The following is a 137711-nucleotide window of genomic DNA, read 5'->3' on the forward strand; positions in this document are numbered from 1 at the left end:
CTTGAATCCGGGAGGCAGAGGTTGCAGTGAGCTGAGATCTCACCACTGCACTCCAGCCTGGGAGACAGAGCAAGACTCCATCTCAAAAAAAAAAAAAAAAAAAAAAAAAAGCCTGCGGTATTGAATGAAAGCATCTTAATATATAACATGTTGCTATGTTACTTTGAGAAGTCTGTCACTCACTGCCAAATCCCATCCCACCTGATGTGCCTCCATGACCTCCTCACAGATGAGGAAACTGACGTGAGGCACATCTGCCCTGGGATATTATTTCTATACAAAGATTTGAGAGAAAAAACCAAATTTCCCTTTTTATTTCTCCCAAGGCTTATTTAATCCATTTCACCCCTTCTTTTTTATTTTAACATGAATGCATGCATTCTGGCGAAGGATGGACAGCATCCGGTGAATTTTAAAGAGAGCTTTTGTGTTGTCTGCTTGTTACCAGGGTCTGCCCCAAAGTCCTCTAATGCAGCGGTCCCCAACCTTTTTGGCACCAGGGACTGATTTCATAGAAGACAATTCTTCCAGTGACCCAGGGGTGGGGGTGGGGGGTATGGTTTCAGGATGGTTCAAGTGCATTACGTTTATTGTGCACTTTATTTATATTATTATTACATTGTTTGAAATAGTGAGATAATTATACAACTCACCATAATGTAGAATCAGTGGGAGCCCTGAGCTTGTTTTCCTTCAGCTAGATGGTCCCATCTGGGGGTGATGGGAGACAGTGATAGATGACCAGGCATTAGATTCTCATAAGGAGTGCGAAACCTAGATTCCTCGCCTGTGCAGTTCACAATAGGGTTCGCCCTCCTATGCGAATCTAATGGCGCCACTGATCTGACAGGAGGTGGAGCTCAGGCAGTAATGTGAGTGATGGGGAGTGGCTGTAAATATAGATGAAGCTTTGCTCACTCACTCGCCATTCACCTCCTGTTGTGCAGCCCATTTCCTAATAGGCCAAGGACCTATACTGATCCGTGGCCCAGGGGTTGTGGACCCCTGCTCTAATGGGTACCCAGTCCCTCTGCTGCCAGCCGGAGGATCGCTGAAAGAAAGATCCTGAACACTGTCTCAGGCAGCAGAGGGGCCTGCATTTGAATTCCAGGTCTATTACCTCTTAGCCACACGTTCTTGGGCAAACCACTTCACCTCTCTGACCCTCAGTTTCTTTCTCTGTAAAAACGGGGATACTCATCTATGCCTTGGAGGGTAGGTAAAGGTGTGACTCAGTTCTGTCTGTGAGAGGCCTGGGCCCACAGCAAGGGACAGAGTAGATGCTCTGTGCTCTCCTGTCCCAAGAGCTGACCTCACCATTCCAGGCACAGCCAATGCCCTCCATCAGAATCACACTCAGAGGCAGTTCCACAAACAAAGATGGTTTAATAGATTTCAGCATGTTTCCACTTGACAATGTTATACGAAAATAGAATCTTTATTAAAATAGCAAGGCATAACAATCACTGCTACTCAGGAAACACTGTGTTTATTCTTTTTAATCATCAAAATCAATGACTTTGGGCAAGACCTGTGAACTCTCAGAGCCTGTTTCTCCATCTGGAGAACAGGCAGGTAGGGCATTGCCAGCTCCCTGTGAGTGGGGGCCACTGGTGGGAGGAGATGGCCCTGGTCGCCCATGGGATGAGAAACTTACTGCTGCTTCTGTCCCTGGAGAAGCTCAGGGAGATGCCAGTGTGGCCTTAAGGCAATGCTAACACTTGCTTATCTCGTTTTGTAACAGAGAAGAGAGAGCTCTCAGCCTTGGCCACACCAGCATGGAGCCCCCCTCCCCAGCGAATTTATTTTTCATGGTCACTTTCTATTTTTGGCAGTGAGTGATACATGTTTTCCACTATTGGCAGCAATTGGGGGGAAAAAAGTTCATTTAAAAAAAAAAATTTAGGCCGGGCATGGTGGCTCATGCCTGTAATCCTAGCACTTTGGGAGGCCGAGGCGGGAAAATCACGAGGTCAGGAGTTCGAGACCAGCCTGACCAACATGGTGAAACCCCGTCTCTACTAAAAATACAAAAATCAGCTGGGCGTGGTGGTGTGCGTCTGTAATCTCAGCTACTTGGGAAGCTGAGGCAGGAGCACTGCTTGAACCCAGGAGGTGGAGGTTGTGGTGAGCTGAGATCGTGCCACTGCACTCCAGCCTGGGCAATAAGAGCAAAACTCCATCTCAAAAAAAAAAAAAAAGTTTAAAAAGCGAGTCTGTTTAAAGGAGAATATTTGGTAAACAACAATATTAAAATATAGCAAATAATAGTAACAATAATCACAATGGTAAGGAAACACTTCATTAGATCAACTTAAGAGTATTTTATTCTTGGCTGGGCACGGTGGCTCACACCTGTAATCCCAGCACTTTGGGAGGCAGAGGCGGGCAGATCACGAGCTCAGGAGATCAAGACCATCCTGGCTAATATGGTGAAACTCCATCTCTACTAAAAATCCAAAAATTAGCTGGGTGTGGTGGCGGTCGCCTGTAGTCCCAGCTACTCGGGAGGCTGAGGCAGGAGAATGGTGTGAACACGGGAGGCAGAGCTTGCAGTGAGCCAAGATGGCGCCACTGCACTCTAGCCTGGGCAGCAGAGCGAGACTCCATCTCAAAAAAAAAAAAAAAGAGTATTTCATTCTTGCCACTGAGCTTAAAAAGAAAGAAAGAAAGAAAGAGTATTCCTAACATATGTCCAGCAATTTTGATTCTTAAGCAAGGGATGAAGAAATACAATGGCATCCAGGTAACTTCCTAACTAGCGCATAGCAGGTAGCTAACCCACTCATCTCTCCCTCTTTTCTTTATAGCTTCTTTTTTTTTTTCAAAGAGAAAAATAACGATTAAAACAAGGGCAGGTTTAAATAATCGTCTCCTGAGCTGCACTTCAGTATCTCAGGTAACAGCTGGAGCTGCCTGGTGGGAGCACGTCTTTTCCTTGAGTGTAATTCACTAATGACTGTGGTTCCAAGGAGGTGCGACCTTTAAAGGGAATTGGCCCTTCTTTGAAGGCAGGTGAGAATCTAGTCTCAGTGACAACCCAGCCTGATTTGGAAGGGGGAGTCATAAGGGTTTTCCCCCAGCACACCAGGGTTGCAGCCTGCGCAAGACCTTCCATAGCTATTTCTGCCGGCTTGCTTCCTTCCCTTCCCAGCCACGATGAGGCAGCTGAGGGTTGCCACGGAAACCGGCTCTGTCCTCCCACTGGAGGCTGCCAGCTCTGATTTCCTGCAGAGTTAAGAAGGAGGCGGCAGTGGGGGTCACCCAGGCGTGAAGATGGGTTTCCCTGGGGATATCCTGCCTCCTGCCAATCACAGCGTCTCTCTGGGAATCCTGGGGGTGCCTGGAGGCTGAGGCCCAGGGAAGCCCCCAAACCCCAGTGCTGCTCTGAGAAGAGACTAGCCTCTGGGACATTCAGAGGTCTGGGGTTCTTTTATCTCCCTCCAGCTAAAGCTAGAGGGACCTCATTATGTGTCTTACAAGATGTACCCATGTTTAGGTGCCTCTGGCTCTGTCAGCTCCTGAAGTCGAGAAGAATTGTCCCATCACCAGTCCCCTTGAGCCCAAAGAACAGGAGTTGCTCATCCAGCATTTGCTCCTGGGACAGTAAATCTGCCTGCAGAGTTCTACAGCTCATGAACTATGTGGCCCCAGGCAAGTCACCTCACCTCTCAGTTTTCCCATCTATGAAGTGGGCACAACCCTCCTTCTCTTCACAGAGATGCTGTGAGGAGTAGACATACTGTCTGTAGGGTCTCTCGCAGGCATTTAAAGGGTCTCAATAAACAGGACTTTATATTAATAAAAATAGCATCATAAAAAAGGTTTGCAGGCCATTTTTCTCTTTAAGCTGTTTTTTATTTTAATTAATTATTTATTTATTGAGACAGAGTCTTGCTCTGTCGCCCAGGCTGGAGTGCCGTGGCACAGTCTCAGCTCACTGCAACCTCCACCTCCTGGGTTCAAGCAATTCTGGTGCCTCAGCCTCCTGAGTAGCTGGGATTACAAGCACGCACCGCCACACCTGACTAATTTTTGTATGTTTAGTAGAGACGGGGTTTCGCCATGTTGGCCAGGCTGGTCTTGAACTCCCGACCTCAAGTGATCCGCCCACCTCGGCCTCCCAAAGTGCTGGGATTACAGGCAAGCCGGGGCAAAGGCAAATTTTCATCACTGATACATTTGTTCAAAGGGTGGTGCACTCAGGCTGGGTTGGACCAATTAGCTGGTCCCCACCACCTCTTACAATGTCACTTCTAAGAGTTAGAACAGGGTCTCACACTCAGATGCCTTCAGGTCCAGGAGGCGCTGTGAATGCAGAAGCAGACCCGGTCAGAACCCTGGTGAAGCCGAGAGCACATGTCCTGCATAAGGGAGGCGGCTGCCCCTCAGCTCTGGCCAAGAGTTACCCTTGGGAATGTGAGCCCAGTGTGGCCAGATATACCAAGTTTTCAAGAGAAGCTGGACATTTTGAATGAACTCTCCCAAAGATGATAACAACTAAGGCATTTTTTAAAGTGAAGTCCAAACAAAACACGTCTGCAGACTGGATCGTGATCACAGTTGGGGCTTCTGCACTAGAATGCATGAAATCGGCACCTTCTTTTTTGGCTTGATCAGTCTAAGGAGTCCTGGCTGGCTCCTTCCAGCCATCTTGCCTGGGCTGTGTCTTCCTTAGCTCCCTACCTGAGTGCTGACACTGAGAAAGCCCATCCCATCTGGTGCCTGTCACTCTAGAACAGAGAACTCCACTCCTCAGAGCCCAGTGTTTGGAGGGTGCCCCTGTTCTGCACCGGGAATGCATCAGCCTTGGGGGAAGCTCTCCTGCATTTTCTCAAGTAGTGTGAGCAATGGGGCAGTCTGGCAAATGCGGCCCCAGGGAAGCAGATCTTCTAAGGGACTCCTTTGGTTTTAGCTAGTTTAAGGATTATTGGGGGACTGACTGCTGAATGACATCAATGGACACAAAGGACATCCTGAGTGGCCTTTCTGTGGCCAGCATCCGCTTTGACTGGATAAGGCCCGGGCCATGCTAGCTCATAAGAATTAGGAAGGTGACGCCTCCGGGAGTTGGGGGCAGAGCAGTGAAGACTCCTAGTTCTGCCTTATCTGAATAGCATTTGTGGATATCACGAGGTGAGAGTAACGAGGTGAACTGGGAGCAGACAAAGCCTGATTTTGGAAAGAAAACTTTGCAGTGGATAATCCATAGAGCTTTCAATGTCTTTTCTTTGTTCACCCTCTTAGCTTTTCCCTCCCCTGGACCCAGCCTTCTGGGAGAAAAGCAGGGAAGTGGTAATGCTAGCACCTGCACCCAGGCCAACCGTGCACACAGAAAGCTGGGAGGCTGGGGCAGGCTGGGGCAGGCTGGGGCAGGCTGGGGCAGGCTGGGCAGAGGCGAGCACGTGGATCCATCTGCTCCCTGTGTCATGGGCGGATGCGGTAGCGGACGGGCACGTCGTGTTCCGGCTGCATCAGACCGAAGCCGTACCTGCTGAGGTCAAACTCAGGGATCTCCACATCTGCGTTGATCAGCTCCAAGTCCAAGTGCACCAGCACGAGGAACACAAATCTGCAGAGAGATGGCATGGAAGGTGTGAAGGAGAGGAGTAGGGCAAGGGGTTATCGGGAACAAGGCAGGGGAGCCATGGCTGCCTCCTAAGTCTGACTCCAACTTTGAGTAAAGCGAGGAGAGGAGTGAGGAAGTAGAAGAAACGCATTTGCTGCTCACCACATTTGCCAGCCCCCTGTAAGGTTAGGCAGGCCCGTGGATGAGTTCTGGTGAATGGGCTGTGTGCAGAAGTGGCCTGTGTCACTCCTGTGTCAAAGCATTCGTGAGCCAGTGTGTGGCTCTCCAGCTGTCCCTCCTGCCTGGCAGCCATGCAGGCTTCACATTGAGACGGTGGAGCCGAAAGAGGGAAAGAGCCTGGCCCGAGTCTGTGCACAGAGTGGGGAAGCCCTCCAATCCCACAGCTGATACCGTGTGAGTGGAACTACACCTCTGTTGGTAAAAGCCACCGAGACTCGGCAGGTGCAGAGCTGAGCCTGTGCTGATTAATACGGCGACTCCTCTGGATCCTCCAGCCCACACACTTCCCCGCCTTTCTCCACACTCCTGGAACCCTCACTGTCTATCTTGGCCAGGGCTGCTGCTAACCCTTAGGTGTCTTTGTGAGATTAGAAACAGGCATCGCTCTCAAGACATTTTACTGCCATCTCTGAGAAAATTGTCCTAAATAGACCAACTTTGCAAGAACAAGCACTCTCTACTGCCATCTTCTGGGAAAACTGTCATAATAACTATTCGCAGCTGCCATGCCTATGATGTAATCAGTGCCCCCATAAATGTGGAGGCAGCCCTACGGGGGATGTCAACGGTTGCTGCCTCCCTGCCTCATCTTACCAATGCCCATGTTCGTAAGGGTCAGGAGAATATCTTATGACTCTTTTCCCACCACTATTCCCTACCCCAACCCAGGCGCCCGATGCAGCACTGAGCACATGGTGGGGATTCTTTTGTCTCACTGAAGGAGTGAAGAAGAGGGCAGATGAGGAGAGAGGGGAGTTAACACTCTGGACAGATCTGGGCTGTGCCACTTATGGGAATGTGGCCCTCGCCAAGTTCTTACCCACTTGGGTCTCAGTTCTCCCATCTGGTCAAAGAGGGGAAAGGCAGGTTGAGTCTCTTCCAGCTCTGAGGCTGTAGGAAACTAGAGGGTGAGTTTCTAAGGGATGGCGGTTTTGTGCCCACCCCTGGATTTGAACTCCTGCACCTCTACTTCCTGGGAACACGGCAAATGATCTGACCTGTCTAGACTCGGTTTTAGATGAACCAGCATGGTTGTCATGACAATTCAGTGAGATTAAAATAACAACAAATTAGCTAATTTATTGGAACACTGTGCGCTAGGCACCATCTAAGCATTTAGTACCCGCTATCTCTTTTTATCTGTCCAAAAACTTGATGAGGTAGGAATGCCAGTCGGTTCTGCTCTAACACTTGTTTTGAACAGGTGAATTTGTTCCAATAGGATTGATATATTAGGGCACCATTTGAATATAATGCAAGTTTCACATTTGCTCACGTGCAATTTCACTTGTGAGAAACATGAGGTGAATACGAAAGACTGCACCCAGCTGAACCTGGGTGTGCAGAAATCCATAAAATATACACATGCACACAACTAAGCATCGATCTATAGCCACAGTTATTACAGCACTTACATAGTTCTTAGCCAGGTAACATGTATAAAACTGTACTACTATTTTTTTTACTGGGTTCTTCTCTCTCTTTTTTTTTTTTTTATTATGTCACTGATGAGGTTTTTGAGTGTTGGGCCCCAGTCCCCCTTTTCCCTCAATCCCTGCAGTTTTTTCTTTCTTTCTTTCTTTCTTTTTTTTTTTTTTTGGAGACAGAGTCTCACTCTGTCGCCCAGGCTGGAGTGCAGCAGCGTGATCTTGGCTCACTGCAATCTCCGCCTCCTGGGTTCAAGAGATTCTCCTGCCTCAGCCTCCTGAGTAGTTGGGATTACAGGCACGCTCCACCACACCCGGCCAATTTTTGTATTTTTAGTAGAGACGGGGTTTCACCATGTTGGCTAGGCTGGTCTCAAACTCCTGGCCTCAAATGATCTGCCCACCTCGGCCTCCCAAAGTGCTGGGATTACAGGCGTGAATCCCTGCAGTTTTTGTTGCATGATTTCACACAGCAAGATGATTTTAAGGAATGCATATGAGCTGTATTATGTTCATAATTGACTCCATTTTCTTGAGGAAACTGAGGCTAAAGGTTTATGTAACGTGCCCACTCAGCATAATGCATGCACAATAATGATATTAATAATTATGGTAATAATTAACATTTTTCAAATGCCTACAGTGAGCCAGGCAGTGGGTTAAGAACTTAGAAAGATCCAATTCATTTATCCTGACACTCCTGGGGTGTAGTTATAATCAGAACCCTCATTTTACAGTTGAGGGAACAGAGGCTCAGAAGGTAACCCAGCCTATGATTGCACAGGGGTTGGACAGGAGGACAGGGCAGATGTCATAACCCCTGGTCCAATCTGTTTGTGATCCTGGTGGCCAAAGCTCCTGGGGTTCAAGGGAGATAATTTATGAGGCTCTTGGCCCCACAGGCATTAAAATAACCAAGTGGGAACAGTGAAGTTCGGCCAGTTCCTAACATGAAGTTCTGAACATGCGGCAGCAGCTGCAGACGGGTAGCTACGGTCAGCTGAAAGGAATGTCCAGTATTTGGAATCTGGACACCAGTCTTGGAGGGAAGAACCTGCTGCCAGATCTGATTATTTCAAAAGAAATCCGAAATCTGGCTTTTTTACACGAGTTCTTCTGATTTATAAAAGCACACAGTTGTAAAACCACAAATAAGAGATGGCTCACGGGCTGTCCATGTGAAGCCTCTGCCAAACCATTCTCCTGGCTGAGCCCTCAGTCCCAGGAGAGAAGGGCACCTGCCAACCAGGGGATCAGGAGCCACCCTGGCCCTGCCCTGGCCCCCCACTCACTGTTTGATGCTGTTGACGGCATAACTCCTCCCCAGGCAGTGATTGTGCCCCGCCCCCCAGGGCATGTTGTAATTCTTCAGCCGTTTCCCATCCTTGTAAAAGTCTTTCTTCTCTGATCCGTCAGGGTTCAGGAATCGGTTGTATTTAAATACCTGAAATAGGAAGAAGGTCCTTTTCTGACCCCATTCCCAGAACAAGCCCACACCAAGAAAAATGTATGAGGATGTTCATGACAGTCATGTTTATAAGAGGGAAAAACTGGAAACCATATACAGGTCAATTGATAGGGGATTGGTTAAAAAATTATGGCAAAAGGTTTGTGTGTACTGACATGGAAAGAATTTCTACAATTGGTTGTTGAGGGAAAAAAGCAAGTTTCAGAATAGTATATATTGCATGATCCTATACACACACCAATCTTTTCATGGCATGTGAATGTGTTGTGTGTATGCCTGTAAAGCCATGAAAACAATTCGCAAGGCACACTCCAAACCTTGGTCAGAGAACTCTGTAGAACTGGAGAAGAAGGGAAATACATATTTTTTACATTTAAGTATATATTTCTCTGTATTTCTTTATATTCTATGATATATATTACTTTTGTAATGTAAAATAAAAGAAATTAAAATATTTTTTAAAAAGAAAATGCCAATTTCCTTTGGTTACACTGCACAGTGGTAAGGCAAGGGTTGTAGCTGAGCACAGAGCTTGGCATGGAGTAGCTGCCGACTGAAAGATGGGTGGAAGGATAGGTGAATGAACCAGTGGATAGACTAAGAGATGGAAATGTGGATGGAAAGATGGATGAATGGAGGGATGGATAGATGGATGGATGGGTAGATGGGGTGGATGGATGGATGGGTAGATGGGTGAATGAATGGGTAGATTGATGGGTGGATGGATGAATAAATGGATGAATGGACAAATGGATGGATGGATGAGTAGATGGGTGGATAGATGGATGGATGGGTGGATAAGTAGAATGGGTGGATGGACATATGAGTGAGTGGGTAGATAAATGGGTGGGTGGATGGATGGATAAATGAGTAGATGATTGAATGGACAGACGGATGGATAGATGGATGGATTCATGGGTAGGTGGGTGGATGAAAGGGTAGCTTCATGGGTGGATGGATGGATGGATGGGTGGATGGATAGATTAATGGATGGGTAGATGGGTGAGTATGTGGATGGATGGACAGATGGATGGATGCATGGATGCATGGATGCATGGGTGGATGGATAGATTAATGGATGGATGGGTGAGTTTGTGAATGGATGAATGGACAGATGGATGCATGGGTAGATGAGTGGATGGATGGATAGATGAGTGGATTGGTGGCTGGATGGATAAATGAATGGGTAGATGGGTGGATGAAAGGGTAAATTGGTGGGTGGATGGATGAATGGATGGGTGGATGGATAGATGAATGGATAGGTAGATAGGTGAGTGTGTGGATGGATGGATGAATACATGAATAGACAGATGCATGAGTAGATGGGCAGATGAATGAATGGATGGACAGATGAGCATGTAGTTTAGGGTCTGACACACAGTAAGCACCCAATCTGTTAGCAATTGTGAAAGTTTACTTCTTCTCAAAGTCTGGGGCAAGGGAAAAGTGTTGAGAAACTGACATTATAACATTCTGAAATAAGGAAAATGGCTGAGCTATCACAAAGCACTCAGTGTGAATGAACATCCCCTCATGTTCTAGGGTTCCTCAGAGACCCTTGAACATGAGGGGATCTGGGTCTGACTCCAAGAGAAGCTGTGAAAAAAGGTAGGAGCCAAAGAGATATCAGAAGGCTGGGGAGAGACTGGGGCCATCAATATCTGCTTATGCATGATCCCATTTAATCTTCCTATCAATCTCATGAGGCAGGTGCTATTATGAGGTCCATTTCACAGGTGAGGAAGCAAACACAGAGAGGTGAAGCAATCTGGGCAATGTCACATAGCAAACAAAGAGCAGAGCCAGGCTGCCACTCAGATCTGGTTCATCCCAAAGTCACTGATTGTTCTCCCACAGACCCCATATGACCAGGTGCCCCTGCCATTTACCTCTGGGTCTGCGTAGATTTCTGGGTCTCTCTGGGGGCTCAGGAAGGGGAAGAGGAGGAGGCGGTCACCACGTCGCAGGTTGAATTCTCGCCCGTCTGCCATGGGCATGGCCAGGTCCACCACAACCTCGCGGGTGATGAAGGGGGCAGCTGTAAGCCTGAGGCTCTCACTCAGCACGCTATCTGCATGGGGCAGGTGCAAGGAAGGGTCAGCAGGCTATCCCTTCACCTGCTCATATGCCAACCCCAGCTCTTATTTTACAGAGGAAGATGAAGAGGCTCAGAGAGGGTGCCTGCCTCACACACACAGTCACATAGCAAGGTGAAAAAGGACACATGATGACATGTGGTCTCTGTGGTCCCTCAGAGACCCTTGAACATGAGGTTATCCAGGTCTGACCCCAAGAGAAGTTGTGAGGGAAGGTGGGAGCTAGGGAGATATCAGAAGGCTGGGGACAGAGTAGGGCCATCAATCTCTGTTCCTGTCTGCCCGGCATATATTTCTCTTCTGGAAACGGGCCTCTGATTTTCCTCTAGGGTCCACCCCTCCTCTCTCATTCTCAGGGGTTAGACTGCTGATTCTATGCTCAACTCCTGGGATGGGGCTGTGACTGGCCAATCAGAGCATCCCTCTGAGCCCTGTGATTGGTTCAGTATGGACACATGACCCAAAGAAAGCCAATGAGACACAGTCTTGGGACTCTTGGTGGGAACATTGTAAGAGATTCAGAGTCTCACAGAGCCAGGAGGAAGTCAGCCTTGAGCTGCCAACAGCTACTGCCAGCCTGAGACTGGAGCCAACCCAGTGGGAAACAGGGCTGAGAGGTGGAGAGGAACTGAGTAGTCCTGACGACATTGTTAAAGTGCATGGATCCACCTGTGCCTGAAGCCAATCCTCTGGGCTTTTTAGTGACATGTCTCAAAGTACATTTTCACCTTAGTCAACTGAAGTTAGGTTTTCTGTCACTTGACCCCTAGCTGAGGCTAGAGTATGGAGATGCCAGGTGTGTGAAGATAGGAGGCTTAGGGAGACCCTAGGTCGGAGGACACTGATGGACCCTGGAAGACAGGAGCCCATGTTGGGGAGGGCTTTGGGGGTCCATGACGACGCAGTCTTAGGGGCTATCTTGGAGGGTCTGACAATCTCACCAAGCACAGGTGTGCTGTCTAGAACCTTCTGTGGGAGAGTGGTCGTCTGCGAGACAGGCTGCTCCGCTTGCCAAAGGATACTCTCGAGCTCTCCGCGGACAGCAGCCAGGGCTTCAGGATTCTTGAGAAGGAAGAGCAGGAGCCAGAAGGCAGCGGGACCCATGTTCCCCTGCAAGGAGAAGGGCCCCTGTTATGCCATTATGAGGGCAGAGCTGACTCGTCTCTGCCAGGGACACAGCTCGGGCCAAGACAGAGGGGCCAGTAGGCCTGGGCTCCCACTGCTGCCAAACACCCAGGCATGACCAGTGTCTATCTCCAGCCTCAGGACATGGCCAAAACTGCCCTGTGGCCCAAAATACCTACTTCAAGGCCACTCGTGGCATCCCTGACTGTGTGCAAAGTCACTAATCCTAGGTCACACAGGTAATCTTCATAGCTAATCAGCAAAACAGTGTCAGTAATAGGAACAGGGTGTATCAGTTAAGACTGTTCACATCTGAGAATGATCACATTGTTGGCCCCAATTCTTCCCCAATCCCAGAATCCACGCTCCTTACCATGTGAATTTGCTGTTCCTCCTATTCAAGAGCCAGAGCGTATTTTCCCTGCCCTTTGAATTTATGCTCAGCCGTGGACTTGCTTTGGCCAATAGATTGAGGTGGAATTGAAGGAACAGCCACTCTACGCCTAAGCCGCGAGAGACTTTGTGTTTCCACTTGCTCGGCAAGCCCACTGATCCCAAGAGGAGGATGAGAGACTCATGGACAGAGCTGAGCTGCCCCAATGAGCCAGACCCACAGACCCGTGAGTTAAATAAATGCTGCTGGGTGTATGCCGCTGATGAGTTGTTGTGGATGTTTGTTATGCAACAATAGCTAACTGGTGCAATATCTAAAGATTTGCTTCCAAATATAATCATTCTTGATGTAGTTTGGGAAGAAAAAATTCCCTATATGCTTTGTATCTTAAAATTCTATCAGTCACTTGAAGAATAAATGTGTGTGTGTTGTGTACGTATAAAACAAAGCCGCAATCATCATTGATGACTGAAAGCTATGAATAAAAATTATTTAAACTTCCCAATAGATAAACACTTAGGAAAATGAGTGGAATTTCTTGCTTCAAGGCTTCAGTCTTAGCTGAACATTTTCATACACATTTTAGCCTCAGCTCTTTGGTATGTGGCTAAAATGTGTATATGGCACCCTTTAGTGATCCAGATATGGGAAGAATACCGACTAATCTCAATTTGGGGGAAGGTTTTTGTCTGCTGTGACTATCCTATTCAATCATAATAATGGAATATTAAATCATCATTAAATATCATGTTTACCCACTAATTTCATTACAGACATAATTGCACATGGGCAAAAGGACATATGCACAAAGATAATTATTGCAGTGCTCATGTAATAGAAAAATGCTGGAAACAACCTCATGTCTATCAATAAGAGATCAATGAGATAAATGAAGATCCATCCATTGGATGATGATGCAGGAAGTCATTAAAAAGAAGCTGGCTCTGTGTGTACTGATGTGGGACTGTAGCCAAGACACACAGAAGCATGCAAACGCAAGGTGCAGGGTGGTGGCTCAGCATGCTGCCATTTGTGTGTTTGTTTAAAGAGAAATATACATGAAGAAGTACAGACCATCTCTTTTTTTTTTTTTTTTTTTTGAGACAGGGTCTTGCTCTGTCACCCAGGGTGGAATGCGGTGGCACAATCATAGCTCACTGCAGCCTCGACCTCCTAGGCTCAAGTGATCCTTCTGCCTTAGCCTCCCAAGGAGCTGGGGCCACAGGCATGTGCTACCCAGCTAGGTTTTTTTTTTTTTTTGGTAGAGATGGAGGTCTCCCTGTGTTTCCCAGGCTGATCTCAAACTCCTGGCCTCGAGCAGTCCTCCGGCCACAGCCTCCCAAAGAAGCACAGACCATCTCTAAGAGACACCAGAAACGGGTAACTGAGGTTACCTTGGGACAGAAGCTGGGAAGACAAGAGGATAGGGAGGAAGGAGGCTGACTTTCCTTGCAAATACCTTTTAAACTGTTCAAAATTTTTTAATGGACACACTAATTTTAAGTGAAACAGAAGCCACCCAGGCTGGAGTGCAATGGCATGATCGTGGCTCACTGCAACCTCCACCTCCTGGGCTCAAGTGATCCTCCTACTTCAGCCTCCCAAGTAGCTGATACAAGCATGCACCACCATGCCCGGCTAATCTTTCTATTTTTTGTAAAGATGAGGTCTCACTGTGTTTCCCAGGCTGTATCCAAATCATTTCTATAGTGATGTACAATGTCATGAGAGATGCTCATGTTACAATATTAAACCAAATAGAAGGTTAGATTAAAACAGCTGCATGATCTTAACCACAGAAGAAAAACCTATGGGGAAAGGCTGGAAAGAAATGCACCATAGCATTAGTGATGGTGAGATAGATTTTGCCTTCCTCTTTAGTGCCCGTGAGGCCGTGAGGCCAGGAGGAACCACACTCCTCTGCTCAATACTTCCATCACGCAGGTGCCATTATTAGGCCTTTTACTGAAAAGGAAAACGAAGTACTCCCTGGTCACTACCCACTGCCCAGCATATAGTGGAGGCTCACTGATATTTGTCAAATAAACATCTGCGTCCCTTTGGATTAGAGGTGGAGCTCCAAGACAGCCTGGGAGGTGGGCTGGAAGATCCCTGGACTGAGACCAGGTAGAGGTGGGTTCAAATCCCAGCTCCCCACTTTCTGTGACTGTGGGCAAGTCACGTCCCCCTTTGGGTCTCAACACTGGGGGTAACATTGCCACCTCCTGGGTGGCCGCAAGGGTCCAGTGAGGCTGAATGCAAGCAATCCCACACGTGCTGCGCCCACAGTAGGTGCTCAGAAGTGGTTACTCCTCCCCCACTGGCCCCTCCCCTGGATTTGAAAACAAGTCGGGGGGGCCTCTGGCCCTTTCTGAGAGTTCCGCCAGCACCTCAGGTCCAGCTGACACAGCAAGGTCACTTGCTGTCCATCACTTAAATAGCCAGGCAAATGCGGATGATAAATAATTCAACACTGGCTTAGCTCAGCGCCAAGGCCATTTTATCTGGCCCAGATGGTTAGATGGGGGCCACCGCTCATTAATTACCAAGCAGGAGTGGAACACATGGGCGCTTGGCTATCTCTGCCTGCAGGAAAAAGCTGTGGCAAGTTAGGGAGGTGACCAAGACCACCTTTTACCCAACTGCACAGATGTGTGAGTATGTGTGTGTGTGTGTACACACAACCATAAGAGATCCTGAATTTGCCACCCTGGAATTTGAGCTTTCACCCACGGAGCCTTGCCTCCGTTTACTCAGGAAGACACTTCTTGTTTGTCCTCATTCCCTCCTACTGCAGCCAAAGGCCATGACCCAAAAGCAGTGCCACCCCTGTTCTAGCTTTCCTGTGAATGGCAGTGGCTGACCTCTGGGAGGCACTGACTGCGGGCCAGACCACACCCTTGGCGATTCACGTGCTCCTTCTTGTTGCCTCCTGACAACATGGCCCATCAGTGGAAGTAGGGGACTTCCGCTGCCCGCGCCTGCCTGCATCCGCTTCCTTGTCGTTGGTAACAGCACCCCACTTTCCTTCAAAGAACCACCTCCTCTTAAGTCTAAGTCCATGTGGGCCATCCAGGACTGACCCATCCTTCCAGACTTCAAGTGTGGGCATGGGACCCAGGTGGAGGCACTGAGTGATCCACGCAGAGTGGGGCATATGACGTGGGCTGGGCCAGTGAGTATCAGGCTTGGGAGCTGTGCTAGAATTTAGGGGAAGGGAAGCCCTCCTCCATGGGATTGCTAAATTGCCTAGAGCTACTGGAGGCCATTGTAGTCATCCCCCAGGGGGAGACCCTCTGAGGATGCAGCCTGGCAGAAGAAGGGAGACCTGAGGGATGGGGGTCACAGATTGTGTTTCTTTTAATTTTTATGATTTAGAAGAGTCCAACGGAATAAAAGAATATCCCAAGTGTGATAATGATGTGTTAGTGTAGGTCATAAATTGTAACAAATGTGCCACTCTGCTGAGGGACACCAGCGACGGAGAGGCGAGGCATTGGGAGAAGGGGGCTAAGGGAGATCCCTGCACCTTTCCTTCAATTTTGTTGTGAACCTAAACCTGCTGTAAAAATAGAGTCTATTTAAAACAAACAAACAAAAGCCCTAAGTGCAATGTGGGATTGTGGATTGGCTCCTGGAAGAGAGAAAGGATATTAGTAGAAAAACTGGGGCAATGTGAATAAAGTATAGACTTTAGTTACTAGCAATGTCCCAATGTGAATTTCTTAGTCTTGATGAATGTATTGTGGTTATGTAACATTAGGGAAAGCTGGGTGAAGGGTATTTGGGAACTCCTGTACTATCTTTGCAACTCTTTTATAATCTAAAATTATTTCAAGATAAAACTACTGAAGACAAAAAAAAAAAAAAACAAAAAAAACCAACCCTCTTTACAGATGGTGAAACTTAAGCCCAGAAAAGTGACTTGTTTGAGGTCACATAACTAGTTTAGTGGCAGAGGTGAGATTCCACCCGAGTCTGTCTGACTCTCAATACTGTGGTTTTGCTTTCTACTCCGTTGTCAGATGCCTCAAGGATTCTTCTCGATGATCACTATCTCAGCGGAGCTATGTGCAGGCCCAGCAGCTCCCGTGGCCCCCTCCCCTACCTCTCAGGACCACCCAGGAATTTCCAGGAATGTGTGGCTGTGGCTGCTGAGGATGTGATGGGGTGAAGGCCAAGCCAGATATCGGGAAGGAAGAGAAGGATCAGATGTGATGGTTGGGGCTGAGGGACATCATGTCAATCAATGGTTTCAGTCCTGGCATTACCAGCATCAGTGGGCTCAGAGCTGGCAGGGAAGCCTGACCTGTGTTTGGAAACTCTCCCCCGTCTGCCCCCACCACCCTACCCCACCTTCCCTTACAGCCTCCTCTTCCCCTTGCCTGGACCTCAGGTCTCGGCCCACAGGGTCCTCCCTGGATGCCTGAGACTCCCACTGCCCCTTCCATCACTCTCGATTCCAGGTTCAGGGGTTCTGGATTCAGGAAGCTGTTGTGAGGATCCTATGAGATGGTGGTTGCAAAGTGCTCAACAGGATGCTTGGCCCAGGGTAAGTGCTCAGTATCTTTTGAGATTATTATTCCTGACTCATCATCTCCAACCTGACAGCAGCAATCACAGCTACCATTTTTCAGCCTCTCTGCAGCATCTGACCCAGCTTCCCACTCCCGGCTCTCCTCCCACCTTCCTGGCCCCTCCTCCTCACCCTTCCCACCATTGGAGAGCCCCAGGGATGCCCCCTTCTTCACCCACCCTCGCCTGCAGTATCTCCTCCAGTCCTGAGGATTTAAACTCCTCTATGCTGACAACTCCCAAGCCTGGACCTCAAACTTGAACTCCAGACTTTCTTCTCCAGGTGTCCACTCCCCCATCTCCATCTCAAATTCAACATACCCAAAGCCCAACCCCCGATCTTCTCCCTGAAACTTCCTCCTCCCGCCATCTTCCTCTTCTGCCCTTGGCTCTGCCATCCCTCCTGTCACTCAGGCCCAAACCTGGATTCATCCTTGATGGCCTCCCCCAAGGTCCCATCAAACAGCGGATCCTGTTGGCTTTACTTTGGAATATGTTCAGAATCTAACCACCCCTGACCCTGGCCCAGCAGCACCCTCTCTTGTCTGGATCCTGCAATGGCCTCCTCTCTGCTCTCCCTGCCTCTGCTTCCCCACCCCCTACAGTCTCTTGTCAGCGCTGCAGCCACAATGATCCCTCTAAAGTGAAAGACAGGCCAGGTTTTTCCTCTGCTCAGAGCCCTCAGCAGGCACCTGTCTCACTCACAGTAAAAGCCAAAGCCCTCCCCATGGCCTACAGGGACCTGTGTGGTCCGGCAGCTCTGCCTCCCCACCATGTCACCCTTAGTCCTGCCTCAGGGCCTTTGCACTTGCTGCTCCCTGCCTGGGAACCTTCACTCTATATATTTACATGGTTCACCCCTCACTTCCTTCAGTCTCTGCTCAGATGTCACCTTTCAGTGAGGCCTTCCTGGGCCTGCCTTCCTGCTGCATCTCTTCTCCATAGAACACATTCCCTCTAATACTTTTTTTTTTTTTTTTGAGATGGAGTCTCACTCTGTTGCCCAGGCTGGAGTGCAGTGGTGCCATCTCGGCTCACTGCAACCTCCACCTCCTGGGTTCAAGTGATTCTCATGTCTCAGCCTCCTGAGTAGCTGGGATTACGGGCCTGTGCGACCATGCCTGGCTAATTTTTGTATTTTTAGTAGAGTCAGGGTTTCATCATGTTGGCCAGGCTGGTCTCAAACTCCTGATCTCAAGTTATCTGCCTGCCTTGGCCTCTCAAAGTGCTGGGATTACAGGCGTGAGCCACTGCGCCTGACTTCTAATACATTTTAGATGCTTACTTGTTTGTTTATTTATTTATTTATTTTTGAGACAGGGTCTCACTATGTCACCCAAGCTGGAATGCAGTGGCACAATCATGGCTCATTGCAGCCTTGACCTCCTAGGCTCAAGCAATGCTCCTGCCTCAGCCTCCCAAGTAGCTGGGACTACAGGTGAGCACCATCACGCCCAGCTTTTCTACAAAAAAAATAAGGTATTTTTTGCAGAGATGGGGTCTTGCTATGTTGCCCAGGCTGGTCTTGAACTCTAGGCCTCAAATGATGTTCCTCTCTAACTTCCCAAAGCACTGTGATGACAGCTTATGTGTTTATTAATTGTCTATCTTCTCCCACCAGAATGCCAGCTCCCTAAGGGCAGGGATTTTTGTCTGTTTTGCTCACCGCTCTATCCCCAGCTTCTAGAATGGGGCCTGGCCCACGGTAGGTGCTCTAAATATTTGTTGAAGATGTTTCTTGAGCACTTGTTATCTGCAAGGCACAGTTACAAAATTGCACATGTATTCCTGCCTCCTTTCATCTTCACAACCACGTCTTGAAACGGGTGCTACCATCTCCATTTTACAGATGAGTAAACCGAGGTGCTCAGAGGTTAAGTGACTGACTTGCCAGGAAGTGTCAAAGTCAGGATTCAAACTCAGGCTGGGAGGTCACAGAGCCTGTGCCAGAAACTCCTAGGCCAAGTACCCTCTTGGCTCTGCTCCCAAAAGGCCCTTGAAAAGTTTTCCCACCTGCCTGAATTCTGGACGCTGTCAACGACTCAACCTCAGAGGACATCTTGTCCCCAGCTCCTGCCCAGCTCTCCTGGCCCTGCCAAAGGATGTTCCCTAGACTTTCTGCCACTCAAACCCCTCAGCCAGCATCCAGTTTTGCTGACACCGGTCATTCCCACGAGGGTTCTGGGGACACTTTGGAGCTCCAAGTCATCTCTGCACATAAATATGTTATTAGGCACTGATGTGGGGGACAACTGCCAATGGATCCCAGTCCCCACCCCTTGCCAGTCTCTGCCTGCAAGGACAGTTAATGGCTCTGAGGAAACTAAAAATAAGCTGCAAGTCGATGGGAGAGGAATTACCCAGAAATGTCAGCCTGTGCAACTGTCACTGTCGAAGTGGGGCCAAGAGAAAGATGGGGCTTGGGGATCAGGAGAGAGGGCAGGAACCAGGCCTGGAGTTGTGCAGCATCGAAGGCTACCATCTTTCTCTCACTCCAATATCTGGTCCATGACCAAGTCCACTGACTCTGTCTTCCTGAAATTTCCAAAATCTGTCCACGTCCTCATCACCTCCATGGCCATCACCTGACCCTGCCACCACAGTTTCCTCCTTGTTGCCCTGTTTTTGCTTTTGCCCCCAAGATCCTGTCCCTCCTATGCTCAGAACTCTCTTAGGCCCCCATCTCGCCCAGAGAAAAATCCCAAGTCCTCATTTATTAGGACCCACAAGGCCCTCAGTGACCTCTTCCCTCGGTCTCACGCCCCCTCCCTCACTCTGCTTCAGCTGTGTGATCCAACTCTACTCTGCAAGATCCAACCCCAGGGCCTTTGCACTTGCTGCTTCCCTTATTTGGAATCTTCTATCCCCACATCTTCTCCAAGTCTCTGAATCTAGCTTTCTTATCATCCAGGGCTCATCTCAAATATCTCAGGGAGGCCTCCCTGACCACCCCAGCTAGAGCAGACCCGAAAGTCTCTCTATTCACAGCCCTGTTTCATACTCTACATATCATCATCTAAAATCACCTTGTATATGTTTCCTTGACTCTCTGCCCCCTGTCCCCCTGACCCCCCAAATGGTAATCGACACAACACAGAATCTTTGAGGTCTATGGTAAGTACTCAAAGGATTTTTTTTGAGAGGTGGAATCTCACTATGTTGCCCAGGCTGGTCTCAAACTCCTGGGCTCAAGCAATCCTCTTGCCTCACCCTCCCGACTAGTTGGGACTACAGGTGCACACTACCATGCCCAGTGTCTCAATGGAACTTCTAAACAATTCTTCAAAATAACTGGTCTGCACACTTCAAAAAATGTAAATGTCATGAGAAACAATGAAACACACAGAAACTGTGCCAGATTAAAGAAAACGGGTCAGGTGCAGTGGCTCATGCCTGTAATCTCAGCACCTTGGGAGGCTGAGGCTGGTGGATCACGAGGTTAAAAGATCAAAACCATCCTGGCCAACATGGTGAACTCCCATCTGTACTAAAAATACAAAAAATTAGCTGGACGTGGTGGCATGCCCCTGTAGTCCCAGGTATTCAGGAGGCTGAGGCAGGAGAATCGCTTGAACTCAGGAGGCAGAGGTTGCCATGAGCCGAGATTATGCCACTGCACTCCAGCCTGGCGACAGAGCAAGACTCCATCTCAAAAAACGAAAAAATTAAAAGAAAAGAAAACAGAAGAGTCAGAATGACTAAATGCAACGTGTGATTCTGGATTGGATGCTGGACCAAGATGAACCAAAAAGGACATTATTGAGACAACTGGCAAAACTGGAATACAGATTGTTTATTAGATAATGATCACGTATTTGGGCTCATTATCCTGAAATTGGTTATTGTACTGTGGTAATGCAGGAGATGTTCTTGCTTACACTCAAGCAATTAGGGATAAAAAAGCATGATATCTGCAACTTATTCCCAAATTATTTCAATAAAATAATCCCAGTGGGGAAAAGAGAGCATAAGAGAGAGAGAGAGAGAGAGAGAGAGAAAGCAAAGGTGGTAAAATGTTTAAAACTGGGGAATCAAGGTGAGGCATATATAGGAGTTCATTAAACTATTTATTAAACTTTTCTATAAATTTAACATTTTTCCAAATTAAAACAAAACAAAACAAAAACAACAAAAAGAAGCTGGGCGTGGTGGCTCACACCTGTAATCCCAGCACTTCCAGAGGCCGAGGCAGGCAGATCACTTGAGGTCGAGTTTGAGACCAGCCTGGCCAACATAGTGAAACCCCATTTCTACTAAAAATACAAAAATTAGCCAGGCATGGTGGCAGGCAACTGTGGTCCCAGCTACTCGGGAGGCTGAGGCATGAGAATCACTTGAACCTGGGAGGCGGAGGTTGCAGTGAGCCGAGATGGAGCCACTGCACTCCAGCCTGGGCAACAGAGTGAGACTCTGTCTCAAAAGAAAAAAAAAGAAAAGAACACTGAATAAATGTTTCTGTTCATTATGCTGTTTGACAGTAAAGGAAGTCAGGGAACTGGTTTGGGCAGTGGGTATGTGTGCACACACCCACACTCACATCAGCACACACTCACAAATGCACACCTACATACACATGCACACACAGGCATAGTCATGTGCACACCTGCACAGGTGCACAGACATGCACACACACATGCGTTCATATCGCAACCACACATGCACACCTGCACACACCCACTTGCACATTCACACCCACCTGTGTGGCCCACAGCTGCAGCACCAGGGCCCGTGCCTGCATCTCCTCTGACACACCCATCTCCTCCAGGTGCAGCAGGTAACTCTCCAGCCATTTGCTCCGGTGGGCCCGCGTGGCCAGCCTGGCTGGGGACAGCAGCTTCCACAGGCGACTTTTGACACTGCAAATGTGGTCCTTGTCCCCTGCAGGGACAGAGCACAGAGAGTAGGGGTTACAGATTCACCATCCCACACCCAGGGCTGGCCAGGCATGACCTCCCATGAGGCCAAGGGTCTTCTGAATGTCACTCGTTGAGGGTGGGGAGTTCCTGTGGGAAAGAAGCTGCAGGACAGGCCCACAGCGGGAAGCCCTTTCAATACCAAATTGCTTATTATCTGTCTTACCCCCAGTAAAAAGAAGCAAGGGGTCTTGTCTCCTGCAGGTGGGAGCCTGATCTATTTCAATCACCTCTATGTCCCCATCACCCGGCCCATAGCAGGTGCTCAATAAATATGCATTGTATTAGTCTGTTTTCATGCTGCTGACAAAGACATACTTGAGACTGGGTAATTTATTTATTTATTTTTTTTTTAAAAAAGAGGTTTAATGGACTCACAGTTCCATGTGGCTGGGGAGGCCTCATAATCATGGTGGAAGGTGAAAGGCACGTCTTACATGGCGGCAAGCAAGAGAAAATGAAAGCCAAGCAAAAGGAGAAACCATTTACAAAATCATCAGATCTCATGAGACTTATTCACTACAAGGAGAACAGTATGGGGGAAACCACCCCCATGATTCAATTATCTCCCACTGGGTCCCTCCCACAACACATGAGAATTATGGGAGCTACAGTTCGAGATGAGATTTGGGTGGGGACACAGCAAAACTATATCATGCATTAAATAAATGGTAGTTCTTTCCAGAGCAGGAGAAGGAACACTAAACACTGAGCAGCATTCTCCCTCCCCAGGGTCCAACCCCAGAGCAATGCCAGCCCATGTGCATGAGGAGGAGGCCACTGTGAGCAGGCTCAGCACAGCAGCAATCACAGAAAGACATCAGCAACAACCTAACTGGCAGATTGGGCTGGAGTCTCAAACTCAACTCACTCCAGAGAAGGCAGGCCAAATAAAAGAGAGAGGGGCCAGAAAGGGGCCATGGCACTTAGCCCACCGACCAACCCTCGGCAGGAGAGAAAAACACCCCAGCGTGGCCAGAGGGCCTGTGCTTTCAAAGGAAGCTGATAATCCAGACAATTATGTATAAACTTCTGATGTTTTTTAAGGTTAGCATCCAAGTAAAAAGTTTTTAATCACTGTTCAGACCACAGAAGCATCTCTGAAGGTCAACTTTGGCCCACAGATCACTAGCGTGCAATCACCATTAAACAGACAATGGTGTGTTTATGTTCTGGAAACATACAACAGTGAAAGTGAATTAGTACATTTTACATGCAGACACAGAGAGTTCCCAAGGGCAGACTGGTAAGGGGATAAAGCCGGGCACTGAAGAATGACACTATTTAGATATTGTTTTCTTTTCTACTTCTTTTTTTAAAAAAAAAAAATTTTCATGAACCATACATGAGCCTTAATATACATTGTTTTAAAGCTCCATGGTAATGCTATTTATATACACAAATATAAAGTTTAAAACAAAAATATAAAATATAAAATTTGGTTTCCTCCGAAATCACCCCTTGGAAAAGTTAGAGTCATTTTGGATTGCTCTGAAGTTTCAAAGTATTGGAAACTCCCTCACTGACTCTTCTGAACCACAAGCCGTGTTTCAGGAAGACTCGCCCCACTGCGATTCTAAACCTGGCTGCACCTCACAGGGCGTTTGAAAGGGTCGAAAATGTAGGCTATGTTTTTTTTTTTTTAAGTATGTTGGCTTCATTTTCAAATAATATGCTGAATATGTTTAACTTTCAGACTTCAACTTGAGCTCATTGTTTTACATTGAAATGAATGTCACCATTTCGGGTGACATTTCAATGTAAAGCAATGAGCTTAAGTGTTCAACTGAAATACATTATCTTCCTATGTTTCTCCACTTTTCAGGCTCTCTGAAGAATTACCTGGGAGCTCTTAAATCTCTGGATGCCCAGGTGCCAACCCCAGATTGATCATGTCAAAATCACGTGCGTGGGAACTGGGCATCCAGAGGTTTAGGCCTGCAGGGCGCGGGCAGTGTTGAAACCACCTCAGTTGATGCCAACTCTGGATACTTCTAAGCATCATCTGATGGGATGGCTAAAAAAAGAGGCAAAGAAATTTAACACAGCTTTAGAAATAACTGGCATTCTTTGAAGTCTGACCACACAACTGCAATCTTGAATATCACTGTAAACACGGCGTTTACAGATGACTTTAAAAAGCAAGGCAGGACCATTCTCCACTTTTCCCCTGTGCCTACAGCAGTTCTGAGTACATAGGAGGCACTCGATATTTGCACAATCAATGAATAATTAAGCAAAAAAGGTAATGCAATATGAAAAGACAGCTGACAGAAAGTGAGAAAATATTTGTAAATAATATATCTGCTAAGGGTCTAACACCCAAAATATATAAAAGAACTCCTACGACTCAACAACAATAAAAAACAAACAACCTGATTCGAAAATTGGCAAAGGACTTGAATAGATATTTCTCCAAAGAAGAGATACAAATGGCTGATAAACACATGAAACAATGCTCAACACCATTAGTCATTAGAAAATGCATATCAAAACCACAGTGTGATACCATTCACAACCATGAGGATGGCTACTATTTAAAACACAGGAAACAAGTGATGGTGAGGACGTGGAGAAATTGGAACCCTTATGCATTGCTGGTGGGAATGTAAAATACTGCAGTTGCTGTGAAAAAGAGTTTAGCAGTTCCTCAGAAAGTTAAAGAATTACCATATGATCCAGTAATTCTAGTTCTAGGTATATAGCCCAAAGAACTGAAACCAGAGACTCAAACAGATACTCGTGCACCAGTGTTCATAGCAGCATTATTCACAGTAGCCAAAAGGCAGAAACAACCCAAATGTCGGTTGATAGGTGAATGGATAAATAGAATGCAGTATATACACACAATGTATTCACTCTTAAAAAGGAATGAAATTCTGACATATATGCCAGGCATGGTGGCTCATGCCTGCAATCCTAGCACCTTGGGAGGCCAAGGTGGGCAGATTTCCTGGGCTCAGGAGTTGGAGTACCAGCATGGGCAACATGGTGAAACCCTGTCTCTACTAAAATACAAAAAAAAAAAAAAAAAATAGCCAGGCATGGTGGTGTGTACCTGTAATCCCAGCTACTCAGGAGGCTGAGGCACAAGAATAGCTTGAACCCGGGAGGCGGAGATTGTAGTCAGCTGAGATGGCGACACTGCACTCCAGCCTGGGCGACAGAGACTCTGTCTCCAAAATCTCATATAATGAGAATCCTAGAACAGGAAATTCAGAGACAGAAAGTACAATAGAAGTATACTATTCGACAGAAAGTAGAATAGAAAGTAGAATAGAAGAGACAGAAAGTATAATAGAAGATATGTCGGGCTGGGAGGAAAGGCAGGTGGGGAATTATTGTTTAATGGGCACAAAGCTTTTGTTTAGAATCATGAAAAGTTTCTGGAAATAGATAACGGCATGGTTATACAACATTGTGAATGTTTTTACTGCCACTGAATTGTACAATTAAAATGGTTAAAATAGTATATTTTATGTTATATATTATTTTACCACAATTTTTTAAAAAGGCATATGAAGGTCATTTGGCAAAAATGAGTCAAAGATAGTGTTGTGTAACAAAGAATTTGCATTCTGGGCGGGTGCAGTGGCTCACGCATGTAATCCCAACACTTTGGGAGGCCAAGGTGGGCAGATCACTTGAGTTCAGGAGTTTGAAGCCAGCCTGACCAACATGGTGAAACCCCGTCTCTACTAAAAATACAAAAAAAGGATAAGCTGGGGGTGGTGGCAGGCACCTGTAATCCCAGTTACTTGGGAGGCTGAGGCAGCAGAATCACTTGAACCCGGGAGGTGGAGGTTGCAGTGAGCTGAGATGGAGCCACTGCACTCCAGCCTGGGTGACAGAGTGATACTCAAAACACAAAAGAATTTGAATTCCAAGGTTTCAGTTACCCATGGTCAACCATGGTCCAAAAATATTAAATGAAAAATTCCGGACATAAGCAGTCATAAGTTTTAAATTACATGCTGTTCTGAGTAGTGTGTTGAAATCTTGTGCCATCCTGCTCTGTCCTGCCTGGCAAAAAACACAGGATAAAAATATAGCAGTGGGCTGGGTGCAGTGGCTCACTCCTGTAATCCCAGCACTTGGGGAGGCCGAGACGGGCAGATCACCTGAGGTCAGGAGTTCGAGACCAGCCTGGCCAACATGGTGAAACCCCATCTCTAACAAAAATACAAAAATACAAAAATTAGCCAAGCATGGTGGTGGGCGCCTGTAGTCCCAGCTACTCAGGAGGCTGGGGCAGGAGAATCGCTTGAACCCAGGAGGCAGAGGTTGCAGTGAGCGGAGATTGCACCACTGCACTCCAGGCTGGACAACAGAGCAAGCAAGACTCTGTCTCAAAAACAAACAAAAAAAAATATAGCAGTGATTGGATCATGGATCAAATCAGTTTACATTTGTATATCCCTTAGAGCAGTGTAGAGGACACACTAAACCTTACCCAAGAGTTATCTATTGCTGTGATATATTGTTAGCACAAAGCAAAGTGCCAGCAACCATGTGTTTAGTATGCATTTGTGGAAAAAAAGAAAAATAAGAATATAGTCACATTCACTTGCACTTGTGTGAAGGAACTCTAGAAGGATCCATTTGAAACTAATAAAACTAATCAATTATGAGCAGTGGGAATTGGAGGAAGGGGGTGTGACAAGAAAAGGAAGGAGACTTACCACTGTTATTACTTAATTTTTTTCCAGCCTTGCTGAGGTATAATTGACAAAGGAAAATTCTTATTTAAGTTGTACAACATGATGTTTTGATACACAAATATGGTGTGAAATGATTGCTGCAATCAAGCTAATTAGCATATCCATCACCTTACATAGGTGCACACTCACACATGCATGCATGGTGAGAACACTTAAGATCCACTCTCTTAGCAAATTTCAAGTATACAATACATTGTATACTTGTATATTAAGTCTCCAGAACTTTTTCATTTTATAACTCAAAGTTTATACCCTCAACCAACACACCCCCATTTCCCCACCTCCTGAGCCCTGGTAACCACTGTTCTACTGTTCCTCTGAATTCAACTTTTTTAGCTCCCACATATAAATGACATAATGCAGTATTTGATTTTCTGTGTCTGGCTTATTTCACTTACAATATTGTCTTCCAAGTTCATCTATATTGTTACAAATGGCAGGATTTCTCCCTTTTTATGGCTGAATAACATTCTTTTGTGGATTTACATACGCAGCAGTCCTGTCTTATCCAGTTTCACTTTCCAAGGTTTCCATCACCCATGGTCAACCATGGTCCAAGAATATTAAATGAAAAACTCCAGACATAAACAATCCCTAAGTTTGAAATCGCACACCATTCTGAGTAGCATGATGAACTCTTGTGCCATCCTGCTCCATCTTGCCTGGGACGTGAATCATCCCTCTGTCTGGTGTATCCACACTGTAGACCACACCTGCCCATTAGTCACTTAGGAGCCACTGTCTCAGTTATCACGTCAACTGTCATGGTATGGTAGTACTTGTGTTCAAGTAACCCTTATTTTGTTTTTATTACAGTATATTGTTATCATTGGTTTCATTTTATTATGTTGTTAATCTCTTACTGTGCCTCATTTATAAATTAAACTTTATCAGGCCAGGCATGGTGGCTCACGCCTGTAATCCCAGCACTTTGGAAGGCCGACGTGGGCGGATCACCTGAGGTGGGGAGTTCGAGGCCAGTATGACCAACACAGAGAAACCCTGTCTCTACTAAAAATACAAAATTAGCCGGGTGTGGTGGCGCATGCCTGTAATCCCAGCTACTCAGGAGGCTGAGGCAGGAGAATCGCTTGAACCTGGGAGGCGGAGGTTGTGGTGAGCCAAGATTGCACCATTGCATTCCAGCCTGGGAGACAAGAGCGAAACTCTGCCTCAAAAAAAAAAAAAAAAAATTAAACTCTGTCATAGTTATGTATGTATAAGACAAAACAATATATACAGGGTTCAGTACCACCCGTGGTTCCTGGCATCCACTGGGGGTCTTGGAACATATCCCCTGAGGTTAAGAGGGGGCCGTTGTACCACTATCTCTGTATCTGTTCATGCACTGATGGACACTTAGTTTGTTTCCATGTCTCAGCTGTTGTGAATAACGCTGCAGTGAAGTGGAGGTGCAGATATCTCTTCAAGACAGTGATTTCATTTCCTTTGAATATATACCTAGAAGAGGGATTGCTGGATCATGTGGTAGCTCTATTTTTGATTTTTTAGGAACCTCCGTACTGTTCTCCATGATGGCTATACCAATTTAAATTCCTACCAACAGTGCGAAAGAGTTCTCTTTTCTCCACATCCTTGCCAATATTTGTCATCTTTTGACATTTCTAACGGGTGTGTGGTGATATCTCCTTGTGGTTTTGATTTGCATTTCCCCAATGAGTAGTGATGTTGAACACCTTTTCATACCTGCTGCCATTTGTATGTCTTCTTTGGGAAAAATGCCTATTCTCGTCCTTTGTCCATTTTGCAGTCAGGTTATTTGGATTTTTGTGTTTTTTGAGGCAGAGTCTCGCTCTGTCGCCAGGCTGGAGTGCAGTGGCGTGATCTCGGCTCACTGCGACTTCCACCTCCCGGGTTCAAGCAATTCTCCTGCCTCAGCCTCCCGAGTAGCTGGGACTACAGGCGCACACCACCACGCCCAGCTAATTTTTGTATTTTTTAGTAGAGACATGGTCTCACCATATTGGCCAGGATGGTCTCGATCTCTTGACCTCATGATCTGCCCACCTCGGCCTCCCAAAGTGTTGGGATTACAGGTGTGAGCCACCACTCCCAGCTGTTATTTGGAATTTTTGGTATTGAGTTGTATGAGTTCCTTATCTATTTTGGATGTTAACCCCATATCGGGTATGTGGTTTGTAATCTACTTTATATTTTTAATGTTTAAACCACGTGAAATAATTTTGAAAATAAAATAATAGAAAATCTGGCAAACCCCCCAAAAATAATTTCCAGTGAAACATCATATACTGTAGAGATTCAAGGAATTCAGTGCATATGGGAGTGAGGAAGAGAAGATTCTGGAAAACCGAGCTTGGTGGCTCAACCTGGGGCCCTGCAGATGAGCAAAGCTGTGTAGTTAAAGGGAGAGTCTGCATAAAGCCCCCTCCTGAAATGTGGTCGTGGGAAGAAAGCAAATGTTCGAAATGGTTACAGCAGATTTATACAATTCACTACAGACGTTCAACAAAACAGATAAGGAGAAATGCAACTATTTACTTCCATTCCTAATTATTTCAATATTTAGGTTGCCCCAAAAATCAAAAAAAGATAAAATTTTAAAAATCTTCCCACTGGGAAAACAGAGGCTTGCTGTCTACTTGGGATTCCAGTACGATTTGCTGTTTTGTTGTTTTTTTTCTTTTGAGACAAGGTCTTGCTCTGTCACTCAGGCTGGAGTGCAATGGCGTAGTGTGGCTCACTGCACCCTCAACCTCCTGGGCTCAAGTGATCCTCCCACCTCAGCTTCCTGAGTAGTTGAGACTACAGGTGTGAGCCACCACAACTGGCTAGTTATTATTATTATATTTTGTAGAGACAAGGTCTGTCTATATTGCCCAGGCTGGCCTCAAACTCCTGAACGAAAGTGATTCTCCTGCCTTGGCCTCCCAAAGTGCTGGATTACAGGTGTGAGCCACTGTGCGCAGCCTCATGCTGTATTTTAATGTCTGCATAAAGGCCAAGTGTTGTTCTGGGCAACAGAGTAGCCGCAAGCCCCAGGGAGTTATGGAGCATTTGAAATGGGGCTGGCTCGAATGCAGCCATGTTTAATGTAGGGTAGGGGAGACACTGGATTCCAGAGTCAGCATGAGAAACAAAATGTAAAATATCTTATCAATAATTTTAACATTGTTTACATGCTAAAATGCTAATAATATTTTAGATGTATTGGCTTAAATAAAATGTATTATTAAAATCGATTTCACTTCTATTTTTCTTTTTTAGTGTGTCTAATAGAAAATTTTAAATTACAAATGTGATTCCCATTATTTGTCTATGTACAGCACTGTTCTAGAAGGATAACACCAAACTGATAGCAATAGTTACCTGGGGATAGATTTAGAGGGAATGTGGTCAAAAGAGAATTTTCCTTTTTGAAATATTTGATTTTTTTAAACAAAAGTCAGAGGAGCCCAGTTAAGAGGCCCAGTGCTGTAGCAGAGTGCCTGACCTTGAACAAGTCACCTCACATCTCAGCATCTCAGTTTTCTTGCCTGTAAATTGGGATAATAAAAGTACCCACCACAGAGGGTTATATACAGATCGAATGCGTTATTAACATCTAAAGCACAGAGATGACTGACACAGACCTAATAAACGCTATATTATTAAATAACAAATCTTACTGAATGTTAGCAAATTATTAGCCCAAGGAGAACATGTTCATGAATTGCTTCTTTAATTAAGAAACAATAATAACTTGTGAAATACAGAGCACAAAGTTTGAAGACAGAGAGCATTGAAATCCCAGCTCTTCCCTTTCTAACAAGATGACCTTGGCCAAGTCACTTTGCATCTCTGAGCCTCAGTTTCCCCCATGTGTAAAATGAGGGCCATCTAGCTCATAGGATGGTCAGGAGGATTCAGAAAGATCACACACAGAACACACTTGGTATCGGTAGAAGTTTGTAAAATGCTACTTGCTACATTCTCTCCATTATTACGAGGTATTTCTTATTGGTGTGATAACTGGATGCCATGAATGAGGGCTGCCAGGCCCACGGTGATTGGCAGCCCACCAATTTAAACCAGATTGGTGTATCTGGTTTAAATCCCAGAGTCCCCATGCTATGTAGCCTCAGCTGAGCCCCTTCCCATCTCTGGACCTCAGTCTCCTCATCCAAAAAATGAGGACCCAGACTTGAGTACTTCTTAAGTTTTTTCTGGGAAAGCCCTCTAGGCCCTCTAGATTTGGGGGCATAGTACAGAGAGGCCCCCAGAAGACACATGTCTTTAAAGTCTTGTGTTTTACCTTTGAAATGCATCAGAGTTTTGCATCAGACTCTGTGATTCTTTGATATAAGAATGCCTTTTTCCCCAAAACAATGTTCAAATAAACAGCCCCCCAAAACAATCCAGTAAATGTTCCAGACAGAAGCACTATGCTTAGCTAGGGGGTCTGTTTAACTGTCCCCTGCCCCCAACTCCCTACTGTATGAGAAACACCAGACTCAATGGCCTAAGGGTTCTCAAAGGATTAACTTTCTTTTAAAATATATTTATACTTTAAAAAGTGAAGGAAGAATAATGTATGCATACAGAAAAAAAAGGAGAAAAATAAAGAATCTAAGAGTTCAAATCCACATCTTGTAAAAAATGATTTTCTCTCCACCCCTTCTCGGCCTTCCCAAAGGCAAAAATCCATACATACTCCCACATTTTTAAAAATGGCCAGGTGTGGTGGCTCACACCTGTAATCCTAGCACTTTGGGAGGCTGAAGCAGGCAGATCACTTGAGGTCAGGAGTTCAAGACCAGCCTGGCCAATGTGATGAAACCCCAGCTCTACTAAAAAAGTACAAACACATTATCCAGGTGTGGTGGTACGTGCCTGTAATCCCAGCTACTCGGGGGGCTGAGGCAGGAGAATTGCTTGAACCTGGGAGGCAGAGATCGTGCCACTGCACTCCAACCTGGGCAACAGAGCAAGACTCTGTCTCAAAAACAAAAACATACATATATATGTGTATATATATATATATGTGTATATATATATGTGTATATATATATGTGTATATATATGTGTATATATATATGTGTATATATATGTGTATATATATATGTATATATATGTATGTATGTATATATAGTGACACAGTATACCCTCTGCCTGCAGCTTGCTCTTTTTTGTAACAGTAGATTTCATTCACTACCAGTATGTCCCACTCTGTTTTAGATGCATAGATGGCCTTTAGATGAATGCATAATTTATTTAATCAGCCCTTACTGATGGACTTTAAATTGTTTCTAGCATTTGCAATTATAAGCAATGTGACAATGAATATGTTTGTGTATCTGTAGACATGTGCAAGCATTTATGTAGGATAAATTCCTAGAAGTGGAAGTACAGGATCAAAGGAATGTGCATTTTATTTTATGTTTCAGCAGGTTCTGCCAAAAGAGGCTGCAATGCTTCAAGCACCCCACAGCAAGGTTCGGGGGCTGCTTTGCCCACATGCCTCTGGTCCCAATTAAGATGAGAAATCGCCGTCCCACATTGCCACCTGCTGCTCATATTGAGAAATGCATCCTTCCTATAGCCAGCCCAGGGCTGCTCCCAGAGTGATGGGGGGAGTTCCTCTGTGTCTAATCAGACTCCTCTGGAGCATCTGTGTGGAGGAAATGGTAATGGAGAAACCCAATTTTTCCTGGGGAAGCAATCAGTGCTAGGATGTGGCAGGTGCTTTATGCACAGGATTTTGCAGACAGACAGACCAAGTTTCCACCTACCAGCTGCATGTCTATGACAAGTGATCTCACCTCTCTGAGCCTCAGTTTCCTTATCTGCAACATGGGTATGTGAATAACAACCTTCCAGCATGGACAGCAAGATTCGATAAGCTCAAATGAGTTCCTCTAAAAAGATAATAAAGGACACAAACAGCCGGCTCATAAACAGGAAATGCAAATGGCTACTGAAACACAAAAAATACAAAAATTAACCAGGCTCAGTGGCACGTGCCTGTAGTCCCAGCTACTTGGGAGGCTGAGTTGGGAGGATCGCTTGAGCCTGGGAGGTCAAGATTGCAGTGAGCCGAGGTCTCGCTACTGCACTCCAGTCTGGGTGACAGAGCAAGACTCTGTTTCAAAACAACAAAAAAACCACACACGCCCAGAGATGTTTCATCACAGTAGTCAGTGATATGCCACATAGAGCCAGATGTCCTTTTTTCCATCAGATTGGCAATTATTTAAAGGCTGATAACTGCATGTTGGCAAGGTTGTGGTAACATGCAAATTAAAACAATAAGTTACCCACCTCTGCCCATCAGATTAGCAAACAAATGGAAAGATTGATGGCATCTGGTGGAGCAGATTTCTTCCCTTTAGGTAGGCAGATGAATTGCTCTGTGGTTTTGGAAATGATGTGGCAGAAGCAGATACAAATTTTAATGTATGGGGCCTTTGACCTGGCAAAACCACTTCTAAGAAGTGGGCAGAGAGAAATGAAATAACCAGATGGTAGAACAGATACAAGTACAATGAAATGGTATAAAAGCAAAAAGAAAGAAAGATAGAATATTGACATCTATCAGAGGGAAATGGCTAACTACTGAAACAGCCATGTGAGGGCTAAAAAAATGTATTGGGTTTTTGTTTTTGTTTTTGTTTTGAGACGGAGTCTTGCTTTGTCACCCAGGCTGGAGTGCAGTGGTGTGATCTTGGCTCACTGTAACCTCCGTCTCACCAGGCTCAAGTGATCCTCCCACCTCAGCCTCCCAAGTAGGTGGGATTACAGGCGCTTGCCACCATGCCCGGCTAATTTTTTGTATTTTTGGTAGAGATGGGGTTTCGCCATGTTGGCCACGCTGGTCGCAAACTCCTGACCTCAAGTGATCTACCTGTCTCAGCCTCCCAAAGTGCTAAGATTACAGGCATGAGCCACCATGCTCGGCCAGATGTCTTGTATTTTTAATGTTAATTTCATATCCTTCTACTTTGCTGGATTCATTTATTGCTGGAGTTTGTTTTATTATTGATTTTCTGGGGTTCTCCAGGTACAATATCAGATCATCTGCAAATAGGAATAGTTTTACTTCTTTACCCATTCTGATGTCTATAATTGGTTTCTCTTGTTTAATTGCATCAGCTAATATCTCTAAAAGATGTTTATATCAACAGAGAAGAATGTACAGCTATATTGTTAGGTTAAAAACAGGTTTTAAATAACAGATACAATTTTTCTTTGTAAACACAGAGACACTGTAGATGTGCATATTTGTCTCTAGTTGTGAGAACATACAAAATACCATGAAGGGATAATACCACCATGCTAACATTGGCTTCACAGGCAGCTGGGCTTGGAAGAAGGAGTATTATATTTTATACAACCTGTAACTCTGAATTGTTAACCACAAGATTATGATTCTCTCATAATGTAAACAAAATCAATAATGCATTAAAGTTTGGCTTTTTAAAAATATATAAGCAAAAGGAAATGGATGATGAAGTGTTTGAGCACTGACTATGACAATGCTTAACCTCGTATCTGGCACATAGTAAGTGCTCAGCAAACAGTGCTTTTTCCTTTCTTCCTTTCTTTCTTTTCTTTCTTTCTTTCTTTCTTTTTTTTTTTTTTGAGACGGAGTCTCGCTCTGTCACCCAGGCTGGAGTGCAGTGGCACAATCTCGGCTCAGTGCAACCTCTGCCCGCAGGGTTCTAGCAATTCTCCTACCTCAGCTTCCCGGGTAGCTGAGATTACAGGCGCCCACCACCACGCCCAGCTAATTTTTTTGTATTTTTAGTAGAGACAGGGTTCCGCCATGTTGTCCAGGCTGGTCTTGAACTCCTCACCTCAGGTGATCCACCCGTCACGGCCTCCCAAAGTGCTGGGATTACAGGCATGAGCCTCCGTGCCCGGCCACAGTGCTTTTTCTTGTTACCTCAGCCAATTCTAACAGCTGCCCTCTAGGAAGATCCTGCTGTTCCCCCCATTTTACAGATGAGATCGCTGAGGCACAGAGAAAACACACAGATGCTGGGAGGGGGAGCTGGTAAAGCTCTTCAAGCCGTCAGAGCCCAGACTCTGTCTTAGCCACTCCCCTCCACGGTCCCTCCAGAGAAAGGAACTGGGGCAAGTAGAAGTAACTTGGCTCCGAGTCACCAGCAAGGAAGCAGCAGCACAGGAATTCAAATCCAGGCCTCTGCTGCAAGTCTCTGAGCCCAGCACACACAGCACTTCCCAACCTTCTAAGGACACTTGTCAGACATGCAGTTTTCCAAGCTCTCCCCTGGAGACCTGGATTCCTACGGACCTGGATGGGGCTGAGGGACCTACGTTATGAAGAAGGGCCTGAGAGGATTCTGCTCATCAGGGAAATTGGGGGCACATGGCCCAGGGAATGGCGCTGCCCAATGGTTCCTACGGCCCCTGCACACGGAATCAGCCAGGACACTCAACCAACACTGAGTACGCTCTGCAGCCACAAAAACAGATGAGGTAGATTTTTACAAATCGTTGTGGAAATACTGTAGACAGGGAGTTGAGTGAAAGCTGTAAGCGGTACAACAATTCTTCTAGTGTGATATATCTAAGTTATAAAAGTACAGGCCAGGCAGGGCGTGGTGGCTCATGCCCGTAATCCCAACACTTTGGGAGGCCGAGGCAGGCAGATCTCCTGAGGTCAGGAGTTTAAGACCAGCCTGGCCAACATGGCGAAACACCGTCTCTACTAAAAATACAAAAAATAACCAGGCCTGGTGGTGCGTGCCTGTAATCCCAGCTACTCAGGAGGCTGAGGCAGGAGAATTGCTTGACCCCGGGAAGCAGAGGTTGCAGCGAGCCGAGATTGTGCCGCTGCATTCCAGCCTGGGCAACAGGGCAAGACTCTGTCTCAAAAAAACAAAAACAAAAACAAAACAAAAAACAGGCCAACAGCTAAGAGAAATGCACGTGTGCACTGAAAGACATGTACAAGAATGTTCACAACAACCTCTTCCTAACAGCTCCAAATGGGGGACTACTCAAATGTCTATCAACCAGGAATGGATAAACAAATTGTGGTATATTTCTTTAATGAAATACTATACAGCAATAAAAAGAACAAGCTGTTGGCCAGGCACAGTGGCTCACGTCTGTAATCCCAACACTTTGGGAGACCAACGTGGGAGGATTGCTTGAGCCCAGGAGTTGGAGACCAGTCTGGGAAACATAGTGAAACCTCATCTCTACAAAAAAATTTAAAAATTAGCCAAGCCTAGTGGCACATGCCTGTACTCCCAGCTACTCAAGAAGCTGAGGGGGAAGGATCACTTGATCCCAGGAGATTGAGGCTGCAGTGAGCCAAGATTGCACCACTGCACTCCAGCCTGGGTGACAGAGTGAGACCCTGGTTCAGAAAAAAAAAAAAAAAAAAAAAGGCATGCTGGCTCACTCCCATAATCTCAGCACTTTGGGAGGCCAAGGCAGGAGGATCGCTTGAGCCCAGGAGTTCAAGACCAGTATAGGTAACACAGCAAGACCCCATCTCAAAAAAATTGTTTTTAAGACAAAAAACAAAAAATAAATAAAAACTGGACTATTGATCCATACAACAACCTGGATGAATCTCCCAACATCAAATTGAATGAAAGAAGCCAGGCATAAAAGGGCACATACTGTGTGATTCCATTTCTAGGAAGTTGAAGATAGGCAAAACTAATTGGAGGTAAAAGAAACCAGTACAGTGGCTACCTCGGGGGGTGAATACTGGCTGGGAAAGAGCACAAAATGTTTAAATCTACTTCTCAGTGCATTTATTTATTTATTTATTTATTTATTTAAGACAGAGTCTGGCTCTGTCACTCAGGCTAGAGTGCAGTGGCGTGATCACAGCTCACTGCAACCTCCAACTCCCAGGTTCAAGCTATTCTGCCTCAGCTTCCCAAGTAGCCAGGAATGCAGGCACCCACCACCATGCCTGGCTAATTTTTGTATTTTTAGTAGAGGTGGGGTTTCACCATGTTGACCAAGCTGATCTCGAACTCCTGACTTGAAGTGATCCACCCACCTCAGCCTCCCAAAGTGCTGGGATTACAGGTGTGAGCCACTGCACCTGGCCTCTCAGTGCATTTAGATGTGTGTGCTTTCCTGTATATAAATTATACCTCAGTAAAAAACAAGAAGTTAAAAGCTTCAAAAATAAAATAAAAATAAAAATAACACACATCTGTGTGTCTGTTTAGAGAAAGTGCTCCCAGAATGTACTCCAAGCTAGTGATGGTGGTTGCCTCTGTAGAGCGAAGTGGTGGGCTGAGGCTGGGGATAAAGTGGAGCGCTCTTTTATTCTTCCCTGTAAATTATTCTATATGGCTTGAATTTTTTATAATCAGCATGAACTACTTGTAAAAACTTTTAAAGCAACTCAAACCTTAAAACAAAAAAAGGAACACACACACACAGAGAGATTCTCCAGCCCCACTCTAAATGTGCTGAATCAGAATTTCCACCAGGAACCCAAGCTCTGGTCCAAGCCCTGGCTCCCCACCATTGCGCTCTTGCATACCCCCAGTGATGGGGATCTTACTGCCTCCCTGGGCATTGGATGTCTTTCTGCCTGTGTTGCCTCTGGTCCTCTACCTTGAGTTGGGCTCCCCCTCTGGGTCTTTCCATCCTCCCCCCCACCCACTGGGGCCCCCATGGTGCTTACCCACTGACAGGGAGCCACGGGCCAGTTTGGGGAGCAGCCGGTCAAGCTGGCGAAAGGTGTGGAAGACGTCAGCTGAGTGGACACGGTCCTGGGCCTGGCTTTCATGGGTGCGTGGCAGCGCCTCAATTCCATAAAGAGTCAGGTAGCCGGCTCTGGGGGCGGCAGACAGAGGGTCAGGGGTCCTCCTGGGACACTCGTGTGTGGCCACAGCTACTCACAAGAGCTTCATTCATACACCCAGTGAGCAACTACTAATCCTACTGTGCGCCAAAGACCATTCTGGGCACTGAACAGTTGGCAGTGAAAAAAACAAAAATCCCTGTCCTCAAGGAGCTGACCTCTCAGCACAGGGAGACAGACAACAGACGAGAGGATGAGTAAAATGAATAATGCGCCAGCTGGTGCCCCACGGCACTGTCAGACACAAAGCTGGGTAGCAGGATGGGAGGGTGGGGGCTGTGGTGTCAGGTGCCAGGTGAGGGAGGGACTGGTGTTAAGCTGACAGCTGAAGGCTGAGAAGGAGTCAGCCGTGGGCAGAGCAGAGGGAGGGGTAGGAAGCAGAGCAAGCACCAGGTGTGATGTCCTGGGGCAGGAGGGAGCCCGGTGCTGGGGAGCAGCAAGGAGGCTGATGAGGCTGCAGCAGAGAGCTCGAGGGGACGGTGCTGAGATGGGGGCACAGAGAAGGGGAGGAGATGCCTGCTCCCAGGGAGGGATTTAGGGAAGGCTTCCTAGAGAAGGGAGGGTCTGAGCTGAGATCTGCAGGATGATCGGGGGAAGCAGAAGAGGAACGTGTTCAGGCAACAGGCACAGCCTGTGCAAAGGCCCAGAGCTGAGAGTGCAACCGTGCCTGGTGGGAGAGGTGCCAGCTGTGGCTGGTGCAGGCACTGGAGCCGGGGTGTGAGGCAGAGGATGGGAGGGCCTGGGCTGTCAGGGCTGGCCACGCAAGGCAGGCATTTGCAGCAGTGAGAAGGTTGTGCTTGATCTGAGGGGCTCTGGGAGGCCCGAGAAGGAGGTCAGGGCCTCGTCAAGTGTGAAAAAGGGTAAGACATGGGAGCTAGCATGAGCTCTCATGTGCTCTCACTGAGGCACACTTACGCACACGCACACACACAGGACCACGCTCAGAGGACGCGCCTTCACCTCCAGCCCCCATTAAATGCCCCAGGAGTCCGGCCCCAGCCCAGCGGGCTGACCTCAGTCCTGGGAGGGAAACTGCAGGCTTTCATTTTGTCATCTCTGCCTCAGCAGAGAGTCACAACAAAGAGACGCAACCAAAGCCCCGGGGCCTCACCCTCTCACCCTCCCCTTGAGCTCCTGGGTCCCTATGCAGACAAAGACCAGAGACCAGGATCTCTCAGGAGAGGGGTTTTCCCAGATGAAGAGAGAATGGAAGCAGGAATGAGGGTGGGTGGGGGCCGAGAGAGGCCTGCGTGGTCCCTGCTCTGTCCCTCACCTGCACAGTGGTGGCAGAAGTTGTAAAGGTGCAGCCCACACACTGGATTCAGTCCACAAATGTGTTTTATCAAGGGAGTTCCTAAAAACAAAGTAAACCTTCCTTCAAACATTTGGGGAAACTCACACAAAATCCGGATTTCCTGCTCATCTCATCTTGAAAAAGGAATCTGGCTGACCTGCGGTCCCACCTGGAAACCTAGCAGGAGCAGAGTTGCAGCCGCCCCTTTTAGACAGACACGTGCTTGCCAGGCCACTGCCGTACTCCCAAGGCCCTGTGGTCTCGGTGACACTGCAGTTGACACTGGTCATCATTTATCATCACACTTGCACTGTTGTTTTTTGCTAACTCAGAGAACCATTTCCCTGTACATATATTTCTACCAAAACAGGCAATGAAAAATAAACCAGAAAAGTAAACCAGCCGGGAGAGGTGGCTCACGCCTGTAATCCTAGCACTTTAGGATGCCGAGGTGGGTATATCACCTGAGGTCAGGAGTTCGAGACCAGCTTGGCCAACATGGTGAAACCCTCTCTCTACTAAAAATACAAAAATTAGCTGGGCATGGTGGGAGGCACCTGTAGTCCCAGCTACTCAGGAGGCTGAGGCGAGAGAATCGCTTGAATCTGGGAGGCGGAGGTTGCAGCGAGCAGAGATCACGCCATTATTGCACTCCAGCCTCGGCGAAAGAGCGAAACTTTGTCTTTAAAATAAAATAAAATAAAATAAAATAAAATAAAATAAAATAAAGGAAAAGAAAACAAAAAGAAAAAGTAAACCCAGAGGACCACAAGGTTTTGCTCTGTGGAAGCGAAGCCGGCAGCTCCATATCAAAACAGCACGGCTGCAGACAGGATAATCCCATATGTAAATACACACACGACCCACAGGCGGCGCTAGAGCCACAAAGAAAAATAAAGCTGAACCAAGCTGGGTCACGGGAGGCAGCCATCACGAAAATGGGACTCAAGAAAGACCTCTCTGAGCAGGTGGCGCTCGCGATAAGGCTTAAACGAAGTGGGGTGGGAGCCACGCAGACATGTGGGGAACAGCATTCCCAGGCAAGGGAACAGAAACAGCGAAGGCCACAAAGAGAGAGCGTGCCTGACCTGCTCAAGGGGCAGCAGAGAGGTAGGTGGGAGGAGGGGAGGCCAGGGCTACAAGGTGAGGACAGAGGAGAACTTTGGGTGTGACTCAGTGAGGCCAGGGCCAACACAGGCCAGGCTGGTGGGTGTGAGAGGTGGCACCTCACAGTTCGGGCTGCCTGAACCGGCACCCCTTTCACCTCTGTGTCCCTGCCATCCAACTGGCCCATTCTCTTTCTATTTCAGGGGCTGCTGATTGATGGCAGTGGAAAGGCCTACAGCTGCCAAGCCAGGGGGCAGGAGCTCCAGCCCAGGCCTCAGGCCCTGAAGACACAGTTACTGGGTTACAGGTATGGATTTACGTCTGATTCCCCCTGAGCTGATTCCCCTGTGCCTGCCGCTGTACCATGGAGCCTAGACAGACCCAGCTGCCCCCCAGCCTGCCTCCCCCCAGCCTATCTCTCTCTGACTTCTTTGTCTGCACAGGGACCCAGGAGCCAGGAGACCTGGGAGGATCACTACTGCGAACTTGCTGGGTGGTTTCAGCTGGCCCTCTCTGGACCTCAGTCCCCATCATACAATGACAGGGTGGACCAGACCAGCATCACCCACGCCAATTACAGCCCTTGACACTGTTTGCACCACCCCAGGGCAAAACAAAAAGAATGGGGACTGTTCGTGTGCAGAGAGCTGTGGCTGAGAGTGCAGACTCTGGGACCAGCCCTGTCCTGACCCCAACACAGGCCTCTGGGCAAATGACTCAGGCTCTCCAGGTCTCAGTTTTCTCATCTGTCAAATGGAATATGTAAAGTCCTAGCCTCCTAGAGCGATTGTGAGCATTAAAAGAGCTGAGACACACCGAGTCTACACATATGCACACACATGTCATAAATATACCCACATGCCCATATGTGTCAACGAATGACTGCCCTTTATCCTAGAACTATGTTGCTCTAATTTCTTGGAGGGGTTGAAATGTCCTTTTTTAAATTTAATTTAAATTAAATTAAATTCTGGTTGGTTAAGGGCATCACTAAAATCAGGGAGCTGTCCTTAACACCACTCTATCCCTCTCACTCACGCCCACGCTCCCCCATCCCCATCGCTGCCCCAGTCAAATCTTCCGGCAGAGCCAGTGAACTCTATCTCCAAAAGCTACCCAAATTCTCACCACCTCCCTGGGCCACCACCATTCTCTCACCTTGGTGACACCTGGCAGCCTCCTGCTAGGTCCTCCTGCCTCCCTCTCCACCCCTCCTTACCCCTACAGTCCATCCTCCATCCAGCAGCCAGAGGGGGCTTTCAAACTAAGTTAGATCATGTCCTGCCCCTGTGCAAACCCCTGATGTCACCCGATCTTACTCAGCATAATTTCCAAAGCCTTCCCTGACCTCCCGACTGCCTGAGGTCTGCTTCTGCCCACTTCTCTGACCTCCTGTACACCTTCCCTCCTTGGCTCTTTATGCTGTAGCCACACTGGCCCTCTCTCTGAGCTTCCTCCCACCTCTGGGCCTTTGCACCTGCTGTTTCCCCTGCCTAGAGTGTTGGCGTGGTGGGCACTTTGCAGTTAGGTCTTGGCTTAGAAGCCAGACCCCCAGAGCATGACCCTGCCTCGTCAGTCGGCCTAAGAAAGCCCCCCAGATGCTGTCACCCCACCCGTGGATCTCTGTCATCGTGTTTATCACTCTCTGACATAACTCAATTCGGCCTCCCCCACTGGAGTGTCAGCCATGTGAATTTGGGGACTTCATCTGTCCTGTTCCCTGCTGTATCCCCAGAGCCTGGATTAGTGCCCAGCACTGCTGAAGGAAGGAACGTTCGGTCGTGCAGTTTTTAACATACATTTACAAGACCGGATAAAAGGTTAAGGTCCCAAGTTGATCTCCCAAACATTTTGTTTTCTGTTCTGTGAAATCCCAAAGTCTGGAAGCCACAGGACAAGATGACCTCTGAAGTCTTGCTCTGTGACTTCCTCTCTGAATGACCTGTAAGATCCCATTTCCAGCCAGTGTCTCCTTTTACAGTTCATGAGCTAGGTCAGATGAACAGCCGGGGCCCTGGTGCATGGCGTCTTTCCTACAGTCTTTGCTTTGGGTGTCTCAAATTGCTTCCCCCACCCACAGAGTCCTCACGGTTCCCTTGGCCACTGCTCATGGCTGACACAGGTCAAAGTGCCGGGCCCCAGCAGGAGGGTGGGGGCTGCACAGCCTCACCTGAGCAGGAAGCTGTAGGAGAAGTCGAGGAGACCCATCTCGTGCCAGCCACTGCCTGCTTCTGTAGCATCGCCCAACAGCACTGTGTGGAGGTTGGTATACATGGCTTCTGTGAGTGCCTGGAGCTCTCTGTGGAGGAGAGTCCTGAGGCAGGAAACAAAAGCATGAAAATTTGGCTTCCAAAGGGAAATACACACCTACAGGCACCTCCCTCCCCAAACCTAAGGGTCCCAGAGCTCAAGCTCCCCATTGGCAAAGAGGTCCTGCGGAAGAGTAGCTTAAATAAGAGGATATTATTATGACTGTCACTGTCAACAATAGTTCCTATCTGTTGTACTGAGCCTAATCTCATTTCATCTTCAGACAAACCTGGGAATAAGAGTTACTATTATGACACCCATTTTACAGATGGAGAAACTCAGGAACAGAGAGGAAAGTGACTTGCCCAAGGTCACACAGCCAAAACGGGACTGAAATCCTGGTCTGCCCAACTCCAGTGTCTGAATTCTTAACCAGGAGAGTCTTTCCCTCCCTAAGGCACGCAGCTTGGATAAGGGACCCATAGCGTTCTGGAAGAGAAGGAACTGAAAAGCAACTCATCTCTCCCTGAAATCTAAAGATAGGAAGATCTGTTGGAATAGCTGTGGTGTTCCCTGACTCAGGACTGCCAATAAGATGTGACCCTGGCCAGGCATGGTGGCTCCCACCTGTAATCCCAGCACTCTGGGAGGCCGAGATGGGAGAATCACTTAAGTCCATGAGTTCAAGACCAGCCTGGGCAACATAGTGAGACTCCATCTCAACAAAAAATAAAATATTAGCCAGGGGTGGTGGCTCACACCTGTAGTCTCAGCTACTCGAGAAGCTGAGGTGGGAGGATCGCCTGAGTCTAAGAGTTCAAGACCAGCCTGGGCAACATAGTGAGATTCTGCCTTTACAAAAATAGAATAAATACACAAAGAATCACTAGCCAGATGTGTAGCAGGTGCCTGTAGTCCCAGCTACTCAGGAGGCTGAGGTGGGGAGGATTGCTTGAGCCCAGGAGTTTGAAGCTGTGGTGAGCTATGATCACACCACTGCACTCCAGCCTAGGCAACAGAGTGAGACTCTGTGTCTTAAAAAAAGAAAAAAAAAAAAAAAAAAAGACATGATCTCACATGAGAGTGACACAAGGAAAAAGGGATGTGGGCTGGAGATCTGGTCTCATCGTGTGGACCTGCACAGAGTGAGGAGAGGCCCCGTCTGGAAGAGTGTGGCAGAAGCTGGAAGCTCCCCTATACTGAGCCTCCATGATACGGAGTCTACACTGAGCCATGACTGAGGATATGATTAGAAGCCAAGAAAGGGGTATCTTGCATCTAAGTCTAAGGCCTCTCTGCTCCTTGTGTAGGATCTGGACCAAAAAGGATATCCTTACAGCAAGTGAACTGGGGTGTCCATGGGCGGTGCACAGCCCGTGGTCAACAGCAACACCTAGTGGCAGCAACAAGAACAGTGGGAGAGTGCCAATCAGGGCCCTGATCTGTCATGCCTGCTGTTTGGGAAGTAGGATGGACACCTTTAGACTGAGTAAGCCAGAAGTGCCTGGGTAATCCACCAGGGCAGGGTTTGCACAGGGCGTCCATGAACTCCTGGGTATGAAAAGGTTTGGGATGTTCAAGTTGGAACATAGTGGGAAAACGACAGACATGACTCATGACTCATGTATGACAATGCATGTGAAGGGTTCCGCACGGTGCCTGGCACATTGTAAGTGCTCAATACATGGGATCTGGCCTTCAATGGACCCTGACCCAGCTCTTCTCCCCACCCCACTCCAAGCGCTGGTCCTCAGCAGAGACAAGCCCTCAACAGATGTGGCTGCTGTGCCCAGAAGACATCACGCCAGCTTGTAAGAAATTCCAGAAAATTCCTGAGGCAAACACTGAAGGAAACTGGGATCCTCCCTGGGTAGCAGGGGCAGATTCAGTGAGCTGTGGATTCCTATTGCTAATGGGACCCCCAGGGTCCCTCTGGAATGTCAGGACCCAGGACACTCAGGCTCCAAGCAGCTGCCCCCAGGCCAAGGTTCAGAGGAGGCATCATGTCTCATCAACATCCACTTCATCATGCTGGCCTTGCTTCAGCCTTAACCGTCTTGCAAAACACAGTTTCCTAGATGCTCTTCCTAACCTCCAGAGGGTATTCCTCCTGGAGACAGATCACTGAAGATCGCCATTGGACTGTATGAACTCTGCAGGGGCGGACACAGGGTCTTATCAGCCTTGGTATCTTAGATGAAGGAGAATGCGCTGTGAAGTCAGTGGACCTGGGTTCAAATCCCAGTCCTGCCACTTACTAGCAGTAGACTTTGAGCAAGTCACTTCACCTCTCTGAGGCTCAGTGTCCTCATCTGTAAAATAAGGATAAAAATGCCCACCTCTTTAGGCTAATGCACAGATATGAAAGTGAGCCTATCAGACACCTGGCCTATAATAGCTGCCTTCAAATGGTGGTTGGCACCGTTCTGCACACCCTACATCCAGGGCAATGACCAGGGTACAATGGGTCCTCAGATGTCTGCTGAATGAATGCAGAGCAAACATGTTCATCTGTTCTCTTATTGATATGATGACTCCATATGTGGCTGGGCATGGTGGCTCATGCCTGTAAACCCAGCGCTTTGGGAAGCTGAGGCGGGCAGACCACCTGAGGTCAGGAGTTCGAGACCTGCCTGGACAACATGATGAAATCCTGTCTCTACTAAAAATACAAAAATTAGCCAGGTGTGGTGGCACGTGCCTGTAATCCCAGCTACCTGGGAGGCTGAGGCAGGAGAATCGCCTGAACCCGGGAGGCGGAGGCTACAGTGAGCCAAGATTATGCCACTGCACTCTGGCCTGGGCAACAGAGAGAGACTCTGTCTCAAAAATAAATAAATAAAATAAAATGATTCCTCCATATGTTTCAGGAGCTGTACCACTTCTGGCTTTGTGGCCTGAGACAAGTCACTTCTCTGAGATCCAGTGGCTGCATCTATGAAATGGGGCTGTAAGTTACTTAGCCTCCAGCATTGTTGTGAAGACTAATGAGATAATGCATGCTGTCTGGCAGAGTATGGACTCAGAAATATTCATCATTCCACCTCTCTCCTTCATTTTACAGAGGAGGAAACAGAGGCTCAGAGAGGGAAAGAGGTTTGTCCAAAGTCACAAAGCTAGGGAGTGATGGGGCTGGGATTTGAATTTAGGTGTGGCTGACCCAAACCCTGGTCTCCTCCTACTAAAATCAGGGCTGCCTCCAAACAAACAAACAAACAAACAAACAAAAACCGCCAGAGATGAGAGACAAAGAGTGCTTCTTCCACCCAATTCTTTTGGGTTGTTTTTTGTTTTGTTTCTGTTTGTGTTCTCAAGACAAAATGTCTTTACTGAACACTTGCTTTGGAACCAAGAATAACTTGGGCCACATGAGTAGAAATGAGTCGCCCACCCTGGCCCTCCCACAGGTGCCATCTCCAGCCACTCACGGTTTCATCCTGGCCTTTTCATCACTGGGGCTGTAATGTGGAAGCTGCACATCAAAAATCCTCTCCATGAGGAAGATGGCATAGGCATGGAAGTCGAGCCTGTTGCGAGGCTCCCACACCACCGCGTCGTAGGAGTGTGGGTCCAGGAGAACGGTGACATACCTGCCCCCAACCAGTATCTGTGGGAAGTTGCCAGGGATAGAGTGAGGAGTGTCACTGTGAACAGCAGCCGCTCTCAGTGGTCAGGGCCTTACTATGTGCCAGGCACTGCCCCACTGGACAGTAACACACTATGTTCTCTTATCTATGCCTCACTACCACCTACCACCCTGTGAGGTAGGGACCATCACTCACCCATTTATAGCTGAAAAAGTGAGGCTTAGAAAGGAGATGAAATGTGCCCAAGATCTCATAGCTGAGAAGTGGCAGGGCTAGGACTGGAATTTGGGAATATTGAACCTTTTTAAAATCAAAGACTGTGTTCTCTACCACCTCACTCTTAAGCACCTGCCATGATTATCTTGGTTATTGCCATATCTCCAGTAGCCAGGAGAGAAGGCGGCAGATGGATCCTGTGCACATCATGGATGGATGGATGGATGGATGGATGGATGGTTGGATGGATGGATGGATGGATGGATGGATGGAAGAATGGATGGATGGATGGATGGATGGATGGATGGATGGATGGATGAATGGATGGATGGATGGAAGAATGGATGGATGGATGGGTGGAAGGAAGGATGGATGGAGAAGTAGATGGATGAATGGATGGGTGGATGGACGGATGGATGAAAGAATGGATGGATGGATGGAAGGAAGAATGAATGGATACATGGATGAATAGATGGATGGATGGATGGATGCTGTTGGGTAAATTCCAGTGGGTGGATTGTAGAAGAGTAAATGGGCAGATGGATGGATTGGTGAATGGATAAATGAATGGAAGGAAGGAAGGGAGGAAGGAAGGAAGGAAGGAAATTGCTGGGTAAATACTTGTGGATAGAATGTTAGATAGATGGATAAATGGAAGGATAGATCAATGAATCTATGTTGGATGGAAAGATGGATGGAAGGGCAGCTAGAGGCTGGTTGGAAACCAAATGTACCAATAAATGTTGGGTACATGGATGAGAGAATGCTAGGTAGATACTGGGTAAAGTGAAGGATGAATGTTGATTGGATGGAAGTTGGAAGGATACATGGAAGGTGGGTGGGTGGTGGTCATTTGAATAGATGTTGTAAGGATGGATGGATGAGATATAAATAGATGTATATCCAGTGGAGAGACATTGAATACTGAATATAGCTGAGTGTTGGGTGGATAGTGGCAGATGAACAGAAAGATGCGTAGATAAACAGAAAAATGAAAGTTGGTGGAAACTGACCAGTTATCCCTCAGTATCCATGGAGGATTGGTTCCAGGACCTCCTGCAGATACCAAAATCTATGGATGCTCAAGTCCTTGATTTAAAATGGCATAATATTTGCAAATAACCTACATGCATCCTCCCATATACTTTAAGTCATCTCTAGATTACTTATAATACCTAACACAATGTAAATGCTAAATAAATAGTTGTTAAACTATATTTTTAGGGAAGAATTACAACAAAAAAGTCTTAAAAAGTTTAGTACCAACACATTTTCCCCCAAATATTTTCAATTCATGGCTGGTTGAATCCAGAGATATGGAACCCACCCATGGATACAGGGGGCCAACTGTGTACAGATGAAAGTTGGATGAACGTTGGATCCATGAGTGGAAGAACTCTGAGTAGATCTGGGCAGACACATGAAGGGATAGAAGATAGATAAATGAATTGACAGATGTCGGGTGAATCTATGGAAAAACTGATGGGTGAGTGGATAGACGGAGGTTGACGAATGAATGCTGAGTAGATATAAGGATGGAAGGATGTGTAGTAGACACCAGGTGGACAGGCAGAAGAATGGGATGGGAAGATGGATGTTGAACGGATGGAAATGGAATGGATAGATGGAGGTCAGCTGCATGGATATACAAGTATTGGATAGATATTGAGTGACTGCATAACTCCACGCTGGGAATAGCAAGAGGGAGACTGAAGGGATGATGTTAGGTCAGCGTTGAGTGTGCAGCTGGACAGGCAGCTGGATAGAAAGTTGGCTCGACCACTCAGATGGATGCTGGATGGTGGGGTGGGGGGGGTTGGCATAGGGACATATGTTGAAGGAATCAACAGAAACCAGATATGAGGCCCAGCTGCTCATCCCCATCCCTCCCGAGGCACAAGAGGCACTTACAGTAAAGATGTCACCGTGCTTCTCCTTCATCCTCGTGAGGAAGCTGGCGGCATCTTTTCCAAAGTCCAAGGCATAGCCCAACCAAGGGATGCTGCCCAGGTCCAGGGGAGGCTCACCAGGTCGCCTACAGAAGCCATGGCACTTGTCACCATTTGATAAGGCAAGGAAGGGCATAAAGAGTGTAGGTTGCAGCGTGTGTTTTTGAATGGAGCAGTCGGGGAGGTAATCTGAATGGAGCACTCGGGGACTATTGCCTCACCTGCTCCTTTTCTCTTGTAACATGTGGATGACCACTCCCTCCCTCTTTCCCCTCCAGCCCACTTTTCCCCCCTTTAAATACTGAAACCCTCAGAGTCATCTTTGAAGAAAGGCACAGACCACAGACTGTTTCTGTGATTCTGTGGTTTTTCTTCTCCCTGGCATTGTCCTTAACCTTGGTAAAATAAACATCTAAATTGATTGAGACCTAGCTTAGATACTTTTTAGTTTACAAATTGGCGACCATGAAGGGACTCCATGGAGGTGGCCCTGGCCTTTGACAAATCTCCTGTTGGTGTTTGGTAACAGCTTGGTATCTGTCTTCATTGGTCAAACCAGTAGGGCTGGGAGCTCCCCGCTGCAGAGAATCCCGAATCTCTGAAAATTTGAGATCTAAGACAGCTACAATTTGAAAGCTAAGTTTTATTTTGCTGTACAACTCCTTTTCTGGAGTATTACTTGCTTCCAACAAGGAAGGCAAGTTTTCCTGCTTCCATGACGGTGGAGAGCAGGTAACTCCATTCTGGAGTTTCAACTCACTTCCAACAAGGAAGGCAAGTTTGAAGTTTTTTTCCTGCTTTGTAGATGGTAAAGTGCAGGCCAGGCACAGTGGCTGACGCCTGTAATCCCAGCACTTTGGGAGGCCAAGGCAGGTGGATCACTTGAGGCCAGGAGCTGAAGACCGGCCCGGCCATCATGGTGAAACGTCATCTCTACTGAAAATACAAAAATTAGCCAGGCATGGTGGTGGTGCACGCCTGTAGTCCCAGTTACTCGGGAGGCTGAGGCAGGAGAATCGCTTGAACCCAGGAGGAGGAGGTTGCAGTGAGCTGAGATTGCTCCATTGCACTCCAGCCTGGGCGACAAAGCAAGACTCCATCTCAAAAAAAAAATAAAATAAAATTTAACCTGAAAGACTGGTTCAGGCTGTGGTGGGAAGTGGGGGTCAGACATGACTCATTATACCCTCCAGCATTCATATCAACACAGACCTTAAGTCTGATAAGAAACCTTTACATCTATTCGCTCTGAAGCCTGCTACCTGGAGGCTTCATCTGCATGAGAAAACTTTGGTCTTCACAACCTCTTATTATAACCCAGACATTTATTTCTATTGACAATAACTCTTGCAACCAATTGCCAATCAGAAAGTTTTAAAATCCACCTATAACCTGGAAGCACCCCCCACATCAAGTTGTCCTGTCTTTCTGGACTGGACCAATGTATATTGTCAATGTATTTGATATCTCCTGTCTCCCTAAAATGTACAAACCAAGCTGTGCCTTGGCCACGTTGGGCACATGTCATCAGGATCTCCTGAGGCTGTGTCGTAGGCCATGGTCACTCATATTTGGCTCAGAATAAATCTCCTCAAATATTTTACAGAGTTTAACTCTTTTTGTCAGCAGTGTTTATGTATGTGTGTGTGTGTATGTGTGTATGTGTGTGTATGTGTTTGTATGTGTGTGTGTGTGTGTGTGTGTGTGTGTGTGTGTGTGTGTGTGTATGCCTTTATGCTTTCTTTTTTCTCTCCTAGGTTCTTGTTTTTTGAGAAAAAGATTTTTTCTTCCCAGTCGACTGAATTCTGTTTTCTCCATTTACTTCTGCCTGTCTCTCCTTCCTCTTGCCGCCCTCTGCTGCATAAGGGACCTAAAATAATTTCTAACAGCCTGGGATTCCTTAAAGAAAACAGAGAAGGTGCCAGACTCCTTCTGGGGAGAAACCTCTGTTTTTCCTTATGAAACCCTAAGAGTGTAAAAAGACAAGTTCCTCTCAGATTTTAAACTGATTGTTTTTGTATTGCGTTATCTGATTTCTTTTTTTTTTATTAACTAAAATAGCTATTACTGCAGGAACTACTCTTGTGTGTTTAAGAGAGGGAGTGGTTAAAACACTTAGAGAAATGCTTTTGTAACAAAGTGCACTGTAAAAGCATTACATGGCTTAGTCTCATGATATCTCTCTCCTTTTGGAGACCCAGGATTCAGTGTGGACTCTGCCCAGAGCTCAGAGGTCCAGTTAAAAGACAGAGACTAAATTTAAAACTACCTATCTAAATAAAGTTTGTCTCCTCATAAAATCCTACAGTAGATTTCTATAATTTTATGTTTGGCTTGTGGCTTGGCATCCATTTTTAATCTCCCTCTAACACACCAAGTCTCTCTCTCCCTCTTTCTTTCTTTCTCTCTCTCTCTCTGTCTCTCTCTCTCTTTAGAGATATACATTTCCCTATCTGATTTTCACCCAAGAGTTGTTCCTTTAGTACGCAAGTTTGGCTGACAATTGCCGAGGGTAATGAAACAGGTTATCAAGAAATTGGAAGTCTAAGATAGTTGTCTTTTTTAGACCCAGGAGTCAAACACCTATAACTTAACAGCACCAGGACTTAAAAACGATACAGAAAGTTACATGGATGTAATAACTTTTATTTAAAATTGTTTTATATCAGCTTTCCTAGGCAAATAAAAACATAAAACAACTTAGACATATTAAGAAAAGCCAGGAGCTTTATAATAGGAGAAAAAAAGGGGTCTTATGAATCTTATCAGATCTACTGCTGCCTGTCTAATATGTCTATGTATTTATATGTCCTGTATATAATGTTTCACTACAAAAAAATACATAAGAGGTCTAATAAATTGGCTTAAAGAAAAAATCAAATACTTTATCAGAAAAATAGAAACTTTAAGCCCAAATGGTTTTTCAAGCTCACATGACTTAAGTAAATCTTTAACAAATAAGCTGGTTTTAAAATTATTGGTAAAATAAAATTAGAAATGGTTTCAGAATTGTCAATATACATTATTGTTTTATATTTATTAGTCAAGGGGTTATATATTTATCTCTGCTAGATATTATAAGGTGACAAAATTTGGCATAAGGATTATGAAGCTATAAATCCAGCCCAAAAGAGAATTATCATTGTGTAACTTTTTGATAAATAAGGCATTTAATATTGTTCATTTAATGAAAACAGTTAAATCCTGGGTTATTGGCAAATAAACAAAAAACACACATGTATTTAACTTTAAGGTTCTTACTTAAGTAAACATCTGCAATTCACAGCTATAAAAATGATTAACAGGGAAATAACTTTAAATAGTGACTATCACAGTTTTCATAAGTAATCTAGGTAAACTATTTAAAAAAATTAATTAGGTAAATGTAATGAAATAAATGCTTATAAATAAATGTCATATAATTCAGAATCTAAAGTGATATTAAATTAAATAATAGATACCCATTAAATGTCTGGGTCATTTCCAATTTTTCCTTAAAAAGTTACAGAAAAACATTTTTCTTAAAAAAGTGTTCTTATTAAAAGGAAATAGTTTTGTCTAATTCAAAGGTTGTTTATTAAACAAGGTAAAAAGAATAAGTAAATAAGAGACATGTAAAGAAAATTATAAAGGGGTATCTTTGGCAAGAAAGGTTAAAAGAAAAATAATTGTATATGGAAAGAATCCTGTAAAAATTTTTTGTCCTAAAATAAAATGATTGATCATTTACGAAAGAGAGATGTTTAGGATAAAACAGGAAGCATGTTGTAAATGGTCTGTGTAAGTCATAATAAGGTTTATAAAAAGAGAACTTATGAAAAAAATTTTATGTGATCAAGTTGACTATAATTAAAAGGAAATTATTTATAATAGTCTTTCTAGAGATTGGGTTTTGATATTAAAAATGCACTAATACACTAAAGAATTGGTTAGAACAAAATTTTCTTAAGGTGTTGTTTTACTGTTAATAACATTACATGAGATTTTAATTTTTTTAACTCAAAAGTTCAACTTTTATTGCATCTTGCTATTTTCAGCTTTCTCTCCTCTTTGAGAAGGACTGAGAGAATAATTCTCTCCATCAACATTTTTGTCAGCTCATATAAATTTTTTCCCTCAGGTCCTAACTGTTGTAGCCTGATGCTAAAAATGCTTTATCATAAAGGTCTAAAGGAAATGTTTTCATCCAATATAACATTCTGTGCTCCTGGCATTTCTTAATATGTCTAAATTGTTCTGTGTTTTGATTTGCCTAGGAAAGCTGATATAAAAAAATTTTTAATGAAGGTTATTACATCCATGTAACTTTCTGTAATGTTTTTAAAGTCCTGGTGCTGCTTAGTTACAGGGCTTTGACTGCTGGGTCTAAAAAGGACACTGAGTCCTGCTAAATCTTAAACACTGACAGCAGTTAAAGCATCATCTTCAGACCTAGGAGGAGATGACATTCAAAATAAGCTGCATTTGTGAGACATGGAGCCAGAAATGAAAACTATTCAACCTCTCTAGGCCCAGGGACTATCATGGAAGAGGTGGGCATATGACATTGTAAGGGCTGATTCTGAGAGATTAAATTAGTTCAGAGTTTCTCTATTAATTAAACATTAACATCAAAGGCACACTGATGCAAGACCAGCATCTGGGCTCCTGTATCAGATTAGCAAGGTTTTCTTGAAGCATTATCCCACCCTTTAAAAAATTATAAAAGTTTAGAAAATGGTTTATGGAAATTACATCTTAGGGTCAAGATGATTAAAATTTAATAGATTTGTTTATAAGATTTGAGAAACAGGATTTAATTGGCCTCATGCTGTCTTTATTAGAGCTTATTATTTGGAAAATTAAGTCTCCTCTCTCAAAGAATAAAGGTTTTTAGGCCAGGTGTGGTGGCTCATGCCTGTAATCCCAGCACTTTGGGAAGCTGAAGCGGGTGGATCACTTGAGGTCAGGAGTTCAAGACCAGCCTGGCCAACATGGTGAAACCCCGTTTCTACTAAAAATACAAAAAAATTGGCTGGGTGTGGTGGCAGGTGCCTATAATCCCAGCTAGTCGGGAGTCTGAGGCGCAAGAATTGCTCGAACCTGGGAGGTGGAGGTTGCAGTGAGCCAAGATTGCACCACTGCACTCCAACCTGGGCGACAAAGTGAGAGTGTCTTGAAAAAAAAAAGAATAAAGGTTTTTGCCTTTTTTCTGAAATCTCTGAGTTATACATTTGGCTAAATGAATGACTTATTTTACAATAACCTGTGATTCTATCTTGTGATGTCAAGTGTTTTAAACTTTCTATATTTGACAAACTTTCCAAAATAAAATAGTCAATTCAGTCCTTTTGACCTCATTAATTTTTTGGCATTAGGTCCTCTGAAGTCCAAAAGAGACATATTTGGCTTATTTGGTAAAATAAAATCATACAGGAAGCATTGTCAAATATGAAATGGTGTTTAATCTTCTTTGGATTATATTTATATAAATGAGTTGCTTATATAAATGAGTATGCATTCCAAAATTGTATGAGGTTCCTGTGATTCTGATATGACTTAGTATACATCATCAGTAGTAATTATGATTATTATGTAAAACTATTGAATACCACAGAAGTAACCAAATTTCCTTGTCAATTATGTCTTTAACTATGGCTGTTCTAAGACTTTTGTCATCCACAGTTGTTTTAGTTTGATCTTTTTATAGGTGATTTATAATCAGCTATAGAACTCTGAGGGGTACTCTTAAATATGGGCTTCTGGCAACCTTAGAGATTGTGCCATTGGAATAGAGAGAAAAACTTCCAGGACTGTCATGGAGAACTGATGTATTCATGAGGATTGCTAATCCAATCTTGAGCAGAACAGGAGTTAATTGCATGAACTGAACTAACAGGAGATTGAAATAATCTTTTATGAGTTTTTGTTTAAAACATTTGTTGATTCTTTTTGTTTTGTTTTACAGAGTCAAGAAAACTTTCTCTTCTTTTAAGCTATTTATAGCTTTTAACAATTCAGTAAAGTATACTCTCATGAGAAAAATTTAAAACAGAATTTCTTTCTCTTTACCTATTTTTTCCAAAACTTGGAAACTATTTGTGAGTATTCTTAATTTATGGCAATGTAGTTATTTGCATAAGTATCTTTTTTCTTTTATAACAGGGCATAATTGGAGACACTGGTTATTTTACCAAGGCTTTAACTGGAATGACATATTTTCAGACTACTTTGAGAAAATAAGGCTGAACTATAGAGCTAATAAAAGCACCTTGGAAAAACTGGCTTCATATACCCTATCGTTTACAGGGTCCTGACCTGTGGAAAGCAAAGAATGTCACTTTCTGAATTCACTCAATTCATACAGGTATCTGCAGGCACAGCTAAATCCTTGGCTGGGTGTGAGGCTTTTAAAAAGGTCTAAACTTAGATTCCTTATGGAAAAGCTTCCAGCAAAGCCAATTTTAAAAAGAGAGAGCTCACATGGCAAATGATCAGTCTTGCTGCATTTTATGAAAATAATCAAGCCAAGTATAATAGAACTAAAACTTATTTTACAAATCAGTTGGTCCTACTATGATTTTGTCTTTAATAAAATTGGGGAATTGGAGAGAGAAAAGTCATGTTTCAAAATTAACTATAGTACACCTGTTATTAGAGTCTAGACTTGTCTAATGTTTTTCCATTTTTATTATTTTCTACAATTTGGACTGAATTCTAAAAATTCTCCTGGCTACAAGTCTCCAAAAGAATGTTTTCAATGTTTTCCCTTCTTTTTTTTTCCTCCCCTCATTTTTCCTGATGTGAAATCACTAAAAGTTAAGCTGTGCTTTTCATAAAGCCCTATAAACTGAACTTAAACTTTGGAAGAAAATAAAAGCAATCTCTTTATATGCATAAATCATTTTCATACCTGCCTACTGATATATGGACTTGAGAGTAATATGGCCTCTATCAGTTTTCCAGGTTCGTTCTTTCTTTTTTGTTTATCTGCTTATTTCCTCCTTTTTTCCTGTTTTCTTTCTCTCTTATTTTCTTTGTGCGATGTGAGACTTCACAACCTACTAAAACTGAGCTTTCCTAACAATGTGGGACCTATTCGTCTAGAAATAAACCATCCTAGACATGAGAGATCAGACAAAACCTGAGACCGGAGATTCATTTTCTTCTAAAATGCTTTCTCCAAAAGATCTTAAATAGAAAAGGGGGGCAGGCATACATGGTGGTTCATGCCTGTAATCCCAGCACTTTGGGAGGCTGAGACAGGAGGATCACTTGAGCCTAGGAGTTCAAGACCAGCCTGGGAAACAGAGTGAGACCCCGTCTCTACTAAAAATTAAAAAAATTAGCCCAGCATGGTAGCACATGCCTGTAGTCCCAGCTACTAGGGAGGCTGAGACAGGAAGATCGCTTGAGTCTGGAAGGTTGAGGCTGCAGAGCAAAAAACATGTAGGAAGAAAGAAAAGAAAAAAAAAAGAAGAAAAGAAAAGAAAACCAGGGAGAAAAGAAAACCGGGGAGAAAGGAAAATAAAAACTCAGGACACCAATTCACTCTGCCATGAGGAAAAAATTAAACTGAAAGCTGAGTCATGCAAGAAGCTGCCTTTCCTACTGTTCCTAAGCAGATAGCTACAGATAAAAGTTTCAGTATCTCCATAGGCAGCTACTCTATGATCACCTTGTTTTATGTAAAGTGCTGATTTACTGTGCATGAGAGAAATACATCATTGACTATCGCCCTACCCGCTCCTTTTCTCTTGTGACATGTGGATTACCATACCTTCCCTCTTTCTCTTACAGCCCACCTTTCCCCCCTTTAAGTATTGAAACCCTCAAAGTCGTCTTTGGAGAAAGGCACAGACCTCTCTACTGGGCATGTCCTTAACCTTGGAAAAAGAAACATCTAAATTGATTGAGACCTGTCTCAGACACTTTTTGGTTTACAGGTACCACTTCACCCACCAGGATGGCCATAATAAAAACAAAAATTTTAAAAAAGGAAAATAAGGCTGGGCATGGTGTCTCATGCCTATAATCCCAACACTCTGGGAGGCCAAAGTGGGAGGATCTCTTGATCCTAGGAGTTTGAGACCAGCCTGGGCAACATGGTGAGACCCTGTCTCTACAAAAAATACAAAAATTAGCCAGGTGTGGTGGTGTGCACCTGTAGTCCCAGCTACTCAGGAGGCTGAGTTTGGGGGATCACTTGAGCCTGGGAGGTGGAAGCTATAATGAGCTGTGACTGTGCCACTGGACTACAACCTAAGCAAGAGAACGAGACCCTGTTCCCACCACCAAAAAAGGGAAGAAAATATGTGTTAGCAAGGATGTGGAGAAGTGAGAACCCTCATACATTGCTGGTGGGAATGTAAAATCGTGCAGCTGCTTTGGAATGCAGTCTGGCAGTTCCTCAAAACGTCAAGCATAGACTTACTACAAGACCCAGCAATGTACCCCAAAGAATTGAAAACGTTGGATCTTATACAAATGTATACACTATTATTCGTAAGCAGTGTCAGAGGTGTTCAAACCAGAGTGACTCCATGTTGAATAGGAGCTGGGTAAAATGAGGCTGAGACCTGCTGGGCTGCAATCCCAAGAAGAAGTTAGGCAATTTTTTTTTTTTTTTTGAGATGGAGTTTTGCTCTTATTGCCCAGGCTGGAGTGCAATGGCGCGATCTCAGCTCACTGCAACCTCCGCCTCCCAGGTTCAAGTGATTCTCCTGCCTCAGCCTCCCAAGTAGCTGGGATTACAGGAATGAACAACCATGCCCGGCTACTTTTGTATTTTTAGTAGAGACAGGATTTCATCATGTTGGTCAGGCTGGTCTCGAACTCCTGATCTCAGGTGATCCACCTGCCTCCGCTTCACCAAGTGCTGGGATTAGAGGCGTGAACCACCATGCTGGGCCAGGAAGCTAGGCATTCTTAAGCGCAGGATGTTTACGATCAAGGGAACACGTTAAATAATGCTTACCCAACAGACCCAAGACTTAACAGATCCAGGAAACACCCTGATGTCCCGATATTTTATGAACAAAAGCCTTCTTAGTTTAAGAATAAGTTTTGCTTTAAAGATAATAATATAGATTCTTATGGAAGATTGTTAGGTAACAATCCTTTGTCCCCAGCCCTTGTGGTAGAAGAGCACACCTCTCCCATGATTTTTATCTTCTATATAAACAAGAAGAATTGTAACTAAGGCAGACACATTCCTCCTCTTGCCTTCGGAAACGCCCTGGTCTGTCTATGGTGTGGCCACTCTTTCGTTCCTTTACCTTCTTAATAAACTTGCTTTCACGTTACTCTGTGAACTCACTCTAAATTATTTCTTGCCTGAGATCCAAGAACCCTCTCTTGGGGTCTGGATCAGGACCGCTTTCGGGTGACAGCAGCATTATTCGTAATAGCTGAAAAGTGAAAGCAACTCAAGTGTTCGTTGAGTGACGAACGGATAAACAGAATGTGGTGTATCAATGCCACGAAACGTTACTCAGCCACAAAAAGGAATGAAGTACTGATTCATGCTACGATGTGAGTGAACCTTAAAAACATTAAGCCCAGTGAAAGAAGCCAGACACAAAAGGCCACATATTGTATTAATTCATTTATATGAACTGTCCAGAATTGGGAAATCAATAGAGACAGAAAGTACATTAGCGGTTGCCCGGGGCTGGAGGAGGGGGAAATGGGGAGTGACTGCTAATGGGTACATGGTTTCTTTTAGGGGTGATGAAAATATTCTGGAATTAGATGATGGTGATGATTGCACAACCCGGTGGATATACTAGAAACTATTGAATTATACACTTTTTTTTTTTTTTCGAGACGGAGTCTTGGTCTGTCGCCAAGGCTGGAGTGCAATGGTGCGAACTTGGCTCACTGCAACCTGCACCTCCCGGGTTCAAGCAATTCTCTGCCTCAGCCTGCCGAGTAGCTGGGATTACAGGCACCCGCCACCACGCCCGGCCAATTTTTTGTATTTTTAGTAGAGATGGGTTTCACCATCTTGGCCAGGCTGGTCTTGAACTCCTGACCTTGTGATCCATCTGCCTCAGCCTCCCAAAGTGCTGGGATTACAGGCGTGAGCCACCATGCCCGGCCGAATTATACACTTTAAAAGGGGAGCTGGAGGGCCGTGGCATGATCATAGTTGACTATAACCTGAAACGTTTGGACTCACGCAATCCTCCAGCCTCAGCCTCCCGAGTAGCTGGCACTATGTATAGGCACATGCCATCACACCTGACTTTGTTTTTCTATTTTTTTATAGAGACAGGGTCTTGATGTGTTGCCTAGGTTGATCTTAACTCTTGGGCTCAAGCACTCCCTGTCTCAGCCTCCCATAGTGCTGGGATTACAGGCATGAGCCACTATGCCCAGCCCAAAAGGGTGAACTTAATGGGATATGAATTATATTCCATTAAAGAAAAAAGAAAACAGGGTGGTGTGAGACAGTGAGGGGGGTTAGTTTACAGAAGGTGGTCAAGGAGGGCCTCCTCAGGAGATGCCACGTGAGTAAAGACCAGAAGGATGTGAAGGGAGTGCTCTGGGAGGGGCAGGGAGAAGAGTGTTACAGGCAGAGGCAACAGCAAGTGCAAAGGTACTGGGGTGGGAGCATGCTCGGTGAGGTTTTCAAGACAGCAGGAGCCAGCGTGGCTGGAGTGGAGAATGTGGGGGCGAGACGTAGGCGATGATGCTGGAGATGACTTTGTGGACCACGAGGGCCAAGGCCAAGGTAGGAGTCCGGCTCCTGTGCCACGTGTGGCAGGGATCCACTGGAGGGTTTCCAGCAGGAGCCAGTAAGTGATGTGACCACACCTTTAAAGGGTCATACCAGACAAAGACAAGAGGAAGGAAGGAGATGTGTCAGGGAACTACCGTGACCCCCCCAGGAGAGCAATGTGGTGGAAGCAATGGCCGTGGTTCCCGGGGGGCCAGACGTCACATCTGAGTCTCCCACTTTCAGCACAGGGCCTTTTGTTCCACACCCAGCAGTTCAGGGAAGCAGCCACTTCTCTTCCTCCTTTCCCCCTCCCTCTCTACCTCCCTCTGCCCCTGTCTCCTGCTCCCTTTTTCCCTCTACCTGGCTGCCCCCAGTATAACCCAAAGGGTGGGACAGGTGGTGGACAGGAGCAAATGGCCAGATTTGAGGGCCAAGGCTGGGAAAGATGGGAGCAGAACCAAAGATGAAATTTGAGGGCCTAGGAAGTGCCTGTCCCAACCATTCCCTCCTCTCCCCAGCCCATCCCGGCTTCTCTAGTCAAAGAGGAGACTTGCAAATTTGAGCTCTGTGAGTCCAAGGAGGTGCAGGGCCTTTCCTTGCGCCTCATCTTTTTGTGAGCCCCTGGGCTAAGGCCACTTCTCCTGAAGTCTCCACATGTCGTGCTGCCCAAGTAGCCTTGGAATAACTGGTTCATGGCAGCCCCCTTCCGGCCCAGGTCAGAGCCTGGCAGACTGGACCCAGAAGCAGTGATTTTTGCATAAGAGGCAGGAGGGCATGGTCATCATGAGCCCAAACTTTAGCACCATACTTCCTGGCTTCAAATCCCAGCCACGCTTCTTGCTGGCTGTGTGACTTAGCTTCTTCATGCCTCTATTTCCTCATCTGTAAAATGGAAGCAATAATGCTACTGACTGCATTGGGCTGTGCCAAGGACGAGAGGAGTTACAGAGCACCTGGCACCTAGTAGCTGGGGAGCAGCTGAGAAGCAGGAGCAGTAAGATTCCTGGGCACCATTTACCTAGTGCCAACTACACATCAGGAGCTATACTTGGCATTTTCCAAACGTTTCCTTGTTTGGAAATAATGGCTAACATTTAATGAACCCTGATGGTGTGGGAGACACCACACTGAGGACTTTATCCCAGTGACTCAATGAATCCTCCCCCTAACCTTATGAGGAAGCAATTATTACTGCCAGGCCCATTTTACAGAGGAGGAAACTGAGGTGCAGAGGGCTAAGTCACATGCCAGAGGGTCCAACATAGAGGACTTGGGTTTCTAATCCAGACAGATCTGGCTGCAGTGCCCACCCTCTTGACACTACCCTGGCCCCCAGTCACCCTAAGTGGGCATTTTCACCTCCATTTTGCAGAGATATTCCAGAGACCTACTCAAATGCAGGCCCTGAAATTTTCTCCTAAAACATCTTTGCAGGCGGGAGCAGGCTTTCTTTCCCTGCCTTTCTCCTGGCTGTGGCCGGAGCTCCCCAGCGAGCCAGGTGTTATTCCTGGCAGCTTTCCTCTTTCCCCAGAAAAGTCCCAAGGAGGCGCAGACAAAGGCAGGAAGCCCGGAGCCCAGGCGCCTGACCCCTGATGTTGGCTCCTCCAGCCTTGGGCCCTCAATCCAACTCAGGCCGTGGCCACATTCCAGGGTGACTCAGCCTGCAGCCAGCGGGGGCGAAGGAGGCTCTGTTTTGGGGACTGTGGGCTCTAGCCCCACCCACGGACACTCTCACTTTTTTTTAGGTACTGCCAGGCCCTGGTGGGCAGGGCGGTGGGCCCTGACCTTTCCATCCCCGGCTCCTGCCCACACAGCCGGTTTCCTGCCCACCCTGGGTCAGATCCCAAGGCATCTTTTCTGATTCCCGACCGGAGCCCCATCCCATGGGTTCCTCTAAAAACGGCCTATTCCTCACTCACTGACCCCTGTCGCCTGCCCTGGATCTCTCTCCCACTTGACCCTTTGTGAACCAGGGAAAGGAGTCAAGGATGGGATGTCACCCGCCTCCATGCCCCCTGACGTATCGCATCTTCACTAGATGGAAGAGCCATGAAGGGAGGGCGTGTTGTTCACTCCAGCACTCAGAACAGTGGCTGGTCTGAATGAATCATGTATGCAGTCGGTGCTCAATGGGCAGCACCTGCCTCCCAGAGTTGCTGAGAGGGTTAAGAAAGCCAGTGCAGGTTAAGCACTTGACACAGAGTCCATCTTCTAGATTGTCCAGAGCAGAGGCTGGCATGGTTCAGCTGTGCAATGTTGGGTAGACTGCCCAACCTCTCTGTTCAATCATTTCAACTCAATGCAGGGCCTTAAGCTCTGGGAGGATTTGATGGGGAACAAAAGGGGGCTTAGTTGCACAGCTGAGCTGGAGCAACCCCAAATTCTGTTTAACCTGCTTAACCCATTCTTCCCCCAGGGCTCACCCACAGGCCTCCAGGGTTTTCAGTCTGCCATTAACAGGGTTTCCCAGATGCTCTTCCATACCTGCCCTGCACTGCTACCACTGTGCAGAAAAAGCACGTGGCCTTGCCCTAGTTTTTGTTTTCTGGTTTTTGAAATAGACACAAATTCACAGAATTATTTCTCAACACAGGAAAAAACAGCAGAGGAAGTACAGTGGTAACTAGAGAAGCTGCATGCTGGAGAGGCAATAGGGAGTAGTGGGGACTGTGGCAAGGTTTAGAGAGGGTGCTACCACTGAGTCCCAGGAAAGTATTGCTAGGTCTTCCCATTTTTCAGAAGAAGTTGGAAATCTAGATTTTTGTGTATGGAATCCCCCAATTTTCTCCCCTTGTCCCACACAGCACAAACCCAGCCCATCCAGGGCTGAATCCAGTCACGGACCACTGTTGGGTGACCTCTGGTCAGTGCATGTTACAATGAGACAGATTTATTTGTGCCTACAAATTCTGCGTCCTGCAAGGGCCCAGACCAGCCACTGGGCCACAGGGACCCTCGCTTAATGCCACTATGCCTTCCGGACCCCCAGAAAAGGAGCCTCCCAACCAAGAGATCTCTCTCAGTGCTCCCTGTGGTGGTCACACAAGCCCAAAGGAAGAGATGCAGTAGCCTGGTGATATGGCTGGGGCTTGAGAGACCACCTCCATGAGCCACCTCGAAGTACAGATAAACTGAGGCCTGGGAAGCAGGAAGAATGCTTCTGATACTCACAAGGCAAATCAATTAGTTTCAAGGGGCCCACAAGCCATACTCCTAACTCTCAGCTCACCACCCTCATGTTCACTGAATGGGGCTTGAAAATTCTTGCTGTAATTGCAGAAATTTGAATTTGAACTGGGAACTACATGACATTAAGAATTATCTTTTTATATTCTCGGGCAAGAAAATAGAATTGTAGTTGTCAGTTTTATATGCATTCTGAAATATTCAAGAGTGGAATATCATGATATCCAATTTTTTTTTTTTTTTTGAGATGGAGTCTCGCTCTGTTGCCCAGGCTGGAGTGCAATGGCGCAAGCTCCGCTCACTGCAAGCTCCGCCTCCTGGGTTCATGCCATTCTCCTGCCTCAGCCTCCTGAGTAGCTGGGACTACAGGTGCCTGCCACCACGCCCGGCTAATTTTCTGTATTTTTAGTAGAGACGGGGTTTTATCGTGTTAGCCAGGATGGTCTCGATCTCTTGACCTCGTGATCGGCCCGCCTCAGCCTCCCAAAGTGCTGGAATTATAGGCGTGAGCCACCGTGCCCAGCCTATGTCTAATATTTTTTAAACAATGTTAATGACTGTCAAATCAAGGTATGGGTACATGGGGCTTCTTACCGTATTCTTTTTCTTTTTCTGTATAGTTGAAATGTTTCCTAATTTAAAAGTTTTAAATTAAATTCTAAAGGTAAAGACGGAGTTGCTCACTCCCAGAAGTAGTGGTGTCTTACTGGGATAAGCATGAATTTTGGAGGGGCCTAGATGTGGAGTATAATTTTTGTATGACCTTGGGAAAGTCACTTCATCTTTTTAAACCTCAGCTGTATGATAAGGGTGATGGAAATTACCTCAAGGCTTGGTCAGGATAAAGAAATGAGACAAGGGAGCTGGAGAGCCTTGCTTATTTTAACCCAAACTGGATCACCATTCAGACGGCATCAGGGTCACCCACTTGTTTCACTTGTTTGCCCCTTTTTTTTTTTTTTTTTTGAGACGGAGTCGCTCTGTCGCCCAGGCTGGAGTGCAGTGGCAGGATCTCAGCTCACTGCAACCTCCATCTCCCGGCTTCACGCCATTCTCCTGCCTCAGTCTCCTGAGTAGCTGAGACTACAGGCGCCTGCCACCACGCCCGGCTAATTATTTTTGTATTTTTTTTTTTTTTTAGCAGCGATGAGGTTTCACCGTGTTAGCCAGAATGGTCTCGATCTCCTGACCTCGTGATCCGCCCTCCCGGCCATTGTCCTTAAGAATTTTTTGCTTGTAGTTGCATCTCTTAGTATCTAAAAGTCACATGGTTCTAAGACTTTTGAGTGTTCAGATTACCAGTATAATGTGTGGGAAGAATGAGAATTCATTCTTCCTGTGAATTAAAAATTCTTGCAAAGCCAGGCGTGGTGGTTCACACCGGTAATTCCAGCACTTTGGGAGGCTGCGGTGGGAGGATCGCTTGAGCTGAGTTTGAGACCATCCTGGACAACATAGCAAGATGCCATCTCTACAAAATTTTTAAAATTAACTGGGCATGGTGGCACACACCTGTAGTCCCAGCTACTCAGGAGGCTAAGATGAGAGGATCACCTGAGCCCAGGAGTTCAAGGCTCCAGTAAGCTATAATTGTACACTGCACTCCAGCCTGGGCCACAATGTGAGATCCTATCACTAAAAGTAAAAGCTAAAAATTCTTATAGCCCAGAGTTTTAATCCAGACAGACCTTGAGCAAGTTGCTTAGCCTTTCTGAGCCTGTTTCCTCCTCTGTAAAATGGAGATAACCAGAGTGTCCCTAGCTGAGCTGGAAGGAGAAAGTGAGATTGGGGATCTAAACTGGGGTCCCCAGGGTCCATGCACCTACCCTCAAGCTGCCAGTGACCCTCATTCCCACACTTCTCCCCACTACCCACTGTTGACCCTTCCAAGGTGCCCACAGGTATAAAAATCAAAGGCTCAGCAGGGCGCGGTGACTCACGCCTGTAATCTCAGCACCTTGGGAGGCCGAGGCGGGCAGATCACCTGAGGTCAGGAGTTCGAGACCAGCCTGGCCAACATGGAGAAATCCTGTCTCTACTAAAAATACAAAAATTAGCTGGGCATGGTGGCACATGCCTGTAATCCCAGCTACTGGGGAGGCTGAGGCAGGAGAATCACTTGAACCCGGGAAGCAGAGGTTGCGGTGAGCCGAGATCGTGCCATTGCACTCCAGCCTGGGCAACAAGAGGGAAGATCCATCTCAAACAAACAAACAAACAAACAAAAAAAGAGGCCATAACGTATTCACATGATGGAAGACTCCAGAGAGGATCAAAAGAATGGATTCGATCTCCTTGTAGCAAAAAGATCTGCTTGTAGCAAAAAGAACAGATGTCAAAACTAAAATCTGGAGTGAAAAGAGCAAGCAACATAATGTCTGAAAACATTTCTATACAGTGTATTGAGAAAGCCTGACAGGAAAAATAATTCATTTCTTCCCTGAGACATTTATTCACTGTCTTTTTCTTTTCTTGTTTTAAGGCAAATGATTGACTACACAGTTGTAAATTTCAGCTGAAAAGATGTCTGGAGGTTGAAGAAAAATACAGTGAGCTTATTGTTTGAAAATTCAACTACCATATTGTTTAAAAATCAAAAAGTTCCCAAGGTTTCCGGAATTTTCAGACACGAATGTAAACTAACTCTCTCTTACGTGGCTCTGTATTAGCTACAAGCTCATGTCTATGTATGTAAGAGTAATTTTTATGTAAGAGTAATTTTTAAAACATCTGGGAGACTGAGGAGGTATGAAAACTAAAGGCAATGTGGTAACTTGGGGCCGGATCCTGGAACAAAAGAGGACATAATGGGAAACTGGATAAAATCCCGTGAAGTCTGAAGTTTAGTTAAGACTAACGGACCAGTGTTGGTTTTTAGTGGCGACAAATGTCCCATAACAATGTAAGATGTTAACAATAGGGAAAACGGGGTGAGAGAAATACAGGAACTTTTTGTACTATCTTTGCAACTTTCTGTAAATCCCAAACTAGTCTAAAATAAAAAGTATATATTTTTAAATATGGAAGGTTCTACCCAGACTGAGCAACAGGAGAGGCCCAGAGAGGGAGAGAGGACTAGACTTCAGGGGCTGGGGGAGGGTTAAGGGGCTTCGGTCTTACCTATAACAGGATAAATATTTGTGTTAAGTCGAATGTATTCAGCTATTCCTTATGCAATTCAAGTTAACTTAAAAAATATTTTATGAAAAGGAGAGCTACAGCTATCTCCTTGATTTGAAGCTGTCTTTACTTTTTCTCCTAAATCACAGATGCTCAATGGAGCTGGAAAACCTTTGGGACCAGGAGGCTGTGACATCTGACCCTGGCTCCGTTCTGTCCAGGCTGTGGGACCTCAGGGGAAGGGAGAGACTTCATAGGCCTCAGTTTCTCCCTGGCAAATGAAATTACTAAGCCCACCGACCCCCCTCTTCCAGACGGGGAATCCCGGGATGGGTGGTTCCAGGGCATGATCAAGACATCCCCCAGGGGCTCTACACTCCGCTGGCTCAACACTCCCATCTGTGTAATGGGTTGAGGAGCGAGGCTACCCCTATAGGACTGCCGAAAGCAAGGCAGGGTTTGACAGCGCGTAGGTGGGTGCCGGGTGCAGGCAGAGGCTGGAGAGTGGAGAGCGCTTCTTCCACCCGGGCCACGCAGAGGCTGTCCCCGCACGGCTCCCCACCCCCAAACCCTCGGCCCTCACCTGAAACCCCCTCCTAGGTCCCTGCCGCCGCGCTAAGGGCCAGACTCGGACTTGTCGCGGTGGGCGATTCGCCCCGGGGGACCTACCGGACCCCGCACCTTCCCACCTTGCACCTTCTTGGCAGGGGAGCACTGCCTGGCCCCCTCACCCAGGTGCGGGGCCCCGGGACTCCCGCCTCCGAGGGTCTCGCCTTGCCCGGGATACTGGAGCGGGACTCGGGCCGGGCCGGCCGCGGGCTCCGAGACCCTTGGGCTGCAGCCCGGGCGGGAGCCGCCCCCTTTGTCTGGCGGGGCCGAGCGGAGCAGGACACTCACCGCGTGCGGCGGCGGCTCAGTAGCAGCAGCAGCAACAGTGCGGCCAGGAGGCCGAGGAGCGCGGCCCAAGCCATCGCGGGGCTGGCGGGGCTGGCGGGGCTGGCGGGGCTGGCGGCCTGGCCCACTCCCAGGTAAAGTTCCCCGCCCCCACCCGCCGCGCCCCTCCCACTCCGCCCACCCCAGCCCGCTTTGGGGAGGGGTGGGGGGGGGTGGGGGATGGGGCCCTCCGAGGTCCGCAGGGGTCGGCCCGGGGCGCTCTGGGAGAACCCCTGCTCCCCGCAGCTCAGGCCTGGATGGAAAATGTGGGAGGGAGGGGAGGGGAGAAGGAGGGGAAGGGGGAGGGGGCGGAAAGGATGTGGTGGGCTGGGGAGTGATCAAGGGGAAAGGAGATAGATGGGGGACTGAGTGGGATGTGGTGGACTGGGGGGTGATGGAAGGGAGGGGAGAGGGAGAGGATGTACAGGAAGGGAGAGATTATATGTGGGGAGGGAAGAGGGATGGGGAAGATGGGAGAGGACTTTTGGGGAAGGGAAGAGGAGGGAATGTGGGAAGACGGAGGGACAATGGGGAAACAGCCAAGAAGGTATGGGGAGGAGGGGGCACAGTGGGAGGAGAAAATGTGGTGAGAGGGGACGAACATGGAGGAGGAGTGTAAGGGGGTCAGGAGGAGCTTTCCCACCATATTCCACATTCCACCTAGACAGAGGAAACCCCCCAAGGCTCCTCCTCACCTCATCCCCCACCCCAGGCATGCTGGGGACCTGGAGTTTTCCATTCTGTGGTCTGGGCTGGGAGGGCTGGTCTGGATTATATCGCACCCTATAGTATCTTCAGTAACTACTGGGCAGGGGGTACAAGGGTGTCTCAGGGAGTCCCCTCATCCTCACCTGCTTTGGGGACAGATAGTGCCCGTGAAGTATGCACCCTCTACCTGGTGCACGTTAGGGCCTCCGGATGTGGTGGCTATTGTCATCGCTACCTGGTGCTTGGGGTGCCAGCCCCCTGTGCCCGCGGCTCTGCAAGGTACCACCCCAGGGTGCTGATGAGAACTGGGGGTCAATCCAGCCTCACTCCACGCCCCTGCCCCCACCATCCCCATTCCCACCCTGGGAAGCCTTGGGCAGGTAGCTCAACCTCTCTGAGCTCACCTCATTATCTGGAAACAGGGAGGGCAGAGTTGTGCTTACCTCTGGGGCCGTTGTGAGGAAGTGATGAGAGCCTGACACTAAAAGGAATCACAAACTGTTGAGTGCTTGGCACACTAAGTTTTATGAAACCATGGGCTGAACCTGGAGGTAAGACCCAGGAGGTCTTGTTCTAGTCCTGTATCCATCCGTTCAGTGCCGGGTGAGCTTAGGCACGTTTCATTCCATAGTCCCAGCAGAGCTCTGGAGAAGCTGTTGCTCCTCCTGGTCTCCTGGCTTCCATCCTTATCAGCCAGGGTCCTGACAAGGCCCTTCGAGAACCAGCATGATCCGCCCCTTCTCACCTTTACCTCCCTGACCCCATGCCCCCGACTCTCTCCCTCACCCACTCTGCTCCAGGCACACTGATCTCCCCATCTTTCCCTAGAGGTCCCACTGCAGGGCCTTTGCACGTGCTGTTCCCTCTGTTCAGAGCATTCTTCGCACAGCCTGCTCTTTCCACCATGTCCCCGGTCCCTCTGTCTCTGCTCAGCTGTCACTGCAGAGAAGCTGTCTTTGGCCACTTGGTCTAAAACAGTCATCTCCTCTTACTGATTTTTGTTTGTTTGTTTTTTTGATAGTTTTTTTTTTCTGGCAGTACTTCACATGTCTTGCTATCATACTCAAGATTCATTCATTTGCCTGCTTAATGTTGGCTGTCGAGGCAGCTGGATGACCCCCTTGTGGCCTCAGCAGATTCAGAACAGCAGGAGGCAAAAGGAGTTTTCTGATCCTCTTGTTTATTTTTCCAGCTTATCTGCCAGAGAAGCCAACAATCCCAAGAAGGCCATAGAATGGGTCCAGAGGATTTTCTCCAAATTTGGGGAGCTCCAAAGGGCTGTCTGCTAGCAGTGGGGTTCACAGCTGGGCTTGGCCGATCCTCAGCTTTGTGACCCCAGGCAGACTGCTCCACCTCCCTAAGCTGAGGTTCCTCACTGACAGAATGGGGAAAAGAGAACCTCATGGAGTTGAGGTCAGGAACAAACGACCTAGTCCACGGGGCACACCTATGTGAGTGCCTGTCACACCATGAGCATCAGGGAAAGTTAACCGCAATTAGCGCTTATACCAGTTCCGCTCCTCTCCATTATCTGTGATCAGGCTTGGTCTCAATTTTCCCATCTGAAAAATGGGAAGAACAGTTCCTTCCTCATGGGGCTGCTTTGAGAACTGAATTAAATGAAAAGAGAATGAAATCACCCAGCACAGGGTCTGGTATACAATAGGTGCTCAATAACTATTAGTTCTTCTACTCCCTACCCCTGGCTTCAGTGCAGACCAATATCACCTCAATACAAATATCTCTTCCAGATACTCTCTTCCCTTCTCGACCCATAGACAAAATCCTCCCAGGGAAGGAGAGGCAGCTGCTCACACACCAAAGGGAGATGAATGGGAGCCTCTGGTTCTTCCTGGATTTGTTCAGCAGTCGGCATATGTTTAGGAAGGTGGCCAGGCCCCCTTCCCAGAGAATGACCCGCCATGGGTCTGAGCTGGTCCAGGAAATCCACCTTTGCTAGTGATTTGTCCTGAGGTGGGCACCTTCCAGATATCTGTTGCGGGCTTCTAGAAAAATGTGTTTCCTTCCTATTTGCCTTCTCTTCTGCTTTGGGGGCAATTGTGTGGGAATGTGATTAGTGGGGGAGCTGAGGGGGGCTGTAGTGTTATGAGGGAAGGCCAAGAAAACTGCAGAGCCCCAAACCAGAGCTGCGGAATCACCATCCCTGGAACCACCTGCCTATAGATTTCTCATTTAATGAGCTAACCACACGTCTGTGCTAGGACACCATGAGGCAGATTTTTCTAATACATGCAGCCAAAGACATTCCCAACTGAGACGCCTTCTAGATATGGCTGAAGGGAGGACCAAATGAGGCAATGATGCATCCGGAGCACCTCTGCAGGACTGGCCCATGCGAGAATTCAAAAGTGTTGCTTTGTTTTATTATTTTTACTTTGCTTACTGTGTAAGCTTTCTATGTTTATCAGGCTGACAGGACATCCAACCCTCTGGCTATGGCATCTTGGAGGAACAGGCAGGCCTTGAAAAATAGCAGAAATTCAGAATTCCCCTGCCCCGGGAGGACTGAAAGGACCCTCCTGAGGACAGAGCTGATATGGCCTCGGAATGAAGATGAGGGAAGACCATCCCAAGGAAGACCCCTCTAGCCCATGGCAAAAGGGCTGGAATACGCAAGAATTTGAAAAGCAAGTTTTGCTTTCCATATAAACCTAAGCAAGTCGCTTAATCTGTGAGCCTCAACTACTTTACTTGTGCAATGGGCATGTTGCTGGTAGTGGTGATAGCAGGGAACCACCGAGAGAGCTTCCAAGTGTGCCATCTAAGCCCTCCTCTGGGGAAGGGAAGCTCCTCTGGGGAAGGGAAACTGGACCCCCGGGAATATTTATTCTCCCAGGGACGAACATCCAGACATTTCCCTGTAGGAGCCTCAGTGTGCTCAGATGTTCACTGTCCAGTAGAAACAAGGCATCTAGGCAACTCTCCCATCTCACCAAGCCTCTGCTCTCTTCCATGGCCACTGTGGGGTTGTGAGAGTAATGTCAAGACCCAACCCAATTAGAACACAGGGAATTTTGCCTGGGAAAGGGAGCCCTTCTACCCTACACCCCTGCTTTCTCTCTTCCAAGGATCAGGTCTGATTCATGTCTGCATCCTAAAGGCTACAAATAAACTGTGTCCGGAAAGGAAAATATTATGTGTATTGCCTTCTTCAAGGCTAAAAACCAGTCCCAACAGAGAGGGGCAGTTTTAAATATTTTTTTGTAACAATAGTTCTAACTTTAGTTAGTAACTTAAGCCATCTGAAACACTTTTTCATAATAATTTATTTATTCCCCACAAAGAACCTATAAAATGGGTAGTAAAATTATTCCGAATTCGCAGATGGTGGAATCAAGGTCCAGAAAGAGTCACTTCACCCAAGGTCGCGTAGTACTTCCTTTGATAAGCTAGAGCATGGGAATTTGATGGCTTCTTAGGACAAGCTAACTTACTCCCTGGTGCTGCAAACACACCCTGGGCCTTCCCACCTCCACGCCTTTGCTCATGCTGTTTACCTGCCTGGAAGCCCTCTCTTTCTCTACCTTTTGATTTTTCCAAATCTGTTATGAGCAGGTCCTCCAGGAGAGCCAAGATGAGATGAGATATACTAAAGGCTTATTGAGGGAGTGCCAGGGAGTAAAATGAAGAGGGAGCCAGAGAGGGCTGGGAGAAAGGGACAGAAAGGAGGACAAATAGAAGGAAGGGACAGAGGAAAGAAGGGACCGTGGGCTGCAGTGCATTCTTAGAAAGGTCAAGTCTGGCCGGGCACAGTGGCTCATGTCTGTAATCCCAGCACTTTGGGAGGCTGAGGTGGGTGGATCACTTGAGGTCAGAAGTTCAAGACCAGCCTGGGCAACAAGGTGAAAACCCCGTCTCTATTAAAAATACAAAAAATTAGCCAGGCGTGGTGGCTGGCACCTATAATCCCAGCTACTTGGGAGGCTGAGGCAGGAGAATTGCTTGAACCCAGGAGGCAGAGGTTGCAGTGAGCCGAGACCGCACCACTGCACTCCAGCCTGGGTGACAGAGCGACTCTGTCGAAAAGAAAAAGAAAGTAAGTAAGTTAGTTCAAGGCTAACGGGTTGTCCTTGAGCCTCCTGAGGAGCCCTGTGTCTCCCAAGAACAAGTCTGCTTCCCCCAGTGATTGGCTAGGAGCAAACCCTGGGAAGCATGGCATATCTGTCAATCAGACTCCACCAAGGGAGGTCCGAGAGGTGTGTTTTCATGGCTGCTGCAGCCACAAAAGGAAGCACAGCTGCCATCTAAAATTGGAACAATGCAAGAATAAATTCTTCCACTTATAGAAGCTAAATGAGGTTGAGAGGTGGAGGGGAAGGAGAGACCCAAACTGCAACATTTCTGGTGTTTTTGTGCTGCTAAAGAGAGAGTGGTAAACTCAAGTCTTCGAGCAAGTATTGCAAATGAATGAAGTGAGCCAGTCATATCAGGAAGGCAACAGGGAGGGATGGGAACAGTGGAAAACTGGAGAGGGCTGCCCCATCCAAAAGGAAGCAGCTTCTGGCAGTACCAGCCAACTAAAGTCACGTAGAAATACATGCCTAGTGTGGCCAGATCTTTAGACTCAAGAGAAGCCAGAAATAATGGCTCCAATTATTTTAAAACGCTGCATAGACCAACAGCACACACCTGCCCCCAAATTTTTAGCCCTGCAGTCTAGTTGTGCCAAGGGCCAGTGGTTTAAACATTTGGGGTATGCAAAATAGGTTTGGAGTTGGGATGTTGAACAAAATTTCTCTGTAGAATTAAGGAAGGACAACAGAGTTTTAGGGGGCAGCCTGAAAGAGGGGGCAAAGACCAGGCCGACATGAGCACAGATTGGGGGCCTGTCCCAGTGTGACATCCTCCGTGGAATTAGGAGCCAATAAATGACCATTTCTGTTGGTGATGTGTCATACTGAGTGTTTAGTTGTTTGCTGTCTTGGGCTGTGAAATAACACCACACATACACTCATATACATACACACTCACACACACACATGCACTACTCTCACACACACACTCACATGTTGCCCCAGTTACCCCCAAACATTCAGAAATAATCTGCTACACACGTCAAGTGACCCACGCATCCTGGTTTGCCCAGACTTTCCCAGTTTTAGCACTGAGAGCCCCACATCCTGGGAAACCTCTCGGTCCTGGGTAAACCAGGAAGGTTGGTCACGCTATCACCACACCTCAGCGTAGCGTGTGAGTGGCCAGAGATTGGGTCAGAGCTGTGGCAGCCACCTTGGAGCCTGAGGAGAATCTTTGCTAAGTCACACAATTAATTAGCCACCCCTGGAACTGTGCTGCAGTAGATTAGATCATAGTCTCCAATTTTTACCCACTCCCTATATCAGAATTAGACATTCACGCCCTTGGCTGCAGGGTTGCGGTGCCTCCCACTATGGGCAGAGAATAGTAACTCCCTGACTCAGTGATGGTGGACTCGGGCCTGTGACTCAATTTGATCAGTGGAGGATGAAGAAATGACCAGTTGCCAGTTCTGAGCAGAGGTTTCACGAGGAATCACATATTTCCACTTGACCTTGGTTTCTGCCTTGAGCCATGACCCACAGGGCAAACCTGAGCTCAACCTGCAGCCTGAAGTAGAGAACCCCTAGCTGACCTGCAGAGGTCCGAAGAAGAAAAATGTACGTGTTGTTACAAGTCATGGAGATTTTGAGATCTTAAGCAACAAGAATTGACTAATGTATACTTTATCTCTGAACTTTTTAGAATCCTTTTCGTTGAATGTTCTTTGTACCAGTTAAATTAGAATAGGCTGCTTTCTACTCCTGGAGCCTTGGTACATCTGTACAAGAGGATGATGATGACAAGGCCCCCCTCCCATGGTGGTTGGACGAATTCAAGAAGATCTTGTGTCTAGTGCATGCAGTAGGCACTTAATAAAAGAGATGATGCTAGGCCGGCTGCAGTGGCTCACGCCTGTAATCCCAACACTTTGGGAGGCTGAGGCAGGAGGATCATGAGGTCAGGAGTTCGAGACCAGCCTGGCCAACATGGTGAAACCCCGTCTCTACTAAAAAATACAAAAATTAGCTGGGTGTAGTAGTGGGCACCTGTAATCCCAGCTACTCAGGAGGCTGAGGCCGGAAAATCATGTGAAACCAGAAGGGTGGGGATTGATCGCGCCACTGCACTTCAGCCTGGGCAAAAGAATGAAACTCTGTCTCAAAAAAAAAAAAAAAGAAAAGAAAGAGAGATGAAGCAAGGCTGGGCTCAGTGGCTCACGCCTGTAATCCCAGCACTTTGGGAGGCTGAGATGGGTGGATCACTTGAGGTCAGGAGTTCAAGACCAGCCTGGCCAACATGGTGAAACCCCGTCTCTACTAAAAATACAAAAATTAGCCAGGAATGGTGGCGTGCGCCTGTAATTCCAGCTACTCAGGAGGCTGAGGTGGGAGGATTGCTTGAACCCGGGAGGTAGAGGTTGCAGTGAGCCGAGATTGTGCCACTGCACTCCAGCCTGGGCGACGGAGTGAGACCCTGTCTTAGCAACAACAACAACACAGCAGCAGCAGCAACAGCAACAACAACCAAAGAGATGAAGCATAATTCTTTCAGCACATATTACCAAGTATTTATTTGCCAGCACTGTGCAGGCCTCTTTATCAAGAATTTTACCGAAGAAATGAAAGACAGAAAACCTTTCACTTGGTCTTTTTTATACATGAAGAGAAAGCAGGTCTGAATCAGAGGCAGAGGGTTGGAAGAAATGACCTCTTTTCTGCCATCCAGGCCTTGCTGCTGACTGTCTCTAAGAATTTGCACAGGCCTGGGCCTTTGGAGATTTGAAGGTCTCTAAAGTGCAAGGATGTCAGCTGCAGGGGAGCCATCCTCCAGCATCCTTCCCCAGGAGAGCCAGGATTATGTAGGGAATGTGCTTGGCTAAGAGCCCAGAGGTGGGGCAGCTACCCAGATGCAAACATGGCTGGGCTAGGCGGCCTTTCGTTCAGCGTTCCCAGGCTAATTCCACCTAGACCTTGTCTTAGCCTGTGAGAGGATGTTCTGGAGTGGTCTTGCCCCTCTTCCCAGGCTATCTGCCAGAGGTGGTGGGTGCTACATGAAAGGGACTCCAGCAAGCTTCTCATCCTTTGGTTTTCCCAGGACGGGGGACAGGTGGCCTTACGGCTCCCAACCAGCTGCCTTGGCACTTTGTAGTGGAAAAAATGATGAAGTCAGACCTCAGTCTCCTCAACTCCCTGCTGTCCTGCCTGAGAGCCAGCCTAGCATGGAAGGCAAGGAGAAAAGAGACCCATGTTGATCTGTCACCCAGACAGACCCTGAGTGCTGATGCTCCTGCCACCCTGAAGCACCCCAAGAACCTCAGAACTTCTGGCTTCTCATCTTGAAAATGGGACGGCAGTCATAGCTGCTTTGCTTATTATGTCTCGGAGTTACTAAAGAGGATCCAGTTAGATAGTGGGGGTAGAAAAATGGCTGCCTAAGGCCACATTTACCCTCTCCTTCTAGAAATTATACCAGAGCATCAAGAATAATGGAAAAACAAATATACAAAACCAAACCACAAACTCCATTTTTAGCAAAGCCAGGAGAGACATATAATTCATCGGCTTCAGAGTACATGTGAAGCAGCTAAGACAGGGCAGAAGCCACATGGGAGTGGTGAGTGGGCTCAGTGATAGCAAATCTCAGAAAGCATCAGCAAAACTACACTTCCTGGGGATGAGGGCTTGCCATGAGATGAAAGTTATGTTCCTTCTTTATAAAAATGAATGTAGAAGCTTGGGTGAATACGATTAGCAGCAGAAGCTCTCCTGGATCTCGTTTGGTTCAGAGAAACAGAGGAGGTATAGCGAAGAATTACAGAGAGAAGACATATTTGCAGGAAGCAGTCTGTCTCTATGGCAGCAGAGGAGAGCCACAGTTACAGAGCCCATGAAGCTACCCTAATTCTTCCTTACACCCATAGGAGCAATCAGCAAAATACCTGACCCAGGAAAACCAAGCCCTTCCAATGACAAGCTTTTGAAAAAGTGTAAAAGCCTTGATACAAAGATATTATGATAAATTATGAAGAGCAGAAAAATCCACCAATAGATGAAAGTGTTAACACAAAATGGATGAAAATTACATCCAAATCATATTGGCATAAATTCAAAAAAGAATTGAATGGAGGCTGGGTGTGGTGGCTCACGCCTGTAATCCCAGCACTTTGGGAGGCCGAGGCAGGTGGATCACCTGAAGTCAGGAGTTCAAGGCCAGCCTGGTCAACATGATACTCTCGAGGCTGAGGCAGGAGATCGCTTGAATGTGGGAGGCAGAGGTTGCAGTGAGCTGAGATCACGACATTGCACTCCAGCCTGGGCAACTAGTGAAACTCCGTCTCAAATTTAAAGAAAGAAAGAAAGAAAGAAAGAAACATCTTAGGAGAACTGAATGGAGCAACTACCTCTATGAAGGAGGACAATAAGGAAACTGAAGAACTCAAAAGGAAGGCAGGCAAAAGGAGGTAATGAACATGAAGGGTTAGCACTCAGGAAAGAAGTAGAAAGAAAAAAAAATATCAGAAATGAAGACAAAATTGGAGGGGAAGGAAATAGGCTCTGCAGAAAATACAGCAAGGACATGGTTAACAGAAATGGAAAAAGAGGAAAAAAATGAGACAGAAATAAAGAAAACATTAGAAAGACTAGAAAGAAAATTGGCTGGGTGCTGTGGCTTATGCCTGTAATCCCAGCACTTTGGGAGGCCGAGGCAGGCAGATCACTTGAAGTCAGGAGTTCAAGACCACCCTGGCCAACATAGCGAAACCCCATCTCTATTAAAAGTACAAAAATTAGCCGGGCATGGTGGCACACACCTGTAATCCCAGCTACTCGGGAGGCTGAGGCACGAGAATCACTTGAACCCCAGAGACAGAAGTTGCAGTGACCCGAGATTGCGCCACTGCACTCTAGCCTGGGCGACAGAGCAAAACTCTGTCTCAAAAAATAAATAAATAAATAAATAAAAGGTGTGAGCATCCATGCACCACATAACACAGCAACAGATAGTTACAGAGCAAGGACATTTTAAGTCACTTCTCTCAGCTCTTGAAATACCAAGGGAAAAAAAAAAAGGAAATAGAAATTCAAAATAACATAGTGAACCACAAACACTGGCTACCTAGTAAGCCACAAAGAACACGGCAATAATTTTTTTAAAAGCAGAATAAAAGTACAATAGTCTCAGATCGCAATGCAACAAGCCTGTGTGACCTCCATTCCTCTCCCTCCCACCCCAGCACCTCCCCAGAGGGCAATAATCCCCCAGCCCCACTTCACCAGGCATCAGCTCCTGTGTCTGTTCCATGTTAGATCATGTTAGATCTCATCTTGGCCAGACGCGGTGGCTCACGCCTGTAATCCCAGCACTTTCAGAGGCCGAGGCAGGTGGATCACCTGAGGTCAGGAGTTCAAGACCAGCCTGGCCTACATGGTGAAACCCCATCTCTACTAAAAGTACAAAAATTAGCTGAGCATTGTGGCAGGCACCTGTAATCCCAGCTACTTGGGAGGCTGAGGCAGGAGAATCGCTTGAACTGGGAGGCGGAGGTTGTGAGCTAAGATCGCGCCACTGAACTCCAGCCTGGGCAACAGAGTGAGATGCTGTCTAAAAAAAAATCTCATCTCAAACACACAAACATTTCACTGCTTTAAAAAAAAAAAATAGAAATCTTTGGTGGATGTTCAGCCATGCTCATGGTTCACAGCTCCAAACTCTGATGCACAGGCAATCACATAGCCCAAATGTCTACATGTCCTGCATGTCCGCAGAGGGCTAGAGTGAGAGAGCCTGGGCTCCACGGCCAGACTATGTGAACTCAAAGCCTGGCACCCGCCCCCCCACTTAAAAGGCCTCAGGCATATTGCTTATCTGTGCCTTTGTTTCCCCAGGTGTCAAATGGAGTTGGTTGTGAGGATGAAAAGAGTTAATCTCTGGAAGTATGGAAAGCCTTGGATAACTGTGGGCTATTAGCATTATTTTCATAGCCTCCCAACCTCCCTCCACTAATACCAGACACGCTGGAGAGAGTTCTCTGTCTCCCTAACCATTTATTTGGTGATCAGAAGGACCTTCTGCCTGTGATTTCTGACCTGGCAGGATACTGGGGGACCACTTTTGCCTCTGCCTGGAGATAGCATGTCTGAGAATGAAACCGACTTACAGGGCAGCAGAACCAAGAGATAGGGAAATACAGTTTCTTGAGATATCATTTGAACCCCCGGATTCAGCCATGCCTGAAGCCAGAATGCTCCTGACCACATGAACCATTAAATTATTTTTGTTTGCTTGTTTGAGCTAATTTGGGTTGAGTTTCTGTCACTTGCAATAGAAGAAAGTTCTCCATTCTGAAGCTGAATAAAGTAGTATGTGAAGTACTTGTTTCATACCTGGTGCTTAATGGATGAAACCTTATTACATTCTCATTTCGTAAACCTTCTCCAGGGCTTTCTGGGAGGCAACCAGATATGAATTAGAGTGACACAGCTTTCCACTCCTTGCCCAGCCTGGATAAGATGCCCCATTCGCAGCAAGCTCTATGCAGTCAGGGCCAGCTTCATGGACATGCAACCTGGGTGCTCACATAGGCCCCTGCACCCAGAATGGCCTCATGCTCGGCTTAGCGCTCTCCTGTCACCAGCTTGAAATTCTTAATTATTTTTGAACAAGGGTCCCCATGATTTTACTTTACTCTGGTACCCACAAAGTATATAGCTGGTCTTAATACCAGTATCATCTCCACTTTCCAGGTGAGGAAACTGAAGCTCAAAGAGGGGAAGCAAGCAGCCCAAGGTCACACAGCAAGAAAGGGGTGGAGCTGGGAATCAAATTCTGATTCTGAGGCCCAAGTTCATAACTGCGGTGTGCCAGTGCCTGGACAATTCCTCATATGTGGATGGCACTTCACAGTTTATACTCTAGTGCATAGCATTTGACCCTCATAGCAGCTTTAGAAGCAGAAATTGTCATGCTGGCATCAGGCAGAGTACTTGGGTTTGTTCAAGCCTCAGAAACCAACCCTGGCTAATTTAAGAAAAAGAAAAGGTGGGGACGAGGTATTGGAAGGAAAAGTTGACCAGCTGGGACTTGGAAAGGACAGGAACAAGCAGCTCCGGGAACGCGGGGAGCAGGAGCCAGGGGTGTGGGGAGCAGGAACCAGTGGCCAGGTCTTCGGGGCTCCAGCTGTTTCCAATCTCAGCATTCGTTCCGCTTCAGTTTCTGATTCTCCCACGAGAAAGTCTGATTGGCCATGTTTGGGTCATGTGCCTGCCCACAGACCTTGATGGTCAACCAAACAAGGTGGGAAGGATGATCCCCCAAAGGCGGGTCAGAAAGTGGGGTGGGAGGGTTGAAAGCTGGGCAGGGACGGCTGTGTGCCCATTTTACAGATGAGGAATGGGAAGCCCAGACAGAAGGCAAGGCCACAGAACCGGGAATGGTGGAGTCTGGGCTCCAGTCAGAGGCCCAGGCTGCCTCTCTTCACTCCCAGGACTCCAGGCTGGCAGGGGAACAGGAGGGCATTGTTCTCCCTGTTGGAGTGAATGGCCACCTCCTGGGAAACCCAGGACCCGGATGGGGTCACCCCAGGGCGCAGGAAACTGCCTCAGACTGAGCTGTATTCAGGGGTCGAAGCCTCCTCCCCACCCTCCCCCTACAGTGGCCAGACTCCCCCTTCAAATCCAACCTCACTGCTCAGCTCCAGCCCTATGGTTTTTAAAAGAAGCTAGTGGGGGAAAGGCTTATTTTTCCAATGTGCATTTTTTCCGATATGTAAGACACTGTGTGGACCAAATAAAATATGTCCAGACCTGGAAGCAGCCCAAGCATAGCTAGTTTATAAGTCCTGGAATGCTCCTTCCTGCACACAAAAATTAAGGGTCTGTTTACATAGATATGCTAGTGTGTTGGAGTTGAACTTTTCCTTACTCTGAACTCAGATATGCAAAGAAAAATGAGCCTTTTACATTTTCCATGGATGTCATCTAGTTCAGTGATTAGGAGCAAGAGACATGCTGGAGCCAGAGAACCTGGGTTTACATCTTGGCTTTGCCACTATGTGACCTCAGGCAGGTCACTTAACTTCTCTGAGTCTCAGTTTCCTTTAAGGGACATATGTACACACGGGTGTGGCATTTAATAAAAACCACAAAAGTCCCTGCTACTGCTCTGTGTCCATGGTATGATGTTGGTCATGAGCCCTCACACTGGAAGAAATACAAAATCTTAAGCCAGGCTAATCATTTAAACTGTCTATTTAGGCAAGACAGGCTTCCCCTGGGGTATTTCAGGGACAAACTCCATTGATCAGTTTCCCACCTTCCTCTGCTCCTCTTCAAGAAGCTTCTGCCTGAACACCACTTTGGTAACAGGGAAACTGAGCTCCGAGGAGAGAGGTCAAGGTTAGGAAATGTCATTTAGTGAGTGTCCCTTCTGCACAAAGCCGTATAGGTACGCAAGCTCCTTGAATCCTCATAACCATTCTGGATGGAAAGAATCAGGACTCCCTTAACCAACATTGTGGAGCTTGCAAGTAACGGAGGCAGCATTAGATTCCGGGATGTTCAACTTGGAGGCCTGCCTTTTCTCTGCTCCTATTAACTGTGTATTCCCATTCCTGGTCATAAGGCAAGATTCAGAGGCATCTGTGCTCCAATTGACCATGGCGCTTGATCCCAAAAGGAAAAACTCTTTCTCTCTCTCTCTACCTGATTGACAATAATAATAACAATAATTTAATGGCTCAAGCAGGGAAAGTCCAGTGGTGGGAAATCCTGGCTTCAGGGAACTGGGAAGAAAAACAGCTTCAGGAATGGCAGGATCCGGGGGCTCCATGGATGTTGCCAGGACTCACTTCTCTCTCTAAGCAATGCTTTCCTTTGTATTGGCTTCTCCCTCAGGCAGCCTCTCCCTGTTTTGTATCAAGATAGCCTTAGCAGTCCTTATGCCCTGGCAGCTTGGTGATGCCAGCAGAAGGAGACTCTGGGACTAACTCTGGTTGGCCTTATTAAGGTCAGATGCAAATCCCTTTACTTCTTTCTCTAGCTCATATCGGTCAGGCCTGCGTCGCCTTCCCACTTCTAGATCTGGAGGTAGAGACTAGGGTAGTTTTCTCACATTGATGCCCTAATTAATGACCTTCCTGCATCCGAGCCCTTTGCAGTGTGAGTTTATTTCCACATGATCTGAATCTGGGCTTGGCCTTGAGACTTGCTCTGACCACTGGAATCCAAGGGAAGTGATGCTGTGCCTGCTTCCAACCTAGGCTTCAAGAGTCTTCTTCACTTCTCCCCTCTCTGTTGGAACTCTGGATAGCCACCATGAGAACAAACCTGGGCTAGCCAGCTGCAGGAGGAGAAACCATCTTAAGGAGAGCCTGGTCCCCCAGCAAAGACTAACAGCGCAACAGCCAGCTGACCTATCAGAGTTTGTTTTTTAAGCAATCTTATCTACCTTCTTGCAGGACTAGGATTGACAGATGACAAAAAAAAAAAAAAAGAGTTAAGGCACATCTGTAAAGCTAGAAATTGGAAGGCTGCTAGGGTTCGAATCCTGGCATGGCCATTCCCTAGCTATTAGGCTTAGTTTCCTGTGGCTGTTATAACAAATTGCCACAAACTCGATGGCTCAAAACAACAGAAGTTTATTCTCACACAGTTCTGGAGGCCAGAGGGTGAACATCAGTTTCATGCAGCTGAAGTCAAGGTGTCAGCAGGGCCATGCTCCCACAGAGGCTCTGGGGGACAAATCACTCCATACCTCTTCCAGCTGCTGGTGGCTGCCAGCATTCCTTTGCTTGTAGCCACATCACCGCCATCTCTGCCTTGGTCTTCACGTTGTCTTCTTTTCTGTGTGTCTGTCCACCCTCCCTTGGTCTTCCTCTTACGAAGCATATGACATGCATGCTTTTAATACATGTGATAACATTTAGAGCCCAGCAAGATAATCCCAGATAATATCCTCATCACAAAATCCTTAATTTGATCATATTTGCAAAGACTTTACCATATAAGGCAACATTCACAGGCTCCTGGGATTAGGAGAACCTGATTTCTTAGAGGTCCACCATTCAGCCCACTGTACTAGCATGTGGCTCCAAGTGAGTGTCAACCTCACTGTCCTCAGTTTCCTTATCTGTAAAATGACAGCAGCCACCTCACTGGGTAATTATGAAGATTTAATAAGTACTTAGAATGGTGACCAGCACATGATAAAAGCTTTGTAAATGTTAACCTTCAATAATATCAAGGGTCGGTCAGGCGCGGTGGATCACACCTGTAATTCTAGCACTTTGGGAGGCAGAGGTGGGAAGATCGCTTGAGCCCAGGAATTTGAGACCAGCCTGGGCAACATGACAAAACCCAGTCTCTACAAAAACAAAAACAAAAAACTTAGCCAGGCGTGGTGGCATGTGCCTGTAGTCCCAGCTACTTGAGGGGGCTGAGGCACAAGAATCTCTTGAACCCGGGAGGTTGAGGCTGCAGTGAGCTGAGTTTGCACCACTGCATTCCAGCCTGGGGGGCAGAGAGAGACTCTGTCTCTAAAACAATAATAATAATAAGATTTGACTGTGACTAAAATTCCCACAAGAACAAATCCCTTCTCTGTCCTGTTTGCTCGCGCCTGTCTTCATAGCACCCACCATGGAGACTTGCACATAGTAGGTGCTCAGTAAATATTAAATACACACATGCCACTATGTAGCTGTGTGGCTTCAAGCAAGTTGTTTCTCCTCTCTGGTCCTCAGTTTCCTTCTCCCTTCACGAAGAGCTTCTTGTAGGGAAAGTCCATTCCTCTTTCTGGGAGGGTGTGTCCCCATCAGGGGTAAAGGGTTCAGGGGTCAGGAGCCGGCCACAGCTGCTATCTCCCTGAGTCACCAAATTTCTCAACTTGAGGCCAAGTGTATAAATATTGTGACTGAGCCAGTTAGAGATAAGATGTGGAAACATTGATTTGGCCCAAGCAACTGCAGTCACGGTGCTGGAGCCAGACCTCCCTGGATCTTCTCAGCAACATGAGTGAGTGTTTAGCACCTGCCAGGAACACAGGCTGCTGACCTGCAAACAGATGGGGAGGCCCAGATGCCTGGCTTGGCAGCAAGAGCCTGCCTTTGCCGTCTCTGTTCACACAGCCAGCATCCAGTCAAATCTCTGTGGCTCCAGTGGAGAAACTAAGGCCCAAAGAGAGTGAAGGATGTGTCGTCCAGGGTTATGCTGGGAGACTGCTATCCCATGAAGCTAAAACCCAGAAGTTCTAACTCCCAGCCCAGCACCTGTGGGAACCCACCAGGCCCAGGGAGAAGGAAGGCTGGCAGCGTGTCACAGGCAGGGAGCGTGCCTGAGCAAATGCTCAGGGGTGAAAGACCAGATGCAAGCTCAAACACTAGAGTGAATGGGAGAAAAGGCCACGTGTCCAGGACTTTGGACTCAATTCAGAGAATAAAAGGGAACCATGGATGGTTTTAGGAAGAAGAGCAACAGGATCTGAGAGGCTTTTTCCAAGTGCTTATAGACCACCAGCATCAGAATCGCCTACGACAGGAGCTGGGGGAGGTTGTCAAAATGTGGGTTCCCGGGGTCCACCCTAGATGTGGCTCCCCATTGTAGCAGGCCCCCTCTGAGGGGATTCTGAAGCACACCCACTGTTTTAGTGAGTAGGAGATGCAGCTAACATCCCACTTATAAGGTCTAATCTCAGACAAACCTGGTTTCAAATCCCAGCTCTGCCACTTACTTGCTCTGTGATTTTAGGTCAGTTACGGCACCTCTCTGAGCCTGTTTTCTCTCCTCCATAATGAAACAATCTTAGCATTTGCCTCAAAGGTTTGTTCTAAGGATTCAATAAGATAATGTAGGTAAAGTGCTCTACATAGATCCAGAGCCCTCCTAGTGCTCAAAAACACTGGTTTTTAGAGATTCCCTTGGGCAGCAGTGGGGAGAAAGCAATGGAGGAGGGCAGGCATGGAGGCAGGGAGGCCAGTGAGGAGGCAGCAGTGGGACTCCGGGGAGAGGTCTGTGGCTAGGGTGTGGACATGGTGACGGGTGGGGTGGCTCCTTTGCACCGTGCCAGGTGGTGCCGATCTTGTATGCTCGATTGCGAAAGAAGTTCTCTGGAGTTGGTCTAGGGCAGGAGAGAAGAGGATGAGCAAAAAAACCAAAAGAGGTTGATCATAAAACCCATATTCGCAGCCACGGACTGGGTGCTTAGCGTGGGCCAGGCCCCGTGTTAGCTGCTTCCTGATCTTCATCCTCACAACCACCCAACAGTGTGGGTAGCACTTCATCAGGGGTTGTTAACCCCGACACTAGTGACACTTGTACTGGATAATTCCTTAATTAAGGGGCTGTGCTGTGCACTGTCAAATATTTAGCAACACCCCTGGACTCTACCCACTAGATGCCATTAACACTCCCGCCTTCCAGTTATGACAACCAAAACTGTCTCCAGACATTACCAGAGGTTTCCCGGGAGGCAAAATCACCCCTAGTTAAGAACCAGTGCTTTATTCTCCTTTTACAAGGAGGGAATTGAAGGCTCAGAGAGCCAAAGCCCTTTGCCCACAATCTCCCAGCTAAGAAGTGGCCGGATTTGAACTCAGGTCTGACTCAGAGCCCCGGATGTTAACCTTTGCCGTGAAGGAGGCCACATCTATGCAGTGGCAGGCCCAGATGGTCTATATGGGGGTCTTGGGGACAGTGGTCTTTTCCGAAGGGGCAGCTGGAAACACCTGCTAAGCAGATGGGCTGCGTGAGCGTTTGTTGGGGGTGGTTGTAGAAGCGATGATGGGGATTATAAGAGTGCCAAATCCCCCTCCAGAGGCTACCACCATTTGCCCTGGACAGAGGGGCTGAGGGAGATGGGACGTGGAGGGCAGGCAAGAAGGACCAAGGTGGCACTGTTAGGAGAAGCTGGGTGAGGTCAGCTATGCCTGGAGCCCCACTGCCAGGAGCCTCCCAAAAACACTCTTCAAGACCTTTGGGCTAAATATTTATCCTGTGAATGCTCTTTTCCTCCGTGCATGGGGAGTGGGGCTTTAGAGGTGGGTCCAAGAAATTTGGGGAGACAGAATCCAGAGAAAGAGGAAGGGGGCAGGCCAGAGGTCAGAGGTCAGGAGAAAGTAGTCAGAGGCCAGGAATAAACATTCATCCTGGCATCTAAAGCGTTCCAGAGTGAGCTCCACTGCCACCACAGCCATCTCCCTCGGGGAGGCGTAGAATTCAAAATATGTTTTTGTTTTCTTAAGAGACATGGGGAATAAAATTACAATTTTTTTTTGGTCCAGTCTTTTTTTTTTTTTCTTTTTTGAGACAGAGTCTCACTCTGTTGCCTAAGTTGGAGTGCAGTGGCGCGATCTCAGCTCACTGCAACCTCCGCCTCCTGGGTTCAAGCAATTCTTGTGCCTCGGTCTCCTCAGTAGCTGGGATTACAGCCACCCACCACCATGCCTGGCTAATTTTTGTATTTTTAGTAGAGACAAGGTTTCATCATCTTGGCCAGGCTGGTCTTTAACTCCTGACCTCAAATGATCTGCCCACCTCGGTCACCCAAAGTGCTGGGATTACAGGCATGAACCACCATGCCCGGCACAGTCTTGATATTTTTAAGCAAGGGAGTTGGAGGTGAAGGGAAAATTAAGTCAAAAAATCTTACCCAGAGGACAGGTGTGGTAGCTCACACCTATAATCCCAGCACTTTGGGAGGCCAAGGCGGGCAGATTGCCAGAGGTCAGGAGTTCGAGACCAGCCTGGCCAACATGGTGAAACCCCATCACTACTAAAAATATAAAAATTAGCCGGGTGTGGTGGCGGGCACCTGTAATCCCAGCTACTCAGGAGGCTGAGGCAAGAGAATTGCTTGAACCCGGGAGGTGGAGGCTGCAGTGAGCTGAGATTGAGCCACTGTACTCCAGCCTGGGTGACAGAGCGAGACTCTGTTTAAAAAAAAAAAGGCTGGGCGCAGTGGCTCATGCCTGTAATCCCAGCACTTTGGGAGCCTGAGGAGGGCGGATCAGGAGTTTGAGACCAGCCTGGACAACATGGTGAAAACTTCTCTCTACTAAAAATACAAAACTAGCCGGATGTAGTGGCGCACACCTGTAGTCCCGGCTACTCAGGAGGCTGAGACAGGAGAATCGCTTGAACCTGGGAGGCAGAGGCTGCAGTGAGTCAAGATTGCACCACTGCACTCCAGCCTGGGCAACAAGAGCAAAACTCTGTCTCAAAAAAAAAAAAAAAAAAAATCTTATCCAGAGAAGAAGTCATTTTTTTAGACACAAGAATACTTTGTTTATACAGATGGTTGCTATAAAAGGCCTGACTTTGTGCCGATAAAGAAGATGGATTTATGGGGAAGGTAGCCCCTGAATGAGCTCAGTAATCAAAGTCAAGGTCCTGCCAGGTTAAGCTGCAGCAGGCTCCGCTCCCTGTCAAAAATGACAGGCTCTGCTCCATGTGATGGATTCTGCTCCAGATGATGGAACTCATAAGGGCATCACGCTGTCAAACGGTTTTACTGCCAAGACTGTTGTTCATGTGTCCAAAGCATCACGTCTAACCTCTAGGTTACGATGACCCCAGAGCTTGCAAATCTTGGTGGAAGAATTGCACGGAGCATGAGGTATGTTTTTCATCGGAAATGGTGCTCATTAAAGAAATACGTGCCTGTTAGCCATCACTTGGATCGTACATGACATCGTTGATGTTGCGTGTGTGTGTGTGTGGGTGTGTGTGTGTGTGTGTGGGTGCACGCACGCACTTGTGTGTTTACATTTTCTTTTCCTTCTTTGTTCCTCCACTAAAGCAGAAAAAGTGTTAGATGTTTAAGAGAGATGTGAAAACAGAGAGAAATGCAGTTTTATCCACTCTTCTCTCGTGTAAGATAAAAAATGTGTCTCTGGGCAGGGCGCGGTGGCTCACGCCTGTAATCCCAGCACTTTGGGAGGCTGAGGTGGGCGAATCACGAGGTCAGGAGATCGAGACCATCCTGGCTAACACGGTGAAATTAAACCCCATCTCTACTAAAAATACAAAGGATTAGCCGGGCGTGGTGGCGGGCGCCTGTAGTCCCAGCTACTCCGGAGGCTGAGGCAGGAGAATGGCTGAACCCAGGAGGCGGAGCTTGCAGTGAGCCGAGATCTGCACTCTAGCCTGGGCGACAGAGCAAGACTCCGTCTCAAAACAAAACAAAACAAAAAAACAAAAGTGTCTCTGGGTGTTTTTAAGCCAAAAGCCATTCTTCACCAGGAGGGCTTGTGGGAAAGCAGATTCTGACTCAGTAGGTCTGGGGTGAAGCCTGGGATGCTACTTCTCCAATGCACTCCCAGGCAACGCAGCAGCCGCCAGTCTGGGAGCCATGCCTGGGAGTGGCGGGGCCTTAGCACACAGTGTGTGTCCCTGCCTCTGGACACCTCCTGCCATCCCTGCTCTTCCCTCCCGCTGCTAAGTCTCGCTCTGGTCTCCCTGCCTTCTTAGAGATGGCGCTTCCTTTAGCAAGTGTTTGCTCCACTTAAGGATTCAGGGAACATCCGGGCTGGAGAGATGCTGGAGACCATCCCGTCCAACTCTCTTCAGTTCCCAGTTGCTTTTGTGGCAAGAGCTAAAAACCCAACTCAACCCACACACGTTTATATAGACTTGTGGAAAATACAAAGGGCTTTCTTTTTTTTGGTGTGTTTTAAAATATAAATGGTATCATATTGTATGCGTCATTCTGTGCCTGTTTTTCTCTCTTAGTAACCAATCTTGGAGGTTTTTTAGGTCAGCAGAGAAAAACCTCCCCATTAACAGCAGTACAACATTCCAGGATCTAAACAACAGCCTTGACATTACTGACATTTACGGCTGGACAATTCTTTGCTAAGGGGCTGTCCTATGCATTACAGAATGGTTAGCAACATCCCACCGGCACGATTCCAGTAGCACCCCTCGCCCCCATCAGTTGTGACAACCAAAATGTCATCAGACATTGCTAAACGTGTCCTGAGAGGCAAAGCTGCCCTGGTTGAGAACCATGGGGATAAGATGTAGAAGAGCAAATTCCAAAGAGGTAAGATGAGTTACTTCCTGGGGCATAAGGAAGGACTGGAATGGGGATAGAGAGTTCTCATTCTTTATGACTTCATTCATTCATCCCTTTCATACATATTTATTAAGCACCTGCCATGTTCCAGACACCATGCCAGGTGCTAGGGATGCAGCAGGGAAGAAAACAAGCCAATATCCTTGCCACTGTGGCTCTGCCATTCTCCCTGGGGAGACAGACATGAAACAAACACGTAAGACATCAGTACAGAAGATGTGCTAAAAACTATGGGAGAAAGTAGGACGAGGGGAGCTGGGAGTGCTGGGGCCCAGGTGGGGACTTCAGAGCCTCACGTATGATGTTTTAATGTATTAAAAGGAGAATATCTCCATGAGTTATTTGGATGATTTAAAATTTTTTTATTACTTGAGCCTAGGAGTTCAAGACCAGCCTGGGCAACACAGCAAGACCCTTCTCTACAAAATCTTTTTTTTAATTAGCCAGACGTGGTGGTGCACATCTGTAGTTCCAGGTACATGGGAGGCTGAGGTGGGAGGATCACTTGAGCCTGGGAGGTGGAGGCTGCAGTGAGCCATGATGGTGACACTGCACTCCAGCCTGGGCGACAGAGAGAGACCTTATCTCAAAAAATATATATTTTTTAAGATGGATGGGCTGAGCCAGTCCCAGCCTGGCTCCCTGAAGCAAGGAGATCTTTCAAGGGGCTGAACCCGGGTGCCTGGGCAGCAGCTGGCCTCAACCCCCCATTCCTTCCTTCAAATCCCGTTGCTTAGGACAATAAACTCCTCAACAGGTACCCTCAGCTGAACTTGCATGGAGCTGCACCCCCATCCCAAGATCTCGTGGTGTGCCCCTGAGGCACCCTTTCTCCACCCGTGTGGGTTCCTCCAGCCCATTGTTAAAAGATAGTAGTAATGTCTAATATCCCTGTAAAAAAAATTCCCCATGTTTCTCGAGGCCCTAGGTTTCCGGTCCCTGCTCCCTCTCTGACTTTTTCTCCTCCCACTCTCCCCCAACTCACTCAGCTCCAGCCACACTGACTTTCTTTCTGCTCCTCAAACGTTCAGACTGGGTCCTGCCACTGGGTCTTTGCACTTGCTGTTCCTAATGCCAAGGCTTTCCCCATGGTCTCCCCACAGCCAGCTTCTTATCAACCAAGTCTCAGCTGACATGTCGCCTCCGCAGAGAGGACATCCCCGACCACCCCAGCCAAAGGAGGCCTTTTCTCCAAATCTCCTTACACGTCTCTCTCACATGTGTGTTTCTGTTACAGTTTGAATCTGTGTCCCTGCCCGAATCTCCTGTTCAACTGTAATCCCCAATGTTGGAGATGGGGCCTGGTGGGAGGTGATTGGATCATGAGGGCAGTTTCTCATGGTTTCACACCATCCCCCTTGGAGCTGTCATCGCAATAGTGAGTTCTCATGCGATCTACTTGTTTGAAAGTGTGTGGCACTTCCCCTCTCTCTTTCTTCCTCCTGCATCAGCCATGCGAAGATGCCTGTTTCCCCTTCAACTTCCGCCATGAGTAAAAGCTCCCCGAGGCCTCCCCGGAAGCAGATGCCACCATGCTTCCTGTAGAGTCAGCAGAGCTATGAGCCAATTATACCTCTTCTCTTTATAAATGACCCAGCCTCAGGTATTTCTTTATAGCAGTGTGAGAACAGACTCATAGTTTCCTTCATTGTACCTGTGACTTGATGAAATGATTCTGTTTGATTCTTTGCCGGGTTGTTGTCAGCTCCATAAGAAGAGGACCTTATCTTGTTCTCTGTGTACAAACACATAGTAGGTGCTCCGTAAGTACTTGTTGAACAAACATGTAAATGAATGAATGAATGAGAGCCAGCGTGATTTGGATGACTGCGTGCACGTGCTAAGTAAACTGTTTTCCATGATCTCTGGGGTTTTGTGTGTGTGTGTGTGTGTGTGTGTGTTCAGTTTGGTTTTTGCCACATCTTTATACCCTCTGTTCTATTACAACTTAGCATTTTTCTTTTTATGTAAAGAAACTCATTTAAAGGAATCTTGACAATATCACTAGAAACAGAAAGCCAGTATCAGCACATACTTGCTATAAATAGCAAAAAAAAAAAAAAAAAAAAAAAAAAGAAAAGAAAAGAAAGAAAGAGAGAGAAAGAAAGAAAGGAAAACCCTATACATATAAATTCCATGAAGACGTGAAAAAGTTATCAAATTCTCACAGGATACGATTGCTACTGTAGTTTCTAAGCCTGAGGCTTTAGAAAATCGATACTCTCTTGAAAAAAAAAATTTAAGCCTGAGGCTGTTGTGCCTTTCTTAAAAAGGAGATTGGCAGGTGTCAGAGAGGTGTTCAAGACAAGTTAACTCCAACCCGAGGCTTTCTCAATGATCTTTCTCCAATTCATCCTGACACCCACTTGCCGCAGACCCTGTGGAAGGCCCCAGATCCAAACTCCCTTCCTGCTAACAGCAGCTGTCTGGGGAGATTTCCTTCCAGTTGAGCCATCCAAGGACTCCTCCCCAGCCCTTATCTGTGGAATGGAAAAAATACTAGCCCACACCTCATAGATTAAGAGAATCAAATGAGCTCATTTATAGAAAGCACATGGAACAATGACAAGCATGAAATAATAGTCACTGATGTTTACTGAGACTAACAGCATGTCACACCCAGTGCAAAATGCCTCACGTCCTCCCACAGAGTCTTCATAACAACCTTTAGCTCATGGAAGTACTATTTTTACCCTATTTGGCCAATGAAAAAGCAGAGGCCCAGGAAGGTGAAGTAACTTGTCCAAGGTCAAACAGCAAGAAGGCAATAGAGCTGGGATTTGAACCCCGGCTGCCTGACTCCAGAGCTGTACAAAGCCAGATACCACAGAGGCTGGGATTATTGTTCGTCCAGACCCATGTTCCCACAGGTCCTCTCATCCCTTACCTGCTCCCTTTGTACCTTGCACTACTATCCTCCTGCTCTGAGGAGATTCCTCTCCCTGGAGATCCTTGGGCTTGAGGGAACCAGGAGGAGAGGAGGTGAAGTTGGCCTGGATGACTCTGTGGTCAGGATCCTAATGACCCAGTAATTTTCCTCCAAGTCCAGTATTCTCAGGATTAAGTCCTAATCATCCATCTACCCACTCACCCACTCATCCATCCATCTGTCCATCCATCTATCCATCCATCCATCCATCCATTCATCTACTCACCCACCCATTCATCCAGCTGTCCATCCATCTATGCATCCATCCATCCATCCATCCATCCATTCATCCACTCACCCATCCATTCATTTACTCATTCATCTATTCTCCCATTCACCCATCCATCCACCCACCCACCCACACATCCACTTATTTACCCACCCATTTCGTACATTCTTCCATCCACCCATCTATCCATCTATCTATCCACTCACCTATCAATCCATCCATCCATCCATTTATCCAGCCATCCATTCACCCACCCACCCATTCATCTGTCCATCAATCCACTCACCCATCCACTCATTTACTCACTCATTCATCTATTCTCCCATCCACCCATTCATCCACTCACCCACCATCCATCCATCCATCCATCTACCCATGCATCCATCCATCCACCCATCCATCCATCCATCCACCCATCTACTCATTTACCCACTCATTTCACCTATTCTTCCATCCACCCATGTATTCATCCACCCACTCACCCATATACTCATTCACTCACCCATTCATCTATTCTCCCATCTACCCCCATTCATCCACCAGTCCATCCATCCATCCATCCATCCATGTAACATTTACTGAAGGCTCACTACCTGCCTGCAAGGTTCAGGTGAGGGACAGAGCAGGACTGTACAGGCCCCTCTCAGCCTCTACCCTCCCTCATTCCTGCTTCCATCTTCTTCTGATCTGGGATAATTCCTCTCCTGGGAGATCCAAGGATGATGGGGAGCAAAAGGTGGTGGGGTGAGGGGTTGGGGCTTCGGCACTGCCTCTCTACTGAGGCCCCAGTCCCTTCTCTGTATGGACAAAATGGAAACTTGTGGTTTTTCTTCCTGCATTGAACTAGCAAGCTGAGCTGGGGCTGGACTCCTGGGACATTAAAAGGGGGTCAGAGGTGAAGATGCATCCGGGTGGGGTGTGTGTGCGTGTGTGTGTGTGAGAGAGAGAGGAGGTGGAGGGAGAAAGGCCTGTGCATCTCTGTCTCTGTCAGGCACACAGAGAATGGCAGTGGTGAGCCTGCAATGTATTGGGAAGACATTATTGTTTGCTCAGAACTGGCCAAGAACCCCAGCTCCTCCCTGCCGGAGACACAGGGTTCTGCGCCTCCAGGCACAACCGTCTTCCCTCCCTTCCACTTTCCTCCCTCCTCCTCAAACCCTTGCCCAGGTGCCCCCAGGCTGGCTGGGTTCACCAGAGGATAGATGACCACATACTAATCCCAGCCTCCTGTGGAGGTTAGTCCCACCCTCCACTGAGGTGGAAAATTCCTGCAGGTAGAGTCAGCAGTGGTTCGAGTCCCACCGTTGTCCATGAGATCGGACTACACAGCACACACGGCCGCTTTTTTTTACCTACCACGTGTCCCACGTCTCCCACAGTCCTTTAATCCCTGACCAGTCCTTCAGAGGATGGACACACTCTGATCTTTGTAGCCTCTCTTTCTCTCCTCAGGGATCACACCTCACTGTAGATCACAGCCCAATGTCCCAGGTGACTCACTTACTAGAATTTGTAATTCACTTCATCCTGCCACCACGCCCCTGTGAGCTAGACACTCAAATTGACTCCATTTTACAGATTTGGAGACTGAGGTGCAGAGAGATTAAGTCCCCGTCTGAGGTCGCATGGTGGATGGGCAGCAGACACCCTGGCGGGCAGCCTGGCTCCTGAGCCACGCGTCACCACTGTCTTAGTGGAAAATCGGCCACAAGGAGGGATTCCCCTTTCAGTCTCCTGGCCCTTGCCAAAGGATCCATACTAGACATGAGAGGAGGAAGGGAGTCCACACCGAGTCTGGCCTCAAACCCTCATTCCTTAGGAAACTGCGCTAACGTTGCCCCCTCCCTCCCTGTGACCACCCCAGGTTGTATCTGCACCTTCCCAGCTAGCCCAGGTGTCATTACATATTTATCTGTTGATCACTCGGCTCCAGGGACTGCCATATTGGCCCAGGAAGTCAGGATCTTGTCTGTCTGGTTAGGGGCTGTGGTCTGGCACTGGGCACATAGTCAGTATTCAATGAATTTTGGCTAAAGCCCTTTTGGATCGATCTTCTATTGCCAGTGTGGCTCAGATGCAGCCCCCGCCACTGACTGTGTGACTCTGGCAGGTCACAACCCCTCTCTGAGCCTCCCTTCCATCATCTGTAAAACAGACTTATCTCTGAGTCCTACACATGTTAAACACTCAAAGGATTTCTGTTGCATGAATTAGTGAAATCTGAGCTGGAAGGGCCTCTAGAGCCCAGGGTTGCAAACTCATAGACTCCAAAAGCCAGGCAGGAGCCAGAAACCACCTAGGGAGCTGGGTGGGGACGGAGGCAGCTGCTACTCAGCTCTAGTCACAAGCACTGCCATATCTGGTTTCTCAAGAAAAACCAGAAATCTAGAGATTTACAAGAAGTTTCCCAATTTCTAAGTATTGGCAACTAATTTAAAACATTTAAACACATCTGTGGACGGGATGTGGCTGCAGGCCGTTTCTTTGCAACTCATGATTCATCTAACTGCTCGTGGCACAGATGAGATCAAAGCCCAGAGAGGGTGAGCCACCAGCCCCAGGTCACAGAGCACAGGAAGTGAAGAGGAAACAGTGACCTTTCTCCTTCGGCTGCAGCCCTGTTGCCCAAGCTCAGGGCAACCCCTGAGCCCTGATCCCAAGGGAGGCAGTGCCGCCTTCTCCTCTAGGCCTGGCAGTTCCAGGGTGAGAGGAAGGTCACGATATCTCTGTTTGGGTGCACTGTAGCCTCCGCTTCCTGCCAGGACCAGGCTGTATCAGGCACTGGGATGAAGAAAACATTCCAAGCAATGGGCTGGCCTAGGAGGTAAGAGCTGGTGGCAGAGAGGGGGTGGGCACACCCCTTCCTTACTTCAGGGATGTGCAAACCCCTTCAGCAGGCCTGCGCAGAGCTGGGAACAGGGCGGATCAAGCCCTGCTTCTGGAGAAACATGCTCTGCCATTGGAGGCTGGGAGCTCTGTCCCCGCATGGCTCGTAGGACCTTGGAATGCATTTGTCCAGCAGCTTCTATACACCAGGCCCTCATCTGACCCGCACCCCCACAACCTCCATGGCCTCTCCTCCCTCTGTCCCCTCTTGATCTCTCTACCCAGGCACAATGGTGCCTGCTCAGCCCTGAACACAGCAGCCCTGCTCCCACCTCAGGGCCTTTGCACACGCTGTTCCCTCTGCCTGGTTCACTTCACCCATTATGCAGATGGCTTATTGTAGACCTCTACTTGAATGTCACCTTCTCTGTGAGGCCCTCCCTACCTGTTCACTCTGTTTAAAAATGCAAACATCCCCCACAGTCCTTAGCCTCCATCTGGCTTCCTTTGACCCTGCTGTGCTTAGGATGGTGGGACACATATGTTACACGTGTTTATTTGTGTTTCCCTTTCCTGTTGCTGCTGTAACAAATCGCCATGAACTTGGGAGCTGGAAATAACATGAATGTGTGAGCTTACAGTTCTGGAGGGCTGAAGCCCACAGTGGGTCTCAGCAGGCTAAAATCAAGGTGTGGGCAGGACCACGTTCCTTCTAGAGGCTCACAGGGAGAATCCGTTCCTCCAGCTTCTCAAGGCCACCTGTATTCCTGGGCTCACGGCTCCAACCTCCATCTTCAAAGCCAGCAACGGCGAGGCCATCTTTCCCATGCTGCATCCCTCCGCCTGCAACACCTCTGCTTCCCTCCTGCACTAAGCCCCTTGTGATGACACTGGGTCACGATGTCATCATCTGGGTAATCCAGGGTCGTCTCCCCCAGCTGAAGGAGACTGCTCAGCAGCCTCCATTCCCCTTGGCCATGTAACTTTGTACATTCACGGGTTCCAGGGATGAGGACGTCTTGGGGAAGGGCGCATGAGTCTGCTGACCACACACACCAAACACACCAGGCGTTGGCTCCAGGAAGGCACGTGGTTTGCTGCTTTATGTATGCCCAGTGCCTGGTGCATAGCAGGTGCTCAGTAGACCCTTGGTGACTGCGTGGGTGCTGGAGTAGAATGTTGTGGCCGCCAAAGGAAAGGGAGGCAGGAAAGGTGACTCAGCTACCCCAGTGGTCCTCCCCGTCTTACTGATGAGGAGAACTCAGGGAGAGCTGAGATGCTGAGGGCTGAAGAGCTGTGACTTAGCCCCTACCCTTCCACACCCATCCTGTGCCCACAAAGAGGGGTGGGCCCTGGGCTGTGTCGGGGAGCCCCAAAGAGAAGGCCTGAAGTCCGGCAGCTTTAAAGGGGACAGTCCTGGCCATGAGCCCTCTCTCTGAGCGCCCCTCACAACCCCTACAAGCTCCCCTCCCAAGGCTAGGCCAGCAGTGCCTGCAGGGGGCTGCCCAGGCGTGGTCCTGCCATGTGGGAACTGCCTGTGTGGCCCAGCAGAACCCAGATGAGTCACAGGAAAGCTGGGGTGCCCTCCCTCCAGCCCCACGTGTCTCCCTGGCTTCAAAGGAAACCGACTGAGGGTCCAAGTTTCCTCATGACTGAAAAATGTTCCACCCCAAAAATGTTCCACATGAGCAACAGCTCACCCAGAAAGAAAGAGAAATGAAGTAAGTGGCTTTTCAGCATGGGGAGAGACACTTGGCCACGCACAGCTACAGGCAGAGATCTGGGAAACAGAATGCCGGGGAAAGCAAGTGAGGAACAGGAGAACTCTGCAAATCAGAACACTAATCATAAAATAATTCTGCTTGTTTCACAAGGACACATATACATCCAGGGACATATATCATGGGCCCCGGTATGGAGGCTCAAGGAGAAAACAAAACAAAATAATTTATTTTGTTTTAAATTATTATTATTATTTGAGACGGAGTCTCGCTCTTGTTGCCCAGGCTGGAGTGCAATGGCCTGATCTCAGCTCACTGCAACCTTAACCTCCCGGGTTCAAGCGATTCTCCTGCCTCAGCCTCCCCAGTAGCTGGGATTACAGGCTCGCGCCACCACGCCCGGCTAATTTTTGTATTTTTAGTAGAGATGGAGTTTCACCATGTTGGCCAGGCTGGTCTTGAACTCCCAACCTCAGGCGATCCACCCGCCTCAACCTCCCAAAGTGCTGGGATTACAGGCGTGAGCCACTGCGCCTGGCCTCAATTATTATTATATGTTTATTTTGTTTTAAATTATTTTTATATTTTACAATGGAGCTTCCTGACATGTGACAATGATGCTATGGTTTTTTGTTGCTGTTTTTTTGTTTGTTTTTGAGATAGAGTCTCACTCTGTCACCCAGGCTGGAGTGCAGTGGCACAATCTCGGCTCACTGCAGCCTCTACCTCCCACGTTCAAGAGATTCTCCTGCCTCAGACTCCCGAGTAGCTGGGAGAACAGGTGCCCACCACCACGCCTGGCTAATTTTTTGTATTTTTAGTAGAGACAGGGTTTTGCCATGTTGGCCAGGCTGGTCTCAAACTCCCGACCTCAGGTGATCCGCCACCTCGGCCTCCCAAAGTGCTGGGATTACAGGCGTGAGCCACTGCGCCCGGCCAATGACACTATACTTCACTGAACAAGCAAAAGATACTCTGCTTCACTCTTCATTTAAAAATAGAAACTGAAACCATACTGAGACACCTGCTTCCATCTATTAGAGTGACAAAAACACCAGAAAGTTCACAATACATGGTGCTGACGAAGTTGTGGGGAAACAGGCACCCTCACACATCGTTGGTGGGAGAATAAATTGGTACAACCTCTACAAAGTGCAGTTTGGTCATATGGATCAAAATGTAAAATGCACAAATCTGTTATAAAATCTGACTTCCAGAGATTTCTCCCACAGATACATTCACACACACACACACACACACACACACCACACACACTATGTACAAAGACAATCACCACAGTATTGTTTGTAGTTGTTGTTGTTTTGAGACAGGGCCTTGCTCTGTCAGGCTGGAGTGCAGCGGCACAATCACAGCTCACAGCAGCCTTAACCTCCTGGGCTCAGTGACCCTCCCACCTTAGCCTCCTGAGTAGCTGGAACCACAGGCATGCACCACCACAACCAGCTTATTATTTCATTTGTAAACATGAAGTCTCTCTATGTTGCTGTGGCTGGTCTCAAGCTCCTGGGCTCAAGCAATCCTCCAGCCTCAGCCTCCCAAAGTGCTGGGATTATAGGCGTGAGCTTCTGTGCCTGGTCCACAGTATTGCTTTATAACAGAAAAGGCTGGAAACAACCTAAAGGGCCATCAGTAAGAAAATAACTATTAATGAATATGGTCCGGCCATGCAGTGGAATACTATGCAGCTGTGAAAAAGGACAACACAGGTATGTGTGATGAATTAGAAAGAACGATAGGTATGTTAGGTTAAAAAAAGCAAGCTGCAAGACACTGGGTGTAACATGCATCTATATATGTAAATAAAGAGTGCATACAATCATGTGTGTTTTCGTATGTACAGACCTTCAGTGGCAGAGCCCGTGGGAAACTGGAAGCAGCGTTGCTTAGGGAAAGTGAAACCTGGGGGTTAAGGGTGGGGAGAGACACTCGTTTTCATTGGATACTTTTTTCTGCCATTGAATTTTTTTCCCATTTACATGTCTTACCTATGTTTTAAACATAATTTTTAAAATATAAAAGCAATGCTCACTTGTCACAAAATCTAAGCAACGAAATGCAAATGATATGAAACCAGCTGTCCCTAACCACTCCCCTGAAATCACTACTATTAACATCTTTCCAGAGTTAACAAAAGGTCTTAAGTTTAGATATGCTTCTTTTTTTTTTTTTTTTTTTTGAGACAGAGCCTCGCTCTGTCACCCAGGCTGGAGTGCAGTGGCACAATCTTGGCTCACTGCAACCTCTGCCTCCTGGGTTCAAGCAATTCTCTGCCTCAGCCTCCCAAGTAGCTGGGATTACAGGCGCCCACCACCATGCCCAGCTAATTTTTGTATTTTTAGTAGAGACGGGGTTTCACCACCTTGGCCAGGCAGGTCTTGAACTCCTGACCTTGTGATCCACCCGCCTTGGCCTCCCAAAGTGCTGGGATTACAGGTGTAAGCCCCCGCACCCGGCCTAGATAGGCTTCTATATTATTTGAACTTGTGCAACAGGCTGTGTGATTTGAAATTAAACACAAGGGCCGGGCACAGTGGCTCATGCTTGGAATCCCAGCACTTTGGGAGGTCAAGACAGGTGGATCGCTTGAGTCTAGGAGTTCAAGACCAGCCCGGGTGACATGGCGAAACCCCATCTCTAAAAATAATAAATAAATAAATAAATACAGGAAATTGAACACAAAACCTCCCTTTTGAGTCAAAGATTATCAAGGAGGCTGTTATAGTTGCAGAGGTGGCCTGGACAGAGTGGTGGCCATAGAGACAGAGAAGTGGCCAGTTGTAGGAGAAAACGTCACAGGTTCAACTGACACGGTCAGACGCACAGGCAGGGAGAAACAGGAGAGAGGACATGCTGTGAGCTCCCTTGTCTAGGCCCACACTGAGGTGACACGGGCCAAGTGCCCCAGCCAGACAGGGTAGACTGTGATCGGGGTCAGGAATTCAGTGAGGCGGGTTCTGGAGCACTGGGAGGGGGTACGAGGGTCTCAGATATCTGGGGCTGGGACTCTTGAGGTCATAGCAAGATAAGTGGATGACATACTCAGTTTCAAGAGTTAAACCCCAGATTTACATGGCTGCCTGGAGTCTGGATTCACTGGTGTGAAATTTGGAGGGAGATGACGATAATAAGAACACTAATACTAACAGTAACAATAACTATCATAAGAACAGAGGCCAACACTCTGTAGCACTTACTACAGGCCAAGTGCTATACACGTGTTAACTCATAATCCCACAATCACCCTCTAGATATAGGTGGGTATAGAGAAGCATGCCCCCATTTCACAGATGAGAAAACTAAGGCCCAGAGAGGTGAAGTAACTTGCCCACGGTCACACAGCTTGTATGGGATAGAGAAGGGCAGGGCATATCACTGAACAAAATGGAGGTCCCTTCACCCCAGAGTTACAAACCCAGCCTCCCTCACTCCCACTACCCCTCTGGGCCTCACTGCATGGATGGACAGTGGCAACAACCCCTCCTGGGCCTCCCTGACTCTACGCTCGTCCCCCCTTCCCCCCAACAGTCCCTTCTCTATCCAGCGGCCAGAGCGATCTTCCTAAAGTTCTAGTCTCATCTTCCCTTGGTCTGCTCTCAGGCAGGGCCAGGCATTAGGTGAGGCCAGCAGGTGCCAGCACAATGTCAGGAGACCCCCCTCTCAGGTGAGCCCCTGCTCTGGCCTGATTCACAGCGAGGCCTCCTTATGTTTTGAACACTCAGTGTCCCTCTTGCACAGATGGGAACAGACAGTCTCTGGAATCCCCCCAAAGCCGCATTTGAAGTTTCTTTCCAGGCAGACAGGCCCTCTCCAGGCGGATGGCTTCTTCAATCCAGATGAGGATGGAGGCCTGGGGATCTGGCAGCTCTGGGCTGATGGGACCACGTCCAGGGGAGAGGTTTCTGTTTTCCTGCAGTGGTTCTCTGGCCTATGCTTGCTGGATGGGGGTGTTGGTAAATCCTCCAGCTTCCTGGGGCCTGGGGAGGAGCAACCCTGAGGTGGACTCTGCACCCGCTCCCAGAGGCCCCAGCAGGACGGAGCCCCAGCTGCCCAACTGATAACCTTCTCATCTAGACACCCAGCAGTACCAGCTGCCCCCTCCCCTCTGCTCTCAGAGCTCCCTGCGATCAGCTCCCCGCTAAGCTCCCTGCCCTTGGACCCTCTAAGTGTCTGCTTCTGGAAGAGGCCCAAGCCAAGACCTGGGAGACAGGTCAGTGGCTCAGGGCTCTGTGGCTCATGATATCTGCAGTATTCTCTCTGTGGCCTGGGTCTTCCTGTCTTCTGGGTGATCCCTCGGCCTTTGGGAGGCCGAGGTGGTTGGATCACCTGAAGTCAGGAGTTCGAGATCAGCCAGCCTGTCCAACATGGTGAAACCCCGTCTCTACTAAAATACAAAATTAGCCGGGCATCATGGCGCACACCTGTAATCCCAGCTACTCGGGAGGCTGAGGCAGGAGAATCGCTTGAACCCCGGGGAGGTTGCAATGAGCCAAGATGACGCCATTACACTCCAGCCCGGACAACAAGAGTGAAACTCTGTCTCAAAAAAAAGAAAAGAAGAGCAAAGAAAAGAGAGAAGAAAAGAAAAGAAGGCAAGGAAGTTCCATAGCCCATACAGTGGGTATCTTAGGCAGGGCTCTATCAGATGAAAAATATAGCAGAACCCTGACTCAAATTGGCTGATGTCATGAGAATTTTTATGTCAACTGTCTCTGGTAAAAGCAGGAGTAGAGATAGGCTTCAGGCATGGTTGGATCCAGATGCTAAATCAATGTCTACAAAGATGCACTACCTCTGGCTCTCATCTCTTTTACTCCACACAGACTCTCCAGGTCATGATGTGACCAAGGTTGCCCCTTGCCACTCCTAGCTTTATTCTCACCAGCTCAGCAACCCCAGGGAAAAGGGAGCACCAATTTCCAATTGTTTCAGAACAAGGTCAGTGGCAATGTTGCTCAAACTCGAACGTGCCCATGTTCACACTGGGGTCCTGGGGACTATGATAAAATGCGATTCTGGCTCATAGGTTTGGGGTGGGGACTCAGATGCTGCATTCACTGCATTTTTTTAAAGATAGAGTCTTGCTCTGTTGCCCAGGCTGGAGTACAGTGGCATGATCACAGCTCACTGCAACCTCCACTCCTGGCCTCAAGTAATCCTCCTGCCTCAGCCTCCCAAGTAGCTGGGACTTCAGGTGTATGCCATTATACCCAGTTAATTTTTGTATTTTTGTAGAGACCTGGTCTTACTGTGTCTCCCAGGCTCGTCTTGAACTCCTGAACCCAAGTGATCCACCCACCTTGGCCTCCCAAAGTGCTAAGATTACAGGTGTGAGCCACCCCGACCAGCCCAGATGCTGCATTTCTAACAAGCTCCCAGGTGCTCCTCGTGCTGCTGATCTGGAACCATACGTTGAGTAGGAAGGTCTTTGCATTATGCCTTTCCTCTCAGCTAAAAGTACATTGTAGGCCAGGCATGGTGGTTCACGCCTATAATCCCAGCACTTTGGGAGGCCGAGGCAGGTGGATCACCTGAGGTCAGGAGTTCAAGACCAGCCTGGCCAACATGGCGAAACTCTGTCTCTACTAAAAATACAAAAATGAGCTGGGCATGGTGGCGGGCGCCTGTAATTCCAGCTACTCTGGAGGCTGAGGCAGTAGAATCACTCGAACCCGGGAGGCGGAGGTTGCAATGGGCTGAGATTGCAGCATTGCACTCCAGCCTGGGTGATGAGAGCAAACCTCCATCTCAAAAAAAAAAAAAAAGCACATTGTATACATATGCAGAATATTCATCTAAAGAAAAATTGTAATCAAAATTAAAAAGTAAAAGCACATTGTGCACACACAGGAAACTATTGCTGCATCCCCAGAGTCCTGCATGCAGTAGCTCATCAACTGGTCACAAGGACCTTAGAGGTGGGTGCTCTCATTACCTCATTTCTCCACAAGGCCCAGACACATTCCCAAGCCTGCACAGCTGGGAAGCAGCGAAGTTGCTTTGACCCCAAGTAATGGATTCTCCAGATGGAATAAACAAGGGCCCTGCTGATGGCCCTTAATGCTCTTTGCAATCCTCCTCTATTACAAAACCACCGTGCTGAGCAACCCCACAGGTGCGTGTGTTTGTAAGCATGCACTAGTAGGTTTGGGGAAAGAGATTCCTACAGGCAAAATTGCTGTATCAAAAGATGATGTATGGTTCTATTTTTGCTAGGGGCTGCCAAAAGGGAAAGAGACTGCCCATTTCCCCACATCCATGCCAGAACTGCATGTTCTTGTTTTTGCCACTCTGGGGAGAGGTGCCCTTCCTCATGGCCCTAGGAAGGTAGTGAAGTTATGTCCCAGCCCCAGGTAGGCGGCCTCCTTCCTGCAAGGGGTCATCCAGGGAGCACCCTGTGCCAGCCCACCTCTGGGCATCCTGTTGTCGTGGAAATATTTCAGGGCCTGCTTTCATCCTGAATAGCAACTTCAGTGGAAAGAGAAGGCCTCTGTTATGGGCTAAATTGTGGTCCCTCAAAATTCATACGTTGAAGTCCCAACCCCCAAGACCTGAAAATATGACTGCATTTAGAGATGCGGTCTTTAAAGAGGTGGTTACGTTAAAATGGTTGTTAGGGTGGGCCCTAATCCAGTCTGCCCGGTGTCCTTATAAGAAGAACAGACCTCAGGAGCGCACATGCACAGAGGGATGACCGCATGCAGAGGCAGCAAGAGGGCCGCCATCTGCAGGCCAAAGAGAGAGGCCTTGACGGAAATCAACCCTGACAGCCGGCATCTCGAGCTTGGACTTCCAGCCTCCAGCACTGTGAGAAAATAACTGTGTTGCTTAAGCCACCCAGTCTGTGGTCTTTTGCTATGGCAGTTCTAGCAAACAAATATAGCCTCTTTCCCTGCACACCTAGAAGAGTTCCTGGGAAGATGCCCATATGCCTGGCTTGGGTCACTTCCCGTCTGTTACCGACTGCTGTGGCCACCAGATGCTGAACTCTAATTGGCCAGGCCTTGGCCAAGTGCTCATCCCTGGAGCAAGGGATGGGCTCAGCCCGCCAACCTGGGTTCACTTTTCCGTGTTTGATTAAAAATTTTAATTTAAAGCAAGTGATGGCTGGATGCAATGGCTCACTTCTATAATTCAAACCTTTTGGGAGGCCAAGGTGGAAGGATCACTTCAGCCCTGGAGTTCGAGACTAGCCTGGGCAACATAGCGAAACCTCAACTCTACAAAAAATATTTAAAACTTAGCCAGGTGTGGTGGCACCCACCTGTGGTCCCAGCCACTTGGGAAGCTGAGGTGGGAAGATCACTTGAGCCTGGGGGATCAAAGCTGCAGTGAGCTGTGATTGCACCACTGCACTACAGCCTGGGTAACAGAGCGAGACCCTGTCAAAAAAAAAAAAGAAGAAAGTGAGGTCAAACCTGTGGCTAACAAGGGGATAATTTACATGTCTGAGCTCAAGTTCAGATGTACAAGTTGGATTCTCTTTTCTTTTTTGGGGGGTGGGGACAGAGTCTCTCTCTGTCGCCCAGGCTGGAGTGCAGTGGCGTGATCTCAGCTCACTGCAACCTCTGCCTCCCGGGTTCAAGCGATTCTCCTGCCTCAGCCTCCCGAGTAGCTGGGATTATAGGCACCCGCCACCATGCCCAGCTAATTTTTGTATTTTTGGTAGAGATGGGGTTTCACCATGTTGGCCAGGCTGGTCTTGAACTCCTGACCTCAAGTGGTCCACCCGCCTCGGCCTCCCAAAATGCTGGTATTACAGATGTGAGCCACTGCACCCGGCCATCAAAATTAGAAGTCTTTTTAAAAGTCCCTTTGGAGGAGCCAAGATGGCCGAATAGGAACAGCCCCGGTCTACAGCTCCCAGCGTGAGCGACGCAGAAGACGGGTGATTTCTGCATTTCCATCTGAGGTACCGGGTTCATCTCACTAGGGAGCGCCAGACAGTGGGCGCAGGCCAGTGGGTGCGCGCACCGTGCGCCAGCCGAAGCAGGGCGAGGCATTGCCTCACCTGGGAAGCGCAAGGGGTCAGGGAGTTCCCTTTCCGAGTCAAAGAAAGGGGTGACGGACGCACCTGGAAAATTGGGTCACTCCCACCCGAATATTGCGCTTTTCAGACCGGCTTAAAAAACGGCGCACCAGGAGACTATATCCCGCACCTGGCTCGGAGGGTCCTACCCCACGGAGTCTCGCTGATTGCTAGCACAGCAGTCTGAGATCAAACTGCAAGGCGGCAGCGAGGCTGGGGGAGGGGCGCCCACCATTGCCCAGGCTTGCTTAGGTAAACCAAGCAGCCGGGAAGCTCGAACTGGGTGGAGCCCACCACAGCTCAAGGAGGCCTGCCTGCCTCTGTAGGCTCCACCTCTGGGGGCAGGGCACAGACAAACAAAAAGACAGCAGTAACCTCTGCAGACTTAAATGTCCCTGTCTGACAGCTTTGAAGAGAGCAGTGGTTCTCCCAGCACGCAGCTGGAGATCTGAGAACGGGCAGACTGCCTCCTCAAGTGGGTCCCGGACCCCTGACCCCCGAGCAGCCTAACTGAGAGGCACCCCCCAGCAGGGGCACACTGACACCTCACACGGCAGGGTATTCCAACAGACCTGCAGCTGAGGGTCCTGTCTGTTAGAAGGAAAACTAACAAACAGAAGGGACATCCACACCGAAAACCCATCTGTACATCACCATCATCAAAGACCAAAAGTAGATAAAACCACAAAGATGGGGAAAAAACAGAACAGAAAAACTGGAAACTCTAAAACGCAGAGCGCCTCTCCTCCTCCAAAGGAACGCAGTTCCTCACCAGCAACGGAACAAAGCTGGATGGAGAATGACTTTGACAAGCTGAGAGAAGAAGGCTTCAGACGATCAACTTACTCTGAGCTACGGGAGGCCATTCAAACCAAAGGCAAAGAAGTTGAAAACTTTGAAAAAAATTTAGAAGAATGTATAACTAGAATAACCAATACAGAGAAGTGCTTAAAGGAGCTGATGGAGCTGAAAACCAAGGCTCGAGAACTACGTGAAGAATGCAGAAGCCTCAGGAGCCAATGCGATCAACTGGAAGAAAGGGTATCAGCAATGGAAGATGAAATGAATGAAATGAAGCGAGAAGGGAAGTTTAGAGAAAAAAGAATAAAAAGAAATGAGCAAAGCCTCCAAGAAATATGGGACTATGTGAAAAGACCAAATCTACGTCTGATTGGTGTACCTGAAAGTGATGCGGAGAATGGAACCAAGTTGGAAAACACTCTGCAGGATATTATCCAGGAGAACTTCCCCAATCTAGCAAGGCAGGCCAACGTTCAGATTCAGGAAATACAGAGAACGCCACAAAGATACTCCTCGAGAAGAGCAACTCCAAGACACATAATTGTCAGATTCACCAAAGTTGAAATGAAGGAAAAAATGTTAAGGGCAGCCAGAGAGAAAGGTCGGGTTACCCTCAAAGGGAAGCCCATCAGACTAACAGCGGATCTCTCGGCAGAAACCCTACAAGCCAGAAGAGAGTGGGGGCCAATATTCAACATTCTTAAAGAAAAGAATTTTCAACCCAGAATTTCATATCCAGCCAAACTAAGCTTCATAAGTGAAGGAGAAATAAAATACTTTACAGACAAGCAAATGCTGAGAGATTTTGTCACCAGCAGGCCTGCCCTAAAAGAGCTCCTGAAGGAAGCGCTAAACATGGAAAGGAACAACCGGTACCAGCCGCTGCAAAATCATGCCAAAATGTAAAGACCATCGAGACTAGGAAGAAACTGCATCAACTAACGAGCAAAATCACCAGCTAACATCATAATGACAGGATCAAATTCACACATAACAATATTAACTTTAAATGTAAATGGACTAAATTCTCCAATTAAAAGACACAGACTGGCAAGTTGGATAAAGAGTCAAGACCCATCAGTGTGCTGTATTCAGGAAACCCATCTCACGTGCAGAGACACACATAGGCTCAAAATAAAAGGATGGAGGAAGATCTACCAAGCAAATGGAAAACAAAAAAAGGCAGGGGTCGCAATCCTAGTCTCTGATAAAACAGACTTTAAGCCAACAAAGATCAAAAGGGACAAAGAAGGCCATTACATAATGGTAAAGGGATCAATTCAACAAGAAGAGCTAACTATCCTAAATATATATGCACCCAATACAGGAGCACCCAGATTCATAAAGCAAGTCCTGAGTGACCTACAAAGAGACTTAGACTCCCACACATTAATAATGGGAGACTTTAACACCCCACTGTCAACATTAGACAGATCAATGAGACAGAAAGTCAACAAGGATACCCAGGAATTGAACTCAGCTCTGCACCAAGCGGACCTAATAGACATCTACAGAACTCTCCACCCCAAATCAACAGAATATACATTTTTTTCAGCACCACACCACACCTATTCCAAAATTGACCACATAGTTGGAAGTAAAGCTCTCCTCAGCAAATGTAAAAGAACAGAAATTATAACAAACTATCTCTCAGACCACAGTGCAATCAAACCAGAACTCAGGATTAAGAATCTCACTCAAAACCACTCAACTACATGGAAACTGAACAACCTGCTCCTGAATGACTACTGGGTACATAACGAAATGAAGGCAGAAATAAAGATGTTCTTTGAAACCAACGAGAACAAAGACACAACATACCAGAATCTCTGGGACGCATTCAAAGCAGTGTGTAGAGGGAAATTTATAGCACTAAATGCCCACAAGAGAAAGCAGGAAAGATCCAAAATTGACACCCTAACATCACAATTAAAAGAACTAGAAAAGCAAGAGCAAACACATTCAAAAGCTAGCAGAAGGCAAGAAATAACTAAAATCAGAGCAGAACTGAAGGAAATAGAGACACAAAAAACCCTTCAAAAAATCAATGAATCCAGGAGCTGGTTTTTTGAAAGGATCAACAAAATTGATAGACCGCTAGCAAGACTAACAAAGAAAAAAAGAGAGAAGAATCAAATAGACACAATAAAAAATGATAAAGGGGATATCACCACCGATCCCACAGAAATACAAACTACCATCAGAGAATACTACAAACACCTCTACGCAAATAAACTAGAAAATCTAGAAGAAATGGATACATTCCTCGACACATACACTCTCCCAAGACTAAACCAGGAAGAAGTTGAATCTCTGAATAGACCAATAACAGGAGCTGAAATTGTGGCAATAATCAATAGTTTACCAACCAAAAAGAGTCCAGGACCAGATGGATTCACAGCCGAATTCTACCAGAGGTACAAGGAGGAACTGGTACCATTCCTTCTGAAACTATTCCAATCAATAGAAAAAGAGGGAATCCTCCCTAACTCATTTTATGAGGCCAGCATCATTCTGATACCAAAGCCGGGCAGAGACACAACCAAAAAAGAATTTTAGACCAATATCCTTGATGAACATTGATGCAAAAATCCTCAATAAAATACTGGCAAACCGAATCCAGCAGCACATCAAAAAGCTTATCCACCATGATCAAGTGGGCTTCATCCCTGGGATGCAAGGCTGGTTCAATATACGCAAATCAATAAATGTAATCCAGCATATAAACAGAGCCAAAGACAAAAACCACATGATTATCTCAATAGATGCAGAAAAAGCCTTTGACAAAATTCAACAACCCTTCATGCTAAAAACTCTCAATAAATTAGGTATTGATGGGACGTATTTCAAAATAATAAGAGCTATCTATGGCAAACCCACAGCCAATATCATACTGAATGGGCAAAAACTGGAAGCATTCCCCTTGAAAACTGGCACAAGACAGGGATGCCCTCTCTTACCGCTCCTATTCAACATAGTGTTGGAAGTTCTGGCCAGGGCAATCAGGCAGGAGAAGGAAATAAAGGGTATTCAATTAGGAAAAGAGGAAGTCAAATTGTCCCTGTTTGCAGACGACATGATTGTTTATCTAGAAAACCCCATCGTCTCAGCCCAAAATCTCCTTAAGCTGATAAGCAACTTCAGCAAAGTCTCAGGATACAAAATCAATGTACAAAAATCACAAGCATTCTTATACACCAACAACAGAAAAACAGAGAGCCAAATCATGAGTGAACTCCCATTCACAATTGCTTCAAAGAGAATAAAATACCTAGCAATCCAACTTACAAGGGATGTGAAGGACCTCTTCAAGGAGAACTACAAACTACTGCTCAAGGAAATAAAAGAGGATACAAACAAATGGAAGAACATTCCATGCTCATGGGTAGGAAGAATCAATATCGTGAAAATGGCCATACTGCCCAAGGTAATTTACAGATTCAATGCCATCCCCATCAAGCTACCAATGACTTTCTTCACAGAATTGGAAAAAACTACTTTAAAGTTCATATGGAACCAAAAAAGAGCCCGCATCGCCAAGTCAATCCTAAGCCAAAAGAACAAAGCTGGAGGCATCACACTACCTGACTTCAAACTATACCACAAGGCTACAGTAACCAAAACAGCATGGTACTGGTACCAAAACAGAGATATAGATCAATGGAACAGAACAGAGCCCTCAGAAATAATGCCACATACCTACAACTATCTGATCTTTGACAAACCTGAGAAAAACAAGCAATGGGGAAAGGATTCCCTATTTAATAAATGGTGCTGGGAAAACTGGCTAGCCATATGTAGAAAGCTGAAACTGGATCCCTTCCTTACACCTTATACAAAAATCAATTCAAGATGGATTAAAGATTTAAACATTAGACCTAAAACCATAAAAACCCTAGAAGAAAACCTAGGCATTACCATTCAGGACATAGGCGTGGGCAAGGACTTCATGTCCAAAACACCAAAAGCAATGGCAACAAAAGCCAAAATTGACAAATGGGATCTAATTAAACTAAAGAGCTTCTGGCACAGCAAAAGAAACTACCATCAGAGTGAACAGGCAACCTACAAAATGGGAGAAAATTTTCGCAACCTACTCATCTGACAAAGGGCTAATATCCAGAATCTACAATGAACTCAAACAAATTTACAAGAAAAAAACAAACAACCCCATCAAAAAGTGGGCGAAGGACATGAACAGACACTTCTCAAAAGAAGACATTTATGCAGCCAAAAAATACATGAAAAAATGCTCATCATCACTGGCCATCAGAGAAATGCAAATCAAAACCACTATGAGATATCATCTCACACCAGTTAGAATGGCAATCATTAAAAAGTCAGGAAACAACAGGTGCTGGAGAGGATGTGGAGAAATAGGAACACTTTTACACTGTTGGTGGGAATGTAAACTAGTTCAACCATTGTGGAAGTCAGTGTGGCGATTCCTCAGGGATCTAGAACTAGAAATACCATTTGACCCAGCCATCCCATTACTGGGTATATACCCAAATGACTATAAATCATGCTGCTATAAAGACACATGCACACGTATGTTTATTGCGGCATTATTCACAATAGCAAAGACTTGGAACCAACCCAAATGTCCAACAATGATAGACTGGATTAAGAAAATGTGGCACATATACACCATGGAATACTATGCAGCCATAAAAAATGATGAGTTCATGTCCTTTGTAGGGACATGGATGAAATTGGAAACCATCATTCTCAGTAAACTATCGCAAGAACAAAAAACCAAACACTGCATATTCTCACTCATAGGTGGGAATTGAACAATGAGATCACATGGACACAGGAAGGGGAATATCACACTCTGGGGACTGTGGTGGGGTGGGGGGAGGGGGGAGGGATAGCATTGGGAGATATACCTAATGCTAGATGACGAGTTAGTGGGTGCAGCGCACCAGCATGGCACATGTATACATATGTAACTAACCTGCACAATGTGCACATGTACCCTAAAACTTAAAGTATAAAAAAAAAAAAAAAAGTCCCTTTGATGCCACCCATGGTAGGCAAACCCTACCTCAGGCATTGGGTCAGGCTGCAATTTCCAACTCATATCTGCTTTTAGCCCCTGGAGATTTCACTTAAATCCTGTGAGCTCAGCCATCTATCCCCAAGATGCAGTTCCTCCAAGACACCTGGTAGGAGGGTGTCACGGTTCTCTAACCTGGCTGACTACTGAGCCTCTGGGCTCCATGAGGACAGGATGTTTCTCTCTCACTCGCTGCTAGCCCAGTCCCTGGCACAGCCTTGGGGCTTGGCAAATATTTGTTGAATGAATAAACAGGCTGTGGCTTATAAGCTGGTTCAGATTCCAGCTCCCCACTCACTCCGCATGGAAGAATCACTTCAATCCTCCAAGCCTCCCTTTCTTCATCTGCATGGGGGATATTTTGTTGTTATTGTTGTTTTTTAAACTTGGGATTTTTTTTTTTTTGAAAAATAGAACAGATACAGATACAAAAACCACACAGCATAAGCATGTGACTTAATGATTTATTATAAGGCAACTGAACACCTCTGTGACCACCTCTAGGTCAAGAAATGTAACTTTGCCTGCCACCCCTGGAAACCCCTGCAGAACCCTGTCCTCTCAAAGCCCTGCCCCTCCCAAAAGTCACTGCTACCCTAAGTGTTATGGATATCACTTGTGTTTCTTTCTTGTTTTACCAACCGTGTGAGCAGCCCCAGACACTATACTTTATCTTGCCCACTTTTTAAAAACTTGATGTCTCTTTTGGTTTCTATTCCTCCTCCATCCCTTTCTTTTCCTTACAATTTATCTGCGCAGTACCTGGGCCGTTTAACCTGCAGAGATCCCTGGGTCTGGGTTAGGCTGATGACAGCACCGTGTCATGGTTCAACACGTTCTGTCCTTGGGACTTTCTGTAAAACGGCAGCTGGATCCTGAGGCTACACCAGGGATGTTTCCAAGCTTCTGCCCTCACGGGTCGTGGTGAGAATTGAAGGGGGATGGGTGAGTGTTTGATATCAGCGAGCAGCCCCCAGAAGCAGCCGCCAAGGCTGTTCGGAGATGCTCACGAGGCTTGAACATGGACAGCCCGAGGGACATCCCATCTCAACAGTCCATCCTGGCTTCTCTCCCCACCCAGACCCACCCACCCCACTTTGGGAAAGTTCTAGGGCCATGGCTGGCTCATCCCAGCGGGAGCTGGCAGCAGAATGGCCTGTAATTTTAGCTGTTTCTCTTCCCTAAAATTATTTCCCATCTGGAAATGGTTTCCCAACCCCGCCCAGGAAAGAGTTGGTGGTGCAAGGAACATTTTTCTATTAAAAAAAAAAAAATAGGGGCTGGGCACCGAGGCAGGAGAATCGCTTGAACCTGGCAGGCGGAGGTTGTGGTGAGCCAAGATCGTGCCACTGCACTCCAGCCTGGGCAACAGAGCAAAACTCCGTCTCAAATAAATAAATAAAACCAGCCACCAAACGCTGAATCTTTGCAGCCCAGGCTCTGGAGGCCTGGCTGAGTGCCAGCTATATACCCTGAGGAAACTCTGTCAGCGAGGAGCAGAGGGTGAGAGGGCATAGTCAGGGCTCTGCTGCCAGGATCCCCCCGCCCACCCAGTACATGGACAAGGACTCTGATGCAGGGCCTGGGACAGCCCCAGGCGAGCTGAGAAGGAGCTGATCTGGGGTTGAGTGGCCTGCCCAGCTGCGGCCACACTCGAGGTCTGTGGGTTATTTAGGTCCCACAAGGCATGAAATCACAGAGCAGAAGTTCTTCCTATGGGGATTCTCTTGCTGCTGCTCTGAGCATTTCAAGAAAAAAAAAAATCCCTGCCGCTAACATCTCCCCATCACCTCGCTAATTCTCTTCTTTCTTTCCTTTTTTTTTTTTTTTTTTTTTTTTTTTTTGAGACGGAGTCTTGCTCTGTGGCCAGGCTGGAGTGCAATGGTGCCATCTCAGCTCACTGTAACCTCTGACTCCCTGGTTCAAGCGATTCTCCTGCCTCGGCCTCCCAAGTAGCTGGGATTACAGGTGCCCGCCACCACACCCAGCTAATTTTTGTATTTTTAGTAGAGACGGGGTTTCACCATGTTGGCCAGGATGGTCTTGATCTCCTGACCTCGTGATCCACCCACCTCGGCCTCCCAAAGTGCTGGGATTACAGGCATGAGCCGCCGAACTCTCTTCTTTCTAACAAAGTTCTCACAGGCCCCTGACTCCTGACTGTGCAAGCAAGAGCATCTGGCAAGAATATCATGATATTTTTTAGCACTTCTTGTACTTATTTTCATAATTTTTTTTTTTGAGACAGAGTCTCACTCTGTCACCCTGGCTTGAGTGCAGTGGCACTATCTCAGCTCAACCTGCAACCTCTGCCTCCTGGGTTCAAGTGATTCTCCTGCCTCAGCCTCCTTAGTAGCTGAGATTACAGGTGTGCACCACCATGCCTGGCTAATTTTTGTATTTTTAGTAGGGACAAGGTTTCACCATGTTGGCCAGGCAGTCTTGAACTTCTGCCCTCAGGTGATCTGCCTCCCTTGACCTCCCAAAGTGCTGAGATTACAGGCGTGAGCCGCCATGCCCAGCCTTATTTTCTTCTTTCTTTTTTTTTTTTTTTTTTTAGATGGAATCTCACTCTGTTGCCCAGGCTGGAGTGCAGTGGCACGATCTTGGCTCACCACAACCTCCGCCTTCTGGGTTCAAGCGATTCTTCTGCCTCAGCCTCCCAAGTAGCTGGGACTACAGGCATGCGCCACCATACCTGGCTAATTTTTATATTTTTAGTAGAGATGGGGTTTCACTATGTTGGCCAGGCTGTTCTCGAACTACTGACCTTGTTATCTGCCCACCTCAGCCTCCCAAAGTGCTGGGATTACAGGTGTGAGCCACCGTGCCCGGCACCCAGCCTTATTTTCATAATTGTTTTCATGATAAATGATACAGGTTTTCCATGTTTGCTAATGATATAAAGTTTCCTCTGCAGAAACAGGTTTAAAGAAAAATGTGGGCAGAAAGTCCGTTTAAAATATATAGTAAGGAAAATAAAACACAGATAGCACAAAATCCAAAGCTACCTGGAGTTTTGGTGCCTGGAGCCATGGTGAAGAGGGCATACTCCAGATCTGAGGGCCCAGGCTTGCATTCTGGCTGTGACTCTGTGGGCCCTGTGATTTTAGGCAAGTCACTTGCCTTCTCTGAGTCATGGTGCTTTATCTGTAAAAGAAAGGAAAATAATAACACCTCCTTCCTATGATGATCTCTGAGAATTCAATAAAACAATGCTGAGAAGACACTCAGCCCAGTACCAGGCACATGGGTTGCACTTAATTCTGTCAGAACACAAGGTGGGTGCTATTTTTATTCCTGTTGGGAAGCTGAGGCCCAGAGACGTCATCTAGCCCATCCAAGGTTGCACAGCTTGTAGGTGGTGGAGGTGGAACTAGAACCCACAAAGTTCTAATGTGAGGCTGGGATTTGTGCTCTTAAACCACTATGCTGCTATTGGCAGATCCATCTACCACCCATCCATTTGTCCGTCCTTCCATCCATCCATCCATCCATCCACCCACCCATCCATCCATCCACCCACCCACCCATACATTCATTCATTTGGTCAGAATTCATGGAATTGTTCTGAGTTCATGGTGTTTTCTCAAAAAGCAGCAAAGTGCAGAAGTTCCCAGAGCAGGTTCAAATCCCAACCTGCCATGTACGGGACACCTGGGCAAGTTGTCCCACCTCTCCGAGCCTCAGCTTGCCCATCTGGAAGAGGGGAACATTGATAGCCCTTTGAAGTTCCCGCAGGAGGTAGAAGACCGTTTTCTGGGACTTCACAGTGTCCTACGTGCCCTGCATCTGACCCCATGGTCTGCCTTCACCTCTAAGTCTCAGTGAATCAAGCTCCGCCATATGTCTGCCTCATCCTGCCTCCCTCCTCCCTTTCACTCCAATTTAGCCAGACTCAGCTATTGGGGTTCCCTGAACAGCCCCTGGGCCTTTGTACACTTTGTTCGTCCAGCCTGAAATGTCCTCTTGCTTCCATCTGGTAACCATGATTCCTCCCTGAAAAATCAGGTGGGCTTCCCCCTCTGCCCCAGGAGCATCCCCTGAGGCTGAGCCAAGCTCTGCCTTTCTGGGCTCCCCCAGCTCCCCGCTTCTCTGACATGGAAAGGTCATGGATGTAATAACTTAGACAAACTCTTATGCTCTGCCACAGTCCACCTTCTTGGTCACAAATGTCTGCTTCCCTTCTTTCATGCAGGTACATGCACCCCTCTGCAAACGAGTCCACACACATGTTTTAACACAATCATGGCATGTGATCCGAAGGCATGAGATCTGCCTTCGTACATGGAACATGCAATGGTGGAACAGCATTACCTCTGGCTAGTGACCTCTCCTGGACTCAGCTATCACCTCTGCAGAAAGGGGGCAGTAACAGGACCTGCCGCACATCTGCTGTCATGAAGACCACATGAGCTAATATATGTGGGAAGCCCTTAGCACAGCGCCTGGGACAGCGCTCGATGCAAGGCAGAAGAAAGGCGTGTCCTGGTGTGACAGGGCCCTTCCGACCAGGGCTGGTACTAAGGTGAGAAAAGCGAGGTGCCTACCGTGCAAAATGTAAGGCAGCGTTCACTCTCAGAGCAGTGCACCTGCCGCTGGGTCCTCGGAGCCACAGAGCAGTCCCGCTCGCCCCCTGCTGGTCACTCTGCAGAATGACGTCCCTTCCCTCTGCTCTCAGGGGTCCCTGAGCCTCGGTTTCTTCACCTGTAAGGTGGGATAGGAGAATCTGCCTCTCAGTTTGCAGGGCAAACAGGAGGCACTCCTCCAACATCAGTGTCCTCCTCTCAATGCCAGCACTTAATGAGCACCTACTATGTGCAAAGAAAGATGACTGAGACATGATCCCTACCCTTCAGGGGTTTAGCGAGTGGAGAGGGGAGGAGGAAGGCTGGGAACAGTGACTAAAGTAAGACACTTGTCCCTATGCAGCACCTACTGCTTACCCCAGAGCAGTCAGAACCACTGCCCTGGCACCTGTTCATCTGCATTTGTTTACTAAGCACCTACTGTGTGCCTGAGCCCAGGCTCAGCTGTGGATTTACATGGATTAAGGGGTTTAATGCTGTCAGAACACAAGGTGGGTGTTCTTTTTATTCCTGTTGGGAAGGTGAGGCCCAGAGAGGTCATCTAGCCCATCCAAGCTTGCACAGCTTGTAGGTGGTGGAAGTGGAACCAGAACCCCCAAAGTTCTAATGTGAGGCTGGGATTTGTGCTCTTAAACCGCTATGCGGCTATCGGCAGATCCATCCATCCACCAATCCATCCACCTACCCATCCATCTATCCAACCATCCATCCATCTATCCATCCATCCCCATCCGTCCATCCACCCACCCATGCATTCATTCAACAAATATTCATTGAGCACCTACTGAGTGCCAGACACAGTGCTGAGTGCTGGAGAGATGCCAGTGACCAGAAAGACACAGCCCGTCCCTGCCCCCAGCAGCTGTTCACAAAGAGAGGATGGGCAATAAGCAAGACAAATAAGTAAAATATATGGCACTTGGTGATTCTTGCTGTATATAAAAATAGAGTAAAAGCTGTGCACGGTGGCTCACACCTGTAATCCCAGCACTTTGGGAGGCTGAGGCGGGAGGATCACCTGATCCCAGGAGTTTGGAACCAGCCTGGGCAACATAGCATAGTACAGACCCTGTCTCTACTAAAAACAAAACACAAAAAATTAGCTGGGCATAGTGGCTCATGCCTGTAGTCCCACCTACTTGGGAGACTGAGGTGGGAGGATTGCCTGAGCCTAGGAGATTGAGGCTGCAGTGAGCCGTGATTGTGTCACTGAACTCCAGTCCAGGTGACACAGTGAGACCCTGTCTCAAAAAGGCTGGGCGTGGTGGCTCACGCCTGTAATCCCAGCACTTTGGGAGGCCGAGGCTGGTGAATCACTTGAGGTCAGGAGTTTGAGACCAGCCTGGCCAGCATGGTGAAACCCTGCCTTTACCAAAAATACAAAAATTAGCTGGGCGTGGTGGCGTGCCTCTCAGGTACTCGGGAGGTTGAGGCACGAGAATCGCTTGAACCTGGGAGGTGGAGGTTGCAGTGAGCCAAGATCGCACCACTGCACTCCAGCCTGGGTGACAGAGCGAGACCCTGTCTTAAAAAAAAAAAAAAAAAAAAAAGGCAGCACAGAAGAGTGAGAGGGTGGGGCTCGAGTGTGTTTCAATTTTAAATGAGGCCTTGAGGGCCACTGAGGGACCTTGGCTCTCATTGTGAGTGAGCTGGGAGCCATGGAGGGTTCTGAGCAGGGGAGGAGACTGGCCTGACTTAGGCCCTTGCAGAATCACTCCACCAGGAGTGTTAGGACCCAGGGTGGAGGCTGGGCTTGGCGGGGCAGTGGAGTGGGGAGACAGAGTCTGGATGTATCCTGAAGGTGGAACAGACAGGATTAGCTGGTGGATGGGACATGTCGGTGGCAGACAGAGAGGAGTCGGGGATGAATGACTCCCTGAGCCTCTGGGGAGGGTGGAGCTGGCTGCCCTTAAGGCTAAGAAGGCTGTGGGCAGAGCAGGTTTCTGCGGGAGATGAGGAGTGGGTTGCGGATGCATTCACCCTGAGTTGCCTGGCAGTGTGGACGTGGAGTTTGGGTTTACCCTCGTGTTGACTGGTACACGCTGGCGGTGCGGTTATCACGCTGCTGCTGGTGTCACCACGCGGGCGCTGCAGGGACGGACCTTTCCCAACGCCAGGCTCTTCGGGGACTGCTGCAATGCCCCGTGCAGTCGCCAGGGAGCGCCCGAGCCGCACCCAGGACGGGCGGGGACCGGGTCATTCCGCGGGCTACCTGTGCGGGGCAGGACGCTTAGCCGCACCCTTGGCCTCCGCCTACTCGGAGTCTGTTGCATTCCTCCTTCCCTCCGCGCGCCGTGTGACAGCCAAAACTGTCCCCAGACATTGCCAGGCGCCCCCTGGAGGGGAAAATCGCCCCCACGGCAGTCAGAGCCATGGCCTGCGCAGCCACATTCATTTACTGAGCGCCTACTGTGTGCCTGCGTCTGGGCTCCGCAGGGGCTCACGGGGGTTTCTCCTTTTCATCCAGGTTTCTGTTCAGATGTCACCACTCAGAAAGACCCTGTCCTAGACACGCTCCATTCAATGACCTGAAAGGATCTTGTTGAAATGTTAACTTATTACATTTTTGGGTTTTTGTTGTTGTTGTTGTTTTTGTTTTTGCTTTTGCTTTGAGACAAGGTCTTGCTCTGTCACCCAAGCTGGAGTGCAGTGGCACAATCTAGGCTCACTGCAACCTCAACCTCCTGGGTTCAAGTGATCCTTCCACCTCAGCCTCCAAGTAGCTGGGACCACAGGTGTGCGCTAATTTTTTTTTTTTTTTTTTTTTTTTTTTTTTTTTTTTTTTTTTTTTTAGTAGAGACAGGGTCTCACTATGTTGCCCAGGCTAGTCTCAAACTTCTGGGTTCAAGTGATCCTTCCGCCTCTGCCTCCCAACGTGCTGGGATTATGCCACTCTGCCTAGCCTTCCTTATTGTCTGTCTCCCCTACCCAGCAGACAAACCCCTGCCTTCTTAGAGCACACCTTCCAGTGAGCCAGATGGTCACCTCTTTGAAGTGGTGGCATTTGAGTTGTGCCTTGAAGGATAGAAGCTGCCGATCATGGCGGAATTTGAAGAAAGGTCTTTCCTGGCAGAGGGAAAAGTCAGGGCGAAGGCCTAGGGGCTGCTCAAGTCCCTGCCTTAAGGCATTTAGAGCGTCCTGCCCAGTGGGTGATGGGTCCCCAGGCTACACACAGCTGCTGGCCGAGCGCCTCAAGTCATCGGGAAGCCATGTGGTGTGGACAAGGGCCAGGCAGCCTGGACACACAAAGGCCCATTGACAGCTGCATGGGAAAAGTCCAGGGCACCCAAGCCGGAAGCCCAAAGCTGCTCCCTCTTGTCAACTCCCAAGGAGCTTTGGGTGGGGACAATAGAAAAGCCAGACCTTCTCAGGAGACTCAAGTTTCCCTGGGGTGGGGCAAAAATGCAGGTGGCCTGGTCACTGGGACACGCAGGGCAGCTGTGTGAGGCTTTTGCAGTCCCCCAGCCCTGGTTCTAAGTCTAGCCCTGCCCCCTGCTAGCAGAGTGACCTTGGTCGTGTCATGCTCCCTCTCAGACCCTAAGTTCCCTCATCTCTAACACAGGGTGAAAGCTGGGTGCAGTGGCTCACACCTGTAATCCCAGCATTTTGGGAGGCCAAAGTGGGTAGATCGTTTGAGTCCAGGAGTTTGAGACCAGCTGAGCAACATGGTGAAACCTCGTCTCTACAAAAAATACAAAAATTAGCTGGGCATGGTGGCACACGCCTGTAGTCCCAGCTACTCGGGAGGCTGAGGTGGGACAATCACTTGATCTAGCAAGGTTGAGACTGCAGTGAGCCAAGATCGCACAACTGCACTCCAGCCTGGGCAACAGAGCAACACTCAGTCTAAATAAATAAATAAATAAATAAAATGGGGTGAAAAATAGAAGCAACCTTCCAGCAATGGTGTGAGACTGCCTGGGTAGAGTAGTGGGAACCAGGCCTGATTCAGCAGGTGTTTAAGGGCAGGTGGTCAGCTTCAGCAGTCAGCTATAGTGGCTGGCTGGAGTGGCCACCTGTGGCGGTCAGTAGTGGTGGTCGGTCATAGTAGTCAACTTTCATGGTCGGCTATCATGACACTAAGCATGAGGACTGTCAGGTGAGCAGGGCTGGGGTGTTTGGTCAGACAGACCTGGGTTCCACAGGTCTCCTGCTTTCCAGTGTGGGGCAGATATGATCTCCTTTTTCCAAGCCTCTGTTCCTCCATCTGTAAGATGGGGATAATGAGAGCCCTATACAGGGCAATGACTGTGAAGCACCCAGCACAGAGGGCCCAGCACTGGGATTATAGAATGTTCCAGGGCTTTGGAGGGCAGCCTCAGAAGAGCAGGCCAAGGAAAGCGCAGGCCTCCCGACTGAAGGAGGTCTGCAGAGCCAGCAGGTGAGGAGTGGCTATAAACGAACAGGAGCTGGGCCTCCCTCCGCGGGCAGGGGGGACGCGTGAGGGCATGTTCCCAGCCTGATAGCAGGAAGCATTTCTGGAAAGGCCCAGCTGAATAGTGAAGATAGCAGAGCAGGAATGTGAAGAACGCAGACCTGGGATCAGCTTGCTGGGCTCAAGTCCCCTGTACTAGCTTTGTGTCCTTGGGCAAGTTACTTAACCTCTCTGTGCCTTGGTTTCCTCATCTGTGAAACAGGGATAAGATCAACCTAACTAGGCTATGGGGTTGATGTGAGGTCCTGATGAGAGAATATTTCTACAAAGAATGACAGATAGGCTGAGGGCCTTAAACGACGACGCAGGCCAGGCATGGTGGTGTGTGCCTATAGTCCCAGCTACTAAGGAAGCTGAGGTAGGAGGATCGCTTGAGCCTGTGAGGTTGAGGCTACAGTGAGCCGAGATTGCACCACTGCACTCCAGCCTGGGTGACAGAGCCAGACCCTGTCTCAAAATAAATAAATGATGTTGGACTGAGAAAGCATCAACACTCACCCAGGCTCTGGGGGGAAGGTGGATGTGAGCAAGGCCAGGAAGAGCCAGGAGGAATAGGAGGCAACCCCTGTATGTTTGTGTAAGTGCAGCCAGGTGCCAGGGTCGGGGGCGGCAGGAGCAGAAACCCTGAGAATGTAAAACAACTCAGCAGCGGCCGGGCACGGTGGCTCACGCCTGTAATCCCAGCACTTTGGGGGGCCGAGACGGGCAGATCACGAGGTCAGAAGATCGAGACCATCCTGGCTAACACGGTGAAACCCCGTGTCTACTAAAGATACAATAAAAATTAGCCAGGCGTGGTGGCGGGCGCCTGTAGTCCCAGCTACTCGGGAGGCTGAGGCAGGAGAATGGTGTGAACCTGGGAGGCAGAGCTTGCAGTGAGCCGAGATTGTGCCACTGCACTCCAGCCTGGGTGACTGAGCGAGATTCCATCTCAAAACAAACAAACAAACAAACAAACAAACAAAAACTCGGCAGCAGTGGCAATGGCCTCAGGGACTCTGAGAGCTACTAACACAGCCACCTGGACCCACATAGGAAAAGCAAGCATTCTGAGATTGGAAGTATGAACTTTGGCCTGGGACAATAGGGAGCCACTGAAGGTTTGGTAGTCAAGGGTCAGCCCCTCTTACCCTGAGAGTTGATATAACTAGGATACTCCACAGCTTCATCCCCAGCACCTACCTTGGGGCCTGCAACATAGTAGGTGCTCAGGGAAATGATTTTAAATGAAGAAATGCATTAATGGGTGAATGAGAAACTGGCTACTAAACGCTGGCCTTATTTTGCCCTTCACCCACATAGCACTGGGTACCTCCAGGGACTTAGATACAGAGGGACCAGCAAAGGTAAATGTCCGGAGTGGGAACGAGCTCAGGGAGACAGAGGAGCAGTGAGGAGGCCAGAGAGGCTGGAGTAGAGAAAACAAAGGGAGAACGGGGAGGGGAGGCGCCGCGGAGGTGAGCCGGCTGGACCTCTCAAGGTCTTGCGAGTAGGGAATAGCGCTTTCTTCCAAGTGCAGTGGGAGCCTCCAGAGGGTTTGGTGGTTGTGTGTGGGGTGGGGGGGGGTTTTGTTTGATTGGTTTGTTGTTGTTGTTGTTGTCGTCGTTGTTTTTCAGACGAGGTGTTGCTCTGTCACCCAGGCTGGAGAGCAGTGGTGCAATCTCAGCTCACTGCAGCCTCGACCTCACAGGCTCAAGCGATCCTCCTACCTCAGCCTCCAGAGTAGCTAGGACTACAGGCACGCACCACCATGCCTGGCTATTTTTTAAATTTTTTGTGGAGACAGGGTCTCGCCATGTTGCCAGGGCTGGTCTCAAACTCCTGGACTCAAGCGATCCTCCCGCCTTGGCCTCCCAAAGTGCTTGGATTACAGGCATGAGACACCATGCCCAGACAGTTGCATTTTAAATCCTCCTATCAAAGAGCATAGGCATTATTATCCCCATTTCACGGATGAGGAAACTGACGCTCAGAGATTGAATGATTTACCTAAGGTCACACAGCTATGTAGAGACAGTGCCAGGATTCAGCCTCAGCCCATTGGGCTGTGGGATCTGCAGGGCTGGAGGGGATAGAACAATGCCAGCTGGAGCCAGCACTGGGCCCCATCTGCTAAGCTCTGCCCTGCGACCTCTAGGTGACACTGGGTGTTGGCAGGCATGAAGGACCTACACCGTGGGACTGTGGGGAACACGACCAGGCCCTGATCAGTAGGTCTGCTGAGTCACCAGGCCTGGCCCAGAGCTAACCTCCGGCAGCCAGGAGCCGCCCCAGGGTCCGTCCTTGGTGCCCTGCCCAGCAGCTGCCAAGCACAGCCACTGCCACATGGGCTGGATGTCCTGCAGAAGCCAGAGTGACAAACTACCCCCAAATCTGCCCTCCTCCCTGTGCTGTGTGGCCTCTGGCAAGTCCCCTGCCCTCCCTGGCCTGCGATGCACCTGCTGTCTCGTCCAAGCCCCAGGCCGCAGTGCTCCTCCCTTTGTGCTGGGTAGAATCCTGGCCAGTTGCTGATACTGAGTTTAGACCGGAGGGCAGAAAGGCGGGACAGGTAAGTGCAGACAGTGGGGAAGCCTGTGGGCCCCACAGGACTAGACTCTTGTGGGTGTGGCGGAGGACAAGGCTGCCCATCAGAGCCCCAGGGGCCCAGGCTCCACCCAGATAACAGGACACAAGAAGAGAGAGCCTCCTAAGCAGAACTCGGTTTCTATAAGCAAGACAGATAGATAGGGCAAGCCAGCTAGCATTCATTGAGCACTTAATATGTGCTAGGCATTCTACAGCTATTCTCTTACTTAATCTTCTCAATAGCGGATGATGATCATGATGCATGGTGATTCCTGTTTTGCAGATGAGGAAACTAAGACCTAAAGAGGTAAAGTGCTTGCTCAAGGTCCCTAAGCCAGGAAGTGGCAGAGCCAGGGTGAAATCCAAGTCCTTGTCATTCCCGAGCCTCTGCCTGGACCTGGAAGCCCCTCAGACTCTAAAGCTCTAATCCCCCCCCAACCCCCCCAGCAAAGTGCAGCATTCAGGACTGAGCCTCAAGGGACCAGCCAGGCCTGATTGTGAACCTCAGAGCAAGGCAGGATTGTCAGTGCAGTAACGTGAGACTGGTGGGGCCTGATGGCCTCCTTGGGGACAGCCTGGGACAATCGCAAACAGAAGCTGGCTCTGTGCTGGAGCTTGCCCTGTCCTGGGGACCTCTCCCACCCAGGACGAGCTCACCTCAACATTCAAGTCACCTGGGGCCCGAGGAGCCCATTTTAGGGATGTAAAACCTGAGGCTCAGAATGTCCCTATAACGTGCCCAAGGTCACACAGAGAGTGAGCACACAATTGGTACTACTGGAACCCAGTTGCCTGTCTTGTGCAGCCTCAGTTTCTTTTCCTCCCGGGATCTCCTGTGTTAAAAAAAAAAAACATACAATATAGCCGGGCGCAGTGGCTCCCGCCTGTAACCCCAGCACTTAGGGAGGCCGAGGTGGGCAGATCACCTGAGGTCAGGAGTTCAAGACCAGCCTGGCCAACACAGCGAAACCCTGTCTCTACTAAAAATACAAAAATTACCTGGGTGTGGTGGTGCCTGCCTATAGTCCCAGCTACTTGGGAGGCTGAGGCAGGAGAATCACTTGAACCTGGGAGGCAGAGGTTGCAGTGAGCCGAGATTTCGTCATTGCGCTACAGCCTGGGCAAGAGAGTGAGACTCTGTCTCAAACAAAACAAAACAAAAACAAGAACAAAAAAACGCACAGTGTACTCTCTTGACCCTCATCATCTTCCAACAAGCACCCTGGTCCTCCATCCCACCTAAGGCTGAACTTCCGGTGGAAGCTGTGCACACTCCCCGACCCACGTCCACACCCCGCACCCTCCTCACCCTGCACCCTCCTCACCTCACCCCCTCTCCTCACCCCACCCTCTCCACACCCCACCCTCTCCACACCCCACCCTCTCCACACCCGACCCTCTCCACACCATCACCCTCTCCACACCCCACCCTCTCCACACCCCACCCTCTCCACACCATCACCCTCTCCACACCCCACCCTCTCCACACCCGACCCTCTCCACACCATCACCCTCTCCACACCCCACCCTCTCCACACCCCACCCTCTCCACACCATCACCCTCTCCACACCCCACCCTCTCCACACCCCACCCTCTCCAAACTCCACCCTCTCCACACCCCACCCTCTCCAAACTCCACCCTCTCCACACCCCACCCTCTCCACACCATCACCCTCTCCACACCATCACCCTCTCCACACCCCACCCTCTCCACACCCCACCCTCTCCACACCCCACCCTCTCCACACCATCACCCTCTCCACACCCCACCCTCTCCACACCCCCCCTCCACACCATCACCCTCTCCACACCCCACCCTCTCCACACCATCACCCTCTCCACACCCCACCCTCTCCACACCCCACCCTCTCCAAACCCCACCCTCTCCACACCCCACCCTCTCCACACCATCACCCTCTCCACACCCCACCCTCTCCACACCCCACCCTCTCCACACCATCACCCTCTCCAAACCCCACCCTCTCCACACCCCACCCTCTCCACACCATCACCCTCTCCAAACCCCACCCTCTCCACACCCCACCCTCTCCACACCATCACCCTCTCCACACCCCACCCTCTCCACACCCCCCCCTCCACACCATCACCCTCTCCAAACCCCACCCTCTCCACACCATCACCCTCTCCACACCATCACCCTCTCCACACCATCACCCTCTCCACATCCCACCCTCTCCACACCCCACCCTCTCCACACCCCCCCTCCACACCCCACCCTCTCCACACCCCACCCTCTCCACACCATCACCCTCTCCACACCCCACCCTCTCCACACCCCACCCTCTCCACACCCCACCCTCTCCACACCCCACCCTCTCCACACCATCACCCTCTCCACACCCCACCGTCTCCACACCCCACCCTCTCCACACCATCACCCTCTCCACACCCCACCCTCTCCACACCCCACCCTCTCCACACCCCACCCTCTCCACACCATCACCCTCTCCACACCCCACCCTCTCCACACCCCACCCTCTCCACACCCCACCCTCTCCACACCCCACCCTCTCCACACCATCACCCTCTCCACACCCCACCGTCTCCACACCCCACCCTCTCCACACCATCACCCTCTCCACACCCCACCCTCTCCACACCCCACCCTCTCCACACCATCACCCTCTCCACACCCCACCCTTTCCACACCATCACCCTCTCCACACCCCACCCTCTCCACACCCCACCCTCTCCACACCCCACCCTCTCCACACCATCACCCTCTCCACACCCCACCCTCTCCACATCCCACCCTCTCCACACCCCACCCTCTCCACACCCCACCCTCTCCACACCCCACCCTCTCCACACCACCACCCTCTCCACATCCCACCGTCTCCACACCATCACCATCTCCACACCACCACCCTCTCCACACCATCACCCTCTCCACACCCCACCCTCTCCACACCATCACCCTCTCCACCCCGCCACCCTCTCCACACCCCACCCTCTCCACACCACCACCCTCTCCACATCCCACCGTCTCTACACCATCACCCTCTCCACACCACCACCCTCTCCGCACCACCACCCTCTCTACACGGCCACCCTCTCCTCACCGCCACCCTGTCCTCGGTGCCCTTGAGCAGGCCTCCATCCCCTGTGTCACCAAATGGCTCTTGGTGTTGTGATCCTTGCTGCCAAGTCCCAGTGTGGGATCCCGTGCTCAGAGCCACTTCTCAGCAACGTTTGACACTATTGACTTCCCTCTCCTTCTCGAAACGTCCTTCTTGAAACAGCCTCTATTGCTGACACTAGATGCTCCATGGGCCCCGCCTCTCCTCCTCCTCCCTGGCAGCTCCAACTCAGTGGCTTTAAACAAACATGGGCTCTGATACATCTCAGACTCCCAACAGCATCCTTGATCTCTCTCCAGGGCTCTGGACTTGAATGTCGAGTTACCTACTTGAAATATCCTAAAAACACAGCTTGGTTTCCCACAAAGACTTATTTCATTCCTCCTTCCTTATCTCCGCACTCTCCAGTCTCTGTTCCTCAGTGACACCACCCTGTAGCTCAAGCATCAAAGTGAGGTATCATTCTCAAGTCCTCTGTTTTCCTCCCACCACCTCCAAAATTTGTCCTGAGTTTTCCATTTCTCTGTAACCCCATGGCCACCACCCTGGTCCAGGCTGCTACCGTCCTCACCCTTGACCTCCTTGCTGTTTCTTTTTGGGTTTTTTTTTTTTTTTTTTTTTTTTTTTGCTGCTACATTTGCTTCCCATGCTGCCAGGGGAACTTTCAGAAACATAAATCAAAACATGTCACTTGCCTGCTGAAAACCTTCCAGTGGCCTCTGGCTGCCTTTCCAAAGACTCCCAAGTCCTCACATTGGCCTACAAGGCCCCATCTTCTTCTCCAGCCTTCCCTCCTCCCTTCCTATTCAGCCACATTGGCTTCCTTTCATGTTCTCCAGCAAGCCAAGTTCTTTCCTGCCTAGGGGCCTTTGCACTTGCTGTTTCTTCTGTCTGTAACTCTCTTCCTTCTGCTCTTCCTATAACTGCCTCTTTCTCTTCTTTTAAAGCCCAGCTCAACCATCACCTTTCCAGAGATCACTTCCCTGATCATCTAATTGAAGGACCTCACCCTTCACCCTGGTCACTCTCAACCCTATCACCCTGTTTATTCCCTTCATAACTCAGCAATGTCGGGAGCTCACTTACTTGTTGACTTGTTTATTGTCTATCCACCTCTCTTCCCCAGAATGTTGGTCCCATGAAGGCAGGGATTTAATATATTTCTTGTTCAGTGCATTAGATGGAAACCAGGTACACACAGCACAGTGCCTGGCACATAGAAAATGCTCAATAAATATTGGATGGATGGATGGATGAGATGGATGAATGAATGGATGGGATGGATGGGATGGATGGATGATAGATGGATGGGATGAATGGATGGATGTGATAAATGGATGGTTGAGATGAACCGATGGATGAATGGATGGGTGGATGGGTAATGAATAGCTGGAATGGGTAGTTGGATAGATGGATGATGGATGGGTGGATGAGACGGATGGATAGATGGATGATGAGGGATGGATGGATGAGATGGACGGATAGATGGGATGGATGGATGGGATGAATGGATGGATGAAATGGAGGGATGAATGAATGGGATGGATAGGAGGGATGAATGAATGGGATGGATAGGATGGATGAATAGATGGATGAATAGGTGGATGGATGAATGGGTGGGTGGGGGATGGATGGATAGGGTGAATGGATGGATGGATGAATGGATAGTTGGATCGATGGATGGATGGATGGATGGATGAGATGGATGGGATGGATGGATGAATGAGTGGGATGGATGAGATGGATGGATGGATGAATGGATGTGTGGGTGGGGGCTGGATGGTTGGGATGGATGAATGGATGAGATGAATGGATGGATGAGTGGATGACATGGATGGATGGATAGATGGATGGGATGGATAGATGGATGGATGGATGGATGAGTGGATGGGATGGATGGGTGGATGAATGGATGGATGGATGGATGGATGGATAGATGGGATGGATGGATGGAAGGACGGATGGGTGGGTAATGGATAGATGGGATGGGTGGATGGATAAATGGATGGATGGAATGGATGGATGGATGGATGAGTGGATAGGATAGATGGCTGGCTGGCTGGATGGATGGGATGGATAGATGGATGGATGGATGGATGGACGGATGAGTGGGTAATGGATAGATAGGATGAATGGATGGATGAGAGGATGGGATGGATGGGATAGATGGATGGATGGATGGGGGATGGATGGATGGATATGCAACCAGATAAACAAACCTAAAGTACACCTTTAATCATGCCACTCTCCTTCTCCAGAACCTAACTTGGCTGCCCACTGCCTATGGAATAGACAGCAAACTCTCCTCTGGGACATTCAAAGCATTCTGAACTGGTTCCAAAGTGGGAGTGCAGTGAGTGATAAGTGAGAAGATAAGTCATTCATACTGAAGCATTAGGAAGTGGATCAGTTAACCATCTCTCTCGTTGATCTGGGCATGAGCCATTTGAGGGCAGGGTCATCTTCATCTCTCTGTCTAGACATTGAGCCTTTGGTCGGCAACATCAGAGATGTCTGATGAATAAATACATGACTGAGTGAGCAAGTGAGCAAGTGAAAGCAGCCCCACTCTGCCCCAAAAAGCCAGCAAGCGAAAAGCAGGAAGCTTCAGACCCAGAGGGCTGAACAGTTCAAATTTAGAATAGGAGAGTAGTTTCACTGTTTCAGGTCACTGCTCCTGGCCAAGGTTTCAAAAGTATGTAGAGCTGGGGCTCTGCAGTGACAGGAAAATTGAAACTTACCAGAAACTAGACTGGCAGTGTCTCTCGGGAGGGACTGATTTGAATGCCAATGACCTGATCCTCCAATTATAAGAGCAGCACAGTGTCAGACTAAAAAGCACACTCCCACGTAATTGCAACCAAAGCCACAAAGACTCCCACAACTAAGAGTGGCACTTCTTCAGTGTCCTGTCCTGCTGACACACTTTTGGTTTTTGCAGACCTTGGGCCCTTCCATTGTGACTCTTGGTTTGCAGGTGGAAGAGGAGCAGAGCTGTGAAGAGGAGAGCTTGGGGTCACCTCAGCTCTGCCAGAGGATCTGTGACCTGCCAGAGGCTCTGGGACCTTCCCTGAGTCATCATCTGTGGAGAAAGGACTTGCCACTGAGTGGTGTGTTCTACTCGTACCGCTCTTCTGATCGATCAGCGTCTTTGGTTGGGTTCCCTGGGAAACAGACTCAGAGAGCTGGGCACGCAGGTGGTTTACTGGGGAGTGCTCTCACGCACAGCACCTGTGAAGGGGGTAGAGTGGTGTGGGGGGCAGTGATGTGGGGCTGGAATGCAGGCACACCAGAGGCCTCACCAGAGCTCAGAGGCTGGAACAGCCCTTCTGAGTTGCCTACATCAGGACCATGAAATGGGGTCCTTAGACCCCCATGTCAACCCGACGTTGGAGGTGGCCTGCCCCTGTGGAGGAGGCAGTCTTAGGCAAGGTGGTTCTCCTTGGCTGAAGGCGAATCCTGGAGCCTCTGTCCTGAAGGAGAATCCAGGTGGCAGACTACAATCTCCACTGAAGTCCACTCCTCTTCACTTCCACCGCCTGGAGCCAACCCATCACCTCTCATCTGGATGCAGCCTTAAGCTCCTCCCCAGAGCTCAGCATTCATGCTTGGCCCTTCACCAACAGAGTCCAATCTGCACCAGGAACCCAAAGCCACAGGGGGTCTCCCAGCACAGAAATCAGATCACTTCACTTCACTTCACTGCTTGAAACCCTCAAATGGCCTCCCAGAACAAAACACACTCAGAATAAAATCCTGAGTGATCCCTGCCTCTGCCTATGACCTCTCCCTTCACTGTGCTTCAGCCCTTTCTCTCTCTCTCTCTTTTATAACAATCCATCATGACGTTCAGTGTTCTCTTTTTCTTGAGACAGCAGCTGTGTTCCACCGCAGGGCCTTTGCTCTTGTTGTTCCCGCTGCCTGACGTTCTCTTCCCTCAGATCTTCCCATGGCTGACTCTACGTCCTTCAAGTTTCATCTGACACGTCACCTCCTCAGAGGGATATTCCCTGGTTATCCCATCTAAAGTAGTTCCACATTCCTCGCACGTTACCTTCCTTTTAAACCACTTCTCGCTGTCTGAAACTATCTTATGACTTTACTAGTTGACTTCCTGTCTCCTTCCATCAGAATAAACTCCGTGGGGGTAGGAATCGCATCTGCCTGTTCAACTCTGTTACATGCAACACCTAAACCAGAAACCAATGCGTTGTAGGTGTTGTCTATTTGTTGAATGGCTTAATAATGATTTCATGATTCTGTCTCCTTACTTATTGCTAATCTTGCTCTTTTTACTGTTTGCCTTAATCAATCAGATTTGTCAGGATTTATCTGTCTTCAGGTGCTTTCTTTTTAAATAACACCTTTTTCACTTTATTTTTCACTTCTATTTTGTTTTTTCTATTTCATTAATTGCATAGTTTATCTTTAATTTCTTATTCCTATCCTTTTGGCTTCTTATATTTTCTATTTTCTTAAGTTAAATACTTAATCCACTTTGTTTTCAATTTTTAAAAATAATAGACGTCCTTAAGGCTATACATTTTCCTCTGTGGGCAGCATTAGCTATGTCTCACACACTTTGGTATGAACAGTGTCTGCTTTTTAAGACTCTAGATAAGTTTCCATGTTGGTTCTGATTTTCCTCTGATTCAGGGGCCATTTAGAAATAATAGCTATTTTTCAAGAAGTTAAAATTTTGAGGTTGCTTTTGATAATTTATTCTGAATTTTATTGGATTATGAAATGAGAATGTGGCTTGGAAACATCTCTACCTTGCAACTTCACTTTGCCATTTACAAACTCCCACTAGACCAGAGTTTCCTTACTGAGCATGTTTCCTCATCTGTAAAGCGAGCACAATAAATAGTGGCTAAAGATTTATGCCAGGTGTGGTGGCTCATGCCTGTAATCCCAGCACTTTCGGAGGCCAAGGCAGGTGGATCACTTGAGATCAGGATTTCGAGACCAGCTTGGCCAACGTGGTGAAACCTCATCTCTACTAAAAATGCAAAAATTAGCCAGGCATGGTGGTGCACACCTGTAATCCCAGCTACTCAGGGGGCTGAAGCAGGAGACTCACTTGAACCTGGGAGGCAGAGGTTGCAGTGAGGCGAGATAGCACCATTGTACTCCAGCCTGGGCAACAGAGCGAGACTCCATCTCAAAAAGGAAAAAAAAAAAAAGAGTTTCTATGGCCACCTGGGATAGGAGGCTTTTCTTGAAGCCACCTTACCCTAATAAACCCATTGTCTTTACTTATGTTGTATTTATATCTGCAGTGGCCTTGATGCTGTCACTGACCACTGGGACACCCCAGGCCTGACAGGCAGCTCCTGACACCAACTCAAATGCTAGTTCCGCTGGGTGCAGTGGCTCACGCCTGTAATCCCAGCACTTTGGGAGGCCAAGGCAGGCAGATCACCTGCGGTCAGGATTTCAAAACCCCATCTCTACTAAAAGTACAAAAATCAGCCAGGTGTGGTGGTATGCACCTTTAATCCCAGCTATTCGGAAGGCTGAGGCAGGAGAATCACTTGAATCTGGGAGGCAGAGGTTGCAGTGAGCCAAGATTGCACCACTGCACTCCAGCCTGGATGACAGAGCAAGACTTCATCTCAAAAAAAAAAAAAAATTATTTTGCTGAGAGAAATCTGGACTATACATTCCAGCTGTGACCAACTTATGACACTGCAGCTATATTTTTATTAGTCAGTGGATCTAACACCAAAAAGTGTGAAAAAAGAAAAATTTCTTAATGATAGGCAAACAAATCTTAATATGTGGTGGTATTACTTTGTATTTGGTTCCACTGATTATTCTGTCAACAGGAATGTTAGTGGCCTTGCCACCAGCAAGGTTGGCAATCTTGGCTCCCAGTTACTTCTCTTGTAGGTCGGTCTTAAGAACAAAGCTTTGGCCGGGCGCAGTGGCTCACGCCTGTAATCCCAGCACTTCGAGAGGTCAAGGTGGGTGAATCATGCGGTCAGAAGTTCGAGACCAGCCTAGCTAACATGGTGAAACCCTGTCTCTACTAAAAAAAAAAATACAAAAATTAGCCAGGCATGGTGGTGCGCGCTTGTAATCCCAGCTACTCAGGAGGCTGAGGCAGGAGAATCGCTTGAACCTGGAAGGTGGAGGTTGCAGTGAGCCGAGATCGCACCATTGCACTCCAGTCCGGGTGACAGAGCGAGACTCTGTCTCAAAAAAAAAAAAAAGAAAGAAAAGAAAAAGAAAAGAAAGAAAGAAAAAGGCATTAAGGCTTTAGGATTGGATGTGGTGGCTCATGCCTGTAATCTCAGCACTTTGGGAGACTGAGGCAAGGGGCTCACTTGAGGCCAGGAGTTCAAGACCAGCCTGGGCAACATAGGGAGACCTCGTCTCTACAAATAACTTAAAAATTAGCCAGGTGTGATGGCGCATGGCTGTAGTCCCAGCTACTCGGGAGGCTGAAGTAGGAGGATCACTTGAGACCAGGAAGTTGAGCCTGCAGTGAGCCGAGATCGCGACACTGTACTCCAGCCTGGGCAACAGAGCAAGACTTTGTCTCATTAAAAACAAAACAAAACAAAACAAACAAACAAAAAAACAGACAACAAGGCTTTAATAGCAAGAGTACTTTAGATTTATAGACGGTGCTTTGCAGTGAAGCTGCCATGATGAAAGCTTCCATTGACCGACCACCTGTCGTGTGTGAAGCATTGTTCTTGGTAACTCACATATGTTGCTGCATTTCCTCTTCACAATAACTTCATGTGGAAAGTTTTACCACCTCCCTTCTCCAAATGAGAAAACAGTATAAGAGAAATGTGACTTTACCAAGAGCACCCAGCTTCTGAGTGGGTTCAGCCTGGGGGTGTCTGGCTCTTCCTACATCTGGAATCTTCAGACTGAGAAGGTTCTTTGTCATTTACTCAGCAAATATTTGAGCACCTGCCCCTTGCCTTCTGTCCTACAGTACGCCGAATTCTGGACTAGGTGCTGGAGATGGAACAGGGAGCAAAACAGCGTCCTTTGTCCCCTGTCCCAGTTGGGAAGAAAGACAAAGAAAAGACAAACAAAACAAGACGAAAACAGCACTTCACAGTATATATGATGTTAGAGAGGGACGGGGCAGCTAAGATTCTCAACAGTTCATTTCAGTACTAAACTGTTTTACTTCTATTCTGTTTCTTTTCTTTTTTCTTTTTTTCTTTTTTTGAGATGGAGTCTCACTCTGTTGCTCAGGATGGAGTGCAGTGTCGCAATCTCAGCTCACTGCAACCTCCACCTCTCGGGTTCAAGCGATTCTCCTGCCTCAGCCTCCTGAGTAGCTGGGGTTAGAGGTGCCCGCCACCATACCTGGCTAATTTTTGTGTTTTTAGTTTAGACGGGATTTCACCATGTTGGCCAGGCTGGTCTCGACCTCCCAACCTCAGGTGATCCTCTGCCTCAGTCTCCCAAAGTGCTGGGATTACTTGCATGACCCTCTGCACCCAGACTCTATTCTATTTCTGTCATCAGGTGGATTGACAGACACAAAAATGTAGTGTCTCTATTGCCCTAGATCTCTTTAGCCATGTCCGAGGACCAAGGAATGTAAAATTTATTTGTTTTTGAGACAGGGTGTCACTCTGTTGCCTAGGCTAGAGTGCAGTGGTGGATCCTCCCACCTCAGCCTCCCGAATAGTTGGAAGTACAAACGTAACACCATCATGCCCAGCTAATTATATATATATATATTTTTTGTAGAGACAGGGCCTTGCCATGTTGCCCAGGTTGGTCTTGAACTCCTGGCTTCCAGCGATCCTCCCACCTCGGAATCTCAAAGTGCTGGGATTACAGGCGTGAGCCACCGCGCCGCCCAGCCCAGGGTTCTGTTGTAATGAGCGCGTCCTTCTTGTGGTGTGTCCTTTCTTCACTTGCAGTCTTCACCCACAGCCCTGCCATTTCTTGTTCCTGTGTAATCTGTCACTTTGTGGCACTTCCTTTTCCTCTGTGTTGACAGAGCCTGGCTTGTTTAGCCACTCTTGTGTCCTCAGGGGGTTTGATTTCCTTCCATGTTATTGCTATTATGTGTTACATAGCGATGAACTAGCCAGGACACATTGTTATTTTTCCCCTGGTTTGCCCCCGGTTCGTAATCCTCCGTCACCGTTCACATTTCTATTGATTTTCAGCCAAACTCGGGGGTTGGCAAATTACGGCCACCCACCTGTTTTTGTAAATAAAGTTTTATTGGAATGCAGCCAAGCCTGTTTGTTTATATATTGTCTGGGGCTGCTTGAGCTATGAGGGCAGAATTGAGAAGTTGAATAGCTGAGTGACAGAGACTGCATACGGCCCCTGTGAGGGTGGAAAGAACAACTGTTTTTCCTCTGCTCTCACACTACAGCAATCAACACTAAAGACTTTTTTTTTTGAGACATAGTCTCACTCTATCACCCAGGCTGGAGTGCAGTGGCACAATCTCAGCTCACTGCAACCTCCGCCTCCGGGTTCAAGTGATTCTCCCACCTCAGCCGCCAGAGTAGCTGGGATTACAGGCACCCACCACCACGCCCGGCTAATTTTTGTATTTTCAGTCAATATGGGTTTTCACCATGTTGGCCAGGCTGGTCTCGAACTCCTGATCTCAAGTGATCTGCCCACCTCAGCCTCCCAAAGTGCTGGGATTATAGGTGTGAGCCAGTGCACCTGGCCACAGAACATCTCCATGACCAAATGTGTGTCTGTTTTTCCCCAAGCACCAAGCAGTGCACACCAGCGGGGCATCCCCCAATTCCACTCCGATGCTGTCTACCTGAAGATAGCCTCGGGTCACACAGGTTGAGGGCTCAGTCCCCAAGACTGTCCCCTCCTTCCCACCAGTCACAAGTCCAGGCTTCCAGAACTTCTGACCGATCAGCTCCAAACCCGCTCTTTGGGTTTAATTTATTTGCTAAAGCAGCTCACAGAACTCAGGCAAACTTACTTTTACGTCTACTGGTTTATGACAAAGGTTCTTTTAAAGGACGCAGTTAAACAGCCAGATGAGACACACACAGTGAGGTCTGGAAGGGTCCTGAGCCTGTCCCCATGCCACCCTCCCAGCATGTGGATGAGTTCTTGTTCACCTTCTTACAAACCTCCGTGTGTTCAGCTATCTGGAAGCTCTCTGAGCCCTGTCCTCTTGGCCTTTTTTTTTTTTTTTTTTTTTTTTTTTGAGACAGGTTCTTGCTCTGTCACCCAGGCTGGAGTGCAGTAGTGCTATCTCGGCTCACTGCAACCTCTGCCTCAAGGGTTCAAGCGATTCTCCTGCCTCAGCCTCCTGAGTGAGCTGAGATTACAGGCATGTGCCACCACGTACAGCTAATGTTTGTATTTTTAGTAGAGAAGGGGTTTCCCCATGTTGGTCAGGCTGGCCTCGAACTCCTGACCTCAAATGATCCACCTGCTTCAGTCTCCCAAAGTGCTGTCTCTCCATCTGACTGCAAGGAAATGAAATTGCAGGGAAGTGAAGTGACTTCCCCAAGCCATGGAGTTGTTGGCTGTAGAAGTGCAACCAGCAGATCATCTCTCCTGGGCTCTGCTCTTCCTAGAATTCACAGTGGAAGATGTATACCCTACTCCCACCTATTCCTTACCTCCGAGCCTCCCTACACAGCAGAGACCTCTCTCCTACATGACTGCCACCCACCATTGTCCTAGAAATAAGTCAAACAGTGGCATTTGTCAGTCCCACATCTAGTCGTAGCAGGGTGCTGAGTGGGGCAGGCGTGGTGGCAGAGAAAATGTGTGTCTTGGAGCAGTGAGAAAAGGACTCAGGGCTGTGCTTCCTCAAGGAGTCTCATGGCATGTAGCCTGCCTGGAAAGTTTTCTGCCAGCATCTAGCAGGTTGCATTTCACAAGCGGCATAAATCCTCCTTAACCGTTTGCCCTTACAGCTAGTTTGCATGTGATGGTAAATCTGAATTGTTACTCAGTGACTGTGTTTATTAAGAACAGCCCACCTGCAAGGTACTGTGGCATCGAGGGTACCAGGTTAGGAGGAAACTAGCATTTTTTTTTTTTTTTTAGACAGAGTCTCGCTCTCGTTGCCCAGGCTGGAGTGCAATGGTGCTATCTCAGCTCACTGCAACCTCCACCTCCCGGGTTCAAGTGATTCTCCTGCCTCAGCCTCCCAAGTAGCTGGGATTACAGGCGCCTGCCACCATGCCTGGCTATTTTTTTGTGTATTTTTAGTAGAGACGGGGTTTCTCCATGTTGGCCAGGCTGGTCTCGAACTCCTGACCTCAGGTGATCCGCCCAAAGTGCTGGGATTACAGGCGTGAGCCACAGCGCCTGACCTCAGCAAAAGAATTTGGTAAGTCTAGAGGTAAAGCTTAATACTGTAAAGATGCTAAAGATGCTGTCTTCCCAGATCATTAATTTAGTGCAATGTCAGTCATGATCCTAGATTTTAAAAAGCAACTTTTTAAAATATAGAGACAGGGTCTCTTTGTTGCCCAGGCTGGTCTCAAACTCCTGGCTTCAAGTGATCCTCCTGCCTTGGCCTCCAAAGTACTGGGATTACAGGCATGAGCCACCATGCCTGGCCCTTAAATAGATTTTTAAATATAACTTGACAAAATAAATCTCACTGGATTGAGAAAATACATAAACATAGCCAAGAAAAACAATTTTTTTGAGTCAGAGTCTCATTCTGTGTCACCCAGGCTGGAGTGCAATGGTGCGATCATGGCTCACTGTAGCCTCACTCTCCAGGGCTCAAGTGATCCTCCAGCTTCAGCCTCGCCGGTAGCTGGGACTACAGGCACACACCACTGCACCTGGCTAATTTTTTCTTAAATTTTTGTAGAGACAGGGTTTCACTATGTTGCCCAGGCTGGTCTTGAACTCCTGGCCTCAAGTGACCCTCCTGCCTATGCCTGGCTGAAAATTTTCATGAGAATGGGGTTGTGTAAGTATGTTCACCCTGACAAAAGAGCTGTTTGCTTTGGATTTATGGACTTTTCTGTATGTATATTACACTTCTATAAATGTTTACAAAATTTGGGGTAGGATATAGAAAGTAGAGATAAACTTGTCTTATAAAAACATACTACAGGGCTATCATAATTAAAACTGTAAGGCATAATAAGACAAATAGCTCAATGAAATGGAAGAATCTTGCTACAGAATTTAATGGGTAAGACATGGGGAAATTATTGATTGTTCAATAAATACTGTTGAGACAATTAGCAATCCATTTGGGAAAAATATAGACCGCCCCTCCTGACCATATCATACACAAAATCCCCTTTAATTCCAGGGGTTAAAGATATAAATAGCATGATCATTCCCTGATGGTAGAAGGATTAATTCATACTGCCTTTTTGTAGGACAATTTGGTAGGCTCCTTCAACATTTAAAATGTGCAGGTGGGGCGTGATGGCTGACGCCTGTAATCCCAACACTTTGGGAGGACAAGGCGGGTGGATGGATCACTTGATCCCAGGAATTTGAGACCAGTGTGGGTAACATAGTAAGACCCTGTCTCTACAAAAAATACACTAATTAGCCAGGTGTGGTGTGTGTGCCTGTGGTCTCAGCTACTCAGGAAGCTGAGTTGGGAAGATAGCTTGAGCCCGGGAGGTTGAGGCTGCAGTGACCCATGATCGCACCACTGCACTCCAGCCTGGGGTGACGGAGTGAGACCTTATATCATAAACAAATAAATATATGTATGTATTTGTGTGTGCATGTGTGCATATATATATGTGTGTGTGGGGCTGGGGGTGTGGGTGTGTATCCCTTGCTCCAACAATTTCATTTCTTGGACTCTCTCAAGTTGGCCTACACATATATGTGCACATGGATTGATGTGCATCTGTGTTCACTGTGGTGCATATAATGTGATAGTGGAAAACTGGAAACTACCTCCATGTCCATTAGGAGGGGAATGGCTAAATTACATACATCCACACAAGAGATTACCATGTGCCACAATTCAAATAAGATAGGTTCAGTCATTCATGCAACAAATATTTATTGAGCAACTACTATGTGCTAAGACCAGTTCTTAGCACTGGGGATAGAGCAGAAAACAAAACAGTCTCTGCCTTCATGGGGATTATATTTTAGTGGGGTTGACAGCCAATGAACAAAGAACAATAAAAATATAGTACGATTCAGAGTGAGAATATTGTGAATCGATAAAACAGGGTAAGGGGGGACAGGGACAGGGAGGTGGCATTTCAGACTGGGTGCTCATCAAATCTTCTCCAAGGAGGTAACATCTGGGCTTTATTTGAGGGAGCTCTTCATTCACGGAAAAGAGGTCTCCAGAAACATTAAGAAAAAAAAAACAAAACAAAAGTAATTATAGGACAACTTATGGTTTTTAAACTATGCCTTTGTTTTCCTAAGCATGCATATAGGTATACAGGTATAGATCTGGACATCAGCCAATGGCTGGACATGGTGGCTCACACCTGGAATCCCAGCACTTTGGGAGGCCAAGGCAAAAGGACAGCTGGAGCCCAGGAGTTCGAGACCAATCTGGGCAACATGGTGAAACCCCATCTCTACAAGAATTACAAAAATTATAAAAATTAGCTGAGCGTGGTGGTGTGGGCTTGTAGTCCCAGCTACTTAGGAGGCTGAGGCGGGAGGATCACTTGAGCCCAGGAGGTTGAGGCTGTGGTGAGCTACAATCGTGCCACTGTACTGCAGCCTGGGTGACAGACTCCGTCTCAAAAAAACTAAAAAATGTAGACATCAGTCAAACTGCTAATATTAAAGGAGTGGTTTAACACTTAATTTCCAGCAAGCACATATTCACATGTTACTTTTAGAATAGACTTTTCAACTCTGTGAACAAAAGCTATTTAGAGCACATATGCAAAAGAGTTGGGTCAGCAGAAGCAGCTTAGGGGTTAAGAGCATCTTCCCTGGGGCAAAAATGTCCCCAGCCGGCTCAGCTGCTAGCTTTGTGACCTCAGGCAAGCTGTGGCTTCAGTTTGTCTAGAGTAGCTGTTCCATTTGGGTTTGTACCTAGAGGGAGGAGGCCAGGGGTGCTGCTGAACACCCGACAATGAGCAGGACAACTCCCCCATTTGTCAAGAGCAATGTGGAGAAGCCGTGCTCTAGAACAAGGGGCAGTGTCCGCCTCTCAAGAGTTGAGGACTCACGGTGTGCAATGCACTTAGCATAGGCCCTGGCACATAGCAAGTACTTAATAAATAGGAACTATTTTTATTACTGGACTTCCCCGAAAACTAAAAAAAAAAATGTTGAGAGTGTGGAGGACGTGGTAGTGCCAGGAATCAGTTCTGCTGAATCCCAATTCCAGCAGCTGGCTGGAAGGGATCTCTGACCTCCACAGCAACAACGGTCTTCACGGGGTGTGTGTCTGCCAATGGGATGGCCTATACAGAGCTCCTCGTTCCTTCCGTTTGGTTTTTCTGGTTTGAATCTCATCTCCTGCCAGTAGTTCAGGGACATTCCCACCAGATCACCTGGTCTCTTGTACGTATTCAGCTGTCCTCTCTCAGACATTCCCTGTGGTTCAGAAGAAACACCCTCAAGCTTCTCTTGTGGGAAAACCAAAACCCAACCCCACCTCACCTCCCACCCCCAGCTTCCCACGCTTCCTGTGGCCCTGACCTCCTCTTTCCACCCCTTCCCAGGAAATCCAAGAGACACCCACTCTGCTGCTATCTCCTCCTTCCACCCCATCAGGTCAGCAGAACGGCTCCTGCCACATTTCCAACACCTGGCCACTGCCAACTCACTGCTTCTCCCTCTTCCTCTTGCATCGCTTCTCTGCTGCCTTCAGCACTGCTGGCCACTCTCCTTCTTGGCCTGCTTGTCCTCCCACCCCTCCTCCTGCTCACTCATCCTCCTTTTCTCAACCAGGTTCTCAGAGGCTGGGCCAAGGCTGCTGCCTTCTCTTACTCTATGCTTCCTGTTCTCAATCCCCCAGCAATCTCACCCGCTGCTGGGTCCTTACTAACCTCCTCCACCCAAAGACTCCCCAGTCTGCCTGTAGCCCCCACCCTGCTGTCTCTGCCAGGTTGTCTCAAAACTCCTTGAACTCAGCAGTCACAACTGATCTCGTATCTATCCCGCCAATCTGGTCTGACTCTAGTGCCCCCATCTCAGGGAATGGCCCTGTTACCTGTGCAAGTGGGAAGCCAGCAGCTTAGGTGGAGTCCTCCATCCCCATCACCCCTGGCAGGTCCTGGGAGCACGACCTCAGTATCTCCCAGTCTCCCCTCCTCCATCGTCCCTGCACCCATCTCACTCGCCCCTGCTTCTCTTCTGCTTCTGTACCATCGCCCGTTCTCCCTGCAACCACAGCCGTCTCTCAAAGTTGCTATGGAATCCGAATCGCATCACACAGCCCTGCCTGCTGAAAACTCTTGAATCCACTGCTCTAAGGATGAAATGCAAACTCCTCCCCCTGTGCGCCCCCCTGCCCCCTCTACTCCAGCCACGCTGGCTTCCTCCCTGCCCTGCAGCTGTGTGCCACACGCTCCTTGTCTCCCCCTAGCTCACTTGCTTCCACCTTCCCTACATTCCCAACTGGAATGCCCACCCTACCATGCACTCATCACCTGCAGCTTCCCCTTTTGGACCAGGTATTGAGGATACAATTTTAATCATACCCCCCAGTGGACCGTAAGTTTAATGAGGCCACTGATCCTGTCTTATTTTCTCTATTATTATGTCCCCGGCATCTGACACTATTAATACTGTGAGTGGCAAACATTCAACACATAGAAGCCATGATGACAATCTCTGAGCAGAATCTGGCATATAAACCCTACACTGATCCCAGAGAACCTTCTGGAATCAAACTCCATCAACCCTCACCACCCCCTTCACCCCCAAGTCCCCTCACCCAAGTGTCTTATGCAACTTTCTTGGTACCACCTGGG

General features: G+C 47.8%; 1 protein-coding gene and 2 long non-coding RNA genes across 3 annotated transcripts; 1 reads left to right on the forward strand and 2 right to left on the reverse strand.

The window, feature by feature from the left end:
* Nucleotides 1-1362: 1362 nt before the first annotated feature.
* On the reverse strand, nt 1363-65814 carry PTGIS (prostaglandin I2 synthase). Its single transcript, XM_034947711.3, has 10 exons — nt 65668-65814; nt 47722-47845; nt 45436-45614; nt 41928-42071; nt 37177-37328; nt 21591-21772; nt 11742-11910; nt 10594-10775; nt 8529-8680; nt 1363-5572 (listed from the first exon to the last, which is right to left on the reverse strand). Exons 1-10 carry the CDS (start codon nt 65739-65741, stop codon nt 5428-5430), a joined length of 1503 nt encoding a protein of 500 aa, XP_034803602.1. The 5' UTR covers nt 65742-65814; the 3' UTR covers nt 1363-5427.
* LOC134729684 (uncharacterized) lies at nt 65247-71315 on the forward strand. Its single transcript, XR_010110974.1, has 2 exons — nt 65247-65798; nt 68841-71315. It is a non-coding gene; the product is annotated as an uncharacterized LOC134729684 (long non-coding RNA).
* Nucleotides 71316-96113: 24798 nt separating this feature from the next.
* Nucleotides 96114-112826, reverse strand: LOC134729667 (uncharacterized). The gene is made up of 3 exons (XR_010110962.1): nt 112686-112826; nt 111147-111285; nt 96114-96145 (listed from the first exon to the last, which is right to left on the reverse strand). It is a non-coding gene; the product is annotated as an uncharacterized LOC134729667 (long non-coding RNA).
* Nucleotides 112827-137711: the final 24885 nt, after the last annotated feature.

This window comes from Pan paniscus, chromosome 21 (assembly GCF_029289425.2).
Source record: "Pan paniscus chromosome 21, NHGRI_mPanPan1-v2.0_pri, whole genome shotgun sequence".
Taxonomy (NCBI): Eukaryota; Metazoa; Chordata; class Mammalia; order Primates; family Hominidae; genus Pan; species Pan paniscus.

Bases quoted from the DNA above. Each gene is read 5' to 3' on its own strand.
- PTGIS (XM_034947711.3), bottom strand. From the start codon at position 65,741: ATGGCTTGGGCCGCGCTCCTCGGCCTCCTGGCCGCACTGTTGCTGCTG. The intron at 11,911-21,590 runs GTGGGTGTGAAT...TTCTCCTTGCAG, and splicing joins TGCAGCTGTGGGCCACACAG to GGGAACATGGGTCCCGCTGC. The intron at 10,776-11,741 runs GTGAGATTGTCA...TGCCCCATGCAG, and splicing joins AGACAGCACACCTGTGCTTG to ATAGCGTGCTGAGTGAGAGC.